Raw genomic sequence first — 144,179 nt, forward strand, 5'->3', positions numbered from 1 at the left:
TGTCAAAACCCACATTCAAATGTGTTTTTTCCCTGCCAGGAAGTTTAAATCCGTTGTTGTTGTTGTAAGGAATTTTTTACAGTCATGTTTTTAGTCATCATATTTTAAATAACTTGTAGAAAAGTTACTTTATGACACTGTCATGAATCATTATGACTATACTGTGTCACTTTACTTAAACAATGAAAGTACACTTTATGACACTGTCAAGAAGCATTATGACTATACTGTGTCACCTTACTTAAACAATGAAAGTACACTTTATGACACTGTCAAGAAGCATTATGACTATACTGTGTCACCTTACTTAAACAATGAAAATACACTTTATGACACTGTCAAGAAGCATTATGACTATACTGTGTCACCTTACTTAAACAATGAAAATACACTTTATGACACTGTCAAGAAGCATTATGACTATACTGTGTCACCTTACTTAAACAATGAAAATACACTTTATGACACTGTCAAGAAGCATTATGACTATACTGTGTCACCTTACTTAAACAATGAAAATACACTTTATGACACTGTCAAGAAGCATTATGACTATACTGTGTCACTTTACTTGGACTAAGAAAATACACTTTATGACACTGTCAAGAAGCATTATGACCGTCATAATCATATAAGCCAGATAGGCCTATCACGTACATGCCCTTATGTCAGTCATCAGTCACAAAGAGGGTGTCTTGTCCTGCTCCTGAAATCTGCTCCTGCATTAATTTTTTTATTTTTCTACATTTAACCTTTAATTAACCTTTATTTAACCAGGCAAGTCAGTTAAGAGCAAATGCTTATTTACAATGACGGCCTGCCCCGGACGACACTGGGCCAATTGTGCGCCGCCCTATGGTACTCCCAATCATGGTCAATTTTAGAAAATGTTACCTGACATAAAAATACTGTTGACAAGTAGGCTATGGTGTAATGAAATGTTTTGCCTTGTGTGGTAGGATTTGTGGGTTTTGACACTCTTATATAGGTGTCATAACCAGCCATAAAATAACTACCGTGGTAGGTTTTGTGGGTTTTGACACTCTTATGTAGGTGTCATAACCATCCATAAAATAATGCAATGTATGTCATAACAGGTCTAAATATACTGTATGTGTCATGTCAGTGTTATGACCATATTATGACAGGTGATGACAAGTTATAACAGCTGTTATGACAAATTATTACATGGTTGTGGCCATGTTATAATGTGTTATGACGCTAGGTGTCAAGTTACTGTTACCAATAACAATTATTATAATTATTTGTTGCATGCTTATATTTGTCCTATTTCACACATGTACAAGTGTGTATTAATACACGTGGGAATTGGTCATGTGATTTTTGCACATCCCAACCCCCCCTGAGACACCCTTGGAGAGTGGGGTCATAGCCAGAGAAATCTTGATATTATACAGCATTATAGCTGCATCCTAATGCATTATACGGTATTATACCAGCATCCTCCTAATGCATTATACAGCATTATAACTGCATCCTAATGCATTATACAGCATCATAACAGCATCCTCCTAATGCATTATACCTGTTGTCTTTGAGTGAAGAGTTACCAGCAGTTTTCCCTTCTGGAACAGTTGATCATGGAAGAGGAGAAGCTATAAATGCTAAGTTTATTAATGGTCCACCTACTCCAGTATTATCAGTCAATACAAAAAAACATTCAAACATTATTAATCAAAATGGTGTTCTTTTTGTACAAGGACACTACAAACAAATATAGGATGTACTGCTTTTCTTTTACCGGACAAATGAGGGTTGATACACTTAAAGAGGAAATACATTTTGAAGATGGAAACGCAAATATAAGCAAATACATTTGAATACTATCTATAATACAGGCACGGTTGATTGATGGTTTCATTTGTTCGAGAGATGGAGAAAATCTACACGTGCAAATTGGCACAATGCATCAACAAGGCACCCAGGGCTGTACTTGATGTACACCTTCTAATGACAATATGTTTTGTATTGGCGTGCATATTAAACAGTGTAATTACTCTAAATAAAGGTTCTCTTAGAAAAAGAATCAGCACTTTTTTTCTCCTCTCCTCAGCAGACATGTAATTGATGTAATTGTTTGTTTTATACTCTCTCCTTCCCTCTCTCTCTTTCTCCTTCTCTCTGTTTATCCCTCTTCCCCCCTCTGTCTCACTCTCCCTCGAATGGCTTTTGGCCTACTTTCTGCAGCAGAGAGTTTCAGTGTGTATGGGTCCTGGATATTGAGAGAGAGAGAAAGGGGGATAGGGAGATGGAGATAGATAAAAACCAAAAAAATATTGGCTCTATATACATTTTCATGTTCCTGCTACTTTCATTTGAGAGAATATCCCACCGGACAGTGCATATTCCATATGCGTTATGAGGACGGTGGTGCAGGAAAGCACAGCTGTGGTCTGGTTATTGAATATAATGTATGTACAGTATATCATTTTGGTCTCGGCACATACATTTTGATGTTCAGTGACTCTTAACTTTTGTTGTTGTTGTTGTTAAAAGCAACACATTTTGGTGAATGCCTTCATCGGGGTATTTGCAGGAGGATCTTATATGAACATGAATAGTTATATGAATCGAATGATCCTGAAAGCTATATCTTAGCAATGTGTTTGAAATAGATTCCGTTGGACCGTATTTCACAAAATGGCTTTTTTGAACTCCTCCAAAACCGCACCACAGACAGCATCCAGCATCCACCGCTCGATGAATATCTTGAAACTATATCTTCCCATTGAAATCCGGTGTATTGTCATCCCGCCTAGCCGTCTGGTCTGAGCCACTTCTGGATTCTACATACAACATTTTTTCTTTCTCTCACAAAACCGTTGCTGCAATGAAATTGTAACAATGCCATTGAGTTGGAGGAGCCTGCCAGAGTAAACCCATTGACCTTGAGGAAGCAGCATGGCAGCCTCTTGAGCGGGTGCTTGGAGTGCAAGCCTCCTCCTCTCCTCTTCTCCTCACAGACCCACTGTCCTCTTGGAGTGGAGAGAGGAGAATGTTTCCAGCTGCTTCTGCCTAGCCCACCACCACCCAAGCCCCCTCCTTCACCCCTTCGTCAAGATGATACTGCAGCTACTGCATATGCTCTGGGCTTCCACTATGGTGAAGAAATATACAGTATATTATTATTGTGTTCTACTATGTTGACCTTTAATGGGCTGTCCATGTCTTTATGTATTTAGTTATGTTCTTTAAGTGCAATGTGACGACTATAAAACATTCTGCAACTAACAACGTAAGTTAGCTTGACGAAGCTGGCATCAAGGCTCTGATGAAGGCTATTCATGCCTATTGTTTGTTTGTCCCTTCAATAAATCTATCATATTCTCCCAAGTCGTCACCAGTTGAAGTGTCCTGGGGTAAGCAATGTTTTTTGGAGGTGTGTGCGTGCGTGCGTGCGTGCGTGCAAGTGTGTGTTGGTAGCAGGGGAAGGAGGGGTACTCTGAAAAAGCAAAGCTATCCATTTCAAATTGAAATGGTTGCTTCCTGTTTCATAATCATTCCCACCTTGGTTCCAGACACAGTGCATTATGGGTCAAACAAACGGCAACGGGAGAGGGACGTGACGTTTTGCTGAACCAGAAACTGCTCAGTGACTTAGCAGTTTTTAGTGAATTATAAATATTTGGCAACATTTTCACCCATCCATGTGTTGTATCTTGACATTATTCATCTTCCCCCCAGGCCCCCCAAAAGTACTTTTGAATCTCTGCCAATCATGTTGGGCCTGAATCGTCATACACTTGTCCCTTTCCAAAACTAGTCTGCTGGAATTCTCAGTGTTATTTTTAAGGGACTGAAAATGCTAAACCGAATGCTGTACATCAAACAATAAATCCATCATGACCTTGATATGAATGAGATCCTCTCTGTGATATGATGAAAGAAAAGGGGTGGAGAGCACATATTTGTATAATTAAATTATGATTGAAATATCTGACTTTTGAAATACACATTTAAATATAGGCATATACCAGCTTTGTAGTGGAGCATTGTGCACAACTATGGACATGTGATTGTTAACAATAGGCAACAACAACTAAAAATACAGTGGAACATCAAAGATACAAACATGTTGGGATTGTAGGTTGTCCTGAAAATGTTTCATTTTGACATTTACAGTAAAACCACATCAACCCTTCAAAGAAAATATGCATTGCATATGTACATGTATTTTCTAACCATATAGGAAGATACTCTGATAACATTTAGGTTTGTCGGTACCCTATAGTTATTCTGTTTTGTTGTTTGCGTTTAATCATCAGTGTCTTGGTTTGATATCCGCTCAGTTGACCGGTCAATCCGTAACTGGTTTGTATGAGGTTCTACTGGTAAGAGGTATGAAAATGTGTGGTAAATCTTCCTTTTCTTAAGGAGAAAGTGTTCCCTCCCTCCTCCTTTTCCCTCCCATGGCACAGTGTGAGAGTAACCCCTCAACCGCTGTCCAGCTCTCCTCTCCTCCTCTCACTGTCAAGTAAAGTCCCTTCATAATGAATGACAGTGTAGGATAATAGCCCGTTGTTACCATGGAAACCAGACTGCAGTTCTGGGTGCTGCATTTTTTTTCAGGTAGAAAATGAGTGGAATCCGAGGTGAAAAGCACTCTCCCTCCCCCTCTCCCCCTCTCTACCTCCCTCCCTCCCTCTCCCCCGACCACCCCAACCCCTCTCTACCTCCCTCCCTCCCTCTCCCCCGACCACCCCAACCCCTCTCTCTCTCTCCGTCTGTCTGATACAAGCCTAATCTTCCAGTGAGCTACAGCCTGTTATAGAGCAGAGAGACGGGGCAAACATTTATGTTCATGTTTGTATGTTGTTTTTGGTGTGATCTATTAAGGAGTCTGGTTGAGCTGTAATTTGAGAGGGAGACTGTGACAATGGAGAATCAGAGAATACTTTGTGCTAAGCTAAGGGAGAACCCACTCTCTTCCAATTCCTTTGTCGTAGGCTTTCTATGCACACAGCCCATGAACGTTCTTGTCACTAAAGTTGTCAGGAGAACTGTTTTTTTCCTCCATCCTTCAGCACATAATGTATCATCAAAGCTGGGATTAAAATGTTTCTGGATGAACAGCTCTGACTGCTGGAAGATTTAAGCTTATTAGCTTTAAAACCAGGATGGGAGTTTTCAACTGATGTATGGCAAACTTCAAAGATGTTTTAATCTGTCAGCATACATGCTCTGCACAGGCTATTTATAATAGGAAGCAGTGCTTCTCTTCGCTATGGCTCTTCCCAACCCAGGATTTGTCTGGCTGGGCTGGGGCAGGAACTGGAACTAGGGCTGGAGCTAGGTGGCGAGACAACTGCCTCGCAATGAACTGAGACATACGTACCTGTTTTTTTCCCAGTGATGAAATGGAAACTACATTTGCATTTGACATGTTCCATTTAACTCATTGAGCAGATGCTCATATCATTAGCAACTTACATTCAGTGCCTTCAACTGAAGTATATAAAACAAGCACATATCGCAATCATCAAACATATATTATACATATCGATATATACATCATTGCGATGTAATATTGTATCTTTCTCCCCACTGCTTTGGAGAACTACAATTCCAATATGTGGTGTATCAGATGTGTTATCAGTTTCATATCAAACTGTCTACAAAATATTACTGCATCTACGCTGTACAGCAACTGAATAAATGCTTTGTTCGAGGCAATCAGATGTGTCATTGAAGTCTTTTCATCATCAGGAAATTCCCCGTTAGTCATAATTAAAGGAGAAGAAAGATTGTGTTGAGTCATTAGCATCATTAAGGTTTAGGGGGACAATAAGTCCATTTCCCATTAATGAAGAACAGTGATGTATCTCTTCCATCTCTTTGTACCAGGAGTCCACTAATGATATGCCTAATGTTTGTTGCTGTGGAGAAGACAGATTTACGTGGTGGTTACCACTGTAAGTACATGATCAGATCACAAAGCCCCTTTATTAAGTACACCTTAACAATGTTACGGTACTATAGACAACTGTAAAAATGGATCATGCTTTAATTGATGGCCCGATGTCACCAATACAGCTTCTCTATTTTTCATCAAACCCAAACCTTTCATGGTGAAGCCTTTCTGGAAGAGACAACTTATTTTATTTCAATCATCATCAATCATCATAACATCGGTTATGTGTAGGCCTTAAAGGTTATTAGCAGAAAGACTGACTTAAATAATATTTTCTAAATCAGGATGATATACAGAACCAGCCAAAGGTTTGGACACACCTACTCATTCAAGGGTTTTCTTTATTTTTTAAAAACTATTTTCTACATTGAAATAACACATGGAATCATGTAGTAACCAAAAAAAGTGTTAACCAAATCAAAACATATTTTAGATTTTAGATTCTTCAAAGTAGCCAACCTTTACCTTTGCCTTGATGACAGCTTTGCGCACTCTTGGCATTCTCTCAACCAGTTTCATGAGGTAGTCACCTGGAATGCATTTCAATTAACTGGTGGGCCTTGTTAAAAGTTCATTTGTGGAATTTGTTTCCTTTTTAAAGCATTTGAGCCAATCAGTTGTGTTGTGACAAGGTATCAGTGGTATGTGGGAGTGTGCTTTTTTGTGCATGGCTATGAATAGCTTATAACAGCTCTTTCCAGTGCTAGAAATAGAGTCTCCGGAATTGGACTCACAGCCTCTGAGCACTTTCCATTGAACAGGGAAAAAAATGCAAATGGTGCATTGCCATGTTAATGATTTACCATGGCCTCAAACCTAATATTCCATAATACTGCCACCTATATCATAGCTGCAGACAGAAAATTACTTTGTTGTTTCTGAAACTCTGAGGGAATATTCATTTCCCTTGCCATGGGATGTCTTGTTACTTATACTATATTATACTATATTATGTCTAGTTACCATTCCATCAGAAAATATTCACAACCCTTGACTTTTTGTTGGGTTACAGCCTGAATTTAAAATAGATTAAATTCCAATTTTGGTTGTCACTGGCATACATACAATACCCCATAATGTCAAAGTGGAATTATGTTTCTTTTTAAATGTACTGATCAGTTAAAATTGAAAATCTAAAATGTCTTGAGTCAATAAGTATTCAACCCCTTTGTTATGGCAAGCCTAAATACGTTCAGGAGTAAACGTTTGCTTAACAAGTGACATAATAAGTTGCATGGACTCACTCTGTGTGCAATAATAGTGTTTAAAATAATTTTTTAATGACTACCTCATCTCTGTACCTCACACATACAATTATCTGTAAGGTCCCTCAGTCGAGCAGTGAATTTCAAACACAGATTCAACCACAAAGATCAGGGTGGTTTTCCAATGCCTTGCAAAGAAGGGCACCTATTGGTAGATGGGTAAAAATGAAAAAAGCAAACACTAAATATCCCTTTGAACATGGTGAAGTTATTAATTACACCTTGGATGGTGTATCAATACACCCAGTCACTGCAAAGATTACAGCCTTGATGCAGGCCTCCCAGAAGGAGATAATCGGCTTTATGTGCTACTTGAGCACCTGTGTTCAAGCCCAATTTCAGCTGAATAGGAGCTTGACTCTCCTCTCTATCTAATCACCCTCCATGTGCAGCACAGCTCTCCTCTATGGACAGACCCCCAGCCTATTCACCTGCTGGAGCTCTTGGGGCAGAGTTTAATGGCTGTGATAGGAGAAAACTGAGGATGGATCAACAACATTGTGGTTACTCCACAATACTAACCTAATTGACTGAGAAAAAAGGAAGCCTGTATAGAATAAAAGTATTCCAAAACATGCATCCTGTTTGCGACAAGGCACTAAAGTAATACTGCAAGAAATTTGGCGAAGCAATTATTTTTTTATCCTGAATACAAAGTGTTATGTTTGGGGAAAATACAATACATTGCTGAGTTCCACAATTCATGTGTTCAAACATGGGGTGACCTAGTCAGGGGGACAACTGAAATGTCTTCCACATCTAACCCAACCCCTCTGAATCAGAGAGGTCCAGGGGGATGCCTTAATGAACATCCACGTTTTCAGCACCCAGGGAACAGTGAGTTAACTGCCTTGCTCAGACTCAGAACAACAGATGTTTGCCTTGTCAGCTCAGGGATTCAAGCCAGCAACCTGTTGGTTACAGGCTCAACGCTCTAACCACTAGGCTACCTGCCACCCCCACATCATGTAATGGGTAAGCTTGTAATTGTTTAGGACTGGGGAGTTTTTTTCAGGATAAATAATCAATAGAATGGCGCTACAGTAAACACAGGCAAAACCCTAGAGGGGAGATGTCCCCCAGACACTAGGAGATGAATTCACCTTTCAGCAGGACAATAACCTAAAACAAAATAAATAAAATAAATAAATAAAAAATAATAATAAATAAATAAAATCTGCTTGAAAATCTATGGCAACACTTGAAAATGGTTGTCTAGCAAGGATCAACAACCAGTTTGACAGAGCTTGAATCATTTGGAAAATAATGATCGGCAAATATTGTACAATCTAGGTGTGCAAAGTTCTTAGAGACTTACCCAGAAAGACACACAGCTGTAATCACTGCCAAAGGTTACTCTAACATGTATTGACACAGGGGTGTGAAAACTTATTTAAATGAGATATTTCTGCATTTCATTTTCAATAAATGTGCAAAGATTCCTAAAATCATGTTTTCACTTTGTCATTATGGCATATTCTGGGTGAGAGAGAAAAAATCAATTTAATCCATTTTGAATTCAGGCTGTAACAACACAATGTGGAATAAGTCAAGGGGTATGAACACTTTCTGAAGGCACTGTACATGTCCATGTCTACTGTACTGCTTTTCACAGTAGACATGGTCTGTGGATGGATTGAATGGGGATGGATACTCAAAGCTTTAGTTGTGTTGCTACATTTTATGACACCGATGTATGACATTCATCGATAAATATAATGTCCAATTCAGTTATCATGGAATTGACAACAACCCTTTCGGACATCATATGATGTCTGTGGAGCATCAGCCATCTTTACTTCAATCCATATCTCTGAAGTTCAGCGCTATAGCGCAATTGAAATTTAAAGTCAATGCTTCTGCGTTTGCGGAGACTGCATTCATGGTAAACGCTGCATATATCATCTCAATCAGAAATACAGATGAAATCAAGCCCTAAGTGGATGAAACTGCATCTTCAGGGGCATATTTCTAAAATGTATTTTATTATATGGGTTATGGTAAGAGGATTGCTAATGAACATGGCCCTTGGCATCACCCTTACCTTGCTGTAGCAAGGCACTTTGAAAAAGTAACTTCTGAATAGCCAGAACTGTGTGTGTCATAAAGGATTCTAACAAACAGAGGTGATGCTTCTGATTTAAAGACCTGGCACAAGCTATGTGCTTCAAGCAGTGTGAAGACTGATATACTGTAGTTTCCCAAGATGTCTGACATAACGGTGAATATCATGATAAGACATTGACTCACTAACTGAAGTGAACCAATAACTAAATCCTAAAGTTCTCTACTGCTACTGTATATATAAAACACAACTTTTTAAACCATATATTGATTGCTTGTTTGGATGCGAAATTATGTGGTTGTAAATAAGTAATAACTATAAATGTAAACAGCTTTGGATAAAAGCTTTATGGTTACTTACCTGGGGAGGTAAGTAACTGTGTGTGTGTGTGTGTGTGTGTGTGTGTGTGTGTGTGTGTGTGTGTGTGTGTGTGTGTGTGTGTGTGTGTGTGTGTGTGTGTGTGTGTGTGTGTGTGTGTGTGTGTGTGTGTGTGTGCGCGCGCGCATGCATGCGTGCGTACGTGTGTGTGTGTGCGGACAAAGCAGAGTTGTGAATACTGTGTGTGGTAATCTCTGGCCGGTCCCGTTCAAAAGGAGCCCGAGAAGATAAATGTGTGTGCAGTGAAGGAGGAGAAGGTGGAGGGGGTCGAACCATTGAAGTCTTAAGAGTGTGCAACTTTCTTCCTCTCTCTCTCTTTCATTCCTCCCCCATGCTATAAGAGTCTTATTATGTCTGCGGAGAAGTGGTGAAATAGGCGGGTGTGTAAGAGGCAAGGCTGTGTCTTCTGTTTATTAATAAAGGAAGCAGGTTCCCACACAGCGAACAATGCTTTAGCCAAGCGAGGCAGCATTGTCCGAGAGGTTTGGTAGAGTCTGAAACGTTATACCGCGGCAGAAGGCGATGTCTGGAGGGGACAGGGAGTAGTGAGAAGTAACATGGTCCATGATGTTAACATACCAACCACTGAAAGTACATACTGTACAAGTCGCAGCACATAGAGTTGGGATCTTTTGAGTCTTTCTGGATGTACTTCTATGTGTGTTTCTGTACGCTGTGCCATCAATTCATTTCACCTCTATTGCCTTGGAAGCAAAAAAATTATATTTGACTGGAGAAAAAAAATCTTTCTTTACTTTACTTTACTTGTTGCCGCCACTATTCAACATAGCCTAAGCACGGCTCCGGCTGTAATGAAGTAGCAGGCTAGCTAATATATACAGTGGAACCGAATCAGAGGAAATAGCAAATGCTATCAGCCAAGTTCTAGAGCACATTTTTTTCTCCCCTTCCTGCAATTCTTTTTTTCTCTGCTCTCTCCCCGGGCCACTGCACAAACGGCCGTCAGCAAAGGTATATAACTCTCTATTCATTGTGTGCAGCAGGGGGTCCCTCACTTCAAACCGGGCCCCTCTAAAAGGAGGCTGCCGAAGTCCCACCGAGTCACCTCCCTGAGCTGAGAGCGGAGTGGACAGGCGTGACTGGGCCACGGCCAAGACTTCAAAGTGGGGCGTGGTGGTGTTGCCCCTGCATCCTGCCGACACGCCACTGACCCTGTCACCCCGCTGACTTGGAGGGACATCCTTCGTTAGGGAAGGCGGGTGGCAGATCAGTGAGCCATCGTAGCTGGACAGGCACAAAAAAGTCCTGTTCCGAAATGGAGAATACCATGCCATATGTCAGCTATATTGCCGAGTCACTGCATCAACAAATACCTAGGACTAGGACTATGAGTTATCTGTGAGAATGTCACCTATTTATCTTAAGACAAAGCCCAGAGACAGGGGAGGACAGGGGAGCCCCAAGAGCTCCAGCAGGTGAATAGGCTGGGGGTCTGTCCATAGAGGAGAGCTGTGCTGCACATGGAGGGTTATTAGATAGAGAGGAGAGCCAAGCTCCTATTCAGCTGAAATTGGGCTTGAACACAGGTGCTCAAGTAGCACATACTGTAAAGCTTATTATCTCCTTCTGGGAGGCCTGCATTGAAGCTGTCATGCAGGGCTAACATGAAACAATATGAAACAAAGCCAAATCTGAGCCAAACACTGAATGAATGAACAGCTCCATTCTCCAGTGGTATTAAGGTAGCTCTAATGAGAGTGTTGTAGTTTACCATATGTCTCTGTAATGCTACAGTAACTACATACTACACCATGCTGCACTCTGATTCAAACATCAAGGCTCATTTGGAAAATGGGTAAATCTACGCTTTAACAAATTCTTTGCAGGGCCTTTCATATGTGGTATGGGGACTAATGTTGCTAAAACATGTTTGGTTAATGATCTCTGCAGTAGCTTGACATGCAGTTTAGAATGCTGCTCACATGCTGCTAGAATGTTCCTTATTTGTGAGTAATCACTCTGAGTAAATTATTCACGTAGTAATGAGATCCCCTTACACCACACCCACAAATTAGGGAAAGCAAACATTCTTTCCTATTGAACCCCATTGTAAAAGAACCAACTTCGTTGTGGATTTTTTTGTCATATAGAAATAGTAAAACATGCCGAAAAGCTGATTTTGTTGTTCAATGTACATGTAACCAGGTCAAAAATCCCAACCTACGGTTTGCAATTTCCCACGTAGGGAAATATAACCTGCGAGTAGAATCCTGTGGCTGAACCCAATGTTGAAAAGTAATCTTTAGACATGTCGTATTTTTCTTAAATGTAGTTTTGTAATTGACTAAAACAAGCAGACAACAAGAAAAATACATTTGAAAAAGGTCAGGTTTTTGCTGTGAGCCAATGGGGTAACCTACAGGTTATTTTCCCCACAGGCGACTTTCTATCTAATACCGACTGGGAATGAGTACATTATTATATGTGACACAAGATAATTAGCCTATGAGAAACCTCAACTCTGCCTTTTCACAGTAAAAAGTTGATTTGATATAATGTGGTTAGTTACAGTAGCCTCTATACAGTGGCTGTTTAATTGTGTTCATAGTGAATGTTACAGTAAGTGCATATCTAAAGGTACATTTCTCAGTCTATAGGAAAGTGCTATATACGTCCTATGTATTACTGTTGTTATCTACTAAACCTCAGGCTAAATTGCATTTGCCTTCTGTACTGTATGTTAAGTTCCAAAATACCACATGAAAAGTAAATATCAAAGCCTAGTGAAAACATTTACTAATATATAAAATGTTATCCCATGCAACTTACAGTCATGCATTTGGGTGGCCCCAGCAGGAATTGAACTCACTGCCTTTGGTGTTGCTACCACCATGCACTACTGACATGAGCCAAACAAATCACTTCCAATCCACACTCAACGCCTTTAATGAATCTGTTATGATAATGACATCAAGACCGCTTCTACTGTTAATCTACTGTTTTCATCAGTTAGTGTTAGTTTGTGTTTGTGTTTGTGGGAGGGCGGTGATTTTCTCTGTTCTCATGAGCTGCACAGCTTGATAGTATCACAATGGGTGCCACAGGCAAGGTAATTTCTGACATCCATACAAGCACTCATGTTACAGGTTATATAGATAAAATTGGATAGAACTACTGTACATGAACACTCTTTGCCTAGAAGGTTTGAGTCATTAGCAATTTAGTTACCAAGCAACCTCTTTCCTTTCAACTTTTCCCCGCAGAGATAAGTACAATTTAAGACGTTTTTATCGGTTAGGCTTGTGCCCGCACACCACAGGCATGAAAACAACGTAACCACAAGTGCCTCATGTACTGTAAACAACCTTCAGAATGTACTGTACACCACTTTGCGTTTAGGCTATGCCACACTCCATAATATCCTACTGGGCGGAAAGTGACATGTTCAGTTCTAGCTAATGGTTCTTCACACAGTACTAACATTGTCTCGATGATTCTATCATACTTACATTGTCTTAAATGTTTCCATCTTATTTTCCATGATCTTCCATTATCCCATGTTATCTTACATTATCTTACATGATGCAATCTTACATCATATTTAAATGTTCTTACATAAATCCCATTTTATTTACATTATCTTACATAATCCCATTTTATTTACATTTTCCTACACGATCTCATCTTATTTACATTTTCTTACATGATCCCATCTTATTTACATGACTTTACATAATCCCATTTTATCTACATAATCCCATTTTATTTACATAATCCCATTTTATTTTTATTATTTTACATGAGCCCATCTTATTTACATTTTCCCATCGATTCTTACAAGGATCTCTTTTTTTTTTTTTTCAATTACCCAAAACGAACTGCCTGTAACTCAGGCCCTGAGGCAAGGATATGCATATTCTTGGTACCATTTGAAAGGAAACACTTAGTGTTTCCTGCCACAAGGAGTCGCTAGGGCGTGATGAGCCAAGTAAAGCCCCCCAACCAAACCCTCCTCTAACCAGGACAATTGTGCCCTGTCCTATGGGACTCACGGCCATGGCCGGCTGTGGCACAGCTCGGGAATTAACCCGGGTCTGTAGTAATGCCTCTAGCACTATGATGCAGTGCCTTAGACCACTGCGCAACTCAGGAGGCCCAAGTTGCATTTTTTTTTCACTGCAGCAACAGGAAATGCAAATTATTATGTGGATTATAAGTAATGGACACTTTTGTAAAAGTTGATACATTTTTCGTAAGGAAAAATCAAGTCTGAAATTTCTAAGTGGAAATTAAACTTAAGAAACCTTCTTAAACCTTAAACACACAACAAGTTAAAAAAATATCCTGCAACAGGGTGATCAAATTAAGATTCTACATCTATAGCTACTACCTGTGTCTCATTTCATTTTTGGCATAGCCTACAAATGTGTGAAAACCCATTTCTCCCCATGGGAAATATGTGAAAATAAGAAAAAAATGTGTGGAAGATAAGTGTAAACAATTAATTAGATAACTGTTTTACATGATCATTATCCCTCTTCCCCCCCCCCCCCTCCTCTGTAAGGAGATGGGGGCTGTCTTTTTGCTTTTGTAGTTGAAATTGAAGTTGCCAGGGAAATGTAAATCCCCTCGAAGTTCCTCCATGCCAAAAACCCTGAGGGAGGAACATAGTAGAGAGCAGTTCTCTTGTAGAGAGCAGACACCACTGTATTAAGGCTTCAGTGCTCCACCAAACCAAAAATAGAGCTAAAGCTGCTGAAAGCCTTAGCTATATTTTTAAATTGGTCAATTTACGACTGCTGTCATGGATTAAGAAAATCTAGAAAATTGGTTTGGGGTTAGGGTTATAGCTTGGGTTCTATAGATTTACACACACAGAGAATAGGTTTTCATATTTATCCTAATTCAGAATGGTACTTAAAATGTAATAAACACATCATGCAAAATCAAAACATGATATTATGGTTAACAGTATTAAATCAAAACATGATATTATGGTTAACAGTATTAAATCAAAACATGATATTATGGTTAACAGTATTAAATCAAAACATGATATTATGGTTAACAGTATTAAATCAAAACATGTAATTATGGTTAACAGTATTTATCATTGTTAGATTCTGTATAGGCTACTAATATTACTTAGGCTTCTAAGGTAGTAAAACAATATGAATACAATTTTGAAACACATTTGAAATTGCCCGCAAAAATTTCCAACAAAAAAAACATGGTCAAAAGACAATGACTTTCCAATGCATCCCAGAATCAGAAAACTACACATCCCAGAATCAGAAAACTACATCCCAGACCATCAGCACAATAAGAACTCCAACCAAATCCTTTTCCTTGCATCGTGATAAAAAATAATATATTTACACCCATGTTTACCCATTCAGAGCCGGCAGTACTGTAAGGATAATGATGTTATCTACCCAGACAGATTACCTCGCTGTGTGTGGGGTGTGTGGAGGGGGGGGATATGTGAATCCATGAAAAGTGAAATATTGCTGCTGTGGGGATATATGTTATGGCTGGATGGGTGATACTAGCTGAGTGCAATGAGCCATTGGCATTTGAAGGCAATTAGCATGGGGGGAATACGTTCCGGAACTAGCCAGCCTATACAAACAAACTGCTCGTGAGCCTTGACTAGACTGGGGAGGGGTTACCATGGAGATCCTTCAACAAGCTGTCTCAGTGCCATCCCATTTTGGAGAACATAATTTTCCCAATTTTAATTGACCTGTCTTTTGTTGGATGCGTTTAGCAGTAGTTGTGCCTGTACTGGAGTATGCTTTGTCAGGTGTGTTGCTCTTAACAATATCAGTCAAGTAGAGAGTGGATCTATGATTACAATAAAAAATATATGCTACAATTCAAAGACACATTTATCACTGCACTACTTTTACACAGAAACACATTCACTAAGTTTGAGATTCTTCAAGTGTGTCTCCCATCCTAAGCTTTAGAACTGTGTTGCCCTGCCAACCCTGACCAGGAACAACAGGCCAGGTGTTTGAGGCACTGTTCTGATCCCTTGGGAGGAGGGCCGGGGCTCCCTGCTCTATGCTGGGAATGCACACACACACAAGTGACACACACAGACACAGGGACACACACTTACATAGGAACATACAGACACAGAGACACGGACAGGGACAGACACATTAACACACACAGAGGGACACACAAAGCTCACCTCATTCATCGACTCCCACTATGCACAATTCTTCTGTTATCCCATTCAGTTGTTTCTATAGGCTAGCGGTACTTCTTGATATTTTCCTAATATCATGCTGATATGTCATGTATGTGTTTTATTCACATTTGATTAAATCTTTTTATTTTGGAGATGCAGTGTTTACATAATTGATGTGTAATCTCACGGTGAACTGTTTCATGCCAGTAGTTTCTGACCTAGGTTTCGTGTTTTATCATATTTCAAGACATAGGATATGCTTGTCCCTTCTTGTTCTCACTGAATACTGTAGGAATTGAGGCGATCAATATGTGACTGAAATGATCATAATGACTATGCATTCTCATAGTGTGAGTGGTTGTTGGTCCACAGGTTGGAGGTCGAAGGTCTCAGACACAGTGTTCCAGCCCAGCCCAGCCCAGCCCAGCTTGCCGAGCCCAGCAGAGCAGCCTCCTGTCCTGCATGGTGCCTTGGTGCTGTCCGGTCACTGCACAGTCCCACCCGGCTCCATTGGTCCGCCAGTGGCACATTCCTTCCTCTTGGACAGTTTTGTGTTTATTTCCAAGGAGAAGTCTTTTTCCCAGGTCTCTCTTGGCCTCCTAACGAAGGCTTTTGGCTGAGATCCACGCTGCACAAAAGGCCCAGGCATTCCAGCTGTCTGCGTTGAATCCTCTGTGTCAGCTCCTGTTAATGTTGCAGTGTGAAATGTGAGGGTGCAAAGCAGCATGGAATATTAAAACACCACCCTCAGAATTCTCTGGAAAGGCCACTAGTCTGCTGGTGGCCACTATACTGTAGGAAAGGCCAGCCACTGGCTATCTTGCAGGTTATACGTGTGTGTGTGTGTGTTTGGCTTGACTATCCTTGGATAGTACAACAGGGACAATTCTAACAAGTGCAGACGTTTTGCCGGTCCCCAAAATGAAATATACTATTTTAGGCTAAAGGTTTATGATTGTGGTTACAATTTGGGTTAGGGTTACAATTACGGTTAGTGTTAGGGGTTAGGGGTTAGTTTTAGGGTTTTGGGGTTAAGATACGTGTTAGGTTAAGGGTTCAGTTTAGAGGTTAGGGAAAATAGGATTTTGAAGGGAATCTATTGTCTGGTCCCCACAAGGATAGTAAAACAAACGTACAGCGTGTGTGTGTGTGTGTGTGTGTGTAACGAAGTTTGCGGATGTAGTATCAGTGAGGAAAATCGCTAAGATCCAAGGAGAATCTCCTCCAAGTCAAAAAAAGGAAAAGGGAAAAGGAGCATTTCCATTTATCTGAAGGTCCTCTACAGACTACAGAGGCAGACAATAGATGACTGACACGGTTCTGTGGATGGTTAATTATCCAGACCCCCCCCTCTGCTCCTGTCCCCCACACCCCTCTACTGCACCACCTCCCTCCCCCCCCTCCACCCAAATCTGCTGTTATTTAGCAAAATACGTTGTCTGCAATAATGTGTTGCGTGTAATATCTGTCTGAGGGAGGCATCGACTTCAGCTTCACACAATCCATTCTTTATTTATCATGGGTATGGATGTTTATGCGAGTGTGTGTGTGTGTGTGTCCTCCTGCATGTGTGTGTGCATGTTTGGTATGTGTGTGTGCAGTCGTGTGTACTCCCGATGCAATGTTTCACGTTTCACGTTCATCCTTTCTTCTTTGTCTAATTTCCCGTTTCCCTGTCTGCCACCCAGGATGTTCTCTCTCCTGATGCACAGCCAGTCTGAGATCATCTCTGGCACATTGAGCTTAAATAGAGATTTGGGCTTTATTTACTGCGCAAAGCAGCTTTGGGATACAGACTGTTTCTGGTTGTGTTTTGATAGTTTGGTTTAGAGAGGGCTGACACTGCTTCCAGCACTAGGAGGAGAGATCAGGAGAGTCAGTCATATCATGGATGATGACACACACACACACACACACACACACAGGTTAATTAGCTAGTGTATAAAGAGGGCAGAGCAGATGGAGAGAGGGAGAGAGAAAGATAAAAAGACATCTACGAAGGAGAGGAACTGTGTCTCTGTCTCTGGGAGACTGGGAGGGGGCCACTGTTGCCAGCTGCTGCGCCTGCTTTCTGATGACTTGTCAGTTTGCGAAGGACAGGATGTTTTTCTGTGCTGCTGGGCAAGGCCCTCATTATCACATCTTTGTTTTCATCCACAAGGCAGCTCACCTCCCTTCTAGAGGAAGACCATACAGGCCCTCATATCTACCACCTCATACAGATGGGGCCGGACATGCCGGCGCGTGTGCATATTCTATTCTTTTTCATCCATGACAGTTTTTGTCGTGAGTTTACGAGGAGGTAGGGCTGAAGCGTTACAGATTGTGCGACAGAAATGGTAAGTTAATTCTCAATTGAGCCGTCATATACAGCGCTTACCGTGAATGCAGTCTCCGCTAACGCCTTGAAACTTCCGCTATACTGATTGAATAGAGACCAAAGTGGACTTTTATTTAAATCAGGGAGCATTGTAAATTGTTTTGCAGAAAGCAAAGCGTTTATTTTATTTTTTTTTACTTTCAGGGAAGCAAATGGAGAATGGACTAACTAACATTGTGGCAAATGCAACTTTTGACCTCTTTTGTCCTCACAGTTCAATAAGACAATACCAGTGTATTACATATCATATCATATGACTTGTCTTAGGTCATCCTCGTGCCCAAACTGGTACAAGAGGCTTGGCAGCCAATCTTTTTCACGGGAAAAAGTACTACAAACATTTCTGTTCAGAGACCAAATTGGACCCCTTCGTTTGAGCAACAGTTTGGCTCTTTGAGTCTCTGTTTAGACATCATAGGAATATCTGTGGAGCTTGCTCTGTAGACCAGGTGTCTTCTGAATGGCTAATGGTGGAGATGGAGTCGGTGTGTTTCCCAGCTGTTCCAGCCCTTTGTGTCAGAACGCGCTCAGCCCGGGCTAGAATGAACCCGAACTGTGTTCTTAACACTTGCCTATCTGTCCCGCTCATCTACGCCCTAGATGCGAGGCTTCTGTTGCTACCTGTTCTAAACAAAAAAATGGGTGGGTGGGGGAGGGGGATGAGCGTGAGGACAAAGCTGGGAGCGAAGGAACAGAACACAGTGGCTGTTGTGTACGAGGGGAGCCCTGGCACAAACACAGGCTTTTCTGTAAGACTATCCCACTGCTCCTAGCCCTCTGCCTGGGCCCTCAATACAGCCTTTGTCCTCTCACATCACCAATGACATTGAGAATCGGCACCCAGCAACACCTGGCCCCTTGCAGCAGAGGCACCAGCAGTAGCACTGTCTCTCCCAGCAGCCACATGCAGCTCATGAGTTAGGGTATAGAGAGGAAGAGAGGAAGGGGGAGGAGGAGGAGGACACTGTGGCTCTGTGCAACTCGTCTGGCCTCGCCACTTCTCTTTTATTTTCTTCACTTTTATTCGCTACTCCTCTACTCTTCACTTTTCCCCTCTCATCTTCTCTCAACAAATTGTCACCTATATTCATTGGGTAGGCTACACTTCTATATTCATAATCAGGATACTCTGGTCTTCTCCTGTAACTTTCCTAGCAGCCATCTTGTGTGTGTGTGAGAGAGAGAGAGAGACAGAGGGAGAGAGAGGGACAGAACGAGAGAGAGGGACAGAGCGAGAGAGAGGGACAGAGTGAGAGAGAGGAGAAGGGCAGGGTTGCAGAGGCAGTTAGTCGGCTTTTCCTTTTTGCAACCTGATCTCTGTAACAAGGAGGTTGGGAGAGATAAAAGGAGAAAGGAGCCCTGTCTGAGCCTGACTACAGGAAGAAGGCCATTAGAGGTGAGTCAGTATCAGGTATGCGGTCAGAAATCCCAGCCAATCACAAGTTCAGTACATTAGGGAGACGGCAGTTTGTCTCCAGTCTCCCTCCCAACTGCTGCCCCATCAGAGGACAGCAATAACACACACGCACACTGTTGATATATGGCTGGCATGGTTGCACTGACCTACGGTGTTGTTTTCAGATTTCTCACTGTCTGTAGCCTATAGGGGACCTCCTGTCAAAACGGTATAAAAAACAGACACCCCATTTCCTACTTGCCACTTCCTACTCTTCCGAAACATCAGAGTGAGCGACAAATGGACTCCGGAGGTTGTGTCATTACGACGATCTCCTTATCAGAATGGCTACTGCAGAAGAGGATCAGGGGCAGCAGAACCTCTATCGGATCATGGCTGTGTCCAAAATGGCTCCCTATTCCTAATATAGTGCACTACTTTTAACCAGAATAGGATGCCATTTGGAGCGTAGTCCTTGTTGGGGTATAATGCCTCCATCTCCTGCAGCTGGCAAAGTCTAGGAGAGAAATGGGGGCTTACGCCTGTCTGCAGGGGGGTTCAGAGAGGGTGAGTGTGTGTGCTGCTGAGGAATGCACATCTTTCAGACCACCTGACCCACTAGTCTCTAGGGTTTGTATAATTTAGCCCAGGCTCAGAATAGAGCTGCCACAATAAGGTCCAGTTGCTCAACTTTAGACACTTGCATTTTCTATTATAGGAGTACTTGGAAAGGGTCAAAATAAATGGGTTGTTTCTTTTCCTGTTGTAGAATGTAAAGAAGTGTCTGACTGTCATTCCTCTTTGGGTTGGCTATTAATAATGTGTTGATGTCAGCATTGGTCAGGCCTATACAGTTCAGGTTCTACTCACTGCATATGATTGGATTGATTTAAATTCTCAAACAAATTAAGCTGAGCAGAAAATTGACATGAAAGTTGACATTTCTTCTCGTATACTACTGCTACTAGCCACATATTTCATTCAGTTGCAGTAGTCTATAACGTGATATTCTTTTCTATACACATAACATGATGGAAGGGATTCCATTCAAACAGAGTATCTTTCAGTCCTGAATGTCTTTACTTGAAACTCTACAATTTGCATTTTCATTAGGATCCCCATTAGCTGACGCCATAATGTCAGCTAATCTTCCTGGGGTCCAACACAGAACTTAAAAGACATTACAAACAATCACATTTACATTAAGACATTACAAACATTTAACACTTCGACATTAAAGATTATTATTATTTGAAAACAAAGCTCTTTCTCAAAACCAGCAAGCCAAAAACACTTGGAGACACAACCGAGCCAGTAACACTTATATCTGAAACAGTAATAATTCAGTATTCATAAAGAGATATATGAAAATATTTCCTAATATGAATGTGGGTTTCTCTGTGTTAAGATTTTATGGTCTTTCAATGTTCTTCAATTGATCTTTTGTAAAATGTTGCACTGTGTCTCTCTTCCCTGTCAAGTGGCCATCTGAATGCACATATTTCCAGCCAATGCCATGCCAATGTGGGAGGTTCTCTCTGCTCAACAGGCAGCAACAGAATATCCATTCAAATGTCACTGCAATCACCAACAGACAGTTTCCATCTATATGGTTATGCATGGGACTGGGGGCCCCACCTTCCCTCCAGTCATGACATGTGAAGGAAGCTGGCACGGATTAATGTGACACCATGTCCAGACCAGAGAGCCTTTTTCTCCCAGGATGCCCGTCACCCCAACCATGTCCCCAGACACTGTTTGGTAATGGCCTCAGTGAGTGAATGGTAACAGAGGGCTGGAGAGAGAGCAAGGGGGGGGTGCAGAGAGAGGGGGGCTGAGAGAGAGAGCGAATGTTGTGTTTTCATTCACTTCGGAAGTTGGCAGTGAGGGGCAGATCAAATCAAATCAAAGTTTATTTCTCACGTGCGCCGAATACAACAGGTGTAGACCTTACAGTGAAATGCTTACTTACAGGCTCTAACCAATAGTGCAAAAAAGGTATTAGCTGAACAATAGGTAGGTAAAGAAATAAAAACAACAGTAAAAAGACAGGCTATATACAGTAGCGAGGCTATAAAAGTAGTGAAGCTACATACAGACAACGGTTAGTTTGGCTGATTGAGGTAGTATGTACATGTAGATATGGTTAAAGTGACTATGCACATATAATGAACAGAGAGAAGCAGTAGAGTAAAAGAGGGGTTGGCGGGTGGTGGGTTGGACACAATGCAGATAGCCTGGTTAGCCAATGTGCGGGAGCACTGGTTGGTCGGCCCAATTGAGGTAGTATGTACATGAATGTATAGTTAAAGTGACTATGCATATATGATAAACAGAGAGTAGCAGCAGCGTAAAAGAGGGGTTGGGGGAAACACAATGCAAATAGTCCAGGTAGCCATTTGATTACCTGTTCAGGACTCCTATGGCTTGGGGGTAAAAACTGTTGAGAAGCCTTTTTGTCCTAGACTTGGCACTTCGGTACCGCTTGCCATACGGTAGTAGAGAGAACAGTCTATGACTGGGGTGGCTGGGGTCTTTGACAATTTTTAGGGCCTTCCTCTGACACCGCCTGGTGTAGAGGTCCTGGATGGCAGGCAGCATAGCCGCAGTGATGTACTGGGCCGTACGCACCACCCTCTGTAGTGCCTTGCGGTCAGAGGTCGAGCAATTGCCGTACCAGGCAGTGATTCAACCAGTCAGGAGGCAGTCGATGTTGCAGTTGTAGAACCTTTTGAGGATCTCAGGACCCATGCCAAATCCTTTTAGTTTCCTGAGGGGGAATAGGCTTTGTCGTGCCCTCTTCACGACTGTCTTGGAGTGTTTGGACCATTCTAGTTTGTTGTTGATGTGGACACCAAGGAACTTGAAGCTCTCAACCTGCTCCTCTACAGCCCTGTCGATGAGAATGGGGGCATGGTCTGTCCTCTTTTTCCTGTAGTCCACAATCATCTTCTTTGTTTTGATCACTTTAAGGGAGAGGTTGTTGTCCTTGCACCACACGATCAGGTCTCTGACCACCTCCCTATAGGCGGTGTCATCGTTGTTGGTGATCAGGCCTACCACTGTTGTGTCATCAACCACTGTTGTGTCACCCTGAGGGGCCCCCGTGTTGAGGATCAGCGTGGCGGATGTGTTGTTACCTACCATTACCACCTGGGGGGCTGCCCGTCAGGAAGTCCAGGATCCAGTTGCAGAGGGAGGTGTTTAGTCCCAGGATCCTTAGCTTAGTGATGAGCTTTGAGGGTACTATGGTGTTGAACGCTGAGCTGTAGTCAATGAATAGCATTGTCACATAAGTGTTCCTTTTGTTCAGGTGGGAAAGGGCAGTGTGGAGTGCAATAGAGGTTGCATCATCTTTGGCTCTGTTTGGGCGGTAGGCAAATTGGAGTGGGTTTAGGGTTTCTGGGATAATGGTGTTGATGTGAGCCATTACCAACCTTTCAAAGCACACATCCTGGTAATCCGTGTCTTACTCACATTGGCTACGGAGAGTGTGATCACACAGTCATCTAGAACAGCTGATGCTCTCATGCATGCCTCAGTGTTACTTGCCTCGAAGCGAGCATAGAAGTGATTTAGACTGGTAGGCTCGTGTCACTGGGCAGCTCACGGCTGTGCTTCCCTTTGTAGTCTGTAATAGTTTCCAAGCCCTGCCACATAAGACGAGCGTTGGAGCCGGTGTAGTATGATTCAATCTTAGCCCTGTATTGACGCTTTGCCTGTTTGATGGTTTGTCGCAGAGCATAGCAGGATTTCTTGTAAGCTACCGGGTTAGAGTCTTACACCTTGACAGCGGCAGCTCTACCCTTTAGCTCAGTGAGAATGTTGCCTGTAATTCATGGCTTCTGGTTGGGGTATGTACGTACAGTCACTGTGGGGACAACGTCCTCGGTGCACTTATTGATAAAACCATTGACTGATATAGTGTACTCCTCAATGCCATCAGAAGAATCCCGGAACATGTTCCAGTCTGTGATAGCAAAACAGTCCTGTAGTTTAGCATCTGCTTCATCAGACCACTTTTTTATAGAACGAGTCACTGGTGCTTCCTGCTTTAGTTTTCGCTTGTAAGCAGGAATCAGGAGGATAGAGTTGTGGTCGGATTCACCAAATGGAGGGCGAGGGAGTGCTTTGTACGCGTCTCTGTGTGTGGAGTACAGGTGATCTAGAATTGTTTTCCCTCTGGATGCACATTTAACATGTTGATGGAAATTTGGTAGAAATGTAAGTTTCCCTGCATTAAGGTCTCCGGCCACTAGGAGCGCCGCCTCTGGGTGAGTGGTTTCCTGTTTGCTTATTTCCTTATACAGCTGACTGAGTGCGGTCTTAGTGCCAGCATCTGTCTGTGGTGGTAAATAAACAGCCACGAAAAGTATAGCTGAAAACTCTCTAGGCAAGTAGTGTGGCCTGCAATTTATCATAATATACTCTACTTCAGGCGGGCAAAATCTAGAGTGTCGGAAATGAGTGTGCTGGTCAAAAGTAGTGCACTATATTAGGCCATTTTGGACAAATTCTATAATGAGGGGGGAAATGACATGACGCAATAAAATTATCCAAGTATTTTTGGTTCACACTCAAGCCGTCTTTCATCTTTGGCCATTTTAGAGCCTCTCTGCTATCTTGTCAGTCCCAACTTCCCATCTTTGCAGCCTAGATGGAGAGAGCCTTACCCAACATGGTAGCATTAGCTTTAGGTATTGTGTGTGAGAAGGACTAAAAAAGGGCTTGAATGGCAGCTACTCTGCTGTGTTCAACCCAGAGAGCAAGGGAAAGAGAGACGTGGACTCACTGCAGCCATCCCACACTGCAAAACACGATACCCATCAATCCCCCTACTGTCCCACAAAGAATCCCATTGTTGGGGCTCCTGAGAATCAAGAAGCACGTTTGCAACCGCTGTTTGTTTTTTGTTCTTAGACGGGCCCTGCAATAACCATCCCTTTGTCAGAGCCGTATTGATGGAATCTGGAGAATAAGCAGATTCGCAACGGATATTAATGAGCCAGAACAATAGGTGATCAGTGGTGCCACACGGTTCAAACAACAAACGTGGCTTTTATGTTGCCAGGGTACCGTGTGCTGGGGGGTTGGGGGGGGGGAGCGATTCAATCACAGGAGGAAATGACAAGATCTACACTGTGCCTGTCCATAGTCACCCCGTTCCAGGTGTCGCCAATGTCGCGTGTTGACAAATGGACGGACAGACAGACAGTCACTCTTGAATACCAGAGAACCCTCGCAATGACTAAAGACACAAGAGTTCACAGGAAAAGAACATTAAACGCTCATGCAAGCAAAACATCGACTCAGTAGGTTGTGCCTGTGCTGTTAACATCTCAATTTCAAACTCGTACCCTCCTCAGAGATGCCAATGGGGCTTACTATAACCCTCTCGCCACATGGAAGAGATTGTATTGGTTTAAGCCACATGGAGTCTCTGTAGCTACAGAACACCTCTAGCCTTGTCCAATGCTGGGGAGATGTCCATAACATTGGAGAATAAAAATAATAACTCAGAAGCCTCACGTTTTAGGCTATGCGAAAAAGGCACTAATGACATTGCAGAAGAGACATTTACAGCTACAATATGTGTAAAACAAATGTATATACATACATGTACATGCATATATGGTTTGTGCTTAGTAGGTCACCTTACATAAGGGAGTCTGTGGTATTTGGCAAACAAGTATGTACTTAGACGCAGTGTTAAAGAGGTGAAAATGATTCAGTAGAGTGCCAACAGCCATCTACTAATATTTACAAATAATAACAAATCTGTATTAATGTCTTAAATCATGGCCAGGGCAGGGTAAGTGGCCAATAGTGTGGAAGTGGGAGGAAGAGGTCATGTTTGAGCCAGGGGGTTTAAAAGTCAAGTTTGTCTTTCTCACGCTTCACAGTTGTTTCATTAAGTTGCCAAGCACGCTGGTATTATTAACGGTGCTCAGGATTTGGGTTGTTTATATAGATAGATGGTTTGTCTGTTGTACCACACAGATATGTCAAGCACATATGTAACATTGAAAACATGTCTGTATGTGTGTGTGTGGGGCAGGTAATTGAGGTAATATGTACATGTAGGTAGAGTTATTAAAGTGCCTATACATAGATAATAACAGAGGGTAGCAGCAGAGTAGAGGGGGGCAAATACAAATGGTCTTGGTAGCCATTTGACTAGATCTTCAGGAGTCTTATGGCTTGTGGGTAGAAGCTGTTTAGAGGCCTCTTGGACCTAGACTGCTCCGGTACTGCTTGCCGTGCGGTAGCAGGGAGAACAGACTATGACTAGAGTGGCTGGAGTCTTTGACAATTTTTAGGGCCTTCCTCTGACACTGGTATAGAGGTCCTGGATGGCAGGAAGCTTGGCCCCAGTGATGTACTGGGCCGTACTCACTACCCTCTGTAGTGCCTTGCGGTCAGAGACTGAGCAGTTGCCATACCAGGCAGTGATGCAACCCGTCAGGATGCTCTCGATGGTGCAGCTGTAAAACCTTTTGATGATCTGAGGACCCAAGCCAAATCTTTTCAGTGTCCTGAGAGGGAATAGGTTTTGTCGTGCCCTGTTCACGACTGTCTTGGTGTGCTTGGACCATGTTAGTTTGTTGGTGATGTGGACACTAAGGAACTTGAAGCTCTCAATCTGCTCCACTACAGGATCCAGTTGCAGAGGGAGGTGTTTAGTCCCAGGGTCCTTAGCTTAGTGATGAGCTTTGAGGGCACTATGGTGTTGAACGCTGAGCTGTAGTCAATTAATAGCATTTTCACATAGGTGTTACTTTTGTCCATGTGGGAAAGAGCAGTGTGGAGTGCAATGGAGATTGCATCCTCTTTGGATCTGTTGGTACAGTATGTAAATTGGAGTGGGGTCTAAGGTTTCTGGGATAATGGTGTTGTGAGCCATGACCAGCCTTTCAAAGCATTTCATGGCTACATACGTGAGTGCTACGGGATGGTGGTCATTTAGGCAGGTTACCTTAGTGTTCTTGGGCACAGGGACTATGGTGGTCTGCTTGAAACATGTTGATATTACAGACTCAGACAGAGAGAGATTGAAATTGTTAGTGAAGACACTTGCCAGTTGGTCAGCGCATGCTCGGAGTATACGTCCTGGTAATCTGTCTGGCCCTGCAGCCTTGTGAATGTTGACCTGTTTAAAGGTCTTACTCACAACGGCTGCAGAGAGCGTGATCACACAGTCGTCCGGAACAGCTGATGCTCTCATGCATGTTTCAGTGTTACTTGCCTCGAAGCGAGCATAGAAGTTATTTAGCTCGTCTGGTAGGCTTGTGTCACTCGTGCGTGTGTGTGTATGTTGAGCTGAGGGTTGATCCCAGAGCTTGATGCTGAAACAGCAGAAGGGCTAGGAGGTGGTAAGCCATCTCAACCTTGTCCACTCTGTGAGGAGATAGGCAGCTAGCCCCAGTCCTGATGGAGACTCATTGACACCTTGCTTAACATAGCAACCTGACCAGGCCCGCTATTATTAGGAAGTATGCACTGAAAGGGGTCAGCAGTCGCCATGGAGAGAATATGATAGTGGCCGACATCCGGCATAGTAGCACACCTCGAATGAGTCTCAAATGGTACCCTATGCCCTATAAAGTGCACTGGTTTAGACCAGGACCCATAGGGCTCTGGTCAAAAGACATGCATTATAGGCATATAGGGTATAGGTTGCTATTTGGGAGTTGGAGGAAGAATCTAAGACAGAAATGGACAAAAATAAATACATCTGTCATTTTTGCAGCGATATAAATAAGATTCTGTCTCATGATATTGTTTTATTTCGCAATATGAACTGCACCGCAGGCTATTGTTTCATCTACCCATCTCTTTTTCACTTGGGAGATGACTTAATTTCTCTATTCCCATTCACATCATCCCCTTTGTATCAATGATAAATGCTTTTAAAGAAATGACAGAAAATGATGACAAAGATGAATTGTACATGAGATTTTAGTTTCACTCAAGTCAAAGAAAAGACTAGTAAATGATGCCTCTTATGACACACACCAAGTCATGACCTGTGTCCTCAGGTCTACTGTTACTTATATTGTGGCCAGACATTTTGTGGATGGCTACAGTATGTTTGATGAATGATAACTGACAAGGATAACAAGAATAAAAGATAGACGGAACGAAAGGAAAAATAAAGGGAAAAAACGAGTTAATCTAGGTGTCAGTTAGCTAGCAGCACAGCACAGCTAGGGAGTCTTGTTGCTAGGAGAGGAACAGCACCAATCTCTCCGATTGGCTAGAAAGACCTACATGATCCTCCAATTAAACCCCACACAGCATCAGGACAGTGCTAGCCATCCAGACACAAATAACATGGCAGCCGAGATCCGGGCATTGAAAGGTATATTTATTGGAAAGGTCAAGTGTGTGTGTGTGTGTGTGTGTGTGATGGTAGTAAATGGGAGATATTAGAAATGTTGAGAATGCAAGGGTGCTATTTGCCTCATTTGTATTCCCTGAAAACCATAGGTATCACACATGTTCCACACTAAGGAGTGGTTAACTCCCAAGAGTTGGCATAATATAAATCAGTATTACATGACAATAAGAGCCAACTAATCTTTGAATGAAACCCTGGCCATAAAGGAAGGTGAAAAACGAACATAGAAAGGTTACAGTCAAACATCTGGTAAGTGTCTAGAGTGGGGGGGGGTTATGTTTCAAATTTCCAAAACGTCATAATGTGGAGAAACAGGCACACACTAAAATACACCTCAGGGGCATGAAAGTTGGAATGGACCAATACCCAGAATATTCTACCTGAACCACCAGCAGCACAGCCCCATGTGTTTCTCTGACGAGGTCAATCAACTCGTCTCCCAAAGCAGAGAAAGCTTGAACTTGGCTTTCAGCATCCTACACACACACACACACACACTGGACAGTCCCAGCAGTCATCTGCTTTGAATACTAATGCTAATGTTCACCCAACACTTTACCCAGTGGGCAGAACTGGTTGCAATGACATAAGGCAGATGTTTTTTTACACATCTTATCTGGTGAGGCATCTATTGAAAACAAGTTACAACCAGAAATGACATCTTCCAATTGTAGTCATTTAGCAGACACTCGTATCGAGAGCGACTTACAAAGCAACATCATTATGATGTTCTGTGCCAAATTTTGCCCACTTGGTAGGGTACACAGATACTCAGACATGAATCGATCTGTTAGCTAAGAACTTAAAACAAGTTGAGCATCATTCACCGTCAGAGAAATGTCACCTTCTTACTTCATCCAACTCTTTTTATGCCAGTAAATGTAGGCTACCTGTCGGATAAAAAACTCAGGCCAGGCCTGATGGAAACAGCAATGGTCAGTAAAAACAAAATAAGTTTGAAAGGGTGGATCTTTTTCTTGTCTGTGAAATAGATCATGTGACAAATGGCAGCTAATTTGTTTTTGCGCAAATTGTTGATAGATTAGCCATCATGTCGCAGTAATTTTGTAGTCACATGATGCTATGCTGTGTGGTCCTATGACAAAGTGCTTTTTATGTGCACTTCGGAATCATGCACAGCTTTTTATTCGCAACAAGCCAATTTGATGGAAACACACTGCTGCCTGTAAAATGTACATCTCTTTTTATGTGAATATTAGAATCTTCACTTGAAAATGTTTCAACAAATGGATGGAAACCTGCAGTAGCTACTGAAACAGAAGTTTCCATACTAAAAACAATACCAAGGCACTCTTTGATGCTAGTTAAAATGGCATTATCTTGGCATATCCACAAGGATAACTCTCTTTCAACCTGGACATCTAAATGTTTTTCGGAGGAAAAGTGCCTTTGAGTTCCCCCTACCAAATTGGCTCACAATAGATCATAATGGCCGTGGCTTGCTGTCCACAACGCCTGCCTTCTCTATCAAAAGCCTGTCTTTGACCTTGAGCAGCCACCAGTGACCAGCCTATTGACCTTTTAGCTCCCAAACAATCAGTGGGTCAGGGACCTCTTGACCCCTGGGAAGTGAGTAAGGTGGACTCTCTTCCTCTGGTCAAGTGGCTGTAGAGACCACACACCGACACACACACTGTTCACTGCCCGTCACAGACCTCCAACTGAGTTGTACTCAGGAGCCTCCATGGTCCTCTGATTGGATTGGCCACGATAGAGCCCACTGTGTGAAGTGTCTAAAGGTCTCATAATGGTAGGGGAGGAACTCTCAAGGAGTGCCATTCCTTCCTTCATGAAGGAAGGGCACGGTGTCATATATATTGCGGTGTCATATAGATGATGACTCAGTGTGTGTGTGTTCATGGGGACGTATAGCCACGCAGCGTGTAAACATGTTATCATGGACATACACGAGAGGCTCACTCTTTCACAGCAAAACTAACACTTTCACAGCCAAACTAACACTTTCACAGCAAAACTAACACTTTCACAGCAAAACTAACACTTTCACAGCAAAACTAACACTTTCACAGCCAAACTAACACTTTCACAGCAAAACTAACACTTTCACAGCCAAACTAACACTTTCACAGCAAAACTAACACTTTCACAGCAAAACTAACACTTTCACAGCCAAACTAACACTTTCACAGCAAAACTAACACTTTCACAGCAAAACTAACACTTTCACAGCAAAACTAACACTTTCACAGCCAAACTAACACTTTCACAGCAAAACTAACACTTTCACAGCAAAACTAACAGTCAAACGGATAAAATGGAAGCAGTATCTCTGATGTCATGTTTCCATCTCCTGAATTGAACTCCGATGTGTTCTTGGTAGCCTAGATTTGTAGTTTTAAATTCAATAACTGCAGTGGCGTATTGTTTTATTATATTGGTCAGAAATTGTATTGATATGTGTATGATATTGTCATCGTAAAATAAAGACTGCGGATTGTTACTTTTAACTTGGTAATTTTGTGTGCAATTATGCCATGAATGGTACTGTCTCACAGCTGTGTGTTAGGTTTAAAATGTATCAAATATATCCACACTACTTTGTACATTATGTATAATTCTAATAAAGTGAAAAATGTTGGTAACTTGAAGTTCTATTAATTAAAAGGGTAATATAGCCTGTATCATACAATAAAAAACATAATTGTGACTAAACAAGAAATCTCCCTTCTTTCTCAACTATACATCTATGCTGCTCTGTGGGACCACCCATATCTGAAGTCTTTCTTTCCCAGCATACAGGACACGACACTTTTCTCTTTGCTTTTGCAGTGATTCACCTCTCTATACAAGAGGATTCGACAAGGGAGTTGACTAATGATGTTTATCAGTTTGATTGGGTCTTGGAACACTGTAATGTGGCAGTAATAAATGGCTTGTTGAGGAGGCAACACATATGGTGTTATATCAAGCATGCCCTCTGGTGGAGGAGATTCCAGGCTAAGGAATGAACACTTGTTCAAGTTTCCTCCTCCCAAATCTCTGGCCAGTGGGAATCCTTAGCGACCTGAGGCCCGATAGAGGGGTACTGTAGGCTACAGGACTTTGTAACAGGGTTGTTTGAGTACTTACCAGAAGCAATGTGAGAGTCTCAGAACCATGGTGCCAGGAAAATGACTATATATGGGGCTGACTATTGTTAATCTGACGATTTTCATCCAAAACTGTGACAGGCACATTTGTGAACTAGGTAACGTATTGGTTTAAAACAATGTTGGGATGTGTGTGTGTTCTGCACTGTCCAGTCTGTGCTGTGTACGGTGAACGCTGCCTGGCCATGACAGTACGGGCTGTTCATCCAGACTTCCCCGCTCACCCTCCCAACTCCAACACCCCCCACCCCCCACTCACTCACTCCCCAGCATCTGCTCATCATCCTCCCAGGTCCCGGGCCGTTTCCTGGCTGCAGTATACACTGGAGCCCCCTGTTGCCTCTGCTGGGGCTGATATGAGGCCACAACCTCAACACTGCTCCCTCCGATGCACTGACATGTCACCAACAGAACAACTGGCCCTTGTCCACTCCATAGGGGGGAGGGGAGGGAGACAAATCTGTGACTGACATGACATTTCACCAGTTGAAGAGGGTCAGGGCCTGGCAGCTTACGTTTGGGATCATTTATTTAAGCCCTGTTTAGTGATTATTGTTGGCTGCAAAGGTCGATAGTGATACCATGATGTGGAATATTCCAATCTATAACTGATGGTCACAAATCTTGAACGTAGTTTTATCTCAGTGCATTGACATCCGGTATTCAAATAAACAGTGATAGTCATTTGGAAAGAGATTAATTACTTATTCACTAGAAAATAACATTAATTCCTCCCTCTTTCTCTGACTTAACTTCTTCAACAAGCAGGTCTTTCTCTGACAGCACAGAAACCAAACACACCAAACACGACCTCTAGTGTTAGCCTTGAGCATGACGAAGGAAGAAGAGCTTGTCTGGATTCCAAATGGTGCCCTATACTCTAAAAAGGCAAACAAAAAAAGCCAAGGGCACTGGCATGGTGGCACAGTTACTGTTAACAGTTAAGTGAGCCGCAGAGGGAGCCTTTCTGACTGCAGAAAACATGACACTCCGTGGTGTCACTGCTCTGTCTGAGCTGCCCTCAGAATTTGACGGACAGATGAGAATGGAGATGTGTATGGCAGCTCACTTTAGTACGTCTTAGCTACTTAAGAGAGGAGCAGACTTTCTTTTTAGAGCAGAGCGAGTGAAAGAGCGTGAGAGAAAGAAAGAGAGCAGTCTGTTACAGTGCATCGTCATTGGGCGCTGTTTTAAAAGAGCTTTTAAGAGCATTTGTAGCCTACACAACAAATATACTTGGATTCATCCGAGCACAGCATGTCTGGGTCCGCTGTCTGTGGTTGACCAGGACGAGTCAGATCTGAAAATAAACACAACCAGACGAGTTTAGTCAGAGAAATAAGAGACAGGAGACAGAGCAAACACTTCTAACAGCGCTTCCCGACAGGGTATTTTTGTTGAGGGAGACAGGCCTGTTGGTTACGCTTTGGGCAATATATGATAATGTCCCTGTCAGGATTTAATGCCCTGTACTATATCAGTGTTGTTTGAAGTCCCAAGATTATTAACTGTTTTGGGGCATTTATTTTTGGCAAGGTCAGAGGGTTCTTTTCAGGTGAAACACACAAAAAAGATCTGGTGCAAAGGAATGAAAGAGATTAAAGATGAGGCCATACAAGAACTTTTGCCTCTGGGGGCGCTCTTGAGCCAAAAGGGGTCGCCTAAGTGGACAAAATCATTTTTCTAGAAATACCTCATTGGACAGAAAGGAGCACACCTTCTTATGATATAAATATTATGTATGTGATAATGTGCTGTATATGAATCATACAGCCAACAGTCAAGTCAACATTTAACAAACAATTAGGTAAAAGGGGTACCTAGTCAGTTGCACAACTGAATGCATTCAACCCAAATGTGTCTTCTACATTTAACCCAACCTTCCTGTAAGCAGGGAGGAATTCAACTTCCATAGTGTCTTTAAGTCTTACAATATTTATGAAGTTTGACCTGCTGTTGATATACTGAAAGCATGACACATAGAAGTGTAAAGAGCCTCTTGCTAATGACCTTGTTGAAATAAACTTGGTAAAATCATGAACAGCACTATTTAAGTATACAATTACTTTCCCCCCCAAAATCAATCACTTGGTTAATGTGGCACTTAAACGTGGATTAAAAACACAAAGACATTACTCTCTTTCGCTCTGCTTATCGTGTTGTTGTTTTATATTTCATATTTCTATTCCATTGATTACTGTACTTTGTACCTTCAAAACGTCCAGCTTGACAGGCTACTCTTCTGAGAAGCACACCTGCCTCTACTTAATCATAGAGCTGTCTGGGGAATTCTGCAGCCTGCATAAAAGTTGCAATGACCTCACTGATTGTTTCTCCCCCTCCGTCTCTTTCCCAGAAGTTCCCCTGAGAGTGTGGACAATGCCCTTCACTCAACAGTCATAAAACCCTATGAGCGTCAGTGGAGCTGTGGTCGTTCTGCACGACTGGAGGAAGGAGGGAGGATGAAAAGGCCAGGAGATTTTGGCCGGCCCCAGAATGTTTTGGGTGCAAAGAGGAGACGCGAGTCAAAAACCACAGTGAGAGTGGCCTGATTAAAGACTGATCCCAGTTCATCTCCAGGACATCCGTACTCTAAAGCCTCTACAGACACACCCTTCACCTCACTGTTTACATGCACTCCTTCCTGTCTCGCGCTGCCAAATACTGTAGGACTTACTCATAGCATTATGTGGTTAACCAAGGCCATGAGTTTGCCTTCACTTTGTTAAGGGCCTTTGAGGAGACTCTGTGCCACTGTGTGTGATCGATGGGAGATTTGTTTATTTCTATGAAAAACATTTGTAAGTTGGAAGGACATTGACTAAAGACAGCAAAGTAAACTACAAATAATTCAATAAACATTTTAGAAAGCAGAGATCTTCAGTGTTGTTGCTTTTGTCTATCCATCCTCTCTGCGAAAGAAGAGGAAAACGAGGTTGCCACATTTCCAGTGAGTTTATTTCAGTATAAGTGGTTTTAAAAACACTTCACACTGTACCTCAAACATCTCACGTCCTTGAGACCCCCATAAGCAAGATCAACATATTCAAATATGGCGGTGTCCAACATTATATTCTGTGCAAAAACTTTAAGCATACTATTTTACAGAAGAAAACAAACAAAGTCTACATTGGGAGGGGGTAGGGATTGAAACGGTCACACAATAATCAAGAATTATATTTTGCACAATTGTTAAAAGTTGGGGCTACATGAGATAAAATCCATCAGGGGGCTTTAGATATTTGCCTTGTTTAAACAGCCAATGCAGACAGCAGTAGTGACCTGTATAGAACAACAACAAACGACTTCTACTGCTCTCTCTTCAGTACAGATCATTCTCTTTAGCATTGTGTAAGGGTATTGTGAGTGTGGGTGTGCACTTGTGTCGTCATAAATACAGTAGATACATACAAACTCAACGTGTTTTCTAATAAGGCATACGTGGCAAATCGAAGTCCACCGAAATAAACAGTATCAACACTATTTAAGGCCTGGAAAGCAGAAAAGGGGTGAGATAGAAACACAAGTACCTTACGGAGAAGAACGTCAAAACAATGGAGTGAAAGCAGCCCTACAGTGACCGGGAAGGCAGAGGGGGGGGCTGCTGTGACGTCACCCCCACAGTGGGCCAGGGGAATGGAGGTGGGAACGTGGTCCTGGTGCCTGGGGTCTGCCCTGAACCAGTCTACAGTCAGACACTATCAAAAACCCATTTTCAGGTCTTTCTTCCAAGAGTATAGGGGTAAACCATTCAAAGTAGAGTTTTTGGCTTTACAAAGTGAGAGGACTGTGAATGTATCCATTTCACACGAGGGGTGGGAGGTAGAAAGGGGGTGGGGGACTAGTAACGTGACCGGTTTCCACATCGCCTCAAAGCCATAAAATCAGATATAAAATACATTCATGAACAAATGTACAAATAAACCAAAAAACAGGTCAATGAATACAAGCATCATACCTTACATCAACTTGAAATGGCTCTTTAGCAGAGACGAAAATACACGTTTCATGACTACACGATAGGATGAGAAAAGGAAAAATAAAATAACATATTCTTAAGCTTGTCACATCCTATTGACGTGAAGCATTTGGCTACACAGTGAGACATAGCTGGACACAGTCCCCCTCACTGTGACCTAAACATCATACTGCTATCCCAGCAAGCAAAAGTGGTGTCCATTACGTCATTATAATGTCTTTAAATGACATTATCACCAGGTTGTAGATTAGAAGTATACATAATTTGTTGAAGAATTACAGCAACCACAACAACCAAAATGTGCCGTCTTTCCCTTGACATCTTGCTGTCGTCATGAAAAATACATCCTTTTCTTGTTGTAACAGAGACAAGTTCCTTGTAATCTGGTTTTGTAACTTCTTCTCAACCAGAAAACCAGTTTACAACCATAAAATAACATCATTACAACATCATGCTCATCATTGCCCCTAGGGTTACTATAGTACCTCAGTGAGGGTTCCCGAGTGTTGGTCGAAAGACTCAGATGATGGTACCACGCCAGTGTCAGACCAGACAAAGACCCAGTTCCCTGAGAACATCAGAGAAACGTTCCAAACACTACAAACTAACGGCAGCTAATTGGGCGTAATAATATTTGAATAACAATAATATTTACAACGTGGTGGTCCTGATAAAACCAATTAAAATCTAACTATTTTCCTATAGATCCACCTACAGCATTATCGATGCAGCATTGCAAGTAGAGAAACAACAGAATGATCGAGCTGACGTTTTGGAGTTAATAGCATGGTAAACGGGAATAACTTTTCGGTACTATTGTCACTGCTGAGTTGAGTACAGCCACTCCTGTGCTGGTGATAGGAGGAATATGGATCTATAAGACACAGCATGGTGCCATCGATTTCATATAATCGCTACTCGTTGGATGGCTACTCGGACACCAATTGTTGTGTTTCGGCTAATGGACAGTTTCAAACCAAATATCAACAGATTAAAGTGATCTCATTCCAACAGAGAGCAACATATTCAGATCGATTTCAGTGCGGACACTGAACAACGTACCATGAATAAATACCATGAAGAATAAGTTAATTTATGCTGTATCGAGAGCTTGAGTTCCTAACTCTTTTTATGAAGGATTTCTTTGTAAAACATATATATATTTGTTTACTTATACAGTATTAGATGTATACTTTCTTTCTTTACATGTGTTTATTCTGCATTGGATGTTTTTTGCTCGGTGCTTATTTTGGCTTCAAGCAATGAACAGTTCTTTATGGAGTGAGTTTGTAATTCAAAAGGGGATTTTCTCAAACACGCGACTCGCCTGACAAACTCACAATCCTTCACAGTTAGCATCAGTTCCCGCTCAACAAAGTCCTTTGACTGATATATATATATATATATTATGTATAAAAAAATAAGTTATTGCGCATCCAAAAAAAAGTGCATCGTATTTTTCTTTTTAAAAATATCTCTCGTTGCCCTTCACTTTTTCTTCCTTTGATCCTGAATCCAACAAGACTTTTTTTCTCGGAGTGGGTTGGCTGACTAAAGTGTTGGCGCACCTTCTTTCTTGACCTTTTGTCATACCACGTGGGCACCGGCGGGTAGGTGACGGGTTGGGACAGGCAGGGCAGAGTGTGTAGTAGAGTGATAGGGAGGAAAAGAAGAAGACGACGTGAAGGGTTGGTCCCACTACGCAATCACCATGGGAACATCGTCTGAGAAGCCGCTGATCATGGGGGCGTCTTCGTCATCGTCACCTTTAAGGAGGACGGGGGAAAGGAGAGATGAACGGAGGAGGGAAGAAGGACATGATAGTTGCATCAGAACGGATCATGCAAAAATGTGGTTTGTGAGTGGGGCCAGGAGTTTCTCCGGACGATGGGACCTGACAAGGACAAAATACGGTCCCTAGTAGCACAGCCTTTAACTGGGGCCCAGAGTTTTTATGGTCAGGTCACACGGTCAGGAGAAACTCCAGGCCCTAGAAATGTTTGATCAAAAGCCGTGCCAATCAGTTGGACATAGAGAGGGATGATCTATGGGTGTCAGATCAACAAATAAAGACAGCGTGGTTCAACACAGTGTAGACTGATGACATCAACCTCCATTACAACCGTCACAGTCAACAGTAACAACAAGCGCCCTGCACAGGAGCACAAAACAAGGGAGCAACGCAACTACGGATGTGTGGGGCTACTTCGATATAGAACTTAACCAAGGACTCTTACCCAGCTCGTCCCCAGAGGAGAAGATGGCCGAGCCCAGGCGGGAGTTGTAGTGGCTGTTGGCGAAGGCGGTGAAGTTGTTCTGAAGGCGGCGGTGCCTCAGGTACAGGACCACCAGGCCCCCACACAGCCCCAGCAGCAGCAGGAACAGCACCGGCACCACCACTACTGCCATGTCCCCTGACTGACCCGAGCTCCGCACTGCCTCGCTGGGACCTGCAGGGAGAGGGGGGGGTATACATGAGGGAGCCATTATGAGAGATTCTTTATATACTTTTATCTCACAAAGTTGATTAATGAAGTAAGATTCACCCGGAAAACTATCACCATATTGAGAGTGATAACTCATATCCTTCTGTTGTATGAATGTCACCACACATTGTTACTGAAACCGACGTTTAGGATTTATGCATAATCTTAGTAAATGTGTCCCGTAACTTCCTATCCTCCCCAGTGCCTCCTCCCCCTCTCACCTTGTCCCAGCTGGTCGTAGAGCAGCAGGGCGGACTCGCCACACAGCTGTCCGTTGAACAGGCAGCGGGCCTGGACAGAGAAGGTGTAGTTGTGGCCTGCCAGCAGGCTGCTGATCCGGAAGAAGGTCTCTGTGGTGTTTCCCAGGAGCACGGAGGAGTTGGACAGGCTGTCGTACACGTGCACCTCGTAGCCCTGCGGAGAGACACCGAGCACGGACGTGCAGACAGACAGACAGACAGTGATGGTGAATATCAGAGGAACTAAAAGACAGTGGGGTTGATCTGTCATCACAGGGAGAGACAGCTGTGTGTGTCCCTCACCCTGCTCTCATTGAAGCTCCTCTCCTTCACGGCCAAACTCTTCCAGAAGAGGAACACGTGGTCTTTCTCCGTCAGGATCTTCAGAGCCTCTGGAGCAGGCAGGGGCACTATGTCCACGCAGAGAAGGAGGAAACAACCTTCTGACATCATACATTCATAAAATTATGTTCATGTTAAAACAATCCCCATTGGGTTTTGAATGTGGTCTCCCCAGATCTGTTGGCGCTCTACCTTTAACTCCTTTAATATACAAGAAGCCCTGATTAGTCCCCAGCCACTATATAACAGATGGTGGGGGCGTTCCAGGTTGTCTATCTCTATTGCAGTTGGGCTGCACATCCCAGAAGATCGCTACATCTCACTAACATGACCCTGAGATGTTTTAACTCCTCTCCGGGCATTGTGGGAAAGAAAACTGATCGTCGACTGCAATAAAGAGGACCTGGCCGTACTTGTGTTGAGCGTGTAGCTGGCCTCCTTGCTCATGTTGCGCAGGCGGACGGAGACGCTGTAGTGTCCGCCGGGCTCCAGGCCCTTGAGGCAGTACTCCACCGTGTTGTTCTGGGTGGTCAGCTTGTAGCTGCTCTCGGTCTTACGCACCACATCCTTCAGGTGCACCGCGTACGTCTGCACGGGACGGACACATCCAAATCAAACTTTATTGACAGTGCATTTAACAATCTCAACACAGTTTACAGTAAAATAACACAACAAAAGAACAATAAACAACAGCCGTGTTGGCATCCAAAATGGCACCCTAATGACCAGAGCCCTGGTCAAAAGTAGTGCACTTAAAAGGGAATAGGGTGTCATTTGAGATCCAGACATGGACACACAGGTTTATGGTTTGTGTGGGACAACTGTTCATGTTACTATATCAGGTGTCCTGTATATTACCTGGTCAGTCAGGTTTTTAGAGGCTTTATTTAAGGGATAGTTCACTCAATTTTCAAACAGAGTTTCCTTACACTGAAAGAAGTCCATGGACAAGGAGAGAGTGCAATCCACACTCTGGGTCTGTTTTGAAGTTTAAGCTTCAACTCACTTAAAAAAAAGGTAACTATCACTTTAACCCAGGAACCAGACAAAATGCATCGGAAAGGGCTGACGCTCGAGGGTGTGTGAGGATGACCTTACCAGAGGGGCGCTGGGGGAGTCGTAGGGAGGCTGCCACTTCAACATCGCCTGGGTCTTCTCAACGCGCACCTTGTGCAGGTTACGAGGAGGAAGCCGCTCGTTGGGAATCATCTTAACCACCGCATACTCCGAGGGAGGGCCCAGGTAGGGAGAGATGGCCCGCACCTGTCACACACAAGTGAACACACGCACACACACACACAGATATTGTTCTTTAGAAACCAAAAATGCACACATAGGTTAACTGTGAGCAGATTTTTTGAAGTCGATCCTTTTACAGTTCAGTACAGTTTAAAACCAAAATGGAATCTTGGGTAAGAACGAAAAAACCCTAGCCAACCGTGTTGCATGTCAATAAAGTTTTCTGATTCTGTATCTGAGGCACTGAGAGAGGAATCAGGGTGAAGAGGAATAAGGGTGTGAACTCACGAGGAACAGGTACTGCTCATCACTGTCCACAGTGACGGTCCGGCTGCTATCGCTGGTGTTCACACTGTGAGGGCTGCGGTACAGGTCCAAGAAGGAGGTGGCAAAGAAGATGCCATACACCTGTACAGACAGACAACAACCACACAGTACATCACTGGCTGCACAGGGAGCTGTCCTACTCCAGCCGCGCGCTTCACAGTAGCGGTGGATGAGTCGAGTTCCCCCCTTACAATGGAAAGAGCTTTGAGCATCTGGACAATCGCTTTATACATCCCATCAATTATGACTCATCTATGAAATTCCTAATTATATTTTGCTTGTGGGGACTCGCTTAATTGATCTTGCCTGGAACCAATGGAAGAGCGCAAACCCCGCCCATCAGGCACTCAAGACAGGCTCAATCAAATGCCTGAAGCATTTGAAAGTATACTACAGATACTACTTAAACCCAGGGTCATGCTCATTAGGCACCAAATAGAAGAAAACGGATAGGGACTAACTGAAATTTTCGGTCCCAAAAAGTTGAATGATGTTTTCCGTTGTGTGCCCTAATGAACATGACCCATGTCTGTAATACAGTAGCTGTCATGCTGTGCCGGTGTTACCTGTGCAGGGGATCCGGTTACAGTCCAGCTGCAGTCCACAGAGCTCTGGTTAAGGGCCCGAGCCTTGAGGAGGGGAGGCTCCGGCTGGGTGCCTTTGGTCTGCTGGCGGGACAGGGCTGTGGGGCTGTCTCCTACACCGGTCTGGGCCCACACAGCCACCTCGTAGATGGTCCCCGTGGTCAGGTTGGCAGCTGCAAGTGTACAGGCAGATACAGAGACAGACAGACCGACCGACAGAGTTGGATATTGAAAACACAGAAGTGTGTGTATGTGATGCATATGACGAAGTTATGTGTTTGAAAAACACTTGCTGTTTAATTGTCTGAAAATGTGTGGACACTTGAGGCAGACAGGGGCCTACCTTTCAGTATGCTGCCTCGCACAGTGTAGTTCCTGCTCTCCTTCACGTGAGCATCAAACACCCAGGACAGCACCACCACATACTGCCTCACCTGCACACACCCACGGAACAACGGCAGAATTATAGGGCAAGTTAGAACACATAAGCACCAACTCACACATACACACACACACCCACACACGCCACCAACTGACCTCATATTGGGAGTTAAAGCTGAAAGATAGGCTCATCGAGTCTTCTGTGATGCTATCGGTGATAACTGAGGGGGGTGGTAGAGCTGAGAGAGAGAGACACAATAAGCATCAGCCCCAATACATAAGACAACTACATACTGGTGGCCAGCAGAGGGCGATAGAACACTGTAAATCTCCATAATGCAAACAGTAGAGGAAGCGCAATGAAGGGAAAGGGACAAGGGGATACCTAGTCAGTTGTACAACTGAATGCTTTCAAATGAAATGTGTCTTCTGCGTTTAACCCAACCCCTCTGATTCAGAAAGGTGCGGGGGGGGGGGGCTGCTTTCAATGACATCCACGTCTTCGGCACCCGGGGAACAGTGGGTTAACTGCCTTGCTCAGGGGCATAACGACAGATTTTTATCTTGTCAGCAGCTTGTCACCTTTCGGTTACTGGCCCAACACTCTAACCACTAAGCTTCCTGCCGCAGCTCCAGACCAAAATAAATCTACCATCCTCCGGTGACCCAAATCTCTACAACCCAAACGAAAAAGAAATAGCGTGTGATTATAGAAGCATTCTTATAACTTGCGACCCACCTCTCACATGCCCAGGGCCCACTTTTGGTCTTGACCCATAGTTTAAGAAACCCTGGATTAGAGAATTTGTCAAATGTATCAAAACTATCATCATGCCATATTATAAATTGTCAGGCAATGATCATGAGAGATTCTGTCATACCTTTCTTGGGGATGATGGATTTAACCTCAGTCCAGTTCCCCATACCTCGACCCGTCACTGCTGCCACCTGAAAACACACAGGTTTTACAACTCATCAGACAGGCTCACAACTCAACAATTCTAAGAGCTCACGTTACCTTCATGTCATGAAGTCAAATGTCACTATGAAGCTGCTCTGAAAGACAGGTCTCTTACTCTAAACTTGTACAGAGTGCTGGGCTGTAGGTTCTTGACCTCCACACCATTGCCGGTGCTTCGCTGAGAGAACCACTCCACACCTTTTTCACTGTACTCCACCTGTCACACACACACACACACACACACACACACACACACACACACACACACATACATACATACATACATACATATAGAGAGAGAGAAACAAAACAGGCAAAACAGGTTTGAAACATTGTTCATGTTAATAATAAACCCACATTGCAGTGTGTGGAGTCTTTCATATTTTGCTGATGAACATTAACTTTGATATCCTGCACCCGCTGAAAGCCATTGGATGGTCATATGTTTCCATCTCTTCTTACAGCCCTACTGCTCAGGACATGACACTAAGAATGGAGAGGCGGTTATTAAGTTTACCAGAGGAAACAACAGTGTCTGGGCAGGCTAACTCACAATGTACTCCCGGATCAGTCCGTGGGCTTTGTCCGGAGCGCTCCACGAGGCCTCCACCATGCCGTCCTCTCCGTTGTCACATGACAGCTGCAGGTTTCTGGGGGGGTCGGGCACTGCAACAACCATTACATTACCGAACTGTCAATCCATCATAATATTCCATTCATAGCTTAAAACACTATTGCAGGCAGGCCACAAACTTCAAAAGTGATATAAAAGTGATAATGGGTATTTCCAAGACCCTCTCGATAGAGATTCTCCATTGAGCATGCCTTTCAGTCCAGGGGTAGGCTTAATCTGGGTACTGGATAATAATCCTAAATCTACATCATTCCTTTTGTTACTCCTTTCGCCCGTCAGTTAGCCGAGCAACTAACAGGCAGTGCGTTCATCTCGGGTGTGAAAAACAACCACACTAAAACACATGGACAATGTGTGAAATCACGCCTTCGACAAATCCTCTGCTGTGAACAGACACAGTGAAACGATTGTGTCTTGCTCCCTCTACCTTTCCCTCGCTCTTCTCTTTCCCTTTCTCCCCTCCCCAACACCCACCCCCCTCTCATCTCTCCCCTCCTCCTCCATTTAAAGAACGGTGATCAGCGATAGCCAATGAGAGCTTTCCACAAGCAACGTTGTTCAATTCAAAATGTATCGAGTCGGTATTTCAACTCTGTGTGGCAAGCACGAATGTCTGACTGAAAATGGTACTTGAGGCTGCTTTGCGCCACAGCTTGTTCTAGCTACAGTAACAATCTAACCACATCATTGTTTTCGCGAGACAGCGTGGTACCGCGATTCATCGCGACCAAGAGAAGAATCTCATAGTGTGTGATCCTCCGTCTGTGTCAGCAAGACAAGAAACTACAGGACAAACAGCTGTTTGACATGAGAGGCTCAGTGGTGTTAGGATTTGGAAAGTCGTGTGGTGTACACGGGACAGTACTCACATCCCTCGGGCGTTCGCAGGGTCAACACATCGTTGGTCTTGTGCTGCTTGCTGAGACACTGGGTCAGAACCTTCACCTGGTACGTGGTGTCTGGCTTCAGCACCGACAGGGTGTAGCTGCTCTTGTTGCTGTGTGTGTCCATAGAGGTCCACTGTTGGGTGCCCACCAGCCTAGCAAACAGAGACAGATAAACACACACACACAGTCAGACACACAATTAGACACATAGGTGCATAAGCGACAAAAGCGGTCGCTTAGGGGCCACCGGCCAAACTTGTAGTAATCATGGCTGAATATTGACAGGGCATGTGCCCAGGGCCCTGACCTCCAGGGGGCCCCCATTGATTTTGTTAGTCATTCTGACACAGATATCATATTAATGTCAAAGTCATGGTGAAATGTGTAATATAGCAGGGAATTAGCTTTAAAACTGCATCTCCGCCTCATGGAAAACTTAGTAGAATTGCAATACAATTACAGAAAACTTGATTTAAAACTGCAACATTTTCTCTATGCCCCATGGCACTGCAGGAAATTAACTTTAAAACTTAAATTCTTCTCTGCCGTCAAGAGGGGGGCCACTAAAATGTTTTGCCGCAATGTTGGGGGGGGCAACCAAATCTTACTTAGGGCCCCCAAAAGGCTAGAGCTGGCCCTGGACACACACACAAAACACACAGACTGACTGGCTGACCTGTAGTAGATGAGGAAGTAGCAGGAAGCCAGGGGCAGGTTCTTAGGCCTGGACCAGGTGAGGGTGATGGCGCCAGAGAAGTCTGCCGTCCACCGCAGGTTCTGGATCTTGTAGACCAGAGAGTCGGCTACAGAGAGACAGGTCAGAAACACACCCCCAGTACAAACGTTAGAGAGGAGAGATGAAAAGAGTGAAAAGATGAGTGAAGACTTCGCTTATGTAAATTGAATTGGGTGCGTGACATGATTTTCATTCAAAGTATATGACATCGTAATACACAGCAGAGCCACTTCCTGCTTACAGAAATAAAAAACAATAACATTATAATTGGCCAGGACTGCCACTATACTAGCTCTGTTTCAAGAGCCAATAGAGGCAGTCTTCCTTGGGCAGATTTGAAGTCTGTTTTTGTTGACGTCTGTAAAGCAGGATGATGTCATATTCCCGAGGCTCCCTTTAAGTGCGGAAGAAGGCCGGCTACTGAAGACTCACAGGTGCAGTTGTCCTCGTCACTGTGGTCGGAGCAGTCCATGAAGCCGTCACACTTCTCACCGTCCAGCAGACAGGCTTCCCCGTCAGCGCAGTGCGTGCCGTTAACACATGTCAGAGGCCCTCGTGTAGCTATCAGAGAGAGAGTGTGAGGGGGGGGTTGGGTTGGGAAGACAAGGAGGAAGGGAAAGAGAGAAAAGGGGAAGAGAAAGTGTGAGAACCACATCTCCTTTTCGAAGGTTTCTTTGCACGCTGAGTGAAACGTCAACGTTCAAGTGTCTTAGTCTTGCTGTGGATCTGTGTTTCTTACAACATTTTGTGCATTTTATGAATAAACACCGTTACTGGGTTGGCTACGTGTTTCACCCTTTTGGCCAGTTCGAAAGTCCCCACTCACGTCTGTGTATTGACTGACTGACATAGGCCCCATGAGGAGCATAGGTCATCCACACACTGTGTGTAACACTTACGACAGTGGGCTTCGTCCGAACCGTCCAGGCAGTGCTGGTGGCCGTCGCAGCGCTGCCAGTCGGGGATGCAGGTGGGGGGCTTCCGGCAGAGGAACTGGCTCTTACTGCAGCGGCCAGGGGGCAGGGGAGGGGCGTGGGTGGGCCACGGGGCCTGTGTCGCCGTGCCGTTGGCTGTGCCGTTGGCTGTGCCGTTGGCTGTGCCTAGGAAACAAAACATAACCACAGGGCCAGTTCCAGAACAAATCAGTTGGACGGGCATCTGATTTTTTTGATAAGAGGGCACGCTTTTTTTTTTTCATGGGACTTCCTACGTATATTATTTTTAATAGATTTTAAAGTATAGACATGTAATTTAACTGCAAAAAATGTATTACATTTTTATGTCGCACGAACACAACCAGTCAAGATATTTTCATCGCATTATCAAAAGAATCCCTTCCAAAAGTAAGTTACCTTTGCACGTTCGTCCAAACTAATTCCAGCATCCGAACAGTGCACTGTGCACCCGTCAACTTTCCTTCAATTCGTGTCTGAAACTCTCCCCCCGGAGAAAGCATCCGAGCGAGCCAATCAGCGCCCCTCTGTCTTACTAGTCTAATGACCAATTCCCACCATATTGTTTTCACCTGTCAAGTATTTTCCAATCACTGCAGATGAATGAAAGGAGACAAATAGCTCCAAAGTGTTTTCTAGTCAAGACACATGGTCAGTAATAACCACCCTGGCCCTACCTAGCTACATACAGCTGTATAACTAGTCCTGAGCTGTGTAGCCACGGTGACAAGCCCTTTGGTGTAGATGGAGACAGTGGTTCACCTGTGGGACAGCCCAGTTCATCACTGCCATCGGGACAGTCAGCGTAGCCGTCACACACCCAGGAGTTGACTATACAGGCTCCCGAGCCACAGTGGAAGCGGTTAGGGGCGCAGGACGATGGGCCTGGGGCAGGGGTGTGGGGCGTGACTCCTCCTAAGAAAACAAGAGAGAGGAAGAGGTTGAAATACACATAACACTTCAAATGGTTTGGTCATAGAGATCTGGCAGGAATAACTGAGTGAGTGAGTGAGTGAGTGTGTTTACCAGTGCACTGAGCCTCATCAGACCAGTCTCCGCAGTCATTCTCTCCGTCACACTTCCACCAGGAGGGCACACAGCGCCCGTTACGACACTCGTACTGGAAGTCCCGTGTGCAGCCTGGCCCCTCAGTGGGGGAGCCTGAAACATATACACACTCAGGAATAATCTCATTTCTAGATACATTCATTTATAAAGTGCTGCAGTGTACATAGCTGACACGTGCACACACACACATTGTGTGTACTCACCACAGTTGGCCTCATCAGAGTAGTCCCCGCAGTCGTTCATACCGTCACACTTCCACCCCAGGCTCACACACACTCCGTTGGCACACTGGAAGTTGTAGGCGTCACACGTCTTCTCAAACTCAGGGTGAGTGGCTAGAGAGACGGGTGGCAATCAATACAACAAACGACAACAACTTACTTCAATGCCTTTCTAGTATCGATGGATTCATTTTGTTTTTCCTGAGCCAACCAAACATGTTCCTGGGTCATGGAGAAAACAAGGAGTGAAAGCAGATAAGGAATGCGTGCTTCTTTTCCGTTGCACAGTGTTTTGAAACGGATTTCATATGAACACGACCCAGGTCCGGTCACACGCACAGGAAGAAAAACCCTGGGCTTTGTAACAGCAAATGTATTTAGTGACTGTTGCAGCTGTAGTGTTTTCTGCGATAGTAGTGGTGGGGTTAGTGGAGAAGGACTCACAGCAGCCGGCGTAGGCCACGTCCTCATCGGATCCGTCCTCGCAGTGTTTGGTGCCGTCACACACCAAAGACTGGAACAGGCACTGGGCTCGGTTCTGACACACAAAATCCATGTAGCGCGTACACAGGGGATCTGCAAGGAGGACACACACACACAGTACTACTATATTACAATGGGATTTACGGCTGATATATTCTCAACCAACCTCAGGTGAACGTATTGATGACAAAAACCAGTCCATGACAAAAGCCCTCAAAACGTTTCCGTTTTTCGAAAGACCAAAGTGCATCTGGGGGCGAAAAACAAACTGTCTGCAGCATAGAAAGAGATCCTATTCCCCCGGAGATACGATTTCTATAGTTTGCAGTCTAGTTTCGGGGTTAAGACATTCCGTTGGTCACTCACCACAGTGTTGCTCGTCGGCGCCCCCTGGGCAGTCTTGTACTCCGTTGCAGTGTGCGCTGGCAGGCAGACAGGTGCCGTTGGAACACAGGAAGCCATTACAGCGATCCCCCACTGTCAACAACAACACAGCATCTGTTAGTGCCAAGCCATCCTATCGAAGACAGTGCACGGAAATCTGGGTAACACTTTGCTTGAACTGTCCATAAAGGCGACCGAACACTGTCATAGCGCTGTCGTAACAATGACATAGCATCATGGGTGTTGGTGTCAAGCAGAGAGAGAGCTGTGTCTATGCGCGCGCGTGTTGGGTGTGTGTGTCCTCACCGCAATGCGCTTGCTCCTCGTCAGAGCTGTCCTGACAGTCGTCATCACCGTCACACACCCAGCGCTTAGGGATACAGTGGCCCGTGAGACACTGGAACCTACTGGCCTCACAGGTGTGGTGACCCACTGAGACCGGGAGGGAGGGAGAGAGAGAGATGGAGAGACTAAGAGAGAGACGGAGGTTGTGCAACGTTCTCCTTTTGAACATGGCCCTGATCTCACCTGTACAGTTGGCTTCATCCGACCAGTCCCTGCAGTCGTTGTCTCCGTCACATCGCCAGGCCTCGCGGATACACACACCCCGCGCACACGTGAACTCCCCTGGTCCACACTGGTGACTCTCTGGGATACACACACACACACACACACAGTCAGTAATCAGAGGCAGCATCACATAGGCTATATACAATCTCAAAAGTCATACAGGATAAAGCACACTTTGTCAGGAAAAAAACATGCTTGGAAGTGTGTGCACACACGCGACGGAATGGACGGATACAAAACATGCACACACACACACACTCTCTTCCTCGTACCACAGTGTTCCTCGTCACTGTTGTCCCCACAGTCGTCCTCGTGGTCACACTTGAAGGCCAGCGGGATGCAGGAGCCGGACACCACACAGCGGAACTGGATGGACGGGTCACAGGAGGTGGTGGCTGGAGGGACAGGGGGCAGAGGGACAGACAGAATGACAGGGTGTTGACACTGAGCCCGGAAGGACAGAGAGAAAGAACAGCAGCAGAGACCCAAAGCAGAGTGTATTGTGACAGTAACAAACTCAAGTCTGGCTCTATTGAACATTAGCTGTTGTATCCATTTTAGTCACCATTTACCTTCCCAACCAGGATTCCACACCCAACCATTTTATATTATAAGACTAAAACAGAATAATCTGTGAGTGAGTGAGTTGTCCATTGTCTAGCTGTGCATCTGAAATGGCCTGCCCAAAAGTAGTGCACTATATAGGGAATAGGGTGTAATTTCGCCTCCACTCACGGCACTCCTGCTCGTCGCTCATGTCGCCACAGTCGTTGTCGCTGTCACACTTCCAGATGCTGCTGATACACTTGCCGTTGGAGCAGCGGTACTGGTTGGACAGGCACGTGTGTTCTGGGGGAGTTGAATTTCATTCCATTTTGGGTTACAAATAAAGCACACAGCATCAAGAAGTGTATCTGAATCCTAAAGGATCTCCTCTAGTGGTCCAAGGAGAACAACAAACAGAGTCAGACGGACAGTCAGGGAGAGAGGGAGAGGAGGACAGTGGTCTGTCCGCAGAGATCTTCAATACCGATTCCTGGCGACAGACCCAACGCAGGCTGTGCAGGGTTTTGTTTCAGCCCAGTACGAACACGCCTGATTCAACTCATTGCTTGGTGATTAGTTGAACTAGGTGACACGGGTGTTAGTGCTAGGATGGAACAAAAGCCTGCACCATTGTGGATCTGTTGTAGTGTGAAAGGGTCGTCTGAAGGACGACGTTGAGAACCTCAACACATGATCATGCATCTGTTTATCATCTATGCATAGTCAATTTACCCCTCCCTACATGTACATTTTACCTCAATTACCTCGACTACCCCGTACCCCTGCACATTGACTCGGTACCGGTACCCCCTGTATATAGCCTCATTATTGATATTTTATTGTGTTACTATTTTTCCTTTAATTTATTTAACACCTTCGTCCTACTTTTTCAAACTCTGAATTGTTGGTTAAGTGCTTGTAAGTAAGCATTTCACTGTCAGGTCTACCTACGCCTGTTGTTTTCGGTGCATGTGACAAATAACATTTGATTTGATCAGTAGTATTTTGTACCCGGCGAGACCATTGGGTGTGTGTGTGTGTGTGTGTGTGTGTGTGTGTGTGTGTGTGTGTGTGTATGTTTGTGTGCACGTGTGTCTGTCAGAGAGAGTGTGCGCACGTATGTGAGTGTGCCAGGACTCACCTGTCTTGACGCAGGTGCTGTTGTGGAGCTGGTAGCCGGTGGGACACTGGCACTGGAGCTGTCCGTCGGGTCGGGTGGTGGTGGGCGTGCCGTCGGGGCAGACACAGGTGTGGCGGTGCCCGGGCTGGGGCAGACACAGTAGGCTGCAGGGTTGGTCTGCACAGGCATTATGGCCTGGAGGAGAGTGGACACACACACACACAAAGGTTTGTCATGAGCTCTGCTGACGTAGTGGGGGTGTCCAAACAAAACTTCCACTGTTGTCGCTTCCAGAGTAACATTCTGCCTACACATAATAACTCTTTACCGCTGACCGTCAAAGTTCTTGGAAGGCTTACTTAGAATGGGCATTGATTCTTAAATATGGTTTCGCTGCTTGTCTCTCACCTCTGGTCTTGCCCTTGTAGAAGATTTTGAGGTCCATGACCCCAGTCAGTCTACCCACTATCAGCTCATTGTCCTTGGAACCTGCCTTGGAAGCCTTGAAGATGCCCCTCCTTGACCAGTCATCCCAGTACAGGTCATTCTGAAAAACACACACAAGCCAATGAGGATTTGCCCAGTAACTGGGAGATTATATGAAAACAAACATAGATATACTTCTACAATGGGACTGTGCTCCCCAGTGTTGCACACTCAATAACCGTAAAAAGGTAGAATCTCTGCGATATGACTTCATCATACACAGAGGGCCGACTTTTTGCTTCCAGACATCAGTAACATTCTTATTGGACAAGACTGCCTCTATTGGATAACTCCAAAGACACATTTATACTGACTCTACACACACGCCCACTCACACTCTGTTTATCTTATATCCTGTTGCCTAGTCCCCTTACCCCTATACATATCTACCTCCATCACTCCAGTACCCCTGTCCCCTTACCCCTATACATATCTACCTCCATCACTCCAGTACCCCTGTCCCCTTACCCCTATACATATCTACCTCCATCACTCCAGTACCCCTGTCCCCTTACCCCTATACATATCTACCTCCATCACTCCAGTACCCCTGTCCCCTTACCCCTATACATATCTACCTCCATCACTCCAGTACCCCTGTCACCTTACCCCTATACATATCTACCTCCATCACTCCAGTACCCCTGTACCCCTATACATATCTACCTCCATCACTCCAGTACCCCTGTCTACCCATATACATATCTACCTCCATCACTCCAGTACCCGTCACCTTACCCCTATACATATCTACCTCCATCACTCCAGTACCCCTGTCACCTTACCCCTATACATATCTACCTCCATCACTCCAGTACCCGTCACCTTACCCCTATACATATCTACCTCCATCACTCCAGTACCCGTCACCTTATCCCTATACATATCTACCTCCATCACTCCAGTACCCCTGTCACCTTACCCCTATACATATCTACCTCCATCACTCCAGTACCCCTGTCACCTTACCCCTATACATATCTACCTCCATCCTCCAGTACCCGTCACCTTACCCCTATACATATCTACCTCCATCACTCCAGTACCCTGTCACCTTACCCCTATACATATCTACCTCCATCACTCCAGTACCCGTCACCTTACCCCTATACATATCTACCTCCATCACTCCAGTAGTCACCTTACCCCTATACATATCTACCCCCATCACTCCAGTACCCGTCACCTTACCCCTATACATATCTACCTCCATCACTCCAGTCACCTTATCCCTATACATATCTACCTCCATCACTCCAGTACCCGTCACCTTACCCCTATACATATCTACCTCCATCACTCCAGTACCCGTCACCTTACCCCTATACATATCTACCTCCATCATCCAGTACCCGTCACCTACCCCTATACATATCTACCTCCATCATCCTACCTTACCCCTATACATATCTACCTCCATCACTCAGTACCCGTCACCTTACCCCTATACAGTCCATCACCCAGTGTCACCTTACCCCTATACATATCTACCCCCATCACTCCAGTACCCGTCACCTACCCCTATACATATCTACCTCCATCACTCCAGTACCCGTCACCTTACCCCTATACATATCTACCCCCATCACTCCAGTACCCGTCACCTTACCCCTATACATATCTACCTCCATCACTCCAGTACCCGTCACCTTATCCCTATACATATCTACCTCCATCACCCAGTACCCGTCACCTTACCCCTATACATATCTACCTCCATCACTCCAGTACCCCTGTCCCCTTACCCCTATACATATCTACCTCCATTCCAGTACCCCTGTCCCCTTACCCCTATACATATCTATCACTCCTCCATCACCTACCCCATACATATCTACCTCCACCTCCAGTACCCGTCACCCCTATACATATCTACCTCCATCACTCCAGTACCCGTCACCTTACCCCTATACATATCTACCTCCATCACTCCAGTACCCGTCACCTTACCCCTATACATATCTACCCCCATCACTCCAGTACCCCTGCACATTGTAAATATGATATTGAAACTGACCAAGTATATAGTATGCTAACTTAATGTGCTATTCATATTTATTCTTATTTCCCATGTGTTTGTTATAGTATTACATTGTAATTAATAACTGCATTGTTGGGTTTTGAGTTTGTAAGAAAGGCATTTCACTGTACTTGTGCACGCGACATTAAATACTTTAACAATGTGGACATGCCTCAAGGGAGGAGACAAATTTGGAAGAGCCAATAGTGACAGTCCTAGGCCATTTTGAGTTCTGCTGTTGATGACATCTGCAAGCAGGAAGTTGACCGGCTGTGCATGAAGAGGTCATATTGCAGAGTCTACCTTTAAAGACGTTAGACAAACATACTAAGCTTGTAGGCATTTATAAGTGATATTCTTCAAGAATCAATGGGTATACATCATTCATTTAAATGATCGAAAACAGATGTAAATATCACAGAGTGGGCCTTAATACTCCACAAGTGCATCAACCGTTCTAAAATAACCTTGAAAACAGCAATGGCATAGGGGTGAGGCAGGCCCTCCATGACCACGTTGCGCTGCCCGCCGGCGAAGTCGGCCCGCTCGATGCGGTCGCCATAGGCCTCGGTCCAGTACAGCCATTGGTCGTCTGCCGTGATGCCGTTGGGCCAGCGGACGCCCTCGGACACGATGCATGACACGTTGGAGCCGTCCATGTAGCCGCGGTACACGCCGGCCGCGCGGTCGCCCCAGTCCGTCCAGAACATCAGGCTGGTAGGAGAGGAGTCACAGATTAGCCAAGTATATCAGACAGATATTAACACTGATGTTATTTATGTTAAAGGGGCAATCCACAGTTCAAACAAAGAGCTAAAGTCTAAAATGGCTGTAGCAATCACAGATCGCCCCTTTAACAGTCGGTCATCTGGGAGCCCCTTTTTGTGATTTAAAAGCTTCATAAATGCATTTGGCAGATATTCAAGGTAATTAGACTGTGCTACCTCTCTCCTGGCATGAGGACCAGAGCTCTGGGATGCTCCAGCACTGAGGAGTTGAGCAGAGTGTGACGTAGGTCCCCATCAGGGTTAGACACCTACACAACACATACACATAGAGTGGGTCTCCATCATCACACACTGTATTGCCTGATACTATACAGTAGCATGCGATCTACCAGGTGAGGATATAAATATAAATCAAACAAGGCTTCAATAAGATGGAGAGAAAAGGATACAGTGCATTCCAAAAGTATTCAGAGCCCTTGACGTTTCCCACATTTTGTTAGGTTACAGCCTTATTCTAAAAAATGTATTAAAAATGGTGTTCGTTCCTCATCAAAGAAAACAAATCTTCAGACAATACCCCATAATGACAAAGAAATTAGGTTTTTCAATTGTGTTGCCAATGTATTAAAAATTAAAAACTGAAATATCACATTTACATAAGTATTCAGACCCTTTACACAGTGCTTTGCTGAAGCACCTTCGGCAGCGATTACAGCCTCAAGTCTTCTTGGGTATGACGCTACAAGCGTGGTACACCTGTATTTGGGAAGTTTATCCCATTCTTCTCTGCAGATCCTCTCAAGCTCTGTCAGTTTGGATGTGGCGTGTTGCTGCTATTTTCATGTCTCTCCAGAGATGTTAGATCGGGTTCAAGTCTGGACTCTGGCTTGGCCACTCAAGGACATTCAGAGACTTGTCCCGAAGCCACTCCTGCGTTGTCTTGGCTGTGTGCGTAGGGTCATTGTCCTGTTGGAAAGTGAACCTTCGCCCCCGCCTGAGGTCCTGAGCGCTCTGGAGCAGGTTTTCATCAAAGATTTCTCTGTACTTTGCTCTGGTTAATTTGTTCCCTCGATCCTGACCAGTCTCCAAGTCCCTGCCACTGAAAAAAACATACCCACAGCATGATGCTGCCACCACCATGCGTCACCATAGGCCTGATCGGTGGAGCACTGCAGAAGTTGACCCATCTCCACAGAGGAACTCTGGAGCTCTGTCAGAGTGACCATCAGGTTCTTGTTCACCTCCCTGACCAAGGCCCTTCCCCAATTGCTCAGTTTGGCCGGGTGGCCAGCTCTAAGAAGACTCTTGGTGGTTCCAAACTTCATCCATTTATGAATGATGGAGGCCACTGTGTTGTTAGGGACCTTCAATGCTGCAGAAATGCTGCAGAAATGCTGTGCCTCGACACAATCCTGTCGCGTAGCTCTATAGACAATTCCTTCGACCTCATGGCTTGGTTTTTGCCCTGACAACTGTGGGACCTTATATAGACAGGTGCGTGTCTTTCCAAATCATGTCCAATCAATTGAATGTACCACAGGTGGACCTGCAAAATCGGCAGTGTATCAAATACCTGTTCTCCCCACTGTAAAAGATCCCAGAAATGTTCCATACACACAAAAAGATTATTACTCTAACATTTAGTGCACAAATGTGTTTACATCCCTGTTAAATCAAATCAAATTGTATGTCACATGCACGGAATACAAAGGGTAGACGTTACCGTGAAATGCTTACTTATAAGCCCTTAACCAACAGTGCAGTTCAAGAAATAGAGTTAAGAAAATATTGACTAAATACATTAAAGTAAAAAACACAATAAAAAGTATCACAAAATGACGTAACAATAACAAGGCTATATACAGGGAGTACCAGTACCAAGTCCTTTGCGGGGACAATGGGTACTTTGTACATGTAGGGAAACCTAGTCAGTTGTCCAACAATGTATTCAACTGAAATGTGTCTTCCCGCATTTAACACAGCCACTCTGAATCAGAGAGGTGTGGGGGGGTGCCTTAATCGACATCCACGTCTTCAGCGCCCGGGGAACAGTTGGTTAACGGTCTTGCTCAGGGGCAGAACGACAGATTTTTACCTTTGTCAGCTCAGGGATTTGATCCAGTTACCGGCCCAACGCTCTAACCACTAGGCTATGGGTAAAGTTACTAAAGTGACTACCGGTATGCATAGATAATAAACAGTGAGTAGCAGCAGTTTAAAGACTAAGAGTGGAGGTCAATGTAAATAGTTTGATTAATTGTTCAGCAGTCTTATGGCTTGGGGGAAGAAGCTGTTAAGGAGCCTTTTGGACCCAGACTTGACGCTCTGGTACAGCTTGCCGTGCAGTAGCTGAGAGAACAGTTTACGACTTGGGTGACTGGAGTATTTGACAATATTTTGGGCCTTCCCCTGACACCGCCTTTTAAATAGGTCCTGGATGGCAGGAAGCTTTACCTGTGGGATCATCTTAGACCAGCCACCTGGACAGTTTATGAAACTGAGGTGTATTTCTGTCTGTAATAAAGCCCTTTTGTGGGGAACAACTCATTCTGATTGGCTGTGCCTGCCTTCCTAATGGGTGCAGCCTGGAAGGGCATAGGCCCACCCATTTGGGAGCCAGGCCCACCCATGGCTGCACCCCTGCCCAGTCATGTGAAATCCATAGATTTGGGCCTAATGAATGTATTAGCTGATTTCCTTATATGAACTGTAACTCAGTAAAATTGTTGAAATTGTTGCATGTTACATTTATATTTTTGTTCAGTATCTATCAAATATTGGACAAATCCCTGTTTCTCATGTTTACCTCAATCTTTTGCGCTCCGGCATCCACCCAGTAAAGCAGCCTGCTGATGGGGTCAAAGGTGAGGGCCTCCACATTCTGCAGGTCTTTCCTTACGATCACTTCCTGTCCCGTACTGCCGTTCAGACAAAGCCTCTGGAGGGGGAGGACAGGGAGGGAGTGTGTACATACTTTTCACTAATCACGATACACAATGTACTTTTGGTCTCAGAAGTGTGTACAGGATAGATTTTGTGTCTTAAATGGTACTTTATTGCATATATAGTATACAAGCAATATACTTATATAGGGAATAGGGTAAGTCATGGCTACATCGGAGTGCCTTCTGTGAAGGCCCTGACCTGTATGGTGTCCAGCGAGATGTCGGCCCAGTAGAGGCAGTTCCTTTCGTAGTCAAAGTCCAGGGCCACGGCCTCGCGGAGACCAGAGAGGGGCAGGGCCTGGTCGGTCCCTGTGGCCAGGTCATAGCGATGGATGGAGTTCCTCACAGCGTACAGGATGAACTCATTACTCTCTGGAGAAGACCAGGTGGAAAAAAAACACTTAATACAATTCATTCTAATCTATAGCCATGTGAAGAGTAACAACTGGTAAGAAAAACGCAACAAATTGCATTTGATTTTGTATCCAGCTGTGTATACGACAGTATTATTTTGTATCCAGCTGTGTATACGACAGTATTATTTTGTATCCAGCTGTGTATACGACAGTATTATTTTGTATCCAGCTGTGTATACGACAGTATTATTTTGTATCCAGCTGTGTATACGACAGTATTATTTTGTATCCAGCTGTGTATACGACAGTATTATTTTGTATCCAGCTGTGTATACGACAGTATTATTTTGTATCCAGCTGTGTATACGACAGTATTATTTTGTATCCAGCTGTGTATACGACAGTATTATTTTGTATCCAGCTGTGTATACGACAGTATTATTTTGTATCCAGCTGTGTATACGACAGTATTATTTTGTATCCAGCTGTGTATACAACAGTATTATTTTGTATCCAGCTGTGTATACGACAGTATTTATTTTGCATACAGCAGTAATGCATGTCTAAAACAATTTCCCCTCAGGGAAATTAAAGTTCATCCAACCATATGCATTTATGTATAAAATGTGAGTAATTTCACTTTTCATGAATTCACAAATAGCTATTGTCACAGCAGTTATTGTCCCCGAGGTCTAACTTACGTGTGTTGTTGCTGTAGCCGATGATCTACTGCTGGGACTAACCTTTCTATCTTTAACTAAATTCACCCCATAATATGTGACTAAAAGTATCTTTTGCCTCAAATTGTACAACAGAGTTTCTTTAAGGTCTAAGATAAAACTGTGTGGCCCACACCAAATAAACCCGTCATGACCCACAACCCACAAGGTAACATATGGAATTGTTTTAAAATAGTAATTCAATGGATCATTTAGCTATTTGATTATGATTTTTAGGCCCTTTAGGTATCCCTCCCCAAAATATTTCAAAATAATTTGATAAAATACTGAATTTGGTCTTTACTACTATAGCCCATAGAAATGCATTGAATAACACATTCATAAAAATGCAAAAAAATGAATCCTAATACTGTTTTGAAGTGTCTGTCCTATATCTAAGAGATATAAGAAAGCTCAGGAAATATACATATTTTTTTGGACACATTTAACCCCTTGTTTATGTTGCCACAAAAGGACCTCCATATTTCTATGGGTTACCGTCAGACGAGACCCATGATACTTGTGGGGGTCGTAGAGCAAAACCGAGAACATCCTTGTGAGAGTCTCCCCTTTCCATAATGGCATTTACAAGGTAAAGTATTTGTGAACCCAGTATATCAAGAATCTCAGAGTATCTCTCATTCATTCATTCATTTAGGTGTCTCTTATTCATTCATTCATTCAGGGGTCTCTTATTCATTCATTCAGGGGTCTCTTATTCATTAATTCATTCATTCAGGGGTCTCTTATTCATTCATTCATTCAGGGGTCTCTTATTCATTCATTCAGGGGTCTCTTATTCATTCATTCATTCAGGGGTCTCTTATTCATTCATTCAGGGGTCTCTTATTCATTCATTCAATCAGCGGTCTCTTATTCATTCATTCAGGGTTCTCTTATTTATTCAGGGGTCTCTTATTCATTTATTCATTCAGGGGTTTCTTATTCATTCATTCAGGGGTCTCTTATTCATTCATTCATTCAGGGGTCGCTTATTCATTAATTCATTCAGGGGTCGCTTATTCATTCATTCAGGGGTCTCATATTCATTCATTCATTCATTCAGGGGTCTCATATTCATTGCGATCTAAAAGGCGTTTCTAATAATGGTTTCTTAATTGAAGGAGAGGGGAGGCTTACCTCCTACAGGACAGGGGAGCATCTCTCCATCCAGTCTGGCTTCTACATCGCCTCCACTACAGCTGTCCCCAGACACCTTCCTGTACCTGAGAGAGAGAGACACACAAACTGGTTAACATGGACAGACAAACACCCACCACCCAATATCCCAACAAGTGTATGTGTACAACAAATGGTGTAATACAGTGTATCTTATGCGTAGTTGTGTAAACGAGAAGAACAAAATGTTTACATGTTGCCCATTATATATACACTGAGTGTACAAAACATTAAGAACACCTGCTCTGACCATGACATAGACTGACCAGTGGAAAGCTATGATCCCTTATCGATGTCCCTTGTTAAATCCACTTCAATCAGAGCAGATGGAGGGGAGGAGACGGGTTAAAGAAGGATTGTTAAGCCTTGAGACATGGATTGTGTCTGTGTGCCAGAGGGTGAGTGGGAAAGACAAAAGATGTAAGTGCCTTTGAAGGGGGTATGGTAGTAGGGGCCTTTGAAGGGGGAATGGTAGTAGGGGCCTTTGAAGGGGTATGGTAGTAGGGGCCTTTGAAGGGGGTATGGTAGTAGGGGCTTTTGCAGGGGGTATGGTAGTAGGGGCTTTTGCAGGGGGTATGGTAGTAGGGGCCTTTGAAGGGTATGGTAGTAGGGGCTTTTGAAGGGGGTATGGTAGTAGGGGCCTTTGAAGGGGGTATGGTAGTAGGGGCTTTTGAAGGGGTATGGTAGTAGGGGCTTTTGAAGGGGGTATGGTAGTAGGGGCCTTTGAAGGGGATATGGTAGTAGGGGCCTTTGAAGGGGGTATGGTAGTAGGGGCCTTTGAAGGGGGTATGGTAGTAGGGGCCTTTGAAGGGGGTATGGTAGTAGGGGCTTTTGAACGGGGTATGGTAGTAGGGGCGAAGCGCAGCGGTTTGTGTCAAGAACTGCAACGCTCCTGGGTTTTTCACGCTCAACAGTTTCCTGTGTGTATCAACAATGGTCCACCACCCAAAGGACATTCAGCCAACTTGACACAACAGAGAATAATTGGAGTCAACATGGGCCAACATCCCCGTGGGAAGCTTTTGACACCTTGTAGAGTCCCTGCCCTGACGAATTGAGGCTGTTCTGAGGGCAAAGGGGGGGTTGCAACTCAATATCTGGAAGGCGTTCTAAATGATTTGTACACTCAGTGTTTGTCAAGATTTTGCTGGGACATTTCTCTCCTTATGACACTAGGTGGGGCTGTTCTCCATGATAAGTGAGGGCAATATAATATAATGACACCACTCCTTTCTCTTCCCAATAGCACAAAAGAAGAACAAAGACAGTTCCCCCTCATGACCATAAAGGATGCCATTTGCATAGTGTGCCCTCAATGTGTGGAGTCACCTTAACAAAAGGAAAAAGCCTATCATTATGAGAAGGGCAAAGCCTGGTTTCTGATGAAGTGACAATATGTTAATACCAAAGGGATATTGACTTACCCCGTACTGCGACGGTAGGTAGTTCCAACGGGGCAGGGCACGGGAGGGGCGTAGAGGTTCCCCGAGAACTCGGGGTCGGGCAGGCACACCTGGAGGGACAGGTCCACGCTCAGCTTGAAGCCATAGTCACTGAGAGAGATAAAAGGAGAGAGAGGAGGGTGATAGAGAGCGAGGCGGAGAGAGAGCGAGAGAGATTAGATGGGGGGAGAGAGAGAGACAGAGAGACCCAATGTTAGCCTACCTGACTATCAAACTATGAACAGCTAGAGATGAGTGGAAAAAGACTGTTGCCTAATTCCAATCAACCCCTAGCCCCTACTCTGAAAGGATTGCAGAGGTATAAGTAAGGGAGAAACATTCCACCTATTCCTAGCTTAACAGAAGGTGGAGCTGTTACCTTTCGAGATAGCAGCTATCCAATCCTTTCAGATCGATATGAGGTGCATAGGGGTAGATGGTTTTAGGGGTAGAGGCAAAGGGCGGATATGGGATTGGACACGGGCTGGGAAAGGAGAGTCTCACCACTCGTAGTCCTGGCGTGTGCAGGAGCAGTTGGACACGGTGACGGGCCGGTCAAAGTCTTCCCCGTTGAAGCAGGTGGCGTGGGGCGTGCGGCGCTTGTACACCATCTCACTACCCAGAAGGCAGTCGTTTCCCCGCTCGTCTGACGGGGACCAGCGCTTGTAGTCTCCCTCGGCGCACGGCACGCCTGAAGAGACACACACACTTTAAATATTTCATTTGGAATTGGATCATATTCTATTACAGTAGCATGGGGACATAAGTGGACACACAAACACACACCCCTCAGTGAGACTCTGGCCTAATAGATGGTGCTTCTTATTGGCATTGTGAAAATGGACGAGACAGACAGACGCAAAAGCACCCGGGCTGAGGATAATTCAGTCATGACTTCTGCCCAGCGTAGTAATATTATGAGAGTCCCCTCACCGAGCACGTCGCTGGCGTTGACCTGCAGGATGAGCCAGCTGTGTCTCTGGTCGGCGTAGGAGCCGAACACGGTAAAGATGGTGCTCTTCTCCCCCGGCTCCGTCAACAGCTGGTAGACATACACCTCCCTGTCAGAGAAACGGAAGTCTGTCCACGTCTCCCCCTCATTGGTACTGAACCTGAGACACAGAGAGACAGTAGGTAAGTAGCCTTTCATTTGGATTTTTTTAATGACTCTTTATTTAACTAGGCAAGTCAGTTGAGAACAAATTCTTATTTACAATGACGGCCTACCAAGGAACAGTGGGTTAACTGCCTTGTTCAGGGGCAGAATGGCATATTTTTACCTTGTCAGCTCGGGGATTCGATTCAACCTTTCGGTTACTGACTGGCCCAACACTAACCACTAGGCTTTCTGCCGCCTTGTCCGAGTCAGAATGGCAAATCTACTGAGAATGGTTACAATATTTACACCCTTTTTACACTACTGAGCCAAGCCAAGCTGCAGTACATTGGCCTGGTTACATATCCCACTGTACTGTAGTAGCTGGAACCGAGCTGGAAAGGACAAATGTGAAAATAATATTTCTGAGCCAGCACAGTACTGATTGGGTTGGCAGTGACACAGTGGGTTGAAGGTAAGCAGACTGAAAGTCAACAACTCAGGGCAGAGCTGCAGTGGGGGGTAGAGGGGTGTAATGAGGGGGGTAGAGAGGTGTAATGAGGGGGTGATACACAGCACACTGTGTTGTTCTAACATGGGAGATATGGGTGTTATTTAGGACAGTTGTGAGACTCACTTGAGGTGTGTGGTGGAGCCCCCCTGGGCGATGGCCATGAGGATACCGCCGTGGTCACCCCACGTGTAGAAGTGAGGACCGGCCAGCGCCTTGAGAAGGGGAAATGTGAAGAACACCCATTAAAGCCGCAGTCTGTAAGATTGCTGGTCAATTTATATAGCTACAATAATAGACAACTGTACAAGTAGTACAACTGTCAGGCCGTATTATTACCAAAAATATTTTGCTCGTCAAGACACTTAAATGAGGTAATACTATGTTCAGATTAAAAGTATGTTTAAAAAAAGAATAATTAAAAGTCTAATACTGCTCTCGTGGAATGTCACACCATAGGCATCAAGAGCATGTGAAAATGTTCCGGGTGCTTCTGCTCCATTGTTTATGTCTTAGAGGGCTCCCCAGTCTTGGAATTGTACTCACGTCTTACAGACTGTGGCTTTAAATAACTGCAGCACCATGTTTGTGGTTGATGAGTAATATACTGTGGAGGAAAGTGTCCTACACTGGGCATTCAGCATTGTGGCTAAGATCCCCACAGAAACCCTCTGGTATGAGTGGGTAGCAGAGGCAGGAAACATCCAACAATAACCCATGTCATGATTTATAGCTCATCATGTGCATAGTTACATTTATGGCGCACACACACACACACACACACACACACACACACATACACAAAAACAAAGCACACACACACAAAAACAAAGCACACACACACACAGACACTGACCTCTCTCCATCTGGCCCCAGCACTGCTGGACACATACACGTTGGGCTTGTTGGCCAGGTTCTTGCCCACAGAACCTGCAGAGGAGACAGACACGGGATGATCAGTGGAACGGCTGTGTGAGAGGAGGTGATGAATTAAACTATTAACACAGAGGGGGATCCAGTAGGAACACTACTGCAGCTTCAGGCGGTCTCCAGTCCCAGCAGTATCCCAGGCTTTGTTCCAAATAGCACCCTATTCACTACATAGGGCACTGATTTTGACCAAAAGCCCTATGGGCCTTGGTCAAAAGTAGTGCAGTAGATGCATAGGGAATAAGGTACCGTGCAATGTGGGACACAACCAAGCACAGTGGCCAGCCCAGAGCACACAAAGCTGACAACAGAGCAGAAGTAGCTCACTATACAGGGAACAGGGTGCCATTTGAGGCGCAGCCATAGAGAAAGGGGCGACTGTAGCATATAGCTGGGCGGCTCTATATAGGGAGAGAGTCCATCCAGGGTTGTGAAGCAGATGCTTGAGATCAGAAAAGTTCAAACAAACTCTGCATGCCGCAGCCTACGCTCCAGTATGCTTTATTGTCAACATCAATACTCCTTACCATGTGATGAACCTATAAGAATGGTTCAAATCAAATCAGTCTGTAGTCATTCTAGGGGGAAGGCCCCAAGGAGTGTAACGTCACATATCTATTTATCCTATATGGATGTAGATGGCCATGTTGCACTGAACGGTGTGGCGTTAGGTGTTTTATGTAGTTGTGTACGGCTCTCTCGGTGTGTCTGACACTCATCCTGAGTGCTGGTTAATGAGTCCGCCGCTCTCCTCCCCGGCACCACCACTAACGACTGTTGTTCTTGGAGGCCATATCAACGGTGCTTTTTACAAATGAAGAAATGTCACAGGAACAAGTCACAAAACAAACGCTTCCCCCTGACAGGCCGCGTGGGAATGTTCCCCCTGACAGGCCGCGTGGGAATGTTCCCCCTGACAGGCCGCGTGGGAATGTTCCCCCTGACAGGCCGCGTGGGAATGTTGGTTGTGTGTGGCTGGCTGGGTCTACACAAAGAGAAAGACGGTGTGTGTGTGTATGTGTGTGTGTGTGTGTGTGTGTGTGTGTGTGTGTGTGTATCAGCTGGGTGAGGCAGAAGTAATTAGCGCATCTGTGTGTAAGCGATAACACGGACGTGAAGGGCACAGTGTCTCCTCAGCTCACCTCTCTCCCTGCACTTCACCCCGTGGGAGTTATCTCCTAACCATTTCGTTAGGTTTAGTGGCTCGCAGGGCGTAGAGGCTTCTTTCACCTTCCAGACACCGCACAGCTACAAAGAAAATCTATGTACTCCGCGAAGCAGGCAGAGGCGGTAGAGACAGAGAGACACTTTCCGTGGATTAAACACAATGGATGTGTCCAACTGGTCCTAGTTTAGCCCCGGTCAAAAGCTATTGCTCTGACTTGAGTACACGCAGTTACTAACACGCATGCACACATTCCCAAACCATGAACACACGCACTCAGGAAAATTCAAACACGTGCACACACACACACACACACACACACACACACACACACACACACACACACACACACACACACACACACACACACACCACACACACACACACACACACACACACACACACACACACACACACACACACCCACACACACACACACGCTGTAAATAAGAATTTGCTCTCAACTGAATTGCCTGAATGAATAATGGTTCAAAAAATAAATTAAACAGACACAGACAAACGAGCAGGAAGGAGAGACTCTGCAGCTTCTCTAGGCACTCTAATTTCCTGTGTGATTGACTGATGGAGGAAGTGGTCCTCTCCATCAGATCAGGCAATAGCAGACATTGCACCACCACAAGGGAAGTCATGTGTTCGCCACAGAAATAGTCATTCTGTGGCCTGGTGAGTGGTAATGCCGAAGCCCTCTAGCACACGTCGTCAGTACTGGTATGGGTTCCCTTTGACACAACCTTTCTCTTTCTTTCCCCACTGTCATCCTCTCTCTCTCTCTCTCTCTCTCTGTTCAATGAAATCAGAAAATATCTGAGAAAAATAAATAAATCTACATAATGTTTTTATTTTAAATAAACAGTCGTTGTATGATGCTAGCCTCCCCACCTGTGGCCATGATGAGCCCTGGTGCTGACTCCTTGGACAGTACGGGCATCCTGCGCAGCTGAATGTTGAGAAGCTGGCTCCAGCGCTGGGCCAGGTGGAGGGAGCAGCCCTTGGAGAGCTACAGAGAGAGGGAGGGACAGGATGAGGGAGAGAGGGAGAGGATGAGGGAGAGAGGGAGAGGATGAGGGAGAGAGGATGAGGGATAGAGGGAGAGGATGAGGGAGAGAGGATGAGGGATAGAGGGAGAGGATGGGGAGAGGGAGGGACAGGATGAGGGATAGATGGAGAGGATGAGGGATAGAGGATGAGGGATACAGGGAGAGGATGAGGGATACAGGGAGAGGATGAGGGATACAGGGAGAGGATGAGGGATACAGGGAGAGGGAGGGACAGGATGAGAGGTAGATGGACAGGATGAGGGATGGAGAGGGAGAGGATGAGGGATAGAGGGAGAGGATGAGGGATAGGATGAGCGATAGATGGAGAGGATGAGGGATAGAGGGAGAGGATGGAGGGAGGATGAGGGATAGGGGAGAGGATGAGGGATAGAGGGAGAGGATGGGGGATAGATGGGGGATAAAGGGAGGGGATGGAGGGAGAGGATGAGGGATAGAGGGAGGGAGGGATGAGGGATAGAGGGGGAGAGGGTGAGGGATAGGATGGAGAGGATGAGGGTTAGAGGAAGGGGATGAGGGATAGAGGAGAGGATGAGGGTTAGAGGAAGGGGATGAGGGATAGATGGGGGATAGAGGGAGAGGATGGAGGGAGAGGGGAGAGGATGATGGATAGAGGGGAGGGGGATGGAGGGAGGAGGGAGGGAGGGGGAGAGGATGGGGAAAGGGGGAGAGGATGGGGAAAGGGGAGAGGATGGAGGGATGGGGAGAGGATGAGGGATAGGGAGAGGATGGGGGATAGATGGGGATAAAGGGAGGGGATGGGGGAGAGATGAGGGATAGAGGGAGAGGGTGAGGGATAGAGGGAGAGGGTGAGGGATAGGATGGAGAGGATGAGGGTTAGAGGAAGGGGATGAGGGATAGAGGGAGAGGATGAGGGTTAGAGGAAGGGGATGAGGGATAGATGGGGGATAGAGGGAGAGGATGGAGGGAGAGGGGGAGAGGATGATGGATAGAGGGAGAAGGGAGAGGATGAGGGATAGAGGGAGAGGATGGAGGGATAGAGGGAGAGGATGGAGGGATAGAGGGAGAGTATGAGGGATAGAGGGAGAGGATGGAGGGAGAGGGGGAGAGGATGGAGGGAGAGGGGGAGAGGATGGAGGGAGAGGGGGAGAGGATGGGGGAAAGGGGGAGAGGATGGAGGGATAGAGGGCAAGGATGGAGGGAGAGGGGGAGAGAGGATGGAGGGAGGATGAGGGATAGGGGGAGAGGGGGAGAGGATGGAGGGATAGAGGATGAGGGAAAGGGGGAGAGGATGAGGGAGAGGATGAGGGAAAGGGGGAGAGGATGAGGGAGAGAGGGAGAGGATGAGGGAGAGGGGGAGAGGGGGGACAGGATGAGAGATAGATGGAGAGGATGAAGGATAGGGGGAGATGGAGGGGAGGGAGGATGAGGGAAAGGGGGAGAGGATGGAGGGATAGAGGGAGAGGATGGAGGGATAGAGGGCAAGGATGGAGGGAGAGGGCAAGGATGGAGGGAGAGGGGGAGAGGATGGAGGGAGAGGATGGAGGGAGAGGGGGAGAGGATGAGGGAAAGGGGGAGAGGATGAGGGATAGAGGGGAGGATGGAGGGAGAGAGAAGATGGAGGGGGAGGATGAGGGATAGGGAGAGGATGGAGGGAGAGGGTGAGGGATGGAGGGAGAGGATGGGGATAGATGGGGGATAAAGGAGAAGATGGAGGGAGAGGAAGGAGGGAGAGAGAGGATGGAGGGGGATGAGGGATAGGATGGAGAGGAGAGGGATAGGATGGAGGGAGAGAGGGAGAGGATGAGGGATAGAGGGAGAGGATGAGGGTTAGAGGGAGAGGGAGGGAGAGGATGAGGATGAGGGATAGGGAGGGGGATAGAGGGAGAGGGGGAGAGGATGAGGGATAGGGGGAGGATGGGGGGGAGAGGATGGGGGATAGAGGGAGAGGATGGGGATAGAGGGAGAGGATGGGGGATAGAGGGAGATAGAGGGATGGAGGGGAGGATGAGGGATAGAGGGAGAGGATGGAGGGATAGAGGGAGAGGATGAGGGGATAGAGGGAGAGGATGGGGGAGAGAGGGGAGAGGGAGAGGGAGAGAGGGATGAGGGGAGGATGGAGGGATAGAGGGAGAGGATGGAGGGAGAGGGGGAGAGGATGGAGGGAGGATGAGGGATAGGGGGAGAGGATGGGGAGGGAGAGGGGGAGAGGATGGAGGGAGAGAGAGGGGAGAGGATGAGGGAAAGGGGGAGAGGATGAGGGAGAGGGGGGAGAGGGGAGGGAAAGGATGAGGATGAGGGAGAGGATGAGGGAGGGAGAGGGGGAGGGATAGAGGGACAGGATGAGGGATAGAGGGAGAGGGAGGGACAGGATGAGGGATAGAGGGGAGAGGATGAGGATGATAGAGGGAGAGGATGGAGGGAGAGGGGGAGAGGAGAGGGTGAGGGATAGGATGGAGGGAGAGGATGATGGATAGAGGGAGATGGGGGGGAGAGGATGAGGGATAGAGGGAGAGGATGGGGGAGGGAGAGGGTGAGGGATAGAGGGAGAGGGTGAGGGATAGAGGGAGAGGATAGGGGGGGATAGAGGGAGAGGGAGAGGATGAGGGATAGAGGGAGAGGTTGGGGGATAGATAGGGGGGATAAAGGGAGAGGATGGAGGGTGAGGGATAGAGGGAGAAGGTGAGGGATAGAGGGAGAGGATGGAGGATGGAGGGGAGGGAGAGGGGGAGAGGATGAGGGATAGAGGGAGGAGGATAGAGGGAGAGGGTGAGGGATAGAGGGAGAGGATGGGGATAGAGGGAGAGGATGGGGGATAGAGGGATGAGGGAGAAGGAGGGATAGAGGGGAGAGGATGGGGGAAGGGGGAGAGGATGGGGATAGAGGGAGAGGATGGGGAAAGGGGGAGAGGATGGGGGATAGAGGGCAAGAATGGAGGGAGAGGGGGGAGAGGAGAGGATGGAGGGAGGATGAGGGATAGGGGGAGAGGATGGAGGGGAGATAGAGGGAGAGGATGGAGGGAGAGAGAGGGGGAGAGGATGAGGGAAAGGGGGAGAGGATGAGGGAGAGGATGAGGGAGAGGGGGAGAGGATGAGGGAGAGGATGAGGGAGGGGAGGGGGGAGGGAGGGACAGGATGAGAGATAGAGGGGAGAGGGAGGGACAGGATGAGAGATAGATGGAGAGGATGAGGGATAGGGGAGAGGATGGAGGGAGAGGATGAGGGAAAGGGGGAGAGGATGGAGGGATAGAGAGAGAGGATGAGGGATAGAGGGAGATGGGGAGGATGGAGGGAGAGGGCAAGGATGGAGGGAGAGGGCAAGGATGGAGGGAGAGGGATAGAGGGAAGGATGGAGGGGAGGGGGAGAGGATGAGGGAAAGGGGGATAGGATGAGGGAGAGGATGAGGGAAAGGGGGGAGAGGATGAGGGAGAGGATGAGGGAGGGGGGGGAGAGGGAGGGACAGGATGAGAGATAGATGGAGAGGATGAGTGATAGCGGGAGAGGATGAGGGAGAGGATGAGGGAAAGGGGGAGAGGATGGAGGGATAGAGAGAGAGGATGGAGGGATAGAGGGCAAGGATGGAGGGAGAGGGCAAGGATGGAGGGAGAGGGCAGAGGATGGAGGGAGAGGGAAGGATGGAGGGAGAGGGCAAGGATGGAGGGAGAGGGGAGGAGGATGGAGGGAGAGGATGGAGGGAGAGGGGGAGAGGATGAGGGAAAGGGGGAGAGGATGAGGGATAGAGGGTGAGGATGGAGGAAGAGAGGATGAGGGATAGGGGAGAGGATGGAGGGAGAGGGTGAGGGATAGAGGGAGAGGATGGGGTATAGATGGGGGATAAAGGGAGAGGATGGAGGGAGAGGATGAGGGATAGAGGGAGAGGGATAGAGGTAGAGGGTGAGGGATAGGATGGAGAGATAGAGGGAGAGGATGAGGGATAGAGGGAGAGGATGAGGGTTAGAGGAAGGGGATGAGGGATAGATGGGGGATACAGGGAGAGGATGGAGGGAGAGGGGGAGAGGATGATGGATAGAGGGAGAGGGGGAGAGGATGAGGGATAGAGGGAGAGGATGGAGGGAGAGGGTGAGGGATAGAGGGAGAGGGTGAGGGATAGAGGGAGAGGATGGGGGATAGAGGGAGAGGATGAGGGATAGAGGGAGAGGATGGAGAGTATGAGGGATAGAGGGAGAGGATGGAGGGAGAGGGGGAGAGGATGGGGGAAAGGGGGAGAGGATGGAGGGATAGAGGGCAAGGATGGAGGGAGAGGGGGGAGAGAGGATAGAGGGGGGGAGGATGAGGGATAGGGGGAGAGGATGGAGGGAGGGGGAGAGGATGGAGGGAGAGAGATGGGGAGAGGATGAGGGAAAGCGGAGAGGATGAGGGAGAGGATGAGGGGAAAGGGGAGAGGATGAGGGAGAGAGGGAGAGGGAGAGGGGGGAGAGGGAGGGACAGGATGAGAGATAGATGGAGAGGATGAGGGATAGCGGGAGAGGATGGAGGGAGAGGGGGAGAGAGGATGGGGGAGGATGAGGGATAGAGGGAGAGGATGGAGGGAGAGGATGAGGGAGGGACAGGATGAGAGATAGATGGAGAGGATGAGGGATAGAGGGAGAGGATGGAGGGAGAGGGGGGGAGAGGATGGGGGAGGATGAGGGATAGCGGGAGAGGATGGAGGGAGAGGATGAGGGAAAGGGGGAGAGGATGGAGGGATAGAGGGCAAGGATGGAGGGAGAGGGCAAGGATGGAGGGAGAGGGCAAGGATGGAGGGAGAGGGCAAGGATGGAGGGAGAGGGGGAGAGGATGGAGGGATAGAGGGAGAGGATGAGGGATAGAGGGAGAGGATGGGGGATAGATGGGGGATAAAGGGAGAGGATGGAGGGTGAGGGATAGAGGGAGAGGGTGAGGGATAGAGGGAGAGGGTGAGGGATAGATGAGGGATAGAGGGAGAGGATGGGGATAGAGGGAGAGGTGAGGGATAGAGGGAGAGTATGAGGGATAGAGGGATAAAGGGAGAGGATGGGGGATAGAGGGAGAGGATGGGGGATAGAGGGAGAGGATGGGGGATAGAGGGAGAGGATGAGGGATAGAGGGAGGGAGAGGATGAGGGATAGGATGGGGGATAGAGGGAGAGGATGGGGATAGAGGGAGAGGATGAGGGATAGAGGGAGAGGATGGGGATAGAGGGAGAGGATGGGGATAGAGGGAGAGGATGGGGGATAGAGGGAGAGGATGGGGGATAGAGGGAGAGGATGGGGGATAGAGGGAGAGGATGGGGATAGAGGGAGAGGATGGGGATAGAGGGAGAGGATGGGGATAGAGGGAGAGGATGGGGGATAGAGGGAGAGGATGGGGGATAGAGGGAGAGGATGGGGGATAGAGGGAGAGGATGGGGATAGAGGGAGAGGATGGGGGATAGAGGGAGAGGATGGGGATAGAGGGAGAGGATGGGGATAGAGGGAGAGGATGGGGATAGAGGGAGAGGATGGGGGATAGAGGGAGAGGATGGGGATAGAGGGAGAGGATGGGGATAGAGGGAGAGGATGGGGGATAGAGGGAGAGGATGGGGATAGAGGGAGAGGATGGGGATAGAGGGAGAGGATGGGGGATAGAGGGAGAGGATGGGGATAGAGGGAGAGGATGGGGATAGAGGGAGAGGATGGGGGATATAGGGAGAGGATGAGGGATAGAGGGAGAGGATGAGGGATAGAGGGGATATAGGGAGAGGATGGGGATAGAGGGAGAGGATGGGGATAGAGGGGATATGGGGGAGAGGATGGGGATAGAGGGAGAGGATGGGGATATAGGGAGAGGATGGGGATAGAGGGAGAGGATGGGGATAGAGGGAGAGGATGGGGATAGAGGGATAGAGGGAGAGGATGGGGATATAGGGAGAGGATGGGGATAGAGGGAGAGGATGGGGATAGAGGGAGAGGATGGGATAGAGGGAGAGCGAGAGAGGCAAAGAAGGAGAGGATGGGGGATAGAGAAATACCCAGGGGGTATAGAAGAGCGATGGATGGAGGGAGGATTAGAGAGGAGAGGGGGGATGGAGGGAGGGATGGAGAGGCGTTGTGGAGGGAGAGATGGAGTGAGAGAGAGAAGTGTTAGATCAATGGAGACAGCAATCACTCTGACAAAACCCTCAATAAATACATCAAAAATATAATACTATTTTCTAAGAAGTGAAGCTACATTTAAAATATAGTAATTTAGACCTTCTTATCCAGATTACAGTCGTGACTGCATACATTTTCGTTCAAGGGACACGGCCACTTTCTAAAACCAAACAAAACAACTGTTTACACCCAAACCCACTTCCCCTTTAGAATGCAAACACACACTGTGTGGCCTCATGGCTGTTGTTCCTAATGCCTAATGTAGGTTCATATTACCCAGCCGCCAATCCCTTCCTCAAAGGACTCAGAGTCTCAGAGACTCAATGACAGCATAAAACACAAAAGGGCAACTTCCTGCTTACAGACAACAACAACAGAATTCAATTCTGCTAAGACATCTGCTTTATTGGCTCTTCCCCTCCCTTCAGACAGTCCTACATTAACAAGAGCGAACAGTGGGAATCTTGGGCAGATCTTAATTAGGGCCGTGACGATGCCAATATCACGACACTCGCTAGTACCGCGGAAAGGAAACAAAACACCAAGCACATTTAAATTATTTAGGAAAACAGCCTTAATGTTGGAAACAAACATCATTATGTTGTCATCCAGAGTCACCTGAATTTATTTTCTAAGCTACAGCACCCAATATTTTACATCCAGCAGGTTTTTAAAGGACCAAAGAGTTAGGTCTGCCTCGTGTTTTCATTTTTACCATGGAACAGCCCTAATCTTAATCCTGTTGTTGATGTCCGTAAGCAGGATGTCGCCCCAATGTGTATGATGTCATATTGCTGAAGCTGACAGCAGTATCCTGTATCAGTGGTTAGGGGAAACACACCGGGGTGTAGGTGGACGTTTTCTCTAACCACTGACACCAGGTCAGATGTTATTGTAACAGCTAGCTAGCTACCTGGCAGTCCAGTGTTCCTCCCAGGCTGTCGGCGGAGGGGGCCTGCAGCAGTTCCCAGGTGCCCCCCTTGTCGAAGGTGATTACAGAGCGCATGTTGTCCTCGCTGAGCGAGCCGTTGATGAGCGTGGCCACGAAGACGCCGCGCAGACCCTCCACGCGGTGCAGGTCAGCAAAGGGCTCGCTGGCAAAGTACCTGGGATGAAAGACACACACAGACGCACACACACAGACAGGCGGAGGTACACACACACAGACAGGCGGAGGTACACACACACAGACAGGCGGAGGTACACACACACAGACAGGCAGAGGTACACACACACAGACAGGCGGAGGTACACACACACAGACAGGCGGAGGTACACAAACACAGACAGATGCGCGCGCACACAGACACGCGATTAGCATAAAAACAACACAGTATCATGTTCAGTGTTGTGGCTATGTTGGCCAAAGGAAACACGTGGTCAGCTCGTGTCGTGAGGTCGCCTTACTATCAAGCTGCTCTCATCACTTCTCCTGGCAGCTAGAGACGTGTTGCGAACGCCGTCATTTGAATAATTACAGGCCCTGGACGCACTACGCTACACTGCAGCGCCATGACAACGGGGACTCAAACATCCAGGATCCAGGTCACTGGGATGTAAACACACGCAAAGGCCCTGCTGTTGTTTACCAACACGGAGAAGACAGCCACTCGAGCAGACTCAGCGTGGTCACGAGGAATGCACAACAGGAGGTTCCCCAGCTCTGGAATGATCAGATGTAGCTCTGGTCGAACAGCCTCCTCTCATCGCTCCTTCAAAATGGGTGGGTGCGCTTGATCAAAGTGGCTATACTTGATCAAAGGGCGTGTGTATTTGATCAAGGAAGGTTTGGTTGATCAAAGTGAGTTCTGTTACCTTTGTTCCAAGCAAGACACTACATATCTCTGAAGGCAGCCTACTAATTAGGATGCCTTAACTGTGAGTCACGTCAACATATTTTAGACTTGGTTTCAAATAGTTTTAAAAATTATACATTTTAAATGCTTTGGCTGATTGATTGTGCCTGCCTGGAGTGTCACATGGGCAGGGTTTGCACTTTTGGGACTTTTCTTTTGATTATGTTGTATTGGTATCTTTCAAATACTATCTGAACCCAGATCTCGCATCCAGAACACTGCCGTTTCCAAATCTATTCCTGGGGGACACACCAAAGGGATGAACATTTTGGTTCTAGCCCAGCACTAACACGCCACTAACCATGGTGGTAAGTCGATTAGAAGAATCTAATGGGTTAGCGCTGGGCTGAAACTAAAATGTGCAACCCATGATTAGTTAATAGATCAAGCAGGTGGGTTAGCGCTGGGCCGGCCTGACACAAAATGGTGCAATCGAAGATTGGTTGACTAGGAACACCGTGCCAACCTGATCAGGGTGTGGCTGCCCGAACCCTCTGGGCTGTAGTACAACACATTCTCCAGGGACAGGGAGAAGGACAGGCCCTGGGTGTCTGAGATGTACAGGTGGGTGACGTTGTTGACGTGGTTGACGCAAACAAACACCTGGTCCTCCGAAGCGTCAGCGATGTAGTACTCCTGCAGGAGAAGAAGAGAGGCGCAGTTTCCCTTATTTGTGTAGGGCATTATTAAGAACAATAGGGGTGATTCTCTCACAACTAAAAGCTGATGATTAGAATTCAACTTTTATTAGACGAAAACATGTACATTTGTAAGATAAATAGTGTCATGGAATTGACAGCTTTTTACTGTGAGTGGAGTAGATAAATAAAGGTAAAATAAAAAATGTTTAAAAAATCTAGGCTTACAGTATTTTCTGTGATTGGTCTTGTGATTTCTGACTCATGTTGAGCTGTCAACGACCTATTAGCTACATAGCATAGCATTTCCTTACAAATACATTTCCCCAGTTTCATCAACGATACAGTGACAGGTTTGTTCTCTGGACTAGGAGTCTACTGGGAGCCACAGAGAGGATGTTCTGGGGTGGCGAAGCAGGCCTGGAGACTCACTGTGATTGGGTGGCGGGTCATGAACTGTGCGGCTTTCATTGGCTGACGGTTGTAGGATACCCACAGCTGGACGGACGACGGCTCATGGCTCCCCAACAAAGTCTGGAACCAACAGATGTACAATCAATCAATCAATCAATAAGAGACACAGAGCCATGGAGACGGCTTAATGCCGACCTCATAATTACGAATAATGTGACTCAGTTATTATAGAATTTGCTAAGGATGTGCACCTTTGAAGAATGGGGCCACCTAATGGTTAGAGCGTTGGACTAGCAACCGAAAGGTTCGAATCCCCGAGCTGACAAGGTAAAAATCTGTCGTTCTGCCCCTGAACAGGCAGTTAACCCACTGTTCCTAGGCCGTCATTGAAAATAAGAATTTGTTCTTAACTGACTTGCCTAGTAAAATAAAGGTAAAATAAAAATTTTAAAAAATGACGAAACCTACGTATACCTATTCACGAAGTGGGTGTGGGAATTTCCACGCGAAGTTGATAAACATTAGCAAAAAGGGCACTAGCTAGCTAGCATGCTAACCTTATCTGGCTAGCTAATGTTCTGTTGCCATTTTTCTTTTACGAGGCCTATTCCATATTCAAAAGATTAGCCAGCTATGGCTGGTTTGGAGCTGGATTCGTCATACAGTGCATTCGGAAAGTATTCCGACCCTTTGACTTTTTCCACATTCTGTTACGTTACAGCCTTATTCTAAATTTGATTAAATAGTCCCCCCCCCCCTCATCAATCTACACACAATACCCCATAATGACAAAGCAAAAACTTTTACTTTTTGGCAATATCACAATTACATAAGTATTCAGACCCTTTACTTAGTACTTTGTTGAAGCACATTTGCCAGTGAAAACAGCCTTGAGTCTTCTTGGCTATGACGCTACAAGATTGGCACACCTGTATTTGAGGATGTTATCCCATTCTTCTCTCCAGATCCTCTCAAGCTCTGTCAGGTTGGATGGGGAGTGTCGCTGCACAGCTATTTTCAGGTCTCTACAGAGATGTTTGATGTCTGGAAGAAATCTGGCACCATCCCTACGGTGAAGCATGGTGGTGGCAGCATCATGCTGTGGTGATATTTTTCAGCGGCAGGGACTGGGAGACAAGTCAGGATCGAGGGAAAGATGAATGGAGCAAAGTAGAGAGAGCTCCTTGATGAAAACCTGCTCCAGAGCGCTCAGAATCTCAGATGGGGGCGAAGGTTCACCTTCCAACAGGACAACGGCCCTAAGCACACAACCAAGACAACGCAGGAGTGGCTTCGGGACAAATCTCTGAATGTCCTTGAGTGGCCCAGCCAGAGCCCGGACTTGAACCCGATCTAACATTTCTGGAGAGACATGAAAATAGCAGTGCAGCGACGTGCCACATCCAACCTGACAGAGCTTGAGAGAAGAATGGAAAAAAATCCCCAAATATAGGTGTGCCAAGCTTGTAAATCAAAAAATCTAATCAAATTTATTTGTCACATACACATGGTTAGCAGATGTTAATGCGGGTGTAGCGAAATGCGTCATACACGAGAAGACTCAAGGCTTTAATCGCTGCCAAAGGTGCTTCAACAAAGTACTGAGTAAAGGGTCTGAATACTTATGTAAATGTGATATTTCATTTTTTAAATTATTGTTATAGATTTGCAACAAAAAATCTTTTACCTGTTTTTGCTTTGTCATTATGGGGTTGTGTGTGTAGATTGATTACAAAAAAAATGATGTAATCAAATTTAGGATAAGGCTCTAACGTAACAAAACGTGGAAAATGTCAAGGGGTCTGAATACTTTCTGAATACACTGTATGTCATACTCTGACTAAAACTATGACTTATTAACTTAAATCGTTATGCAACATTATGGGTAATATTTGGCCATCGCCTTTCAGCTCAAAAAAAGTGGATTTCTTCTGATGTGGCCTGTGGGTGTTTAAAGACTCAAGTGATTAATCTATATGTACTGTCGGGCAGATTGTAACCTCAGTGGGCCAATGAGAACAATCAATGGCCAAATCTCATTGTTATGACAGAGAGACCACTTTGTTCAAGGAAGGAGGAGAAGGGGGTGTAATCTTTAATGAATTACAAGCAGGAAGACCAAAGTGCCGGGACTCGCCGCCCGTCATCCTCCGGAACCCCAGAGAGACCTGAGACACTGGCTGCCTCCCAAATGGCTCCCTATTCTCTAGAAACCATTGGAGCCTGGTCAAATGTAGTGCACTATATAGGGAATAGGGTTCCATTTGAGCCGCTGTTGTAATGCGTCTCCTCTTACGTGTCAGTCTGGCAACATAGGCACCCTGTGATCTGCCTCCCAGGGATTGGCTAGGCTCACATCAGCAGATTTGGGACGACTAACTGACTGTCTGGCCTTCTGCCTTCCCATAACAACTATAATATGAATATTCTCTTCATTAAAAGCTGCAGGCAATAAATGTCAAGCGTGAACTCTTTACTAGATAGGCCAGATATACACAGCCTAATATGATTCTATTTGTAGTTATTGAACACACACACACACCGATTTATACAAGCATCTTTACCGAGCTGGGGCAAAACAATATCATAGAATATGAGTAAAGGACAGCGTTTACATCAAAGAGTAGCCAACAGTTTTGCGGCAAAAAAAAGATCTGTCACACAGACATGGAAATCCCACAACGATGCTAATAATGAAGAGGACAGATGGCTTCGGTAATGCACTGAAATAATGCTGCTGGGCCACACAGATAACCACACGCAGGCACACTAGCGGTGCACAGTTGGAAAGCAGGCAGCCAATAAGAGCGCCAGAGCACTACAGGCAGACTCATTCACGTCATAGGATGGCAATCAGGTTTATGGCTTCATCTTGGATTAACTGAGAGCGTCCTCAAGGCAGCCAAGATAATAACTAAAAACAAACAAAACATGCGCACACACACAGCTTGCAAGTTCCCCCACTGATGAATCTAGGCAAGCATTCCTGTCAAGTAGTCTGTCTTTTCCCTGATGACCCAGCAGGCGCAAAACAGTGACTCCCTATTCCCTGAGACACAATGTATCTGCCTGCGTGTGTGAGTCCGTATGTCCGTCTGCCTCACCTCCCCTGTGAACGCCTGGGTCCTCACAGCACTATTCAACCTATTGATTTATCTAATGCTGCTGTTAACGTTCCGTCTCCGCGACCCAGAGTGCCGTGTTCTGAAAGCCAAGCAGCCACAACAACACAATGTGAGCATGGAGAATACCAAGGGGAGAGAAACTTAGTCTCGGAAAAGACAACTGCTTCAATGCTTCAATGACAGCAGGCCGGGGGGGTGGTTTCAACCACAGTAGCTTGGCTGGCTTCCACTGCTGAAAAGTAGTCTGACTATCTGTGGAAAGTGGATTACAAAATGAATCCCACCAGGGATTCAAATCAAATCTTGCTTTAACAAATGTATGGTATCTTAACGATCCATTAAACTATCATGAAATGATTATTCATTCATTTTGAAGTGTCATTCCATTCATATAAATACCAGGAACAGCTACTGAACATCATGAGTAGCATTCTTATTGAATTGATTCACCTGTACATATTCATAGCAAGTATATACCTTCAGCAGTCTAGCTGCTCAGAACAGAGGCACTGTGCTTCCAATGCAAATGATGATATGTGAATACCCTCCCCCCCTTTCCACGTTCTATATCTAAACCAATAAACTAGAAGAACAGTTGTGGGGAGCACATGAAACCCTGTCGTCTCCAGTCCCCCTGCAGAGCCCGTGGGAGCTGTCGATGTGGTTCTAATGTTTGTTTATCCAGCCAGAAGGTAGCTGTTAATCTGAGAGACGGAGCCATTTCCCAGACCTCCCATTGCTTTTAAGCGGCACATTTATCTCCTCCTTCCCTCTCTCCCACTGGACACGTCACATGTTTTTTTATGGGCGAAGTGCCATTTTGTTTGTGTGTGTGTGTGTGTGTGTGTGTAAGTGTGTGTGTGTGTGTGTGTGATGCATCACATATTGCAGTGGGAGCTGGGGAAATGTGGGATTTGGCGTCACACGTTAAGGAAGAAAGTAAAGGACCACTACAGCGTTGAGGGTGTCGCAACCAATATGGCTGCTGAGGTGTTGCAACACTTAAATCTCCTTTTATGGGGAAAACAGAGGTCCAAACAGCAGCTTAACTACGCATTGCAATTTCACATTCACCGTTGTTGGTTTGCTCTATGCCGTTACGGTACATTAAACACGTTGGGGGTATTGACGCATCAGGGAAAGCACAGCCAGCCATTCGATAAGGAAGTCCTTGATCTTGTTACCCTCCCCCTCATCTCGTCTCCACTGAGACACCTTGCAAATAAGAAGGAAATGTGTCAAAAAGCTCTCTGTTAAGAAACCTCTTATTGACGTCCATTTATATTACGCCAGTTCTTCCGGAGGACTTTGGAGTTAAGAGAAGGAGTAGAGGTCCTCAGTTCTGATTATCAATCATTACCCAGGGATCTATATTGTCAGGCCTGGGATAAAACTTGGTGTTTCTGGGGCTTTAATTAGCCTAAGCAGCTCAGTGCTGTCAAAAGCTTGTGATATTCATTACGGTAATCCTATTAGCTCCAGCTGAAGATATTAGTAGGGGCTGGGTAGTGGGTATGACTAGAGAGAAGGGTGAGAGTGAGTGAGTGACGAGTAAGCGTTGACTGGGCTGCTAATGGTCTGGAGAACTGGGCTGCGTCGTTGAGATCTTCACATGCTCACTGCTCAACCGTATCCCGGGAGGGTGGGCTGCTCTGTGGGTTGGGTCAAGCTGTGGGGTCACAGACAGGGCAACTGTAGTCATTTAACAAAATAAACTGAGCATCTCAAGCTAATGCTGCAAGGATATGACAACAGAGGCTCTTAGATAGCCTTATATTTACTATGTTAGTTCCTATTTATTAAATGTAAGGCTCTGGTGACTAATTTAATCACATTTACTGAGTGTACAAAATATTAGGAACACCTGCTCTTTCCATGACAGACTGACCAGGTGAATCCAGGTGAAACTATAAGGGATTATTGATGTCCCTTGTTAAATCCACTTCAAACAATTTAGATGAATGGGAGGAAATAGGTTAAATAATTTTAAAGCCTTGAGACAATTGAGACATGGATTGTGTCTGTGTGCCAGAGGGTGGGTGGGAAAGACAAAAGATGTAAGTGCCTTTGAATGGGGTATGGTAGTAGGGGCTTTTGAGGGGGGTATGGTAGTAGGGGCTTTTGAAGGGGGTATGGTAGTAGGGGCCTTTGAAGGGGGTATGGTAGTAGAGGCCTTTGAAGGGGTATGGTAGTAGAGGCCTTTGAAGGGGGTATGGTAGTAGAGGCCTTTGAAGGGGTATGGTAGTAGAGGCCTTTGAAGGGGTATGGTAGTAGGGGCCTTTGAAGGGGGTATGGTAGTAGAGGCCTTTGAAGGGGGTATGGTAGTAGGGGCCTTTGAAGGGGTATGGTAGTAGAGGCCTTTGAAGGGGTATGGTAGTAGGGGCCTTTGAAGGGGTATGGTAGTAGGGGCTTTTGAGGGGGTATGGTAGTAGGGGCCTTTGAAGGGGGTATGGTAGTAGGGGCTTTTGAAGGGGCAGGGGCTTTTGAAGGGGGTATGGTAGTAGGGGCCTTTGAAGGGGTATGGTAGTAGGGGCTTTTGAAGGGGGGTATGGTAGTAGAGGCCTTTGAAGGGGTATGGTAGTAGAGGCCTTTGAAGGGGGTATGGTAGTAGGGGCCTTTGAAGGGGTATGGTAGTAGGGGCCTTTGAAGGGGGTATTGTAGTAGGGGCCTTTGAAGGGGTATGGTAGTAGGGGCCTTTGAAGGGGTATGGTAGTAGGGGCCTTTGAAGGGGGGTATGGTAGTAGGGGCCTTTGAAGGGGGTATGGTAGTAGGGGCCTCTGCCTCCTGCAGGCAGAGGAGGAGCCGTGACAATGTTGACTCCAATGGGGCGGTTCCAATGGGGGGGTTCCTCCTGCAGGCAGAGGAGGAGCCGTGACAACATGTACCAGCATCCCTGTGGAATGCTTTTGACACCTTGTAGAGTCCATACCCCAACAAATTGAGGCTGTTCTGAGGGCAAAAGGGGGTGCAACTCAATATTAGGAAAGTGCTCCTAATGTTTTGTACACTCAGTGTAGATTATCCATATCGTTTTTTAAATTAGCCTATTTTTGATTCATGTGAATGGTGTTGATTAACATAAACTACAGTCCAACCATGTTTGTGTTTAGCCTCATTACCATTTATAAAAACAATCCAAATCTACAATGAAAGTGGGAATATCACTTTCTACGAGTGGAAGTGTGAAATGATATAGCTTGGAGTAACAATGCTAGCCAGAAAGAAAACACACACTGTACTATCCTTTGGCAGTGGAACATATCAGCCCATTGGGAATAGCAACAGTACTTGAGACGGCTGCACTCGGCAACAGAGGCCTGATGAATGTGTGCCTGAGCAGTTATTGACACCCCTGGGACACCAAGCCACAACTTCATTAACAGCACATAGATCGGTCATTTCTGACAAGCTGCACTCTCTGGCCCTGACCAACAGGTTGGTTGGGTCACCCAGCAGACGATAAAACATAAACCATGTCGCTGTTCTGACAATCTGAGCGACCCACCTTAGGATGGGGCGGCAGCGTAGCCTAGTGGTTAGAGTGTTGGACTAGTAACCGAAAGGTTGCAAGATCGAATCCCCGAGCTGACAAGGTACAAATCTGTCGTTCTGCCCCTGAACAAGGCAGTTAACCCACTGTTCCTAGGCTGTCATTGAAAATAAGAATGTGTTCTTAACTGACTTGCCTAGTAAAATATATATTTTGTAAAAGGATATGCTTGCCTCAATGGAGACCGTCATAGTGGCGCGTTACATGGTGTTGTTCGCTTTGCCCAGAGAGAGTAGGGATGACTTTATGAAGTGCACATGTAGCTGTGAATGTTGAGTCAATTGATTTGTAAGAGACTGATATGAATAAAGATATGGTAGTTACAAGGTAGAAAAATATTCACAATACACAATGGGCATATTTACAGGGGTTTAAGAATGCATATTTCGTCGGACAAGCGTTGGACAAGCTAAGCCGTAGCTCAAATTGTTAGAACCTTGCCTCTCCACTGCCCCAACCAGCCCTCTGCCATTTTATTTTCAGTCTCTCCCTTTCCCCATTCCACTACCATTATTCCATGCTCACTCAAAAGGCAGATGTGTGTTTGTGTGTGTGTGAGATTGGGCAGTAATGCCAGGAATCAGATACGGAAGCATGTGTGTTTGGCCATGCCTGTTTAACAACACAGGGCTGACTGCAGCGAGTCTGTGTGGTCCTTCAGGGAAAGGTCCGAGTTTGCATAAACAAAAATCATTAACTGTAATTGGCTCAGAATAGACTAATATTTCAGCCATGTTTTGATGGGATTGTGTGTGTCTGACCACATTAACCCGGTGTTCCACAGTTACATGTCTCTTCAGTCTCCACATTCCTTACACAAAAAAAGAGATCTCATCTTTTCAAGGAGGGGTCAGTGGTTAAGTTCCTCTTTCATTGTGTAATGCTTTATTGGGCCGCATGTGGCCACGCAAAGCATGCTGGATATTTGTGACACAGATTCACAGCCAAGGAAGGAGCCCGGGATCAAACCGTCCCCATCAGTTTCAAAGCGCAGCAGTTGTACGCCTGTGGCTTCCATATGACAAACAATGTGTACGACTGTATCACAACCAGACACTGCTGGGGTCATCGGAGTCCAAACCTTCAGATAGGGATAAGAGATACTCCCTTTAGAACGATTCACCCTCTATGCATGTGGTGGACTTATCCGGTATTTAACTTCTTGGATATAGGGGGCGCTCTTTTAATTTATGGATTAAAAAACGTGCCCGTTTTAAGCGCAATATTTTGTCACGAAAAGATGCTCGACTATGCATATAATTGGCAGTTTTGGAAAGAAAACACTCTAAGGTTTCCACAACTGCAAAGATATTATCTGTGAGTGCCACAGAACTCATGCTACAGGCGAAACCAAGATGAAACTTCAACCAGGAAATGGGCAGAATCTTTGAAGCTCTGTTTCCCATTGTCTCCTTATATGGCTGTGAATGCGCTGGGAATGAGCCTGCCCTTTCTATCGTTTCTCCAAGGTGTCTGCAGCATTGTGACGTATTTGTAGGCATATCATTGGAAGATTGGCCATAAGAGACTACATTTACCAGGTGTCCGCCCGGTGTCCTTTGTCTAAATTGGTGCGTAATCTACAAGCTGCACGCAGTCATCCAGTGATTGAGAGGAGAGAGGAGGCTTTCAACGAACGATATGTCATGAAGAGATATGTGAAAAACACCTTGAGGATTGATTCTAAACAACGTTTACCATGTTTCAGTCGATATTATGGAGTTAATTTGGAAAAAAGTTCGGCGTTTTGAAGACTGAATTTTCATTTTTTTTTGGTAGCCAAACGTGACGCACCAAACGGAGCAATTTCTCCTAAACAAATAATCTTTCAGGAAAAACTGAGCATTTGCTATCTAACTGAGAGTCTCCTCATTGAAAACATCTGAAGTTCTTCAAAGGTAATGATTTTATTTGAATGATTTTCTGGTTTTGTGAAAATGTTGACTGCTGATGCTAACGCTAAATGCTACGTTAGCCGCGCTAGCTGTTACACAAATGCTTATTTTGCAATGGTTGAGAAGCATATTTTGAAAATCTGAGATGACAGTGTTGTTAACAAAAGGCTAAGCTTGAGAGCTAGCATATTAATTTCATTTCATTTGCGATTTTCATGAATAGTTAACGTTGTGTTATGCTAATGAGCTGCGGGGATAATTACACTCCTGGATACAGGTTTTTTTCGTAGCTAAACGTGACGCACCAAACGGAGCGATTTCTCCTAAACAAATAATCTTTCAGGAAAAACTGAGCATTTGCTATCTAACTGAGAGTCTCCTCATTGAAAACATCTGAAGTTCTTCAAAGGTAATGATTTTATTTGAATGATTTTCTGGTTTTTGTGAAAATGTTGACTGCTGATGCTAACGCTAAATGCTACGCTAGCTGCGCTAGCTGTTACACAAATGCTTATTTTGCTATGGTTGAGAAGCATATTTTGAAAATCTGAGATGACAGTGTTGTTAACAAAAGGCTAAGCTTGAGAGCTAGCATATTATTTTCATTTCATTTGCGATTTTCATGAATTGTTAACGTTGCATTATGGTAATGAGCTTGAGGCTGTATTCACGATCCCGGATCCGGGATGGCTCGACGCAAGAAGTTAAGCCTACCACTTGAATACGATGCGTTTGACTAATGACTTATAGTGCCTTCAGAAAGAATTCATACACTTTTTAAAATTGATTTAAAAATATATATATATATTTATAATATATATATATATATATATATATATATATATATATATATATATATATATATATATATTTAACTAGACAAGTCAGTTAGGAACAAATTCTTATTTACAATGATGGCCTACTGGGGAACAGTGAGTTAACTGCCTTGTTCAGGGGCAGAACAGCAGCAACCTTCTGGCCCAACACTAACCACTGCCGCCCCATTAACTAATTCCACATTTTGCTATTACAGCCTGAATTTAAAAATGGATGACTTTTTATTTGTTTTCTTTTTTTACACACACAATACCCCATGACAAAGTGAAAACATGTACTTAGAAACTTTTGCAAATGTATTGAAAATTAAATACTGAACTATCTGATTTACATGAGTATTCACACCCCTGAATCAATGTTAGAAGCACCTTTGGCAGTGATTACAGCTGAGAGTCTTTCTGGGTAAGTCTCCAAGAGCTTGTACACCTGGATTGTACAATATTTTCAAGCTCTGTCAAGTTGGTTGTTGATCAATGCTAGACAGACTATTTTCAAGCCTTGCCATATATTTTCAAGACCATTTAAGTCAGAACTGTAACTAGGCCACTCAGGAACATTCAGTATTGTCTTGGTAAGCAACCAGAGTGGCCTTGTGTTTTAGGTTATTGTCCTGCTGAAAGGTGAATTTGTCTCCCAGAGCCTGTTGGAAAGCAGACGGAACCAGGTTTTCCTCTAGGATTTTGCTTGTGCTTAGCTCTACTCCGTTTCTTTCTATCCTAAAAACATCCTTAGTCCTTGCCGATGACAAGCATACCCGTAACATGATGCAGCCACCATGATGCTTTAAAATATGAAGAGTGGTACTCAGTGATGTGTTGTGTTGGATTCGCCCCAAATATAACATTTTGTTTTCAGCACAAAGTTAATTTCTTGGTAAATTGTTGGCAGTTTTACTGTAGTGCCTTATTGCATACAGGATGCATGTTTTTATTCTGTACAGGCTTCCCTTTTTTCACTCTGTCAATTAGGTTAGTATAGTGGAGTAACTACAATGTCGTTGATCCATCCTCAGTTTTCTTCTATCACAGCCATCAAACTCTGTAACTGTTTGTTTTAAAGTCACCATTGGCCTCATGGTGAAATCCTCTTTCATTCCTCTCCGGCAACTGAGTTAGGAAGGACGCCTGTATCTTTGTAGTGCCTCTGTGTATCGATACACCATCCAAAAGTATAATGAATAACTTCACCATGCTCAAAGGGATATTAAATGTCTGCTTTTTTTCTTTATTTTTACCCATCTACCAATAGGTGCACTTCGTTGCGAGATTGGAAAACCTACCGGTTCTTTGTGGTTGAATCTGTGGTTGAAATTCACTGCTCGACTGATGGACCTTTCGGATAATTTTATGCGTGGGGTACAGAGATATGGTAGTCATTCAAAAAATCAAGTTAAAACACTATTATTACACCCTTTAATCCATTTTCAATTCAGGTTTTAACAACAAAATGTGGGAAAAGTGGGGGTGAATACTTTCTGAAGGCACTGTATTAGAAGATAGTTATGGCTGGATCACCCAATTCGTGTCCAAATAATCAATGTGGGTATTCCTCTCCATAATAACATGAGCATTCTCAACACTGCAAGAGCAACAGATTACCTGACATGTATAATCCCCTTGCAGGTCAACCTCACTTACTGTGGAAGTGGTGGCGAACATGTACTTGTCCCGGAGCTGGAAGTTGTCCACTCTCTCCAGGATGACTCGGCGGTTCTGCCCGCTTTGGAAGAAGTCGGTGCTGCTGAGGATGCTGGACACCCCCTGGGGCTCGTGCCTCTGGACCAGCACCATGGTGGGGGAATCGTACGGCTCCACACCCCTAGAAAGATGCAGAAATTAGCGCCCGTCTGTGGGACATAGGTAGGGCCAAGAGTTTCTCTCTGACCATGTGGCCCGACCAAGACAAACTCCAGGCCCTTGACCGTGAGTTTATATTTATTGACCATGTGAACTGAACAGGAAGGACTTAAGGGCCTTGGAGGTCTTCCCGTTCAGATAACATGGTCTGGGAAAACTCTGGGCCCAACTTAGTCATACCATACAGAGGGACATAAAGTTATGGTTACACACACACACTCACTGACACACTCTGAAAACCGAGAAATGTTTTACGGATTACTGACAATCCTAGTATCGTGGAATGGCCTACGTGTTCCTGTGAACACGTTCGAAACTCAGAATCCATTTACCACACACATTGATGTATTTATAGTTTCCCAACTGCACATTTCCAGTAGAAGTTCTGTGTGTGGCCATTTTAAGCTGTGAACTTACGGTAAGCTCCAGCAGAACTGAAAGAGGTTTACAGTAGTTTACGATCATCTCCCATAAGGCATTCCAGATTCACACGGAGTGTTCTCACTAACAATGGAGCCAAACAGAGAGAGCCTAGTGTCTAGACTGGCCTATAGCGTGACATTTTAGAGGGGGTCATGTTTTTATGGGAGCAGGCTGTCCATATAGAGGATAAGAAAGACCCCAGTCAGACAAACTTGGGACCTTGCCTGTCTAACGTTAGTTTGGGGACTTGGCATACAGCCGGGAAACTGCCAATATTAGAGTTTGGGGCAGAGTTTCAGGCCTTGCCGAAATTAGAGTTTGTTGCATTGCTTTTGGGACTTGTCTATATCAACATTTGGGAGCCTTGTCCATCTAGCAGAGTTTGGGGGCCTTGTCCATAGCAGACTTTGGGGGCAGGTCTAAGTAGCAGAGTTTGGGGGCAGGTCTGTCTATCTAGCAGAATTTGGGGCCGTTTGGAACTTAGCCCATATAGGCAATCCTTTCAATGTAATGCTGGCAGGGCAGTGGGTTAAAGCTAGCCTATCTAATCCACAGTGCGAAACAAGAGCCTCTTTATTATTTGTATTTATTTATTCTCTCGATCCTCCTACCAAACACGATCAAATGTTTAGGGCAAAAGGGGAACAAATACATACAATTTGCTGGTTCGAAATATTTTGACAAATGCTGGTTAAACACATCCAACAGTGGGATGTGAACCAGACAAAACCCCAGGGCTTACAGCCTTCTTAGCCTGATCTGCAGCGCAGGCCCTTTTCTCTGTGGCCTCCACAAACGGATTAGACATGGAATGCCCATAATCGGCAAAGAACTGGACACACATGGTTAAAAAGGAAAACTGGCCATAGAGGCCGAGGAGGAAGAAGCACCAGACAAAGATCTCAATGCAGCTGGTGATGCGGAGGCAGTTAGACACAGCAGAGTCAGTAGATGCGTCCAGATTTAAAAGGAAAATGACTGGTGGAAAAAACATAGCGGAGAAAAAAACGAGAAAAAAAAACTCTTTCTAGCCAATGTTTACGCCAATCCAATGTTTACGCCAATCCAATGTTTACGCCAATCCAATGCTTACGCCAATCCAATGCTTACGCCAATCCAATGCTTACGCCAATCCAATGCTTACGCCAATCCAATGCTTACGCCAATCCAATGCTTACGCCAATCCAATGCTTACGCCAATCCAATGCTTACACCAATCCAATGCTTTGAAATATTTGGGGAGGAGTGCAAGAGTACACACTTCTGGAGCTGCTTTCCTCCTCAGAAGTCCGCAAAGACTTTCAAGCTTTGTGCGTATAGTTACTGCTTTGGGATGAAATGGTTTGTTCATGTTCATTGTTGGGTTGTATGGGTATTTGTAGTCAAAATCTTCCCTCTGCAACGGTCTCCTGAGACTCTGAGGCTCAGAAGTGTGATCTAAGAGGATCTCCAACGTTCACACTTGGTGGGGGGGAGGGGTGTCATCTCCCAAACACAAGAAAGAGCCCGGGGGGGAGAGACTGCAGCAGTAGCTGCGATGTTATCTGCAGCGCTGCCTGGTATTACTGACTACATTATGCCACTCGGACAGGCAGAGTTAAGTGGGGCCCTGGCAGACAATCACTTATTCATCAGAAAGAAGGCAGTCTGTTCGATGCCCCTCAAAGTCGCCACATATACGACCACCTCCACCGTCAGAGAACGCAGGAAGGTGAGAAAAATCAAAGGGAGAAGGGCTGTGTCTCTCTCTCTGACACCAAAAGATGTGTGTACAAATAGTCTGGGGAGATTAAAATGTTGTCAATAAGGTGAAAATGTTCCGAACGATACAGATAGAAATACACTGAAAAGAACGGACGTGATTCCTAATACTACCTAATACTTCCTAATACTACTTGACAGGCAAGCTTAACGTTCTACTCTGAAATGTTGCACCCTCCTGAACAGACCCCTGCTGTAGCTGACAAGCAGCATTACATATTTGCAGTGGAGAATGAGAGCCTCTTGTTGTCACCTATTAAAAGGCAGAGATCCTGCGAGGGAATGAAAGTGATGTCTAACCCGAACTAACCCTCCGCATCCACGCCTTTAAATCATTAACAGATCGGTCAAATCCTTTTATGGATGGGATTTGAAAGTAAAACATATTTTTTTAAGTTTGAGTGCGCCACTCTCCTGCCTAGGCCTACATTACGTGGTGAGAGACACATGGCACACATCTCTTTGACAAGGCACTGAATGTGTCGCAATCATCATTAGCGGTATCAGATTGTTTTTGTTATTTTGATTGACTTTGTCTGTGCAAACTCTGCTCATCTAGCACTCCAGCCAGGCTCAAGCAAACGTTCAAAAGTATTTGAAAGATCTCAAACACTATTTGAACCGAGATCTGGTTGATAGGAGGGTTCAAAATCATTCACACATAGTGAGCCCCAAATAACAATCAGGTAATCAGTGTCTCTCTCCCTCGGGGACCGTAGTGGCATTTTCTTTGCATTGTCATTCAATTACAAGGGCCAATCTAATCTATGTATTTAACTTGGAGAGGCAGGGAGTTAGCTCGCAAGCTGCATGCTTGGTAAGCATACAGCGATCAGAAGACATGTTTATCTCTCCACTGTCTGAGGTCTAGTGAGGGACAGATTGAGGAGGCAAGCAGTCACAGAACACAGAAAAACAGGAAGTAAACAGGAAAAGGACACACACACATCCCTTTCACAGATCGTTGCTTTAATGTTTTGCAGACAGTCTGGCACTCAACAGCGACAATTAATTATACTGATGACTGTACATTCTACCTCTCCTCACACAATCATCACCTTTGTATACAGAGGCATTGATCTTACCAGAAATATGCCTTCACGTGCTCTTGGATCAACACCCATGTCTCTCCAAAATCGTCAGATTTCCATAGCTGCGAAAATAACAGAGGCGGAGGGTGGGGAGTAAATTAAGGTCACATGTTGACTCCAGGCTGTATATAAAACTGGCAGAATGTTTGAGAGTCGACCGTTTTCCATCATTTCAGTTGAGCTGAAATGTGAATAATTAGTCAGGGGAAAATTCCACAAAATGTCCTCCGTATTGTATTTTTCAGAGAGACAGTTTAGTAGATGCAGCTGTGACATTTAACCAGTATTTAAATATGCACCATTCTATTTGCAATTATGCAACTGTCCTACATTCAGAAATATCAGCTTTGTTTCTCTAGAACAGTCACGCTGTAATATACATCAAATGCTGTGGGGCTATGGTACGGTAATCCAGCATATGGAGTAGAGCCATTTGTCCACATAGGCATCTAACCCCGAACCTACTGGGGGCCACAGAGCTACTGGCAAAGGAGGAGCCTGATGTACTATAGCCCTGATCATTATAATAGACTCCTCCTACACAAAGATCTCCATCATGAAAAGACGGTTGATCTCAAGGGACTTCCTGGTTAAACATTTGCTTACCTCTGCATGTTGTTAATTGTCTACGTTTCTGTCCGAGACCTTTTTCAAGACAGTGAAGCAGCATTTCTATAGAAGTCAGTTGACTACCTGTTTGTTGGGGTGGGAGCCGTCATAGCCCAGGACCAGGTTGGCTCTCTTGCTGTGCAGCAGCAGATCTGTGGGCTTGAAGGGGATGGAGAACCCCTGGATGGTCTTGCAGAAGTCAAAGGAGTTCCAGAGGTAGCTGTTGGTGCTGTCTGCAAAGAGGTACTGGAATGAGAGAAGGACAAGACGGGCCAAGGTTAGGCTAAATACCCACTGGGGTCTGTTCATGAGTGTTACAGAATGTTAAGCTAGAAATACACCGCTCAAAAAAATAAAGGGAACACTAAAATAACACATCCTAGATCTGAATGAATGAAATATTCTTATTAAATACTTTTTTCTTTACATAGTTGAATGTGCTGACAACAAATTCACACAAAAATTATCAATGTAAATCAAACTTATCAACCCATGGAGGTCTGGATTTGGAGTCACACTCAAAATTAAAGTGGAAAACCACACTACAGGTTGATCCAACTTTGATGTAATGTCCTTAAAACAAGCCAAAATGAGGCTCAGTAGTGTGTGTGGCCTCCACGTGCCTGTATGACCTCCCTACAACGCCTGGGCAAGCTCCTGATCAGGTGGCAGATGGTCTCCTGAGGGATCTCCTCCCAGACCTGGACTAAAGCATCCGCCAACTCCTGGACAGTCTGTGGTGCAACGTGGCATTGGTGGATGGAGCGAGACATGATGTCCCAGATGTGCTCAATTGGATTCAGGTCAGGGGGAACGGGCAGGCCAGTCCATAGCATCAATGCCTTCCTCTTGCAGGAACTGCTGACACACTCCAGCCACATGAGGTCTAGCATTGTCTTGCATTAGGAGGAACCCAGGGCCAACAGCACCAGCATATGGTCTCACAAGTGGTCTGAGGATCTCATCTCGGTACCTAATGGCAGTCAGGCTACCTCTGGCGAGCACATGGAGGGCTGTGCGGCCCCCCCAAAGAAATGCCACCCCACACCATGACTGACCCACCGCCAAACCGGTCATGCTGGAGGATTTTTCAGGCAGCAGAACGTTCTCCACGGCGTCTCCAGACTGTCACGTCTGTCACATGTGCTCAGTTTGAACCTGCTTTCATCTGTGAAGAGCACAGGGCGCCAGTAGCGAATTTGCCAATCTTGGTGTTCTCTGGAAAATGCCCAAACGTCCTGCACGGTGTTGGGCTGTAAGCACAACCCCCACCTGTGGACGTCGGGCCCTCATACCACCCTCATTGAGTCTGTTTCTGACCGTTTGAGCAGACACATGCACATTTGTGGCCTGCTGAAGGTCATTTTGCAGGGCTCTGGCAGTGCTCCTCCTGCTCCTCCTTGCGCAAAGGCAGAGGTAGCGGTCCTGCTGCTGGGTTGTTGCCCTCCTACGGCCTCCTCCACATCTCCTGATGTACTGGCCTGTCTCCTGGTAGCGCCTCCATGCTCTGGACACTACGCTGACAGACACAGCAAACCTTCTTGCCACAGCTCGCATGGATGTGCCATCCTGGATGAGCTGCACTACCTGAGCCACTTGTGTGGGTTGTAGACTCCGTCTCATGCTACCACCAGAGTGAAAGCACCGCCAGCATTCAAAAGTGACCAAAACATCAGCCAGGAAGCATAGGAACTGAGAAGTGGTCTGTGGTCACCACCTGCAAAACCACTCCTTTATTGGGGGTGTCTTGCTAATTGCCTATAATTTCAACCTGTTGTCTATTCCATTTGCACAACAGCATGTGAAATTTATTGTCAATCAGTGTTGCTTTCTAAGTGGACAGTTTGATTTCACAGAAGTGTGATTGACTTGGGAGTTACATTGTGTTGTTTAAGTGTTCCCTTTATTTTTTTGAGCAGTGTATATTGTGTAGAATAGATAGTAGAACAGGGATTCATTATTGCTCTATACATAACATTTCTATTTGCACCTGCATCTTTCCGAAGTGAATAAACGTCAAGCCTGACTGATATCAACAAACTAGAATAGCAAGAACTGGCCTAATATCTCAATTCCAGATATCTCTAGTCTCGCTAATTCAAAAGAGTTTGCAAACATCCCTACCCCCAAAATCTAAAAATATTCACAGAACTACTCAAGAGATATTTAATTTGAAATGCCTAATTAGAAATTCAGATTACGCAATTATACAGAGCTATAATCCCATTTTGTCACTCCTTCCTTTGATCTATTTTTTAGCTGCCTTCCCAATAACTCCTCTATTCTCAATGGCCTCCATTTGGAAACGGGACAGAGCCCCTGTGAGAACAAAAGCTCTGTAGCGCAAGGCACTGAGCGGGAGGTAGTGAAATAGATGGATGCTATGAGATGACGATCCAAAGCTGAAATGATATCTCATACTGTAGATGAGTCCCGACTAGGACATAGTAGGTCCCACATGTACAGCACATCACAGAGAGAAACATCAGGGACTTACTCCACTGTTATATCACCAGATTCAGTGCCTTTAAAAAGTATCCACACCTCTTGACATTCTACACATTTTTGTTGTGTTACAGCCTGAATTTCATATTCACTAAATTGAGATTTTGTGTCACTGCCTACACACAACACAGCATAATGTCAAAGTGGGGGGTGGGGAGTGTGTAGAAACCTGACAAATAAATATTACAAATATATATAATTATTCAACCCTTTGTTATTGCAAGCCTAAATACGTTTGGGAGTAAAAATGTGCTTAACAAGTCACATAATAAGTTGCAGGGACTCATTCTGTGTGCAATAACAGTGTTTAACATGATTTTTGAATGACTACCTCATCTCTGTACCTCACACATACAGATAATTGTAAGGTCCCTCAGTCAATTAGCGAATTTCAAACACAGATTTAAACAAAAAGACCAGGGAGGTTTTCCAATGCCTTGCAAAGAAGGACACTTATTGCTAGATGGGTCAAATAAAAGCAGACATTGAATATCCCTTTGAGGATGGTGAAGTTATGAATTGCACTTTGGATGGTGTATCAATACACTCAGTCCCTACAAAGATACAGACATCCTTACTAACTCAGTTGCCAGAGATGAAGGAAACCACTCAGGGATTTCACCATGAGGCCAAGGTGACTTTAAACAACTAGAGTTTAATGGCTGTGATAGGAGAAAACTGAGGAAAGATCAACAACATTGTAGCTACTCCACAATACTAACCTAAAAGACAAAGAAGGAAGTCTGTACAGAATAAATTCCAAAACATGCATCCTGTTTGCAACAAGGCACTAAAGTAAAACTGCAAAACATGTGGCCTGAATACAACGCGTTTTGTTTGGGGAAAATCCAACACAACACATCACTGAGTACCACTCTTCATATTTTAAGCATGGTGGTGGCTGCATCATGTTATGTGTATGCTTGTCATCAGCAAGGACTAGGGAGTTTTTTAGGATAAAAATAAACTGTATAGAGCTAAGCACAGGCAAAATTCTAGAGAAAAACCTGGGAGACAAATTCACCTTTCAGCAGGACAATAACCTGAAAGACAAGGCGAAATATACACTGGAGTTGCTTACCAAGATGAAATTGAATGGTCACGAGTGGCCTAGTTGAAAAAGATATGGCAAGACATGAAAATGTGTTACGTTCGTTGAATGGAGGAGACCAAGCGTGATGTGAATACATTGTTCTGTTTATTAACGAAGAAACACTAAACAAACTATACAAAACAACAAAACGAACGTGACGCTATATACAAACGAGTGCAGACACAGGCAACTAACCATAGACAATAACCCACGAAATACCCAAGGAATATGGCTGCCTAAATATGGTTCCCAATCAGAGAAAACGATAAACAGCTGCCTCTAATCGAGAACCAATCTAGGCAACCATAGACATACATAACACCTAGACTAGTAAAAAACACCCAAATACATACAAAACCCCTAGACAGGGACAAAAACACATACATCACCCATGTCACACCCGGACCTAACCAAAATAATAAAGAAAACAAAGAATACTAAGGTCAGGGCATGACAAAATGGCTGCCTAGCGAAGATCAACAACCAACTTGACACAGAAAGACTCACAGCTGCAATTGCTGCCAGATGTGATTGTAACATGTATTGACTCAGGGGGTTGAGTACTATACACATGAAAACATGAAATGACCCCAGGAATAGATAGAACATCGCTCAGACATGCACAACAATTATGTAACATCAAAACGGGTGAATGTTTCTTTGAAGAAGATGTTATAAATAGGCAGATCCATAACCAGTCAGACTTGGTGTATAAGGATAGGGCCGACATGTAATGTTAGACAGCGGGTTATGCTATAGGCTAACCATTCATTATCTCAGATCCCGCTTCATTCATAAATCACTACCTAAAGTGATCACTGCAATTTAGCTCTCAGACACTTCATCATATGCTTTCTATAAAGGGGAGGCTAGACGGACCCATATTTATCAAGTGTCTAGAGAAGGAGATTTAGGATCAGTTTTTACCTTTTAAATCATAATGAATCCGCTTATTATGGACAGAGATTAATTGATCCTAGATCTGTACTCATACTCTGAAGAGGCTTGCTAAATACGGGCCCGGAATTCACAGCTCAGCGTGCACATGAGAAGAAACCACTCATTTCCCATGGTAATCATCTCCATGATGTTGGGAGCATGTTGCAGACTAAGACAGTGACATCCTCCTGCTGTTATACCAGGCAGCCCTGCCTCTCTCTCTCGCTCTCTCCTGTCTGCAGACGGATGGCCCCAGCCTGCAGCCTCTACAGAGACTGACAAACTGCGTTTCCCATGCACCCTTACACCTGGAAATAACCACTGGGCTGAGTGCCAGGTGGAACGGCTGGGGGCGGGGCCAGGGCTATGACTCACCGGCACACAGTGAGACATAATCGAACACGTCACCGCACCAAACCTCACAGCACTGCATCGAACAATCTCGAGCTCAAGAGTGATAACTACGCATGTAAACAAACACACACCCACAGACACTATATACACCTAAATCAACCCTTAGAAACCACAAGCTCAATAACGTTATGTGCCTTCTGCTGGTTTTGAGGAGGTGGGAGAACATATGAAAATACTTTGAAAACATAATAAAACCCCTCTGTATCAGGGCAGTTTGCAATATAGAGACAGGCCTTTTATCATCATACTGCACATTGGGTGTACAAAACATTAGGAACACCTGCCCTTTCCATGACATAGACTACCCAGGTGAATCCAGGTGAAAGATAAGATCCATTATTGATCAACATGGCAGCAACACAACATGATAACAACATGGTAGCAACACAACATGGCAGCAGAACAACATGGTAGCAGCACAAAACAGGGTACAAACATTATTGGGCACAGACAACAGCACAAAGGGCAAGAAGGTAGAGACAACAATACACACAAGTGTCAGTAAGAGTGCCCATGATTGAGTGTTTGAATGAAGAGATTGAGATAAAACTGTCCTGTTTGAGTGTTTGTTGCAGCTCGTTCCAGTCGCTAGCTGCAGCGAACTGAAAAGAAGAGCGACCCAGGGATGTGTGCGCTTTGGGGACCTTTAACAGAATGTGACTGGCAGAACGGGTGTTGTTTGTGGAGGATGAGGGCTGCAATAGATATCTCAGATAGGGGGGAGTGAGGCCTAAGAGGGTTTAATAAATAAGCAACAACCAGTGGGTCTTGCGATGGGTACATAGAGATGACCAGTTTACAGAGGAGTATAGAGTGCTGTGATGTGTCCTATTAGGAGCATTGGTGGCAAGTCTGATGGCCGAGTGGTAAAAAACATCTAGCAGCTCGAGAGCATCCTTACATGCCGATTTATAATTTACGTCTCCGTAATCTAGCATTGGAAGGATGGTCATCTGAATCAGGGTTAGTTTGGCAGCCGGGGTGAAAGAGGAGCGATTACAATAGAGGAAACCAAGTCTAGATTTAACTTTAGCCTGCAGATTTGATATGTGCTGAGAGAAAGACAGTGTGCCGTACTTGTATGAGGTGACTACCTCAAGCTCTGAACCCTCAGAGGTAGTAATCATACTTGTGGGGAGAGGGACATTCTTCTTTCCAAACCATATGACCTTTGTTTTGGAGGTGTTCTGAACAAGGTTAAGGGCAGAGAAAGCTTGTTGGACACGAAGAAAGCTTAACACAAAATCCAGGGAGGGGCCAGCTGAGTAGAAGACTGTATCATCTGCATATACAGTTGAAGTCGGAAGTTTACATACACCTTAGCCAAATACATTTAAACTCAGTTTTTCACAATTCCTGACATTTAATCCTAGTAAATATTCCCTGTCTTAGGTCAGTTAGGAACCACTTTATTTTAAGAATGTGAAATGTTAGAATAATAGTAGACAGAATGATTTATTTCAGCTTTTTTTCTTCCATCACATTCCCAGTGGGTCAGAAGTTTACAAACACTCAATTAGTATTTGGTAGCATTGCCTTTAAATTGTTTAACTTGGGTCAAACGTTTTAGGTAGCCTTCCACAAGCTTCCCACAAGAAGTTGGGTGAATTTTGGCCCATTCCTCCTGACAGAGCTGGTGTAACTGAGTCAGGATTGTAGGCCTCCTTGCTCGCATATGCTTTTTCAGTTGTGCCCACAAATTTTCTATAGGATTGAGGTCAGGGCTTTGTGATGGCCACTCCAATACCTTGACTTTGTTGTCCTTAAGCCATTTTGCCACAACTTTGGAAGTATATTTGGGCTCGTTGTCCATTTGGAAGACCCATTTGCGACAAATCTTTACCTTCCTGACTGATGTCTTGAGATGTTGCTTCAACATATCCACATGATTTCCTGCCTCATGACGCCATCTATTTTGTGAAGTGCACCAGTCCCTCCTGCAGCAAAGCACCCCCACAACATGATGCTGCCACCCCCGTGCTTCACGGTTGGGTCATTATGGCCAAACAGTTATATTTTTGTTTCATCAGACCAGAGGACATTTCTCCAAAAAGTACAATCTTTGTCCCCATGTGCAGTTGCAAACCGTAGTCTAGCTTTTTTTATGGCGGTTTTAACGTGCAGAAAACCCAGGCTTTTACTAGAGCAGAAATCAGTGCAACAGATAGAGCACAAGTCAGAATTGGGGCTAGCAGCAGTAGATGGGCCAGGGTGTACATGCACATTTCCAGATATCATCAAGAGTAATACAATCAAGGCACAGCAGAGGACAGGGAGAGCTCTGCAGTGTTGATTTATGACATTTGAATGTGCATTAGATGGCAACAAGATCACATTATACAGCAATTTCATCAGGTAACATGAATACAAAGCCGGAGGGAGGTCAAAAGTCTGTGTAACCAATAGAGAGTCAGAATCCCGAATGTGGGAACAAGCATAGTCTCCCCCACGGTTGGGTAAACAAGAAAGTTCATAGTCAACAAAGCATGCAGACGTCATGAGGGAAATAGCAAAATGCACAAGAAAAAAAATATATAACAACTTGGGGCTAGCCATTGTAAGTTCAGAGTCACTCGCTCCAACAGTGCCTGTATACTGGAGGTGAGTGAAAGCTCTGGAGAGAGGGGGGAGTGTGGTGGGGGTACCAGTACCCGTGGATGGTCTCTGAACAGCAGGAGTTGGCTTCAAGGCCTCTGGATTTGGGTGGGGTAGCCTGCCATTTGTTGGGCTCAAAGGCTTCGACACCTCTCACTTCACACCTCAGTGCTAAATGAAGTTGTATTCCAGGTTGGATGGTGTATTAATCCTTCCAGGTAATCTTGTCCACAATCAGGTTGTAGGTTTGGAGTTTTGATCTGGAGTGAGGGTATCATCCTGTATATGTCCCTGCCTAAATCCATTTTTTTTGTAAAAACATGCTGAAAAATGCAGGAGCTCATCTGCTCATGACCTCTCTCTCCAGCAGCCAGGGAACATTACCGTATATAAACATTGGGTTGTTATTTTACCTGAAATGCACAAGGTCCTCTACTCCAACAATTAATCCACAGATAAAACAGTAAACCAAATTAGTTTCTCGTCATCTCTCCTCCTTCCTTACGGCTTATTTTTCTTCTTTGGACTTTATATGGCGGTTGGAAACCAACTTCACAGCATTACTACAACCTACCGGAGTGTGGACCTACGTTCATCTTTCAATCACCCACGTGGGTATATGCTTCTAAAAACCAATGAGGAGATTTGAGAGGCAGGACTTGCAACGCATTGAGCGTCACAAATAGAAGCAACTTCTATTTTAGCGCCTGGCCAGGCAGAAGCTCGCTGTCATGCGTAAGCAGTGTGGGTGCAATGATAAATAACATATATTTGTACATTTATTTTGGACGCGAGCGGTTTGGTCAGCATGTAAAGCACTGCATCATAGTGCTAGAGGCGTTACTATAGACCCGGGATCATTCCCGGGCTGTGCCACAACCGGCCGTGGCCGGGAGTCCCATAGGACAGCGCACAATTGGCCCAGCGTCGTCCGGGTTTGGCCGGGTGGGCTTTACTTGGCTCATCGCGCCCTAGCGACTCCTTGTGGTGGGCTGGGTGCCTGCGGGCTGACCTCGGTCGCCAGTTGAATGGTGTTTCCTCCAACATATTGGTGCGGCTGGCTTCCGGGTTAAGCTGACGGGTGTTAAGGAGCGCTGTTAGGCAAGTCATGTTTTGGAGGAAGCGTGACTCCACCTTTCACCTCTCCCGTTGGGGAGTTGCAACGATGTAACAAGTTCGAAATTGGGGAGAAAAAGGGGGGGAAAATATTTTTTAAACGGTCCATCACCAAAATGACATCCAGCCACCTTGACACAACTGTGGGAAGCATTGGAGTCAACATGGGCCAACATCCCTGCGGAACGCTTTAAACACCATGCCCAGACAAATTGAGGCTATTCTGAGGGCAAAAGAGGATGCAACTCAATATTAGGAAGGTGTTCCTAATGCTTTGTACACTCAGTGTCAGTACCTCTACGGTCTTCAGCCACTTACCCTCTTATTGTCAGCGGGGCTGTGGTAGAACTGGGAGATGACCTGCTTGTTCCCCTCTTTCTCCTTCTCCCCACTCAGCTGAAACCTCTCTGAGATGGGGGAGAAGCTGGTTCCATAGTCGGAAGACACGTACACCTACCATGTGACAGAGGAGAGAGGAAAGAGGTGAGAACATGGAAGTGATGGTACACGGTAACAAGTGAAATCCGCTTTCAAAGTACTTTTGGATGTGATGTTTTATGGACAGGAAAAATTAGGCGTTGTCAAGTTCGATTTTTTGAATGCTTCTTGATGGACACATTTCTAGTAGAGGACAAAATGATTTTAGAATGGTGTATTGGGAGGGAGGCCATTAACTGACTCTGTAAAAGGAATCAAAGCATTTAGGCAGTAGCTAGACTTTCCATCTACAGAGAGAAACACAATACTTAGGAAAAAGCTTTGTCTATGCTAACTGACTACAGAGTGGAACTGTAGTTCCATTAAGAGAGAACTCCAATCCAGAATGTTAAGAGGTGTTCAGTGTTCCATGCTGTTCTGTTCTGTCCTGCAGACTCTACCCGAGACAATACATGAGTGAGGTCAGAGCTCTCAGATTCCCATCAGAGTGCCAGAGACCAAGGAGCTCCGACCACAGCGAACAGCACACAAAGCCCACAGCGCCGACTGGAAGTTATGTCGAGGAACGTACTGAACTGGGAGTGGAGAGAGACACAAAACTAACAATTCTTGTTCAAACAAACTGTCCTTCACCAGTGGTATCTCTGTGGTTTAGTATAAACAACTTGTTTTTCAAAGGGCATCACATCTCAAGTTAAAACCCCTTGAGGACAGGAGGTCTTTCTTACACTGTGCACAAAAGCAGTGGGGGTTGGGTTACTGTAGGCTGAGCATCAGTATCAGACAGCATAGGGAGCTGATATCATCAAAAGCAGAAAGAGTAGAGAGAGAGAGATGTAACAGATGGAGGGATTCATCCATGGCTCAGTGAATCTGATCGAGGAGAGGAGTGGAAGCACACGGCTGGCAGGCAGGCCATCTCATTAGCACAGTGGAACAGGTCTGGGCCTCGCAGCACTGACATCATGTGGCCTGTCACTGACCAATGGGCTCCCATGCGCACACACAATAACATGCACGCACACAAACACACATGGATACACAAACAATGCATTACACAACCAAACTGTGGGTAAACCAGTATTGTCATTTCTGCCATGGTACCTTGAACAAAGGAGTCTTCATTTGAATGGGGGGATCTGAAATGTACAGTCCATAGTAAGATTGAAAAGAGGGCAATGTGAACTGATAGGGAAGGAGAAGATTCAAAGCGTCCGAAAACAGCACGGCTGTAAAGCAACATGCAGGCGTTATGCTATGTAGTGGTGGATAGGTTCATGGATATGTTTGTTTCGCGTGATTGTGGATCCCCATCCCGCACACAAGGTGTGTTAATGTACTTACAGGAAATGTAGGCTTCTACATTAGTATCCTCACAGGAAGTGTACTCCTGTATTCACAGGAAGTGTACTACTGTATTCGCAGGAAGTGTACTACTGTGTACTGACCGAGCTAGTTTTGGGACCTGTGGCTCCGACACTGTCTCTGGCCAGCGCCACGATGACATTGCTCTTCTCCCCGGCCCAGTGCACCACCATCTGGTTGTGGGAATCGTTCAGGTTGGCCTGCAAAGAAAAGAACAGTCACTCAACTGACCGGATGTATTTTTGTTCTGCTTCATCAAAATGCAGCTCAACACAAGGCCAATGAATTAGGCAACTATCTGATCGATTACAGTCACTTTTATCTCCGATAAACGTCCTTGGACCATAATAGCATTTCATAACAAATTTGATATCAGCTAGACATTGTAATGATTTTGCTGGGTTTCCGGCATCTTCTTAGCTGGTAGAAATCCCTCCGTGAAAGGTTGCGGTACCTTGCCTGGCTGTGTCTGGTGTATTTAACAGAGCTGTCGTGCTTTTCTTTATTCATGATTTTATCTGGGTAAGCTTATTGATGCACGTTACTATGGCAACGCACTTCGTGGTGTTATTGTTATGACCTTGCGAGGAGCACCTTGCTAAAGGCTCCTCTCCCTCTCTTTGTGTGGGTGTGTGTGAGAGAGACAGTGAAAAAAAAGCAGTGACCAGCTTTACATCACATTGCCCAACGTCAGAGGCCTTCACTGTGTCCATTGAAACAACACAATGCTGCTATACTAAGTGCTTGTGATAGATGTAGTAGTGTAAAAGCAGAAGGCACAGGTCAATTAAACGCCAACGTTGGTGCAGCTCTGAAAATAAGCCTGTGAAGTGTGAATCCCCAAAAAGTATGTCATTTTAAATCCCACTGCCTTTACCTCTCATCCGAGTGCTCCCCTCTCTCATACTTAATTTATCATTCTGCAGGGGGCTGTGAGTCTTTAAAAAGCTCAGTTTCTCCCTATACTACAGTATTTCTTCAGACTTGGACAACACAAAGACTGTCATTTCTGTATAAATGATAAACAAACGTTCCTCTTCTTTCAGTGGTAACTTTACGCCAACTATTGGTACTATGGCTTATAGACTTAGTAATGGAATGTGATTTCTGCTGCAAATTGCTACAAAATAGCCTACAAGAATGTGTTGTGTGTATAAGCATGATTTCAGCATGAACATTGTAATAAGGTAACTCATTCCATGTCATTTAACATTCTCATTGCCTGAGAAACAGAGTCGAACACTTCTACTAACTGGACTTGTCTAATACGAAACGCTCATTCAGAAGTTTTTAAAACATTTCGCTATGGTGGGCCCCACTGAACACGTCCCAGGAGGTCAGCTGAGTCAAAGGCAAGGCCGTCTTCGAGGCTGAGATGACTCTGCGGTAAATCTCAGGGCCGTTTAAGCCTCGTTGCCCGCGGACCATGTAAAAGGGTGCCGGTGTGGTCCTCCTGACACAGCTGAATCAGGAGAGTGATGGCACTGGTAAACTGCTGCAAATGGCAGCGTGAGACACAATCTATTCCTCTGGCCGAGCTCGACAACAAAAGCATCGGCCATTAGCATCAGGTGATGACATGAGCCTCACTCCAACTAGCCCCAGTTACGTGAAGCATTGTACTATGCTTGGGGTTAGGGCCTCACAATAGCTAAAAGGTCCGTTGGGTCCCAAAAGGTCTGGCTACCTTTAGCTATATCTCATAATACAGCTTTTAGAGTAGATGGGACTGACTAACTGCATTCTATTTGGACTTGTGATCAAAGGAATAATAGGTCTAATCATTGTGTGGAGACATTTTGAGCTTTGAGCACAATGACATCTCCTATTGCTTGTGGTCTTGCAAGTGATTGACGATACTACCAAAAAAGAGTACAGCATGAAGATGGGCTAAAACAGCTTCTCCAATAGAAATCCCTGATCACACTTGTAGGTGATGTCATGGCGAAGTTGGCAAGCTAAGCTCATGCGTAGAAACACGTCGTAGGGTCTAACGGTCGTCTCGCGCCGAACTGCGCATGTGCAGGCCGTCAAATCAAAGGCCCTCCTTCGACATAAAGTTATTTTCGTTCCCAGAAGTCTTGCGACGTTGCACCTCTAGGTTAAGAAACTCTGTGATAGAACTGCTCCAATTGAGGCCTTGAAAATGTAAATGCTGGGCCTGAAAATGTGCCTAACGTTGTAATAGCGATAAAGAGTCCAGTTTAGCTCTGCCAAACGGTTTTTAGCATAGATAGTCAAGATTCCAGATGTTGAGTCTGCTAGTGTGATAGTTAAAAGTGGCAAAGAAAGAAGTGACTCAGTACATCGGTTTCTTAGGCAGCATGTTGGTCACTGGGGCATTAGGACAGGTGGTCATACAAAAGCTACAATCAGTCTTTACCAAACAAGTGCCAGGGATTCTAACACTACTCATTCCTTTGCACTAGTGCATTGACATAAGCTCTGGAAGCCTCTAACAAGCCCCAAATTATTCAACATTATTATCTCTGCCAAACCTTGAAACTCACTAGAGAGGAACAGTAAATTAATCTGTCCATAGCTCACGGCTCATGATCCTTTTGCACGATCTGGACGAAGCTAGATTGATGTCCGTTGAAAAACCCCATCTGAATAGAAAAGGAAGTACACAAACCATGCCTTACAAAAAAGCCATTGCCGAGTGTCTGAAGGAGACTGGTCAATGCCGATTCCATCAGTCCAAACTGAAAAGCACAATATCAACTGGGCATATCAGTCACATCAATCTGGACTCTCCTCAAAATTGTTTTCATTGGTAATCCAGGAGACGCTTTTGTGGTGCCCCAAAAATATTTTTCTCTCTTTTTCTCCCCTCGTGTACCCTCCCTTCTTTGAGAAGCATGGGTGTGTTCAGTAGAAGAAATTGTTTTGAAACGAGTGAAACAGGGAGGTAGGCTAATACCTGAACTTGTCCAAGAAACACTCATTTTCGTTTCCAGTGGCAAAATGGTTTTGTGAACAACTAAACACAACCTTGGTGCTTCTACGTCAATCTGTTTCCTCAACAACAACAACAAGCAAAGAAAAACTCCAGTGAAATAGGGAGAGGATTTACATCTCCCCACCATGTTCTCCTTCATTATTCAAGAGAGCAGAATGAACCACTGCTGAAAGAGTGTCACCGTTGGAGCGGAGCTGAACCCACGATGACATCATCCGCCTGCTGCAGAACTGGCATTCATTACATTTGCATTTTCAATCTACCAGTGTGTATTTTTGGTTGGATGCAGCCCAATTGCACCACTGTCTGTGACAGTCATGCCGCACAATAGTTATTTTTTTCTCTTATATACACTGAATGATGACCAACTAGCTGCGACAGGCCCTGATATCAATGTGTTATAGGCTAGTTTCTCCCCATGGTGAAGTCTGGGCTCGGCTATGTTATGTAAAGGTCTGCTCTGCGGAATCTCTGAAGTAGCCTCCTTGACAGAGACTAGAGTCCTTCTTCACAAGGCTGAATGATAAGTGGGTTAACATGGCAGATCATGCTGAATGTCTCGATGCTGTTGCCAGCTGAAGAGTAGCTAGACAGCAAAACATTAGTGAGTGCCTGGCACATTCTTTTGGGGTCAAATGTTAGAAACAAGCTTGAAGAGAGACTTCAGGTGAGCTTTGTGTGTGTGTGTGTGTGTGTGTGTGTATACACATTTTACTATACTTGTGAGTACCAGAAGTCCTCACGAGAATAGCAAACCAACAAAAATTCAGAGAAGTGAGGACATTTTGCCAGTCCACAATTTTAGGCTTAGGGGTTAGGTTTAAGGTTAGAATAGGGTTAAGGTCAGGGAATATACGATTTTGAAAGCAAATCAATTGTTGGTCCCCAAAAAGGCCTAACAAGCATAGTTAGACATACCTCTGTGTGTGTGTGTGTGTGTTTGTGTTCTTCGGAGATTAAGTTGGTGCTGCACAAACACATTCATTCATTCAGGTGATTTAGTACGTCTATCATCTGGCCTTGAGAGACGAGTCAGCTGAAATGCAACTCACAAACACACGCACACACACGCACACACACAGCAGTGAAAATACCCGTTTGGACATACCTTTTCCATATCTGCATTGTTCACCTTCGTTACTGCAACTTGCAGTAAATTCAATCCGAAATAGTAAATTATATACAAACACAAAATAAACCAATTAAATGTTTGAAGGGGACCAAGCTGGTATAACTTGCCAATGCTTGTTCTATCGCTCGCCAGCTCACTCACACACACACACACACACACACACACACACACACACACACACACACATGCCGAAATAAAGATAATCAGGATTCTCATTGATTACCATAGCACCTATTTTTACCCAGCACTCGCTTTGCTGCAGTTAGCAAACAGTATCAGTTGTCCTACTACATTAGGCCTAATCTATCGAAACTCAACACAAAACTGTAAACATGTGTATCCTTCTTGCTCACACAGGCTCATAGAATTAGGCATCAGAACAAGTCCAGGCACCATAGTAGTATAGTCAAATATATTCATCAAGGCTCCTTACATGTGACATAATGACAACTATTAACACGAATGAGGAAAATGAGTACAGCCAAGAATTCCCCAAGCCAAACATCACCATGGCACATGACACTTGTATTGTGGTCTTATGCACAAACCCTGTTGGATCTGTTTACATTGGGTCATGTGGCAGGGAACCAGATCCTGCTTGCTACACACCTTTAGAGTGTGCTATGTTATTTCCCTGGATATGTTTGTGAACTGTGGGAAACGGTTGACGGGATAGATTGAGCGACTTCAGGGGTGTTTTGAGTAGGGCACGCACTAGCAAAACAATTTGCAAAGCAACACAAAACCACCATTGGACAAGTTCAGGTATGACCTCTGCGTTTCAAGATGTTCTGTCTCTGCTGAACAGGACCGAGGCCTGGCTCTCTTGTTTGTTTTGAGTGAGAATCTCAACTGGCAGATGCTCAAGGCAGGTTTCAGTCACACTCCCTGCTTGAATTTCACAATACAGCCCCCCCTCCGTGACTGCCTCCACCGAATGACTCAGGGGTTTTACTGGAAGCCATGTTTCAGAGTTTGTTTTTTCTACTTATCAGGAATGATGGCTATATATTTAGTCAATTAGCTGGAACTCTAAAGCCACATTCCTAGTTCTTAAACTAAGAAATTGATTAACTGTAATCCACATTTCACACACACTGACAACATCCGATACAGGTTTGTACAACAATTTAATTTAATAGGGAGAAATATATATCTGGATCTATATAGCTCAGTATGGTTAGGGACGGGGGACTGGAAGCTTACTTGAACTTAAATGCCAAAATAACAGCCCTACAGTTGCTACAAAAAGCCTACCTTATTTATAAACAAAGTATGTACCTTTCTGTGAACTTTCGCTGGAGCACCTTTAGAAACTTCTAGGCTAAATCCCATGGGTGCCCTATCTAATGAAAAAAAGCTATTTAATCCCTGAAGAAATTGGCTTTCATAGTTAGGGGAATGGGTGTGTGAGGAGACACTGTCAGTGTTTATTTTCTGTTCTGTGCAAAAAATTGCGTGCTATTTGGGGATATTTCTGAAAGGGGGGGGGCTAAACAACAGTTTACTCTCATTCCAAGAAGACATAACCTTGCCTACAGTTAACCTAAATACACATCCCATTCAATGAACACCCTCCAGAACAAAACATGACACCTGACCAGCAGAGGAATTCCAAACTTGATCACATAAGCAACCATTTCTGTTCCAATTTGAGGACGTGTAAAATGCAGTGAATACTGAAGAGCAGACTACCGTGATAAATAAGAAATCACATTATAGAGAAACTCAGCAAAGAGCCTTCAACGTCTTACAAAAATCAACCATGTCACAAATCAAATATGCAAAGACTGCCACTATTGGCTCTTCACAACATTTGCAGCCTTCACTAACGCATGCATCTCCACATTGGGAAGACTCTATTGTGTCAGTCTTGGCTAATTAGAATGATATTGTTGTTGATGTCTGTCACCCAGCTATGATGGTGTGTGTTACTGCTAAGTTTATGTATACTGTCATTTGGATTTTCCAGACAAAACTGTGTGATTGTGGTGACATGCTATGATCACCAGGTTTCAGGAAAAACTGGTCAGATAAAATAAAATACTGTATTGGGTTGGTCAAGAAGATAATTCAAAGACTTCGTGCAATACATGTGTGTCGGTCTGTAGGTAGACTTTAAAACGGAGGGTTTGTTTACTAGATAGAGTAACGTAATTGAATAGGTTATGCCATTGAATAGGTTACATTGGGAAGAAAGAGCTCGCCATGGCATCGTATGCTGAAAGGGACAGTCTGTTCTAAAAAAGTCGAGTAGTTACCTAGCTACAGTGGTACTGATAATCACACACTTGGCAAGAAGCTAGACTGACTTCGACAGCTTGGCTTTGGTTATTTGCGCTTCACCTCTCCTCGTCAAGGGTCGCATGAAATGAGAAAGCCATATAGGCTGCTGAGGTCCGTTACTAAACTAGCTAGCTGCTAAACCGAACTAGCTACTGTAGCTAACTTAGGATAGCCTTCCGATCGTGACGTGAGACGTGCTTTCAGTAGAAGTGTAGTTACTACTGGAGAAGTAATGCATTACCTGTCCATACACCTTTGGCACGGGTGGTTGGACTGCACTCCGCCGATTGCGATGCTGATACATGCCCGAAGCTATGTCTTCCCTTGCACTACGTGCCGCTCGTCGCTTCGCATCCGCGCCTATTCCATGGATAAATTCTTCCTTTGCGTTAACCGTAGAAAAACCCCTGTCCTGCGGTAGCAAGAAACGCTGGTCTCGATGCAGACGAAGGGTGGAAGAAAATGTCCCGGGAGAAAATAAAAATAACAAATATATTGTAAACCTAAGAGGAGACAGCATCTTGAGTGTCTGTCTTGTCGCCATGTTTGTGTATGTTTCGTTTAGGTAACGAGAAGAGCTTATTCGAGTGGCGATTGGAGTAAGCGTAGGAGGCACGTCCCCCATCACCCACCTCCCTAAGCAAATTCTGCTAGTGGCATTGGTCGAGTTCGTTTTGCATGGCCCAGAGCCTCGGGTTGGTGGAGATTTTGGTTAAGGACCAATGGAATGTATAAATAACATTTAACTCCGCTCACACCGGGCACCAGGCAATGGAAAATGAATTCGCCAATTGTTAGCGACTTCTTTGTATCTTGAATGAGCGGATGTACTTGAAAAATATCCAACATGATATACAACCAATGCTGTTTATCTAAATTATGAAAAAGAAGTGGGATGCATGCCAGCAAAGCCACTACACAACCCAACACTAAACAATACATTCATTGCACAATACCACTGCTACACCTGGCTATCAGCGGAGCCTTGTCTGGCAGCGAAACAGTTCATTCAGCCTCATTTACTGCCTTTAAAAAACATAGCTTATATGGCTGACTTGCTTTAACAAAAGTGGTTTCTACTGACAATTGAGATGTACAAACTATGGCATAAGGGGACGACGAGCAGATAAAAGGCAATTTCGATTAAGACATTAATGAGCGAGCTAGGATGGACGTAGACAATATAACTATTTGTTGAGCACTTTTGAAATGTACAGCGACAGAATTCAGAACGTGCCGTTCTTAGAATTATTTTATAAAGGCACACATAGCTTACATGTCAATGCTTACACAGAAACTATCTAGGTCAAATAGGGGAGAGGCGTTGTGCCGCGAGGTGTTGCTTTATCTGTTATTTGATACCAGATTTGCTGTTTATTTGAGCAATATGAGATAGAAAGAAGTTCCATGCAATAAGGGCTCTATATAATACTGTACGCTTTCTTGAATTTGTTCTGGATTTGAGGACTGTGAAAAGACCCCTGGTGGCATGTCTGGTAGGATAAGTGTGTGTGTGTCAGAGCTGTGTGTAAGTTGACTATGCAAACAATTAATTTTCATGTTTCTTATAAAAAGTAGTGATGCAGTCAGTCTCTCCTCAACTCTTAGCCAAGAGAGACTGGCATGCATAGTATTTATATCAGCCCTCTGATTACAATTAAGAGCAAAACGTTCAGCTCTGTTTTAGGCCAGCTGCAGCTTAACTAGGTCTTTCCTTGCAGCACTGGACAACACGACCGGACAATAATCAAGATTAGTCAAAACTAGAGCCTGCAGAATTTGCTTTTTGAGTATGGTGTCAAAAAAGCAGAGCCTCTCTTTATTACGGCTAGACCTCTCCCCATCTTTACAACCATTGAATCTATATGTTTTGACCAAGACAGTTTACAATCTAAGGTAACTCCAAGTAATTTAGTCTCCTCAACTTGTTCAACAGCCACACCATTCATTACCAGATTCAGCTAAGGTCTAGCACTCAAGGAATGATTTGAACCAAATACAAAGCTCTTAGTTTTAGAGATGTTCAGGACCAGTTTATTACTGGTCTTTGTTATTACTGGCCCTTAACTCTTTGTTAAGGGTTTCAGAGACTTCCTTAGCTGTGGTTGCTGATGCGTATATGGTTGAATCATCAGCATACATATACACACATGCTTTGTTGAATGCCAGTTGCAGGTCATTGGTAATAATAGAAAAGAGTGGAGGGCCTAGAGAGTTGCCCTGCGGTACACCACACTTTACATGTTTGACATTAGAGAAGCACCCATTAAAGAAAACCCTTTGAGTTCTATTAGATAGATAGCTCTGAATCCACATTATGGCAGAGGTTGAAAAGGCATAGCACATAAGTTGTTTCTATAACAGGTTATGGTCAATAATATCAAAGGCTGCACTAAAATCTAAAAGTACAACTCCCACAATCTTCTTATTAACGATTTCTTTCAACCAATCATCAGTCATTTGTGTCAGTGCAGTACATGTTGAGTGCCCTTCTCTATAAGCATGCTGAAAGTCTATTGTTAATTTGTTTACAGAAAATAGCATTGTATTTGGTCAAACACAATGTTTTCCAACAGTTTGCTAAGAGCTGGCAGCAAACTTATCGGTCTGCTGTTAGAACCAGTAAAGGTTGCTTTACCACTCTTGGGTGGCGGAATTACTTTGGCTTCCCTCCAGGCCTGGGGACAAAGACTTTCCTCTAGGCTCAGATTAAACATATGACAGATATGAGTGGCTATAGAGTCAGCTACCATCCTCAGTAGCTTTCCATCTAAATAGTCAACGGCAGGAGGTTTGTCATTAGTGATCGATAACAATGATTTTTCCACCTCTCCCACACTGACTTTACAAAATTTAAACTTGCAATGCTTTTCTTTCATTATTTGTTTTTTTATGCATGAATACAATTGCTCACTGTTCATTGTTGGCATTTCCTGCCTAAGTTTGCCCATTTTGCCAATGAAATAATCATTAAAATAATTGGCAACATCAAATGGTTTTGTGATGAATAAGCCATCTTGATTTGATGAAAGATGGAGTTGAATTTGTCTTTATGCCCATGATATAATTTAAAGTGCTCCAACGTTTTTTTCCATCATTCTTTATATCATTGATTTTGGCTTCATGATAAAGTTTCTTCTTTTTGTTGAGTTTAGTCACATAATTTCTCAATTTGCAGTAAGTCAGCCAGTCAGATGTGCAGCCAGACTTATTAGCCACTCCTTTTGCCCCATCTCTTTCAACCATACAGTTTTACAATTCCTCATCAATCCATGGAGCCTTAACAGTTCTAACAGTCAGTTTCTTAACAGTTGCATTAACAGTTGCATAAATTCATCAAGTGCAGCGTCTGGATGCTCCTCATTAATCACATCCGACCAACAAATATTTTTAACATCATCCACATAAGAGTCACAGCAAAATCTTTTGTATGATCTCTTATACATTATTTTAAGCCCAGCTGTTGGAACTTTGGCTTTCCTGGATCTAGCCACTATATTGTGATCACTGCATCCAATGTGTACAGATACAGCTTTAGAACAAAGTTCTACAGTATTAGTACAAATGGGATCGATACATGTGGATGATCTTGTTCCTGTCGTGTTTGTAAACACCCTGGTAGGTTAATAACCTGAACCAGATTACAGGCACTGGTTAGAGTAAGAAGCTTCCTCTTGAGCGGACAGCTTGAAGAAAACCAGTCAATATTCAGGTCGCCAAGAAAGTAGATCTCTCTGTTTATATCACATACACTATCAAGCATTTCACATATATTATTTAGATATTGACTGTTAGCACCTGGTGGCCTATAGCTACGCCCCAAAAGAAAATGCTTTAGATGTGCCAAGTGAACCTGCAACCACAACACTTCAATAACACTTGACATAAGATCTTCTCTAAGCATTACATGGATTTGGCTCTGAATATATACAGCAACACCTCCCCCATAAGCATGTATGTATCGTCTATAATGTTATATACTTGTATTGCTACTGATGTATCATCAAATTAATTATCTGAGTCTCAGAAATGTCTAATATCTGAATTTTATCTTATGTTAGAGCAAGTTATTGATTTCATGAACATTATTTCTCAGGCTATATATATTAATATGGGCTACTTTCAGCCCTTTCCTGGGTAGCTTATCAGAGACAGACATAATACTGAAAAGAGCAAACAAAGCAAGATAAAAAAAAAATATACATTCAGCAGTCCATTAATCAATTGGTGTGTGTGTGTGTGTGTGTGTGTGCTGCGGGGTTAAAGCCTTGATTGTCCCTCTAGATAGTCTGATTTATCTGTCATTGTTATCATAGATTCACACACAGAACTGATGTCCTCTCTTAAAGAAAGTATAATTGTTTCAACTAACGTTACTTGGTCATCTATTTTATTCCTTATACGGTTTCCTCCCTATTGATGAGATGTATTTGAGATTAATTTTGTTTTCATGTTATAATCTTGTGTATATTTTGTTTTTATGTATTTTCAAGACAACCAGAATGGAAATACGTTTGACACGTTTTTGTGTTATCCTCTATGCTTTTAATGGCATTGTACTGTATCCACATATGTGGTGTTTTGTGTTATCCTCTATGCTTTTAATGGCATTGTACTGTATCCACATGTGTGGTGTTTTGTGTTATCCTCTATGCTTTTAATGGCATTGTACTGTATCCACATATGTGGTGTTTTGTGTTATCCTCTATGCTTTTAATGGCATTGTACTGTATCCACATATGTGGTGTTTTGTGTTATCCTCTATGCTTTTAATGGCATTGTACTGTATCCACATATGTGGTGTTTTGTGTTATCCTCTATGCTTTTAATGGCATTGTACTGTATCCACATATGTGGTGTTTTGTGTTATCCTCTATGCTTTTAATGGCATTGTACTGTATCCACATATGTGGTGTTTTGTGTTATCCTCTATGCTTTTAATGGCATTGTACTGTATCCACATATGTGGTGTTTTGTGTTATCCTCTATGCTTTTAATGGCATTGTACTGTATCCACATGTGTGGTGTTTTGTGTTATCCTCTATGCTTTTAATGGCATTGTACTGTATCCACATGTGTGGTGTTTTGTGTTATCCTCTATGCTTTTAATGGCATTGTACTGTATCCACATGTGTGGTGTTTTGTGTTTAAAGTTGTCAACAAATATAAGCTAAGCAAAGAACATGGGAAATAGCATTCGATTCTGTCTTATTTATTTAGTTTATGGGCAAAATGCTTAAAAACTACATAGGCTTAAAATAGTGGCTTAGATTATCATGTCCCCAGAAAGCAAAGCTTTTCCTTGTATATGATTCACCATTATCATCATTATCTACAAGGGGAATAGAATAGATCAGAATGGAATAAAGCAGCTATGTTCACACAAACAAGTATCTTAGGTCTCACTCCTACCACTGGACAATAGGCAGACATGACAAATCACACAACATAACCTACTGTACTGATAATGCACAAAAACACAACCTGCGCTTATATCACATGCAGAGTTAACATGACAGTTGTCTCCAACCCAGTATATTAACAACACGATTTGCTTACTGTTTTTTAGGTATTTTCTTAAAACTGCATTGTTGGCTAAGGGCTTGTAAGTAAGCATTTCACTGTAGTGTACACCTGTAGTATTCGGCGCATGCGACAAATACATTTGGATTTGATTTGAGTACATTAACAACACGATTTTATATGATGTTAAGTGGATATGGGGGCTTTTTCATTGTGTTTATTCATTGATTCGGTGATACACTTTCACAACAGATTATGAAGTAAATGTGTCTTAGAGACAACAGGCTACATATGGGTTATTATTATATAAACAGGAGTGAGTTGGTTATAGGTACACCTTTGGAATAATCTGAATTGATCTTGAGGTCACCAGTAATTCCTGTGTGAGATTTTTGACTTGAAAAAAGGCTAGCCACTTGCAATAATTTACTCACAATTAGATCCTTACACTTACAGATTGTTCTACTGCACATTGCTCATTATTTCCCCACAGGCAGAGAGGTGTGGAAAGGAACATAGATGTTGCCATGAGAACTAAAAAACATTTCACCTTTATTTAACCAGGTATGCCAGTTGAGAACAAGTTCTCATTTACAACTGCGACCTGGCCAAGATAAGGTAAAGCAGTGCGACAAAAAACAACAACACAGAGTTACACATGGGATAAACAAAAGTACAGTCAATAACACAATAGAAAAATCTATATGCAGTGTGTGCAAATGGAGTAAGGAGATAAGGCAATAAATAGGCCATAGTAGCGAAGTAATTACAATTTAGCAAATTAACACTGGAGTGATAGATGTGCAGTTGATGTGCAAGTAGAGATACTGGTGTGCAAAAAGAGCAAAAAAGTAAATAATAACAATATGGGGATGACGTAGGTAGTTGGATGGGCTATTTACAGATGGGCTGTGTACAGCTGCAGCGATCGGTAAGCTGCTCAGATAGCTGATGCTTAAAGTTAGTGAGGGAGATATAAGTCTCCAACTTCAGAAATGTTTGCAAATTCGTTCCAGTCAATGGCAGCAGAGAACTGGAAGGAAAGGCGGCCAAATGAGGTGTTGGCTTTGGGGATGACCAGTGAGATATACCTGCTGGAGCGCGTGCAATGGGCGAGTGTTGTTATTGTGACCAGTAAGCTGAGATAAGGCTGAGCTTTACCTAGCAAAGACTTGATGACCTGGAGCCAGTGGGACTGGCGACGAGAGCATACAGGTCGCAGTGGTGGGTGGTATATGGGGCTTTGGATGGCACTGTGAAAGACTGCATCCAGTTTGCTGAGTAGAGTGTTGGAGGCTATTTTGTAAATGACATCGCCAAAGTCGAGGATCGGTAGGATAGTCAGTTTTACGAGGGTATGTTTGGCAACGTGAGTGAAGGAGGCTTTGTTGTGAAATAGGAAGCTGATTCTAGATTTGATTTTGGATCGGAGATGCTTAATATGAGTCTGGAAGGAGAGTTTACAGTCTAGCCAGACACCTAGGTATTTGTAGTTGTCCACATATTCAGAACCGTCCAGAGTAGTGATGCTAGTCGGGCGGGCGAGTGCGGGCAGCGATCGGTTGAAGAGCATGCACTTAGTTTTACTAGCATTTAAGAGCAGTTGGAGGCCACGGAAGGAGTGTTGTATGGCATTGAAGCTTGTTTGTAGGTTTGTTAACACAGTGTCCGAAAAAGGTCCAGATGTATACAGAATGGTGTCGTCTGCGAAGAGGTGGATCAAGGAATCACCCGCAGCAAGAGCTATATCATTGATATATACAGAGAAAAGAGTCGGCCCGAGAATTGAACCCTGTGGTACCCCCATAGAGACTTCCAGAGGTCTGGACAACAGACCCTCCGATTTGACACACTGATCTTGTCTGCGAAGTTGTTGGTGAACCAGGCCTGCACATAAACCAGGCCTGCCCCTAGATCCCTAGGGGCCTGCACATAAATCTTGCAAGGGGAGGAAATCTTCAGTAGTTATGTCAAATATTGTTATAACTAGCTCTGGCTGGGTTGGTCTTTAACAGCTCATTGTTCTATCTGTGGTTCTGTGCCATTGAGGATGAAGAGAGTTGCAGCTACCCTATACCAATTGTGCTGACCAGGCACAGATTTTTCAGAAACAGCCATATCAGGAGGGTCGTTGTGTTCATACAGCAGACACACATTTCAAAGGCAATTCATTTTCTCATATAAACACACTTATCTTCAAATACAGATGTAGTTAAATACATTAACAGGTAACATGGGGGAATTCAGACTGCCTTTATTATAGACAAGACAGCCAGGCAGCACCTGTATTGAAAACGCACAAGGATAAACATCAACCAATTCAGTACTTACTGTATATAAAGTACCAGAGGTTCATTGCATAGTAAGAGCTATCATTAAGATATTTGAATATTTGGGGTATAGGATTTAGGATTTGTCTGTAATATTCTTCACTGTCTAGACAGTAGGTTGCGGTAGATCATAATAGTCGTTTTTTGTATTTTAGTCATTAATTTTTTTATTCAACAATAATAACAATATTACACATCAATACAGGGACATTCCTGTGAATACAATGAAAACAATAAAACACCAAGCGAACCATCCCCCCCAATTAAAAAAATAATAATAATTCAGGACGTTATTTTTTCACAGACATTCAGAGACACACGACTTCTAATATGTTTTCCAGCGTTTTAAGTTTCACAAGTTTGAGGGATTTATACAATAATAAGGAACAGTAGGTTCGTAAAATGTATGAAACTTTCGGATTGGCTCGCGCAAAACAATCGGAATTCGAATTTGGCAAACCAAACGGATAGGTAAAAGTAAGTCTACTTTTCTAACGTTTTAGGTCGCTAGCTACACAATTTTACATAACGCATTTTTGTAAATGACCTTGAAATCAATTAAGGATGTGTTTAAGCAAAACATTGTAGCTAACTAACGATAAGACCCTGCCAGCTACCGTTGGCTAACCAAACGTTAGCTAGTTTAGATAGCAGGGTTTGGTAGTTGAGGGCAGCTGCGCTGATTCTGCATCTGATAGCTTGTTGTTCGCTAACTGGAATTGTTCCGTTAGACATGCGAAGAAACATTAGCTAACGTTAGTATGTTACACGGTGTTAAAATGCAGTCTCTCATCAGCCGTTATAGCTAACAGCAGATATCTCTACACGTAACTTTTTAGCAAGCAGTGAGTGTGAAAAACGTTTAAGTGACCAATGCCAGGCAGAGTGATGCCACCGTCAGGGAGGGGAATGGACAACAAAGGCCCAAAACAAAAATTGTCACAAGAGGTCAGGAAATGCTGCAGTTTTGATGCCATCTGCTGGAAAAGTACATAAACTTCTCAGGGCCATTAGAAAAACAAGTATTCCATTCACCTTTGGGATAGCCTAGCTAACTTACGTATTTACATCTATTCTCAACTCAACCATATCAATGTCCATTTCTTATTAGTTAACGTGTGTTGTAGTATTTGAGTTGTCTTTTCTCTTTCATTGCAATAGGTTGAACAAACATCTGCTTATTGTGACAATTCTCCAGCAAAAAAGAAAAAAGCACAGAGTAGTAAAACACCAGCTTCATACTCTTCAGATTTGTTTGAGGCTGAACTTGCAGGTATGCACATATTTGGTTTGGAATCATTTGTATCTCTTAGTTTTATAGATTAGAATTATAATTGTTTAGCTCAATTGATACCATTTACAAGAATTTTTTAAAATCTAACAATAGAATGTAGCTCATGTGGTAGTGCATGGAGCTTGCAACACAAGGATAGTGGGTTCAATTCCTGAGGCCCACCAGTACGTAAAAAGACTGTGCTTATGACTAAGTTGCTTTTGATAAAAGTGTCTGGTAAATGGCTGGTATTGATATATACATTACGTCTATTTTTATTTTCCTTCAAATGATAGGTGCAAATAGAGAGGTCAACATGCTATTTTCCAAATACTCTGAAGTGTTGAGGTAGGTACAACAAAGGTAATGTGTTGAGAACAGGTGTGTTGAGAACAGGTTTTCATTCCATTCTTTGTCATGTCAGAACACATTTTGGAGTTTAAATGTCAGTACTTAATCCACATCACATATTACATTAAGGACCCAGGCAAGCATACTGCATACATACGCAGTTTTTTATTATGATAAACAAGCATTAGGTGAATCTGCTTCTCTTGAAATAATCTGTACACACTGTCATGTCCATCCTACGTAGTGCCTTTGTTTCCTACAGTGAGAGGGCTGCAATAGATGCCTCACAAGTTAGGGAGTTGGAAGACATATTGATGGAGGCCAGAAACTTGGAGTCACACCTGAAAGAGAAGAAAGAACACTTGAGGCGTACCTTGGCTCTTATTTCTGACAAACTACAGGGATAGACTAGCTACACAGGCCTGCATACTACAGACATTTGTAAATATTTCCTCACAGATCTCAATCAGTAACATGTCAGTACTTTTATTTTTACCTGTATGTATGCTTTTTATGTTGACTGTCTTCACTCTTAATCCCACACTGGCAAACAAAATGTGAGTGCCATTGTGGTTAATATCTTTATATATGAGCTATTTATTTGTAGCCTACTCTAAACAATAAATAGGGTTAAAAGATTGACGTTTCAGTGTGTGCAATATCCAAAGTTAAGCACTCGTCTTTGAAAATGTATATAATCAGTTAACCTTTTTACTTGAGACAGTGAAATATAGCCTAGCCGTTACCAATCAGGAAACTAACTTTTAGGAAGTAACTGTGTTGTGTGAGTGACCACACGTGTCAATGGATTCCATTCAGACTAGGACTAATTCATCTGTGTATCACATGGAATATTGGGTGGTGTTATCATAGCCTATATTTCACTTTTTCTAATAATATTTTTGAAAGATTTATTACGACCTTTTTGGTGGTGAGTGAAAAAAATGATAAAACATTTGCCCATGACTTTTCTTAATACATATTTTTATTATAAGTTGTTTATATAGAGGATTGATATATTCACAAAACAGGAGTGGACACACATTTTCTTTGTTTGCATGGAACTAACAAGTTTTTCACAGTGCTTTAAAGTAAACTTCACAATAAGGTGCTTTGATGGCTATCTAGTCAATCATCAGAAAGGATATACTTTACAAGAAATGAAAAATGGAGAACACAGTACAATTCACACCTTTGTGTTGTTACTCTGATGGGCCTCCTAATTTTTTTCTGATAGAAGCCTTCTATGAGTCATAGTGGAGTTGAATGTCCCATGGAAACCATAGGGAATGTTCACAGGCACCTCAGCTCTGCCCAACTCTTTGAATGTCTTGGCATCCAAAACCAACAGGAACGTGCTTTTGTCCTTGAGAAGGAGAACATGTTTACATTAAGTTAAGAGGCTAACATTGGGAGTTAGGAGTGCAACAATTGTTTACCAACATTCATAGGTGTTTAAAGGGGAACTGACCTTATTTGGAGTGATGACCACAGACATAATGACACCTTCATCCTCTTCTGTAGCACCAGGCAAGGGTACAAAGACAGGCTCTGAAGGGTACAGTCCAGGATGCTCCCACACCTTAAAGCGCAGTAGTGTGAAGGTCAGCATTGAACGTCCTAACATCAAACTGCCAAATATTACCTCGGCCTACATCACTCATCGCAATAGAGTACTGTTACTGATGCAGATATTCTACAGTGTGTTTAAAAGGGAAGGAAGAATCAATATAACTGAACCAACCTTCATTCTTTTGCCTTGGAGGTCCATCTTGATGAGAGTGTCTCCTACTAGATGTCTGAAACCACAACCGTAGAAGTAGCGATATCGTTTGGTGTTGTACTTGGCATAGTTGATTTGTGGGAACTCGAGACCTCCGTACTTATGGAGTTCCTCATCGTGCAGATCCTCATGTGTACAAAACACCTGCAGAGAGAGTGTTTAGTGAGGCTCTGATGCTGAATATTCACATAATGTGGAGGCTAATCACATAACCTTTTGTTTAATGAACTTGATTGGAAAATGAGTGTTGTATTTCAGCAGTGCTGTATAACAGAAGACTTGTGCATGATTATTGTACACACACCTTGTCCTTAGCAGTCTTGGTGGCAGTGGCGGCACTGTCGGGGCGTGTGTTCAGATTTTGCCCACAGGGTGTCTCCATGTCGACGTTGAGAGGCAAGACAAATCGCCGGGGGAACACTCTGCACATAGTGTTGTACACCTAATTTAAACACAAAAAAATCAACCTCAACCAGTTCACACGTCGGATAACTGATCCTAGTGACTTCAGCTGGTTGCACTTACAGTTGAAGTTGGAAGTTTACATACACCTTAGCCAAAATACATTTAAACTCAGTTTTTCACAATTCCTGACATTTAATCCTAGTAAAAATTCCCTGTCTTAGGTCAGTTAGGATCACCACTTTATTTTAAGAATGTGAAATGTCAGAATAATAGTAGAGAGAATTATTTATTTCAGCTTTATTTTTTTCATAACAGTCCAAGTGGGTAAGAAGTTTACAGACACTCAATTAGTATTTGGTAGCATTGCCTTAAACAATTTAAACTTGGGTCAAATGTTTCGGGTAGCCTTCCACAATAAGTTGGGTGAATTTTGGCCCATTCCTCCTGACAGAGCTGGTGTGAATGAGTCAGGTTTCGAGGCCTCCTTGCTCGCACATGCTTTTTCAGTTGTGCCCACAAATCTTCTATACGATTGAGGTCAGGGCTTTGTGATGGCCACTCCAATACCTTGACTTTGTTGTCCTTAAGCCATTTTGCCACAACTAACTTTGGAAGTATGCTTGGGGTTATTGTCCATTTGGAAGACCCATTTGCGACCAAGCTTTACCTTCCTGACTGATGTCTTGAGATAATAATCTGTAAGTAATTGTTGGAAAAATGACTTGTGTCATGCACAAAGTAGATGTCCCAACTGACTTGCCAAAACTATAGTATACTGTATAGCTTTAATGAATCAGCCATTATAAATGCTTTATAAATTATTATTATTTTAAAGATAAATGTTTACAAATAATGAAATACGTATTTGTAGTTAGGAATAGTCTTTTTTTTAGTGCTTATTCATTAAAGTTATGAAGTGTTATACTCTTCAGTTTAGACCGATACTAACCTCGTCGAGAGCCTCTCCTGACTTGCGCATGTTCTGAACCATGTAGTTGTTGATGGCTTTGCCATCGTCTGCGGCACAGAGGTCCATAACCAGGAAGCCATCCTCCTCCCAGGCATTGATCTGGTGGAACGTGGACAGGGCTTTGGCGTGATACTTGACTGAGTAGAGCTGGAAGAGAATAAAGGAAGTCAGTCATCAGAAATGAAGCGTGTAACTTACAAGTAATTACTGTTGGCTTAGTATCCTCTGTTGTCTCGTTCCTGGCTTGTCTCTTACCAAAACTTTCTAAACCAATTGAGAGACTCCAAGAGTTCCAGGGATTTCTATACCAAGGTCTTACCTTGCCTGTTTGCTTGTTAATCAAATGAAAGATGGTCTCAAGTTTAGGGTCCCAGTAGACCCCATCGCTGATACCCTTTCCTCTCAGCTTGCCTGTCACAATCTTCAAGAGGTCCATTTTTATAGGCTGCTCAATAAACACCACGTAATTCTCCGACATTGCTGAAATCGAATGAGCAGTATATCAATTGCCACTCTTTTGGAGTTGAGTCAGATCATATCAGTATTGATAGATCATTGCTGTGCATTCTGATTAACAAAAGGATGAAACATGACCATTTTGGTTTGAACATGGTTGTGTGAGTGAGCCAACTACTGGTGAGAGGGTTTACATGAGAGGCTGTTTACATTTAAATGTGTCATTAGCTCCACATTAGCCTGTGGAGGCTTTGTGTGGTCTGCTCACCAAAGCTGTGGTAGTATGAAGGTCTTGCCTTGTCCACTGAGGGAATAGAACAGACCACAGTAGCTCCCTCCAGGGTTTCCTCTGGGTTTTCTGGCGTTGTCTTTGTCGGAGGCACGCGGATTATATTGTAAATTGCACCTGATAAAAATACAGGTTTTATTTGGAATGTGGAAAACTAACCTTTGGCCATTTTTTTGCAGGCAGATTTCAGGTTTGTGGTTTGTGTTTTGTCATTCTTAATGAAGGTGGTTAGTGAATGGGCAGGGGCTTGTTCCTTACTTACCTTTAGCAGAGTAAGAATTCCCCATGTTGTATGTTGTACCATCAGGGTCTGTGTGGGGGTGGGCAGTGGCTCCATTGACAGCGATGAATTTGCTCCAGTCCACCTGTTGAGAGCAGCAACAACAATGAAATGTCTTAATAGCCCTTCAGTCATGCTGTCCTATAATGCAATAGGTATCTTTTAAAATATTTCAACCAAAACATTTGGCTATTTGTTTAGACTGAATGAAACCCTTTGTGTATAAAGGCTACTGTTGGTAGTGTGTGTAGGCCTTTAAAAAGAAAAGAAAAAGCTGCCTACCTTTTCCTTTGTTTCAAGTGTCTCAGGGTCCACCTTGTGCATGAAGTTTGTCTCCGTGCTCACGTAGTAATCACCTTTGTACGTCACAAAGCTCACATTGTCATTATCTGATGCTTCTGTGGACCAAAGACAGTTTTCATTTGATTAGTACAATGCAAATCAATTCTCTGTCATATATTTAACACTCTTTTACCTCAAGCTCTTGAACTGCAGACTTGAACTGTAAACTCACTTGGCAGTTCGAACCGGGACAGAAAGCGCTGGAAGAAGTTCTTGCAGGGGTCTGGCATGGCCACAGTCCCGAATTCAGACACAACGATACGGCTGTTCTCACTGTTAGCCATGTAGCAGTCACTGCCCAGGAAGCGGCTCTTGTAGGTCACATGACCCCCTGCGATTTTGAACTGATGCAGGAGGGCCATTCCGTCAAACCAGTGGTTGAATCTGAGAAGCAGAAGAAATAGTTAATGTAGTACTTTGACTTGGTGAGACTTACAGTAAATAATTCCTTATAGGCAGAAATAGTCATTTACACCTCATCTGATTCTGGTCAAACATATATAGCTTGTTAAAATATACTCACTTATTATTACCAATCTCAAACTTTCCTGGTCCGTTTCTGAGGAAATTGCCACTAATCCACTCTGGGATAGTTCCACTGATCTTAGTGCTGATGGCCTCTGGGGTCTCATCCACAGAGGCCACGATCTTCTCAATGCATGGCAGGCCGTGCACGTCTGTGTAATGATGATCCTTATTCTTCTTTTTCAGGTCTGCAAGGACAAAGTCCAGACAATATTATTACCCCAAAACATCTGAAGACCTACAAAGCAAAAACAGCAGGTAGATATTAAAGCAGAACTAGAAATTGTATTAAAGGAGCTTGTGAGGATTAATAAACCTAAAATAAATGACTCTTTTAGATTTTTTTCTTTTACAAAGTGAATAGTCATATGTTTTAAAGGTGAGATGAAAATAAATTAGGCAATATACAGTCTGGCTACAAAACGTTTTAACCCTCATTGGAGAGCATCAACTTACCTCTATTGCTTGGAGGTGACATGGTTGTCAGGATTGAGAATGTCTGTGGCGGTCTTGCTTGATGGGAGGGCAAGTGATAGGACTCTTCTCATGTGAAGCTCCTGTGTGCTGCTTAGTGTAACAGGCTGAGCTTTTATACTGTCACTGGAGCGCAACCCTTTAGACCACGTGGTGGTTCTTACATAAGTCTCTGCAGAACAGGTCTGTAAGCATAGGCGTGAGAAGTAGGGGTGCTGCCGCACGCCCTGAAAAGTCTAAACAAAAAAATATTTAGGAATAAGAAATGTAATAAAAAAAATCTCACAAAGTGGTGCACTGGGCGTTTACTAGTCCTATATTTCCCTGTCAGTGAAAAAACTGCAGCACTCCCAACTCCAAAAATCTTCGGCTACGGTCAAAAAATGACTCTGATAACCCAATCAGGGGGATAGATGATCTCTGGATCGGCTCCAGAAGTTGTAAACTAACACAGCAGGAGCTACACTGTATAAAACATGATATTTTGGAGTGTGTTCATTAGCTGTGTGTATATTTAAGAGATCTGTGTACATTATTTGTTATTTTAACCTTTTACTGCAGTGGGCTAAATCAAGGTCACACAGTGTTTCTTGGTAGTCTTAAACAAATCTACTTTGAAACAAAAGTATACACCTCACACACATGGTTATGGGCTTAAAAATAAAATACACCTGTACCATGTCAGATATAGAGTTGAATGTATTTTGAGTTTGCATCCCAATATTAAACTTTATATACACACAGAAGACTGAAATATTACAAAACCATTTGAGCTATACCCCTTTCAGACATGGAATGTGGCTCCTTGAAAGCGCCTCGGCTATGGTATGTTTGTTTTGTCTGAAAGGGTACATACACTACAGCTTTTTAAATGCCGACACACAACTTTCTCGGGAGATAGCCAATCAAATGATCTCGAGCTGCCTGCCTGCTTGCAGACCACTCTCTCCTAAGCAAAGTACTTTGAAGTTTGTAAATACAATGACGTACCAATGCATTTAGTAGAAAGAAAACACATCAATCTACCTTACCATAAAAAAACAGCAGAAAAACATCACCGCACATCAATCACCACTGTTTACTGAACATTCTGTACAGGAGCAGAGTTCTACTGTCTGAAAAGGTACAGATGCTTCTGATGTGGCACTTTGTTAACTGTCTGAAAGGTTATCAATTGTCGCTATTGACCTTAGCGGCTGCCTATGTATGAAAAAGGTCAAAGAAACACTGGATTTCGACAGGTTTTTGAAACAACAGGTTTATTAATTATGAAATTGTGAAAACTCTTAACCTTCCACCATGAGGCCACTAGGCCATTTGACTGCAGGAAAGGGCTACGATAAAGCAGCAGACCTCATTATCACAGTTTTGTTTCTAGACCAGGAAAGTCCAACAGAACAAACCGTCCAGTCATAATATTTGACACGCTCCAGCTCTGTATCCTTAGGCTGTTTTATTAATAAAACAACAACAGCTATTTGTGTCAGGGGATTTTCAGAGGCATTGCTTATAATTTCCAGACAATGAACATGGAGCTTTTTTAAAATGTATTATTATGCATGCTTTTATGTGAACTGAAATCCATCTTGGAGATCATGAGATCACCTTCTTTTTAAAAGTTTCATCCAATTTTCTAAGATGCCTCAGGGACATTAAAGTTGATCCTATCCTTATTCTATTAAATAATTTGCATCTTTATTACAATACACTTTTATAATATTTTTCAGTATAGTGTTATTAAATATTGTAGTGGCCATATTTGGCAGAACAATTGCTGTATGTAACCCTTTATAACATTGCCACGGCAAGAGTAATACCAAAGAGATGGTGTAATGCGTGCCTGGGTGTTTTAAGAGTTGACCTCAATTGCACAGTGCTGAAGTTTGAGATGAGGGTACGTTTAAGGTCACGAACCGTAAATGTTAACTTACAAAAACAAGACCTACGATTATATGATAACCGACCCCTGAACATGTCCCTCCGTTAACCCCATGAAGCATGTCGCACAGCTGCTGTTAAACTCGCATTGTTATTACATGTCATGCTACAGCTCAAACACATCCTCACTGGACAGATGTATGAAAAGATGGAGATTAACAAAAGACCTGTAATTCAGTCAATCAGTCATTTAAAAAAAAATCACATTATGGGATGCCTGGAACCTTATCAGACTCCAACCGGCAAAAGTCATCAACATAAAGGAATTTAGTGAATTTCTGTATTTCCCCCACCCCCCCCCCTTTTTTTTACTGATCTTTTAACGTAAATCCATTGACATGGTAAAAATGTTTGATTATTTCACTTTGAATTCACCTTAGTTGACAAAAATTGATGTTGAACTGACGTCTGTTCCCATTGAGTGGCTTCTCTGGCATTATCACTTAAATGTGGGTTTAGTGTTATTTTCCCTGCAGTACGCTGAACTGTGAATTTACTGTGTTATATTACCCCCAACTTGAATGTTATTACAATCTGGAAGTTGTTAGCCAACCAGTCAATAAAGCATGTGTTTTTAGAGTGGGTTTATGATTTTTTTTGATTCTCTAGCTGTCCCTACATTTGAAAGTAAGTAATTGGTTAAATTAGCTAATTTCAGTACAGGACATTCCCATGACAAAACAAATCTTCCATGCACTCATAATATTGAACATGCCCTCCAGCTCTAAACACTGAAATTGTGGAATGAGGCTGTTTAAAAGGGGAACTGCAGCAGTTTTTGACAGTATTATAGGGAATTTCCTGAGATATTTGTTTGTATTTCTCAGTGTATCCATAATTATGTGTGTTTGTGATGTTTTATCTTGAGAGATCATGGTCTTCATCTTCCCTTTTGTGCCAGGTCAGTGGTGGTCACCTTCTACGACCCTATCAGTTTGGAATGTTTAGTCTAACTCTCGAGAATTTCCTCATTTTGCCAATAAAACTATTATTTCGGTCTTCCAAGATTGGATGGTCGCTGAACAAGCTCCTCCCTGTTAATCCTTGTTAATTGTATCATCCTTGATACATGTCATTTATTGCAGTGTAGAGAAGTAAAATGTCTGGAGATAACACACCACAGATTTCTAATGACCTGTTCATGACGGATAAGCCTAAACCAACGGGACGATAGCACCTATCATATCTCTTGTTATATGCGGGTGAAACTGTCTGAATTGAAACAGTCCCTCTGAAGTACAGTGGCAAGAAAAAGTATGTGAACCCTTTGGAATTACCTGGATTTCTGCATAAATTGGTCATTCAATTGGATCTGAATCTAAGTCACAACAATAGACAAACATAGTGTGCTTAAACTGATAACACACAAGTTATTGTATTTTTCTTGTCTATATTGAATACATAATTTAAACATTCACAGTATAGGTTGGAAAAAGTATGTGAACCCCTAGGCTAATGACTTCTTCAAAAGCTAATTGGACTCCGGAGTCAGCTAACCTGGAGTCCTATCAATGAGACGAGATTGGAGATGTTGGTTAGAGCTGCCTTGCCCTATAAAAAACACTCACAAAATTTAAGTTTGCTATTCACAAGAAGCATTGCCTGATGTGAACCATTCCTTGAACAAAAGAGATTTCAGAATACCAAAGATTAAGAATTGTTGACTTGCATAAAGCTGGAAAGGGTTACAAAAGTATCTCTAAAAGCCTTTATGTTCATCAGTCCACAAAAAGACAAATTGTCTATAAATGGAGAAAATTCAGCACTGTTGCTACTCTCCCTAGGAGTGGCCGTCCTGCATAGATGACTGCAAGAGCACAGCGCAGAATGCTCAATGAGGTTAAGAAGAATCCTAGAGTGTCAGCTAAAGATTTACAGAAATCTATCTATGGAACGTGCTAACATCTCTGAGTCTACGATACGTGAAACACTAAACAAGAATGGTGTTCATGGGAGGACACCACAGAAAGAAGCCACTGCTGTCCAAAAAAAACATTGCTGCACGTCTGAAGTTCACAAATGAGCATCTGGATGTTCCACAGCGCTACTGGAAAAATATTCTGTGGACAGATGAAACTACAGTTGAGTTGTTTGGAAGGAACACAAAACACCTTGTGAAGAAAAAAAGCCACAGCACACCAACATCCAAACCTCATCCCAACTGTAAAGTATGATGGAGGGAGCATCATGGTTTGGGGCTGCTTTGCTGCCTCAGGGCCTGGACAGCTTGCTATCTTTGACAGAAAAATGAATTCCCAAGTTTATCAAGACATTTTTCAGGAGAATGTTAGGCTATCTGTCCTCCAATTGAAGCTCAACAGAAGTTGGGTGATGCAACAGGACAACGACCCAAAACACAGAAGTAAATAAACAGAATGGCTTCAACAGAAGAAAATACGCCTTCTGGAGTGGCCCGGTCGGAGTCCTGACCTTCTGGAGTGGCCCAGTCAGAGTCCTGGCCTCAACCCGATTTGAAATGCTGTGGCATGACCTCAAGAGATCAGACAAAGAATATTGCTGAACTGAAACAGTTTGTAAAGAGGAATGGTCCAAAATTCCTCCTGACCGGTGTGTATGTCTTGTCTGATCAGCAACTACAGAAAATGTTTGGTTGAGGTTATTGCTGCCAAAGGAGGGTCAACCAGTTATTAAATCCAAGGGTTCACATACTTTTCCCACCCTGCACAGTGAATGTTTACATGGGGTGTTCAATAAAGACACGAAACCATATAATTGTTTGTGTTTTATTCGTTTAAGCAGACTGTTTGTGTATTGTTGTGACCAAGATGAAGATCAGATCAAATTTTATGACCAATTTATGCAGAAATCCAGGTATTTCCAAAGGGTTCACATAACTTTTTTAGCCAGTAGCCCATAGCTGGAATGATAAACCGAACATTACAATCACTTATCACAGGCATTTTGCTGTTATCATTCATTATGATAATTTGCCTATACTTGAGAAATGTGAAATTAAAAAGTTAGCTGATATGGGTGGTTGTTAATGGGACATTTGATGACTACAACCATCAAATTAGTAGTATTTGTTTAAATTATAATTTTAAACTGTGGTCATATTATTTATAAACTTATTGTTCTAGTTATCATTATCGCATGATATGGATGGGTCACCAATTACATTCAGCCGTGGGCCGATGGAGCGGAACATAGTTATAAATCATTTGTACACTGCAAATTGACTGCAAGAATCCCAAACAGATATATTTGACAAAAACAGAACACTTCAAACCTTGATTACATTGTGGGAATACTTGAGTACAGATTTCCTAAAGTAAAATCATTTTGAGCTGATTTCCTGGTGATATTAGTTAAGAGAGATTTTTTTCTTAATTTGGCATATTGGGGAACCCTGACCTACAGTATTCCAAATACTTTCAGATACTTGAGCTGTGCTTGATTAATTTTAGCCAGTACAATGGAACCAATAGTATAGTCCCCAAAGTGCAAACGGTTAAATCAAGCACACATTTGACATGTGTATTTGACCCAGGTCTGAATTTAAATGCTCTCTGCATTTCCGATCATCTAACATACAAAATTGTTATTTTTGTACAATAAGTACAGTGTCCTTTCAGCAATGTGTGGTCTAAAGCTGAGAGCTATTTCCTAATCCTTTCAGTTACTGTACATTTTCTTATGTCCATTGGCGTCACTCTTGTCCCCATGGACATTCATCAAAAACACTAAATATGCAATGCTGTAGATGCAGAGCTCAGTCATTTCAGCATGTTTTCTTTCTGACCCTACTCACATCCTCTCACAGTGAGGCCAAACTATACCATTGCCTGCCTGTGTCATCAGTTACTGTGATGTCCCACTTAAATTGAACCAAACTGTCTGTTTGACAAAACGAGTGCTTTGACAAACTTGACAGGGAAATAATTAGTAGGCGAGCATGTTAAAGTGGTTAATGCAATAACTGGTGTAGGTAGATAAACCATTTCCCCTCGTGTCAACCCATCTGAATTTATGAGCGCTGATTTATACAGTGTAGGCACAGATGAAAAGGGAAACCATATATGGGACATGAATGTGAAACCGCTCAATGTTATATCATCATCATAAATGCAAAGATAAACCAGGGGTTTTTGACAAACTTGAAGTGATGTTGAATTCCTGACCATAGGTTGAATGCAAGTTATTGGAATATTGCAATGTGAGTTAACCCTCTTTTCCCTGGATTTAGGATAAGCTGTGCTATTTCAATCAACTAACTATCATGGTTTCCTACTGTTATAATGACTTTTTATGAAGTATTAGTTGTCAAACAAACATCTTTTCATACCTTCTCAATCTCACCTTGAAGTCGGTACACATGTTTGATGATAAATCATATGATGAGTGTACTGTGCAGTGAGTTTTGATAATACATGTTCACAAGACAGCAAACCTTCTAACTGGCATTTTGGTCAATACCACAGACATGTCTGTTAGAGATCAATTATGTAAATGTAATAGTATGGTGTTTATGCCATACTAAATTGACAGCCTTGGGACTACAGATTTGAGTTGATCAGTTATGCTAATTATGTTCCTCACTAAAAAACTAAACATAGAATAAAGTTTCCTTTTGTATCCATGGCCATTATCCTAACAGGAAACCACTTGATCATAACCTCAATCTGTTTCATTTCAAATTGGGTACAAATTACACCATGCTTTCAAAACAAATGTGCCTTATTTAGAAAACATATTTTATTTTATATACAGTACCAGTCAAAAGTTTGGACACACCTAATCATTCAAGGGTTTTTCTTTATTTTCAACTATTTTCTACATTGTAGGTTAATAATGAAGACCGCAAAACTATGAAATAACACACATGGAATCACAAAAAGTGTGAAACAAACAACAAACAACTTTTTAACAAAACGTGTTAAACAAATCAAAATATATTTGAGATTCTGTGTGCAAAGCTGTCATCAAGACGAAGGGTGGCTACTTTGAAGAATCTCAAATGTAAAATATTTGATTTTACACTTTTTTTGGGTTATTACATGATTCCATATGTGTTATCTCATAGTAGTTTTGATGTCTTCACTAGTACAAATAATGAAAAACCTTTGGATGAATAGGTGTCTTCAGACTTTTGACTGGTACTGTATATACATCCATTGATTCTTGAAGAATATAACTTTTATAAATGCCTCATGAGTTTAGTTCAATTGTCACACTCCATGAGAACCAAAAATATAAGCTTGTTTTCCCCCAATGTTTGTAAACATATCATGGATAATCAGTCCTTGCATTCATAGCTATGTCTATTGTCTTAAAACAGAGGCGGGGTGACTGTTTACTTATTATTTCATCTGATGATTTGCCCTTCAAACAGTTACATATTATCAAGATATCAAAGTGTCACCAACAAAAAGGTAAACAATGAGACCTATAGCAAATGCAGCATATGGCATTCATTTCTCACATGTAAATATCACTTTTCAGTAGTGTTCAAAGCATGCCATTCCATGAGCGCAGCATCGAATCAATGAGCCCAATCAGTCCTCCATGACAACAAAATCATAAACCACAGAATAGGGCTGGCTAATAAATCCTTAGATTTGGGCTCATGCTCAGGTAAAACAATTTGGCTAATCTATACTTGCATATTTCCAAGTCCTATTCTTGAAGATCAAGGGGTATAACATTTATTGGAATGACTGGAATTCTGATAGACTTTGGTTTTTAATGTAAAGATATAATTTAATAATATTATTATTATATGTAGTAGAAAGCGATGGGTTAGAAGAAGCCTACATAACCAACTCTTAAAGTAAAATTTAACATCCATATATGGACAGCTATATAAACTTGAACATTGATTTATCCGGGAATATGTTGTTAAATTGGTAACGTACATTTCTAAAAGTTACTGAATGTAATCAGACGTTACTGAGTTTGGGTCATCCAAAAGTCCCGTTACTGATTAGTTACTAGTTACTTGTCCAAAATGGTAAAGGATTACATTTATAAAGTGACGTACCCAACCCTGCGGATTGACCGTGCAATTTGATATGTGCACTAATTTAGCAATGTCATCATATTCCCCAAAGTTTATAGTTTAAGGTAGACAAACAGTCATTAGCACCCTTTCTACTTTTTGCGTTACAAAATTTGGGAGGCGCATGGCGTTGTGGTGCTCGATTTGGCCTCTGCAAGCCTCCGGATGCGTCACGATTACATCACACCCTCCATTTGCAGCCTCCGGATCTTTATTGTTTAAAGCATAAATTGGGTTAGCAGCAATGCGACCGAGTGTCGGAGGTGCCCCTCATGAATAGGCTACATCTGTCGGTACAAAGTATCTATTCTAAGTTCAAGTCATGACTGAATAGCCTACAGAAGGTGACATTTCAGAGGTAAGATATAGCCACACTTCGTCTTTAAGAATACTGTCGAGTTGACAGATTAAATCTAAATGGTTTATGATTGAAACCACTTCCTGGTTGTGCCCTAAACTGACGGGCATTTATGCCGCATTCAAAGAACTGAGAAAACAACTGAGAACTGAGAAAATACGAAGTCAAATAATGACTTTAGTGAGCCTCAGGTCTGAGTTCCCGAGTAGGAATTTCGAGTTGGATGACTGTTTCAAATCGATTTCAGAGTTTTGAGCTCCCAGTTGTTCTGAACACGGCATTAAACACGTGTGGAACAAAACACACATGTAGCCTGAGAGTAGGCCAATTGGGTCGTTTTATTAAGACAATGTACATTGATTCAATGATAATGACAATAATATGAGTGTATGATAAACATGTTAGGTTCTGTTTACTGAGTTGGCAGCGTTTCCTATCACTAAAAGTAGGGCTATGTGTATGATCGGATCTGCCAATGGATCTTAATGATGGATAAAAGATGATAGCTCTAGGGTCCTTGCAATATAGGATCATTCAAACTTCAAATGTGGTAAGGTAAATGTAGGGGTAAGGTAATTGCGCAAACTGTAGTCCTGGAATGGCGATTACAGTGCACAAAACATTAGGAACACCTTCCTGATATTGAGTTGCACCCCTCACCCGGTCAGTCTATGTCAAGAAAAGGGAAGGTATTCCTCAGTGCAGCTCGATTCATGGCATAATCAAGTGAAATGTCTCCCTCTGGTGTTTGAAAGAAAATCCCACATCTGCATCGGTATGAGTAGAGGCTATTCTAATTAGTAGTGTTTTATTGAATGTAAATTATATAAGCTATATTATAGTATTTTAAAGGCTACTTGAGTGGGCTTTTTAACTAGCCTACTTATAGATCTATATATATATGAAGGGCACATGGCCAGTGAGTGAAAAAATTAATGTATGACAATATTTGTCATAAATTTAGGCCTCATAACATATTTTTGCCTCTAGTGACGTTCAAGCTTGATCCGGAGAAGATGGCAAGCAGCTCCGAATGTAAGTGTGTTGAGTTTGCGGTAGTAGACAAGGAGGACATCTTTTTTCAAGGTAAAGTGGTGCTTTAAAAGGTTGACTGAACTTTGTTTTTTATGTCCACACGTGTAAACTACCAATTTAAATTATTATTATTTTTAAATGTGAATAATGTTCAAAGCTTTGTCAGAGATGTCACCCTCTGCTCCTTGTGTCTTTGTGTTTTCTTCATGTTATCTGTGTGGACTGATTCCCTGTAAAGTTGAACACGACGGTAATATACATTTCTAACAATTACTATTACAAGTTACGTAGATGTGGCTCGTCTTACCTAGACCATGTGCTATTTAGTTCCAGCTGAAAACATAGAATGTTAAAGTAACTGTCCAGTGAAAATCTCACATTCTGTTGGCTCATACCCAAATAATGTTGTTGACTCATGCTATACTCATGTTTGTGGCCAAAGCATACATTGGAGAAAAAACACTTCAAAAACCACACCTCAAACTTGTATCTCAAACAGAACATTTAAAAAATGCCTTCTATTTCCTCATAGAGGATGATGCCATCAGAGATGCTGTATATAATGACGAGATGGTATTGTCTCCACCCTAACAATGGGAATCATTGTCCTAAAGGTGGGAAGGCAGGCGGTCTGCTTATCGCTGCATTCCCACGTGGACAGATTTTGACGGGAGTGACTCTCTTCGCTTAGCCTCTTCCTCTCTGATGTCATCCTACTGAGGACCGGTATATGCCCATACCATTCTGTTGTTGGTGTACGCCCACACCATTCCAACACAGATGCGTTGCTTTTTAATATACTTTAAATCGTTTTTCTTTCAAATAATATGAATGAACTCGTATTGAAAACACTGGACAATTACTTTAAAACATGTACACCGAACACCTTAATATTGAGTTGCACCCCCATTTTGCCCTCAGAACAGCCTCAATTTGTCGGGTCATGGACTCTACAAGGTGTCGAAAGCGTTCCACAGGGATGCTGACTCCAATGCTTCCCACAGTTGTCGAGTCGGCTGGATGTCTTTTGCAGTTCTTGACACAAACCGGTGCGCCTGGCACCTACTACCATACCCCGTTCAAAGCCACTTAAATCGTTTGTATTGCCCATTCACCCACTGAATGGCACACATACACAATCCATGTCTCAATTGTCTCAAGGCTTAAAAATCCTTCTTTAACCTGTCTCCTCCCCTTCATCTACACTGATTTTGAAGTTGATTTAACAAGTGACATCAATGAGGGGGTCATAGCTTTCACCTGGATTCACCTGGATAGTATGTTTTGTATACTCTGTGTATATCACACTGTCAAATGTTTTTTGTTGGGTTCACACATTCCCTCCTCGTCTGCAGATTTAGAGTCGGATGATTTTCAAAAGGAGACTAGAAAATGCTTCCAAAAAATGATCCAAATCAAGAACAACCGATTCCTGGTTGTAGATGAAGAGGTTCTCAAGTTTAAAGAGCGGAATAAGGAGCAATGCAAAGCAGGTAAATGTACCTAGTGAACCCAATTTGCCTGGGTTAAAGTTATCCATCACTGTGAAGGATTTCTGTCATATGGAATTGGCCACTCACGGTTTAATACATGTACAAAATGATTAGAGTGAAGTCTTGAATTCCGCTCATTTCAAATCTGCGGTGTTGCTCGTGGCAACTTCCTTTCGCTGAGTCTACCTCTAAGTTTAAGTCAATGGGATTTTGGGGGGGGCTTTAACCCCTGAATCTGTGTCCAGTAAACTGGCCCTCAAAGTATAATACAGAGATTAGGCTACTGATGCGCTTGCTGCATATCACAACCCCGTGCATCAGGGAAGATCAGGTGACATCCATATGACTAAAATGTGCAAAGGTACTTTACGCATATTTGCTGCAAGACATATTTCCCTCTGTTGGATGCACATTTTTTTCTTATCTGGTTTCTAGATGATTGCCGGTTCAATATCCAACAATATAAAAACAATGACATTTCCAAGGCCAATGGAATTGCTGTTATTCTCTCTGTGACATCACCTTGTAAGCAAACTTACATGGTGTGCTGCAAGAATGGGGACCAAGGAGTTTCTGCTAAACCACTGGTAAGCTTACATCTACGTTACATTTAACGTATGGCTTAATTTCACATTTTACAGCTGAACTTTCCACAAAGCAATAGACACCCTCTGTAGTCTCTTTAGCCTTAGTTTGGGGTTGGATTCAGCAGTCGTTCAAGAAAAACAAAAATCGTTGTTCTCCTTATGAGATAAGATCAGGAAGTACATTCCCACTTAATAGTTTCTCCCTGCTGAATACAACCCAGGTGTGATTATTACTGTACCTTCATATCAGCTGTTCGCACAAACAAACTTCACACTGACAAGACAAAGGTAACCCCCTCCCTCTTATTTCCCCCCAGGAGCAACCTTTGCCTGACCAAATTCGCTGCTCAAAACATGAGGCTGTGTTCTTCATGGAAGTAATTCCTGGTACATCTCAGTACAGATTTAAGTCATCGCTGCGGACTAGTTCATACTTGAGCTTTGAGGCTGGACCAGATGCAGAGCTCATAAAGTTAGTTCTGAGGGAGGTGCCTCAGGATGTTGTGGATGAGAACACTATTATGCGCTTACAGGCATGTTGAGTTTATGGTTCTTTTGTTAAGCCACTGTAAATACTCAGTGTTTATAGAACAGAAGTTATTGGTCCAGTTTATAAGATTGTTTAAAAAAAAATGCTTATATCCATTATAGAGTAGTAGTATACACTTAAGTTCGATTGCTTAGTCATTCTGAACAGTTACCAGACGCTGTTTCTACCTGTGCGTAGTCTACCGTCCTCCGTATACGCTCTGTATTAAACTGATTTAATACATAATCAAATCCGTATCCACATTAATTCTGAAGAGGCTTAAGGTGCATTTTTCTTCCCAAAGCGAATGTGATTAACAATCTGAACGGATTGGTGATGTATAAATCGACGACAACTAATAAACAGACGACACAGCTGGATTTCCAAAGCCATTTCAGCTTTTAGACATTTGAGTAATATGAGAACAAAGACATACCTTCATCTTTCTTAGATATTTAACAAGGACAACACTCCCAACAGAACAAAAAAAAGCTCTGCCATTTTGACCAAGTGCATGCGCCCGCTGTTGACTTCACTTAATATTTGATGCTAGCTGTACTCAACTTGACGCTTAGCAGCTGTTCATACATAAACACACTTGATCAGATAAATGGAAAGTGAAATTCCTGCCAACAAGATTGCTAAATACTCAGGCAAGAGTATGATGCCAGGCACAGCTGAGAAAGTAAATTATGCACATTATTACAAAACCAGGATATTGTCATAGGATAAGTATTGACTGACTAATTTAAAACACGGCCTGGTACAGGAGGAAGTGCAATGGTGTACAGATCAGTATGGCTACTCTTCTACATGCTCCTGGGATGTGATCAGTGAGGTGAAACGTTCAGAACATTGCAGTTAGACATTTAATGAATAGAACTGTGGTGATGCCCAATTCCACATGACAAATCATATCAATTACACAAAATGCATCTCTCAATGTTCTATAACGTTGCACCCTTTCTGAACAGACCCCTGAAGTCCAGAACAGTATGGCTATGGGGTTTAAATACTGCCAGTGGTCACATCCATTTGCTCATGTCAATCAAACCAGACCAGCAAGGTCGAACAGACTAAATGTGTGGCACTAAGCTGACTGCAATGGTCTTGAAGGGCACTAGCTGGTATTTACAGACTGGTGACAGACACAAAACATACCACAAATAAGAATGCAACGTCTACATAATAAATTAAGTTAGTACAGAAGAGATGAGAAGTCATTTCCCATACTGGAGCTTAAATTCAGGTCAAATATGTAAATCACTGTGGCTACTTCCCCAGATAATAAGCAACACACAAGTGTTTGGAATATTAGCAGTTAATAACAGGTGTGCACTCAGTGAGAGGAAGCTAGAAATGCATTGAATAAACCTGACAATTCCCTATTCTATCTACATAAGATCATCACATCTGTTCTACAAAATGCATTTCTATCTAAGTGTTCTGTAAAATTGCACCCTCCATAACAGGCACCAGGTAAAAGTTAACCGTATAACATTTAACCAACTGCAGCATGTGTTTGGTAGGGGTCAGGGGGACTACTTATTTAGTTTAGTCCACATAAATCAATAGGAGCAGATTATTAACATGCCAAAAACAGATCTGTTGATGCCCAACACAAAACCTCCAGAACTTACAGAACCCCCCAAAAAAAAAAAAAAAAAAAAACAATCCTGACTCAACATGATTTACAACACATGTGAATCACTGGTAATATTGTGAAATTATATATTTATAGAAATGTACATATAATCCCTTGAATGTTCACAATCATACCAGAACAAGACGGCTGATATCCCAGTGCCCACGCCACCCATCCCAAACCTCCAAGCCTCAATCCATTCATTTGCTCCATAAGAGGGCCACCGCTTTGCAAATGCCTACATCGTTATAGTTGAAGTAGCAGAGACCGGCAAAGGTGACAGTCGACAACAGGAAGAGGCCTGCGTTGACCATCTTGATCTTCGGTTCTCCGTGAACGTAGTCCGTTAAGACTTGTCCAATCCCCCTGGAGAGAGAAGACAATACAAGAAATGGATGAAACTGCTTAAAACCACAATATTACGTAATAGCCAGTGATGTATGGCCAAAATAAAAAGGAATAATAGGTGGGTAAACTATAATCGTGGTGAGCAAAGTAACGCTCCATATACCTTCAATGTATTTTTGCGCAAAAGGTGGGTAAACTCTAGGGCAAAATAGAAGTGGCTAAACAGCGTTAACCAATGTTCCCTCTAATTTTTTGGGGCACTGAGCAAATTTCAGGTCTGTTGATTGCAAACTTGAACGTGTTTACTGTGAACACAGAGGCTGTTGTAGCTGCTTTAATTTACATTTAGCGGTGGCCAAGTAGGCTACTGTGACTATTTGATCATAATGTAGGCCTACCATCAAAAACAATGGATGAAACAACATTTTAACATTGAAATAGAACCGCTATCACTCAGCCTACAGTAGCAGACAATGTGTGATGTTCAATGTAGACCTACATTCCACGAGACCGTTGAAAAAAAAACATGCAGGGCTTGACATGAACCTTTTATCCACTTGTCCGTCAGACAAGGAAGTGACTGAATGTTGTTTGATGCAAGAAACCACTAAAAAGATAAAAAGCATTATTATTCCTATACCATTATTTTAGAGAAGAATAAGACAAATTAAGCTATCCTCTGCCTACTTAGCTTATTCAAGCCGGTTTTCAAATACAACACTGCCCCTTTAAGACAAAGCTCCTTATGACTCGTTTTTCAAATATGTCTAGAAATGTACAAGTTTGGTGCTCTTGTAGAAAGCAATCAATCCCCTATTGCTGACTACAAATTATCTATAACTGGGATAACTCACTAACTAGCAAAGGATATGAACAAAATGTGCATATGTGGCTACATGCAGCTCTCGCTCTGATCTCAAAACAAGCATATCTACTCACGACCGCTCATGCTATAAACAAAGTCCAGTTCAAAGTAAATGGCACAGATCCATATATGGCAATGGGCTACTTGCATATAGGCCTACTGCAGCTCCAATTGTTTATGCCGCACAGGTCTGTGTAGAGTACGGGCTGAGTAGTGCATGTCAATGCAATAGAATCTTAATCCGATATGTTATGTATACAACAATCTCTTGCATAGTTGATTTTGTTTTGGTATGTTGCATTGAAAGTGGCTAATATTGCATTGATTCTATCACAGTTGCCACAGTAAAAGGAAACATTGATAGTGTTAACAGGGAAAACTCTAGAACAGTGGTCACCAACCTTTTCTGAGTCAAGATCACTGAGTCAAACTGCAAGACGAGATCTACCGCAGAGATTTAAAAAAAAAAGCTGACTTAAACTTAAGCCTATGCAACATTAACCAATTAAAAACAGTACTGTGGCAATGAGGTTTGTGCAGTAAGCCATCACCACATATGGGCTTTTCTTGAATTGCTCTGCCAATGCATTGTTCTTTGGTCATTTAATGTATTTTATATACAAACATTTGAGGTAGGCAATATGATCACACATGTAATTGATCAATTGTTGTATTACTTGAGGCACAGCTGAGTGAGAATACATTTGAAATGTTTTGCTTATTTTTATTTTCCTGGGCTGATGGTACCTGCATCTGATGGTCAGTCTCAGTGGAGGAAAAGAGCAGCAGACTAAAGGTCCGCTTCAACATCCCTTCGCTCTCCCTTTCCTCTACTGACCAAAGGTATGTCTTCCAGCTGAGTTGAGTGAAGTTTAATCTCGTGCTTCTCTCTGTAGGCTGATATTTCTTCTGCATGCACTCTCAGGGCTACTGAGCGTAGCTTAGAGGGAACATTGGCGTTAACCCTCCACTACACCACTGGTTATAGCCATCCTAACTTCATAGTCATGATGGGACATAGTCCTGACTTCATAATCATTGGCTTCCCCAGGGTAATGTTTTGCAGAGGGAAGTGGACAAATGCATAATCTGAATGACCGAAGACCCACCAAGGAGCCACCAAGTCCTTGAGGAACACACCAATAGCTCAAGGAACCATCATGCGACCTTAGTTAGGCTATTCTTTGTTTAGACTACAGAGTGGGGTGTCTTGTTCTGTTTATGTAGCCCATGTGAAATGGCAAGCGAGTTCGCAGCGTTCAATCAATGACGCCGCTCTGAGACATAGATGTAGTTGTTTCCCCTGCTCTGTAAGGGCTGCGGCTTTTGTGGAGCGACAGGTAACGATGCTTTGTGGGTGACTGTTGTAAATGTATTCAGAGGGTCCCAGGTTTGAGCCCAGGGCGGGGCAAGGAGAGGGACAGAAGCAACACCATTACATTGAGAACAAACAGAACTGGAAGCATTAAGGGATGAGAAATGGTGAATTCCTTGAATGATGCCTAAAGAGATAAGCCAATGTACAAAGCAGTGGCCTTGGAGGACAGAGTTTCGTAGGCGTACTCATAGTGTTCCTCAGTTAACTGGACAATGGTGCCATTTGATGACTCCAGTTCAAATAGTGGCACTCAAACATTAGCAAGTAAGGCAAAGTTCAATAGTACTGAGCTCAGTTTAAAAAATGGCTTCATTATAGTCCAAGGCACTTAAAAGTAGCACAAATGGAAAAGCCACTGTGTATTACACATGACCAGCATTCTTATGTGTAATCTTGATGTTTAAAAAAAATGATCATATGAGTGTGCATTTCAACTCCTCAGCGACAAGTTGGCAACAAGTTTGACAACTGGGAATTAGCTGGTTTTCATTAGAGGGGCATGCCTTGAGGATATCCAAGTACCCAAAATGAAAAACTAAGGGGTATTAACACCACACATAACTAGGATTTGTACTTTAAACCTGCCACTTATTTAGTCAGTGGTCTAGCAATGGCATAGTGCTCCAGGGAGACATTTAGCCCACCTCTTCAAAAATCTAAAAGCTCTCGTAAATTAAATTAAAATAAATGCTAAGAACAACAGTTTTTGCATGAGCAGAAATGAAGTGGACATAGACTTGGTTGGTTATCCCAACCACTTGCCTACTCTATTCTATTCACCATTGTCCTTCATAAAAGCTTCCGATTGTAGTCACAACCCAAGTCATGTTCTCAAGCTGAAAAACTATGGTCTGAGCTCATTTGGAACACGTACAACAATTTTAGTCCGGAAAGGATAGTTTGTGGAAATATGAAAGTAAAAATGTTTAAGCAGAATAAGGAAGTGAGACCACTGGCCAGTGCTCTTTAAACCAACAAATCATTTGAGGGGAAACTCATCTTACCAGTGGCCATGCAGGGTGAGGGCGGCAGCCAGGGAGTAGTCAACAGCAGGTCCGGGGAAGTAGTAGGCAGCAGGCCCCATGGCCAGCAGCAGTACGCTCACCACACGCTCTCCTGTCCAATGCAGGGAGGCAGCTTTGGACACCGAGCCGGCTGCAAAAGGGCAAATAACAAAACATCCAATCATACATCCACATGCAGAACTAACCTCTTGTGGAGAGAGGGGGGTCATCATTTAAAGACTCATCATTGAAAACAGTGTATTTACATGTATTTTATAACCCTTTAGCCAGATAGAGATTTATAGTTGGCCTGACATGTTTTTAGCACATAGAAGCAATTACATTTGTCTATTAGCCTACGGATTGTTGTTGTTGCGTTTAACAATTATCCCAGTCAGTTTGTAACGGAGGTTTATATCTTTGAGGTTTTAATTTACAAACATGCTCCAGTGGAGGCTGCTGAGGGAAGGACGGCTCATAATAATGACCGCAACAGAGCAAATGGAATGGCATCAAACACATGGTTGTATGATGTATTTGATACCATTCCACTGATTCCGCTCCAGCCATTACCGCGAGCCTGTCCTCCCCAATTAAGATGCCACCAACCTCCTGTGGCCCGCTATCATAAGTTGTTGCTTAGGTTCTCAAGTTTCATGGTTCACTAGATATCACAGTTCAAACATCATGCCACATGTTGGCTAACCTTGTTCTGAGAAAATAATCCAAATTGATTATCCTTGATGTTTCTACAACTTCATTTGAGTTCACCTGTGGTAAATTCAATTGATTGGACATGATTTGGAAAGGCACACATCTGTCTATATAAGGTCCCACAGTTTACTGTGCATGTCAGAACAAAAACCAAGCCATGAGGTCGAAGGAATTGTCCGTAGAGCTCTGAGACAAGATTGTGTCGAGGCACAGATCTGGGGAAGGGTACCAAAACAATTCTGCTGCATTGCAGGTCTCCAAGAACAGAGGCCTCCATCATTCTTAAATGGAAGAAGTTTGGAACCACCAAGACTCTTCCTAGAGCTGGCCTTTCGGCCAAACTGAGCAATCCGGGGAGAAGAAGAACATAAGAATTTGTTCTTGACTGACTTGCCTAGTTAAATAAAAAGGGCCTTGGTCAGGGAGGTGACCAAGAACCCAATGGTCACTTTGACAGAGCTCCAGAGTTCCTCAGTCGAGATGGGAGAACCTTCCAGAAAGACACCCATCTCTGCAGAACTCCACCAATCAGGCCTTTATGGTGGAGTGGCCATGACAGCCAGCTTGGAGTTTGACAAAAGGCACTTTAAGGACTCTGACCATAAGCAACAACATTCTCTGAACGAGATTCTCTTTGGCCTGAATGCCAAGCGTCACGTCTGGAGGAAACCAGGCACCACTCATCACCTGGCCAATACCATCCCTACGGTGAAGCATGGTGGTGGCAGCATCATGCTGTGGGGATGTTTTTCAACTGCAGGGACTGGGAGACTAGTCAGGATCGAGGGAAAAATGAACAGAGAATAGTACACAGAGATCCTTGATGAAAACCTGCTCCAGAGAGCTCAGGACCTCAGACTGGGGAACTCCCCAAATAAAGGTGTGCCAAACTTTTAGTGTCATTCCCAAGAAGACTTGAAGCTGGAATCACAGTCAAAGGTGCCTCAACAAAGTGCTGAGTAAAGGGTCTGAATACTTATGGAAATGTTTTATCAATTTGCAAAAATATATTAGCCTGTTTTTGCTTTGCCGTTATGGGGAGGGGGGGAACTATTTAATACATTTTAGAATAAGGCTATAACGTAACAAAATGTGGGAAAAGGGGTCTGAATACTTAACGAATGGACTGTATGTACCAAATACACAAACAACATGTCAGTGGGGACATCCCTAACCGGCTCCCTGCCAATAAATGACTTAACCCCCTCTCTCAAATCCTTCTCGCATGAGACAGCATACAGGAGCTCAGCATACAAGAGAGAGCATAATAAATACTTGAATCGCCTTAGTTGTAGGGCTGTAGGCTCTAATACTTATAATATAGGCCTACCACTATCCCCTTCCATAACAAGTATCCTAGCCTGAACATTGATTACTTTAAGAAGTCACAAAAATCACAAACATACAATTATTATTAATCTTTGAGTGCTACAGGCAAACTTTAGGCTATCGGCAAAGCTTTTATATTGTGGAAACAAACCATAGAGAGATGAGGATCCATGAATCCTAGCAGTCAACGGGTAGGGACAGTCCTGGTCCTTTTGCTGTGCAACCAGGGTTCGAGAGAGGAGAGAGCTACGATAAAACAGAGCTGTGGGGAGAAGATGAGAAATCAGTGTCATGAACAATATTTCAACTAAATCACAATATTTACTGTTCAATTATAAGTATGGTTTTAAATTATGGCAAAGCAACATAAACCAATACAGCTTAGGCTATACTTTAATGTAGACAGTTGTTCACACGTCTCGGTTCCAAAATGTGAATATTATTACACATAGTCTTTTATAAATCAGAGGAGGCGTCTTTCTTTCCTCAAACTGTAAGGAGTATCATGAATAAACCATTCCATTATTGTGGTTGTCAGCAATTACAGGTAGCCTATCTGGTTTATACGTTTTTTTAGGGTAACTTGTTTGTGTGAATTGTGTGTCTTGGGAGTTGTTAAAAGTAGTATAAGTACAACTAGAGGTCAAATATGGTAATGTCAGATATTCGACGAACTGAAGTATAGGCAGCCAAAGACCATATACTGTAGGAGTATGGATGAATTGGATTCATGCCACAGTATGTGGGATTGATAAGGGAAGAATAGCCTAACATGTATATAGAATATTTTTAAAAGTGATAGATTATGTTGAGATGGCCTTAATTCATAACAAGCATGAGGCCTAAAACTGATACGAAGAGTTTAGAATCGAGGTTGATCATTTTAGCTGCTTCAGGCTATTTTACGGGATGCGGAAACAGATCCGATTCAATGCAGTGACGCCAATAATTGACTCCAGTGACAGGTCGCGCAGGAAGCCTAGCGGTTAAGATCGTTGGGCCAGTGACCAAAAGATCCCGGAGCCGACAAGGTGAATTTGAAAAGTCGTACCATGCTCATCCATCAGCTAAACATTACGTTAGCTGGCTAGCTACTAGCACATTACAATGTGTAACGTCACTTTTGGCAACAATCTGTAATAACAACAATCTGAAATACACACAAATGTGGAATTAACATACAGTTACACACAAAGACACTTACGTTTGACACCTCTGTGACAGACAGAACTTATCCTGACGATGGCCGCCATGACAATTAACCAACCAAGGTCACACAATTTACCCGGATGTAGTTGCTGTTTTGTCCACTGCTGATGAGGAGCATTTGAGCACAGGGTGATAGTCGACTGTGGATGCTTTTTCGTGTTATTCTCATGTGCCACATAAACTGCATTTTAATGCAAACAATGATGCAATGTTTGATTGATCTTGGTTTAATAGGCTATTTCCAATAATAAAGTATAAGAAACATACATCAATTTTGAGCAAACGTTAGGGGCAATGTTGATCTGCAAAAATAGAAGACTGCACATTGCTATATGTTACCAAATGTATTATAACAATTTCGGTAAATGGGATGGGGCTAGAGACATTTAACCACTCTCAAATTCATAGACAGAGATATGGTAGCAAGGACTGACCATCCATGATTTCAAAGGTATAGTTTAAACTATGTTTTGAGGCTATAGTGTCTGATTACATTTACTTCGTTTACAAACATTGGAGTAAAACAAGCTCATATTTTGGGTTCTGATGGGGTACAACAGTTGAACTAAGCTAATGAGGTATTTATAAATTACATTCTTAAAAAATCTATTGGTACACCGCAGTACATCATTAAATTATAAATCAAAAAATGGATATAACAACTGCAGATTACCCTTTTAATCTGAATAGATAGCAGTGATTATATTAAAGGGATAGTTCACCCAAATTAAACAATGGCATATTGGTTTCCTTACAATTTAAGCAGTTTATGGACAAGGTACGACGGCAATCAATGCTTTGGTTTTGTTTACCTGGCTACTGTTTCAATAAAAAATAAAAATAAAGCATTTGTGGCACAAATCCAAGGAAGTCAATGGTACCTATTTTTGCATTTCCATCCTTCATAAATCATCTATAAGTGACTTCATTGAGTTACACAATCCATTTTGAGATACTTTAGGTTGGTGCGTGAAAATTCAGTGGTGTAAATACTTAAGTACTTTAAAGTACTACTTAGGAAGTTTTTTTTGGTATCTGTATTTTACTTTCTTATTTATATTTTTGACTACTTTTACTTCACTACATTCATAAAGGAAATAATGTACTTTTTACACCCATACATTTTCCCTGACACCCAAAAGTATGTAGCAGGACAGGAAACTGGTCCAATTCATGCACTTATCAAGAGAACATCCCTGGTCATCCCTACCGCCTCTGATCTGGCGGACTCACTAAACACACATGCTTCGTTTGTAAAATGAGATCTGAGTGTTGTAGTGTGTCCCTGGCTTATGTAAATACATTTTAAAAAACAAGAAAATTGTGCGATTTGGTTTGCTTAACATAAGGAATTTGATACTTAAGTATATTTAGAACTAAATACTTTTAGACTTTTACTCAAGTAGTATTTTAATGGGTGACTTTCACTTTTACTTGAGTAATTTTCTATGAAGGTATCTTTACTTTTACTCAAGAATGACAATTGGGTACTTTTTTCCACCACTGTGAAAATGCTAATATATTGTAGGTTCCATTGACTTGCATTGAATTTGTGCCTCAAATGCCATATCTTGTCCAAATACTGCTTACAGTGTAAGGAAACCAATATATAATTTGGGTGAACTATCCCCTGAACAGAATCTATCCATTAGATTGCATGTGTGTATCCTATTATTAAAACGTTCACATTGTTTTATTAATGGTGCAATATGCCATTTCCTGTTTGAATAGTTCCCCTAATTTCATGTGACAAAAACAAGCAAGTATAGTGTAGAGAATCATTGTACCATCTAAACAGCTGTGAAATATATTTTCCATATCCAAAAATATTGTATTTTCAGCTGGTTGAAGCTGGTGTATAAAAGCAAACGTAAAATAGCAAAAACAAAACTTTAGAAGGGGAAGCATAGGAATATCGCACACAGAACAGATATACCGCTTCTTAGACTTGCGTTCAATGAGAATTATATATCTATAACTCACAATTCTATGTGAATTTGGTCAAGTAGCCCAAAAAGTTAGATATTGTGGCTTTAGAAAAAATGGGTTGGCCTTACATAAAATAGAGGCTGAACATTGAAAATATTGGAGAGTCATGACTCATGTGTTAGTCAATTATCTTCGTAATAGAGCAAACCCACAACAGACCACTGAGCAACAAACGCACAAGCCTACAGAGAAGGTCATTATCAGCTCTACCGGTTGAATTAACCCGACTGTAACCAATCCTAGGTACTGTAATGGACGGCTTTGATTTAAATTCGTCAGAAAAGGCTGATGCTTCAGAGCTCCAAAGGATGATCGCAATTGAACAACAGAAAGCGCAGTTTCAGGCCCAGGTAGATAGCTTCGCTCCATACATCAGAAGTTATGATGAATGATGACAACATCATTTGACATAGTTATTTTGTACAATACTGTAGGCTATTTAACAAAGTTGCCATTTTAAAACAGTACACACAAAAATAACAGGTTCGAAAGGGACAAAAGTATGAACATTGTGCCCTGAAGAGGACTTGTAAATTAGGCCAGTAAACATTTTCCGTTCTGCTGAACATTTCGTCAACACTCCTCTCATCATGTTGTGCCATTCATATTGAGTAGAGCAGAACACATGAATACTACCGAATCCATCATCAGACAGTACTAAAAATGTTTTATCAAAATAAATCGTTTTTGGTTTGGCCATTGGATTTCGTCATTTAGTTTGTCAACATTCAACCTCTCAAGCTATTCAAAATACAAATTGATGTGCCCAGGCCCCAGATGTCTATCCTTCCAGGTTACTGATGTTCCTGGCTGCCCTTAGTGCAGATTTCATGGCAGTCTCAATCCAAGCATGAGGTAGTGCCGTGTGCTCCCCAGCAAAGTGGACCCTGCTCTCATTCCTGAACAGGTCCGAGGCGTAGTCCGTCTGCTGGTAAGGTGTGTAAAGGGCAAAAGCCCCCAGGCTGAAGGGATCCAGCCCCCACTTCTTCACCAACCCTCCAGTGCAGAGAGGTCGTATAGCCTCCCCATGGATCTTAACCAGGTCATCCATCACCAAGGCCTTCAGTTCATACTCGCTGACCCCCTGGAACAGAGTGGAGTCATCAGAACAGGTGTAGGATGCAAGGAGAGCCCCCCCAGCCGTGCCTGGGAAGCTGTGGCTAGGGTAGTAGATGAAACGAGAGGGGAGATCCGTGATGCTTTTCCCCCCTTTGATACCATCCTTTTCCCAGAATCTCTCACTGAAGCTGAGGACCACCTTGGTGGAGCTGGCGTAGTGCACGGACCGCAGGGCCTCCATCTTCTGGGGTGACAGCGGGGGTTGGAAGTCCATGAAGAGGGTGGCCTTTGCTGTAGCTGTCACCAGGGCATAGTCGACTGTGAGGTTGGTCAGAGAGGATGGATCATGCCAGTCCTGGTAGGATACGGTCACATTGCTGCTGGTTTGACTGATGAGCCGGACCTTGGAGTTGAGAAGGATAGTGCAGTTGAGGGCCTGGTAAAATGCCCTCGGTAAATGGTCAAACCCATCAGTGATCTCGTAATAGCTGAAAAACAGAACATTCCACTTCTTTAATACACTACTTAACAAACACTAGATGTAGGACGGGGTGTCTAATTTGATTGTACATGCATAGTGGTGTTCTTACACAGTGTTGTCATTGATATCCGACTGAATATACAGCATCTCAGTAAGTGATGCGTAGAAGAGGCTGTTCTCATTCAGGATATCTCCAATCATGCGCAGGGCACCACGACTCAGGTTCCCCTCCTTCACTAGATACTCCTGTCAGAAAACAACACTCATTAAAATGGCTGAATAAAGATATTTAGATACATTTGTTCCCGTTTCTAGTAAGG

At 43.5% G+C, this 144,179-nt stretch overlaps 4 protein-coding genes and 1 long non-coding RNA gene across 6 annotated transcripts in view; 1 reads left to right on the top strand and 4 right to left on the bottom strand.

The window, feature by feature from the left end:
* Positions 1-34,051: 34,051 nt before the first annotated feature.
* Positions 34,052-105,511, bottom strand: LOC112265411 (sortilin-related receptor). Of its 2 annotated transcripts, XM_042296056.1 has the most exons (48): positions 105,120-105,505; positions 98,582-98,698; positions 97,014-97,148; positions 88,118-88,279; positions 87,419-87,486; positions 83,931-84,111; positions 72,905-73,006; positions 72,301-72,470; positions 70,892-71,084; positions 63,729-63,846; positions 61,590-61,663; positions 60,860-60,948; positions 60,060-60,238; positions 59,631-59,817; positions 59,109-59,237; positions 57,646-57,731; positions 55,630-55,802; positions 55,292-55,423; positions 52,702-52,793; positions 52,225-52,471; positions 49,660-49,798; positions 49,273-49,446; positions 48,321-48,434; positions 47,858-47,980; positions 47,544-47,663; positions 47,322-47,447; positions 46,998-47,108; positions 46,593-46,724; positions 46,131-46,262; positions 45,886-46,020; positions 45,622-45,774; positions 44,806-45,006; positions 44,339-44,467; positions 43,847-43,973; positions 43,153-43,322; positions 42,203-42,315; positions 41,765-41,866; positions 41,570-41,636; positions 40,845-40,927; positions 40,651-40,741; positions 40,290-40,480; positions 39,685-39,804; positions 39,256-39,420; positions 38,571-38,745; positions 38,119-38,225; positions 37,798-37,990; positions 37,328-37,540; positions 34,052-36,856 (listed from the first exon to the last, which is right to left on the bottom strand). In XM_042296056.1, the coding sequence occupies exons 1-48, from the start codon at positions 105,501-105,503 to the stop codon at positions 36,789-36,791; spliced, it is 6,792 nt and encodes a 2,263-aa protein (XP_042151990.1). In that variant the 5' UTR covers positions 105,504-105,505; the 3' UTR covers positions 34,052-36,788. The 2 variants fall into 2 exon arrangements, 1 of the variants encoding a protein (XP_042151990.1); XR_006078675.1 differs by lacking the exons at positions 34,052-36,856; positions 37,328-37,540; positions 37,798-37,990; ... (3 more) ...; positions 39,685-39,804; positions 40,290-40,480 and adding an exon at positions 41,428-41,479 and having other exon boundaries at positions 105,120-105,511.
* A 7,483-nt stretch (positions 105,512-112,994) lies between these two features.
* Positions 112,995-114,004, top strand: LOC121839097. Its single transcript, XR_006078677.1, has 3 exons — positions 112,995-113,208; positions 113,571-113,679; positions 113,893-114,004. It is a non-coding gene; the product is annotated as an uncharacterized LOC121839097 (long non-coding RNA).
* A 1,316-nt stretch (positions 114,005-115,320) lies between these two features.
* On the bottom strand, positions 115,321-120,008 carry LOC112265401 (beta,beta-carotene 9',10'-oxygenase). The gene is made up of 12 exons (XM_024442667.2): positions 119,862-120,008; positions 119,404-119,593; positions 119,053-119,264; positions 118,821-118,936; positions 118,521-118,623; positions 118,238-118,375; positions 117,833-117,993; positions 117,493-117,660; positions 116,443-116,580; positions 116,100-116,282; positions 115,827-115,937; positions 115,321-115,721 (listed from the first exon to the last, which is right to left on the bottom strand). The coding sequence occupies exons 1-12, from the start codon at positions 119,881-119,883 to the stop codon at positions 115,575-115,577; spliced, it is 1,689 nt and encodes a 562-aa protein (XP_024298435.1). The 5' UTR covers positions 119,884-120,008; the 3' UTR covers positions 115,321-115,574.
* A 13,547-nt stretch (positions 120,009-133,555) lies between these two features.
* Positions 133,556-140,441, bottom strand: LOC112265408 (succinate dehydrogenase [ubiquinone] cytochrome b small subunit B, mitochondrial). Its single transcript, XM_024442685.2, has 4 exons — positions 140,326-140,441; positions 139,273-139,383; positions 137,079-137,229; positions 133,556-133,849 (listed from the first exon to the last, which is right to left on the bottom strand). The coding sequence occupies exons 1-4, from the start codon at positions 140,372-140,374 to the stop codon at positions 133,684-133,686; spliced, it is 477 nt and encodes a 158-aa protein (XP_024298453.1). The 5' UTR covers positions 140,375-140,441; the 3' UTR covers positions 133,556-133,683.
* A 1,312-nt stretch (positions 140,442-141,753) lies between these two features.
* Positions 141,754-144,179, bottom strand: part of LOC112265402 (L-amino-acid oxidase) — a 5,511-nt gene continuing 3,085 nt past the window's right edge. Inside the window, exons 6-7 of the mRNA XM_024442668.2 lie at positions 143,969-144,105; positions 141,754-143,866 (exon numbers count right to left, since the gene is read on the bottom strand). Of these exons, the coding sequence (XP_024298436.1) occupies positions 143,101-143,866; positions 143,969-144,105 (903 nt within the window). The 3' untranslated portion in view covers positions 141,754-143,100. The remainder of the gene's footprint in view (positions 143,867-143,968; positions 144,106-144,179) is intronic.

Source organism: Oncorhynchus tshawytscha, linkage group LG13 (genome assembly GCF_018296145.1).
Source record: "Oncorhynchus tshawytscha isolate Ot180627B linkage group LG13, Otsh_v2.0, whole genome shotgun sequence".
NCBI lineage: Eukaryota > Metazoa > Chordata > Actinopteri > Salmoniformes > Salmonidae > Oncorhynchus > Oncorhynchus tshawytscha.

What these genes read in the sequence shown, in the direction of transcription:
- LOC112265411 (XM_042296056.1), bottom strand. Translation starts at nt 105,503, where the DNA reads ATGGGGGACGTGCCTCCTACGCTTACTCCAATCGCCACTCGAATAAGC. An exon ending in CAACGCCAGCGACGTGCTCG is followed by an intron (nt 59,818 to 60,059) that starts GTGAGGGGACTC and finishes GTGTCTCTTCAG; the next exon opens with GCGTGCCGTGCGCCGAGGGA. An exon ending in CTCCTCTGGGGACGAGCTGG is followed by an intron (nt 36,857 to 37,327) that starts GTAAGAGTCCTT and finishes TCCTCCTTAAAG; the next exon opens with GTGACGATGACGAAGACGCC.
- LOC112265401 (XM_024442667.2), bottom strand. Translation starts at nt 119,883, where the DNA reads ATGTCACCTCCAAGCAATAGAG. An exon ending in TTTGAGATTGGTAATAATAA is followed by an intron (nt 119,265 to 119,403) that starts GTGAGTATATTT and finishes TCTGCTTCTCAG; the next exon opens with ATTCAACCACTGGTTTGACG. An exon ending in CCAAGACTGCTAAGGACAAG is followed by an intron (nt 116,283 to 116,442) that starts GTGTGTGTACAA and finishes CTCTCTCTGCAG; the next exon opens with GTGTTTTGTACACATGAGGA.
- LOC112265408 (XM_024442685.2), bottom strand. Translation starts at nt 140,374, where the DNA reads ATGGCGGCCATCGTCAGGATAAGTTCTGTCTGTCACAGAGGTGTCAAA. An exon ending in TGGATCCTCATCTCTCTATG is followed by an intron (nt 137,230 to 139,272) that starts GTTTGTTTCCAC and finishes GCCCTTTTGCAG; the next exon opens with CCGGCTCGGTGTCCAAAGCT. An exon ending in CTCACCCTGCATGGCCACTG is followed by an intron (nt 133,850 to 137,078) that starts GTAAGATGAGTT and finishes TTCTCTCTCCAG; the next exon opens with GGGGATTGGACAAGTCTTAA.